The sequence below is a fragment of the Neolamprologus multifasciatus genome, chromosome 13 (genome assembly GCF_963576455.1).
Source record: "Neolamprologus multifasciatus chromosome 13, fNeoMul1.2, whole genome shotgun sequence".
NCBI lineage: Eukaryota > Metazoa > Chordata > Actinopteri > Cichliformes > Cichlidae > Neolamprologus > Neolamprologus multifasciatus.
This window is the reverse complement of record NC_140451.1, coordinates 3731623-3875801: the sequence shown is the minus strand read 5'-3', so window position 1 is coordinate 3875801 and position 144179 is coordinate 3731623. Positions and strand designations below refer to the sequence as shown.

The window sequence follows — 144179 nt, the reverse complement described above, 5'->3', positions numbered from 1 at the left end:
AATTCACTGAAGCAGCAGAAAAAGAAGATCCAAACTACGCTCCACATTTGATAAATCTAGTCATTAATCCCCTCTGACTTTTGCTGTTTTGCTTCCACCGCCTGCACAGCTCTCTCTCTCTCAGTGTACTTCAAGAACAGTTTCCCATCTCAAATCTCTGTTTCCTGCATTATTCATTTGCTTTATTATGCACAAGTCATATACAGTGCTGTTGGTCGCTGTTTTTCCCACCAGAAAATGTCCTTGGAAAAGAATCATTTCTGCTGTTTTATAATAAAGAAATTTAAACTTTTTAAAACAATGCCAAATTGCAAAACTTTTGCTGTGTCTGTAATCAAACCTCTGTAACTTTGCTCTGCTTCACTTCAGCAGCATCAGGTAATGGTCAGATGTTGATTCATGGTTTTCTTCACTTTTTGTTCTACTGCAGAATATTTTAAAGTGTATCTGCTACAGAAAACAGGGCAGGAAAATCTCCTTCATGTTTTTCTGTGTTTTATCCTCAGTTACTTTGACACAAAGGCATCTGCTGTGATGCTCACACCTCTGATGAAGTCTCACATGTGTCAGCGCTGATAAATCATCAGAATTATAATATTTCTGACTGTCTGAGGCAAAATCAAATTGAATGGAATCAGGACCTCGTGAATCGGAATTGAATGGATTACAGAAATCAGTGATGATACCCAGCCGTAGTGAGCAGCCTAGGCCCGACAGAAGTGGATGTAGCTGTGGGTAAAAAGGTGGAAAGAACTACTGATAAATTTTTTGTTAAGTTAAGGCCTGATCCTTCTGAAATTCATAGCCAGCTCTGACACGGAGCCATCAATCTCTGGGCGCTGAAAAAGCAGCAGTGTATCCAGAAAACACATTATATGCTGCGATAAATGCCCAAGCATCCCCTCTAACACTGCCTTTCATATGCAGCAAACAGGTCGTCAGAGGACACAGGATGACATCATACTGTAAGGCTTATATGACATCATACTGTATGCCTATATGACATCAATCTGAATGCATATACGATATCAAGCTCTCGTTCCAGGACTTCAAGTTGAGTGCATACATGAGACAAGGCTTTATGACATAAATGACATCTGTGACAATATTGTGTTTTCCAGTCTTTCTGTGGCACAATCTTTCCGTTTGGAGCTCTTGATTCGCCCATCTGACGTCCTGTCCTCTATCCTGAGGAACCAGGGATCAGTGTGGCGGTCTGCAGTTTGTACAAAGATCACTTGGTTACTACTGAATCAAAACACCTGAAGTAAAAGCCCCAAATAAAGATGAATTTAACAGGTAAAGGAGACTTTACTCACCTAGATATTTACGCACACCCACAGCACGTGGTGTGGTAAAGGTCGGCCAAGATTTTGACCACATGTCAGAAACTGGATCAAAATTGGACTAAACTCACTTGAACTCTGACTTTGTCTGCACTTAGAACTATCACAAGACATTAAAACAAAACATCGGGCATTGATGACATCACAGGAATCTAACATTCTAATCTATGCAAACTGTCTCCAAGGCTACATAATATCAAATTAAATCATAGCAAAGGAGTAAAAAGCAGGATCAGTCTTAGGGTGTATGTTACATGTTTGCCAGTTTGGATGAGTGAATGCAATACTTCATCGGCCTGTGTTGTAGCAACCTGTTGAACCTGCTGAGAAACTTTTCTTTGTCCACTCTGCCCCAAACTTCACATGCTCCATACAAGTCGAGGCCTAGAGACCTCTGCATAGTTATTAGCATTAGGTTATCAGTATCATCTGATATATATGACATTTACAGTACAGTACTCACACATGACATAGGAGGAATAAATATGAACTTTTTGACATAAATTTGATCATATGAAATTGGATATTTTTAAAAATATGAAACCTTTTCCTTCCGCCATACTTCAGAAATATAATATATTAAGTTTTGAACATTTTAAAACATTTAAGTTTGCTCGTTGTATTTATAAGATCCTACATGGACGTGCTCCACAATCATTGGTCAGTCATGTTAAAATCCATTATCAGTGGAAAACAAACCTGATCCTCTACCCTAGTTGTAGACCCCTCATTATGCACCTAGCACATACCCTCCCCTGGGCAGGTCATCTGGGTCGCCAAAAAACCTATATGCGAGTTAGCTCGCGTTTCTTTTGGCCGTCAATGCACACAGACATACAAAAATATTGCCGTACATGCCCTACCTGCCAGAAAACTTGTCCAGCTCGCAAATCTGACAGGGCCCTGCTACAGCCACTTCCGGTCATCTCCACCCCCTTCCGTAGGATAGCTATGGACATTGTGGGTCCTCTGGTAAAAAGTAGTCGGGGTCATCAGTACATTTTGGTGGTGTGTGATTATGCGACTCGTTTCCCAGAAGCTTTCCCTCTGCGTGCGCTCACGGCACCCAATGTTCTGCATGCACTGGTACAGCTGTTCTCCCGGGTGGGGATACCAGATGAGATTTTGACCGACCAAGGGACTAACTTTACCTCTAGGTTGATGCAGCTCTTCCACAACCAGCTAGGCATCTCTGCCATCAGGACGTCACCCTACCATCCACAGACAGATGGGTTGGTGGAGAGGTTCAACCAAACTCTGAAGAGGATGCTGCAGAAGTTTGTGTCAGACACTGGGAAAGACTGGGACCAGTGGCTACCCTTCCTGCTGTTTGCGTACAGAGAAATTCCCCAGGCTTCCACTGGTTTCTCACCATTCGAGCTACTCTATGGTTGGGATGTGCAGGGGCCGTTGGATGTCCTCCGGAAGGGTTGGGAGTCTCCTGCTTCTGCTCCAAATGATAAAGGAGTGGTGCAATTTGTGCTGGAAGTGAGAGATCGGTTGGGGAGATACCATGAAGAGGCCGAGGTCAACTTGCGAGACGCTCAACGAAGCCAGAAGACCTGGTATGACCAATAGGCCTGGCAACGTGAATTTCAACCTGGTCAAAAGGTGTTGAAGTAAACTTCTGGCGAAATGGCAAGGTCCATACACAGTTCTTCGCAGAATGGGGCCAGTGACCTATGAGATTCATCTTCCTGAAAAGAGGAAACCGAAGCAGGCTTACCATGTGAATCTCCTGAAAGAATGGGAAGAGCGTGCCCACCAGGCCCCTGCGAAAGCTCTGATGGCAAGAGAAGTGCCAAGAGAAGGGAAGACAGAATCCGAGCAGGGAGCCAATCCAATGTCTCCGGTGCTGACTCATCTTACCCCACAGCAGGCTGCTGAGCTACTCCAAATCCTTCGGTAGACTACATCTCTGTGTTCAGTTAACCCCGGCAGGACCACCCTTGTCGAACATGTGATACGCCTAAAGGATGGACATCCCATCCGCCAACGTCCATACCAGGTTCCACAACACTTAGTGGATAAATTGCGACAGGAGAAGATGCTGGAGCTTGGGGTGATAGAGCTGTCCTGCTCAGAGTGGTGTAGCCCGGTGGTCATCATCTTCAAGAAAGATGGCTCCCTACGCATCTGCATCGATTTCCGGAAGCTTAATTCCATTTCAGAGTTTGATGCCTACCCCATGCCTCGAATCGAGGATTTGCTGGAGAAGATTGGAGCGGCCAGGTACATCACCACCCTGGATCTGTGCAAAGGTTACTGGCAAGTGCCACTGGAGGAGTCTTCTCAACCGTACACCACCTTTAGGACACCTGCCGGCCTGTTCCAGTTCACGGTGATGCCATTTGGGCTACATGGGGCTCCGGCCACCTTCCAAAGGCTGATGGACAAATTACTACAGGGGTGTGACCCCTATAGTGCCGCCTACCTGGATGATGTAGTGATCTTCAGCAACACCTGGGAAGAGCATCTGCAGCACCTGTCCGAAGTCCTGGGAAGAATCCATAAGGCAGGGTTGACCCTCAACCCCTCTAAGTGTGATTGGGCACGGCAGGAGACCCGCTACCTTGGCTACCAAGTGGGCAGAGGTGAGGTGCGCCCGCAGATGGATAAAGTGGAAGCTATCCAGAACTGCCCTCGGCCTCGCTCATGAATGTGAACAAGCTTTCAAAAGGCTGAAAACCTGCCTGTGTACGACCCCAGTTCTCAGGAGCCCAGACTTCAGGAAGAAATTTCTGGTCCAGGTGGATGCCTCCAAAAGTGGCCTGGGAGCAGTACTGGCCCAAGGGGACCCTGGAGAAGAGCATCCGGTCCTATACCTAAGCCACAAGCTGCTGCCACGAGAGACCAACTACTCAACTGTGGAGAAGGAGGCCTTGGCCATTAAGTGGGCACTGGAGAAACTCAGGTATTATTTACTTGGGAGGGAGTTTGAGTTGGAAACTGATCACCGAGCGCTCACCTGGATCCATTCCATGAAGGACCATAACTAGGGATGGGTATTGATAAGATTTTCACGATTCCGATTCCATTTTCGATTCTGTTTAACGATTCGATTCTTTATCGATTCTCTTATCGATTCTTTTTAAAAAAGGAGAACACTAAGGTCTAATAGCTTAGAACTTTGTTTTATATCTTCTCTTTGAACAAGATAGAAATTTAGGAGTAACATGGCCTTACAAACCCAACAGTGAGATCTTAAGAGATCCACAGCCTATGGCTCTTCAATGGGGTGTCACAGGGTCCCCAGGAAAAAAAAATTGTAAATGTAAAATAATAAAATAAATATTCTTCTGTAGCAATAACAAAGTATAACATCAATTATTCTGTAGCAATTACACAAGAATATCCAGTAATGTCCCTGCCTACAATTAAACACATTCACTTACCGACAATCATCTGCTGTGGCAAATGGGTGCAAACCTTTGACCACAAACTTAGTCACTGCTCGGTGACATTCGTCTATCCTAGCCTGAAAAGAGACGCTAACGGTAGACTGCAGTGAGAACTGCCAGCATCTGAGCCAGACTCTGTCTGTCTCTCTTATCATGGTCATCTAAATGCACAGTAATGGCAGGTTTTGTAATAAGGCAGATCGCGCTAACATAATATGCACTGTTAGTTGATTATTTACCTGCCGCATTAACGGGAGAGGACGTGCAAACGTTACCGCTGCTGCTGGGTTGAGATTCACGAGTCCGGAGCGGAATTAAAAACACGACATTCATTTAAGGTCATCATGTGTTTTGTGAGCAAATGCTTTTGTATATTTGTAGTGTTTCCTCCCTTAAATGAAATATCTACTTTGCAAGTATTGCAAGTTGCCCTGTTGTCATCCATTCTCGTAAAGCAAAACCAAACTTTTGAGCGTTTGAGCCGCTTAGGCGCCGTGTTTCCTGCCAGGTAAATGACGCTCCGCAACATGGTGACGTCATTCGGGGCGACTGGAATCGATAAGGGAATCGTTTGCAAAAATGGCAAACAATTCCAAGGAATTGAAACAGGGGGAACCGGTTCTCAACAAGAACCGGTTTTCGATACCCAACCCTAACCATAACAGCCGACTGACACGCTGGTACCTTTCACTGCAGCCGTTCAGATTCACCATCCGTCAAAGACCAGGCAAGCTCAATGTAGTGGCAGATTATCTCTCCAGGTTGCCGCACAACGCCAACCTTCGGGTGGAAGGGGATGATGTGACGGAGTTACACCGTCCCGGGCCGCAGACAGCTGATCTGGGCGCATACACGCACCACCACTAGTTTCTACAATTACCGTGGCTGCACGTCTTTTCGTCGACCAGGCAGATAAACAAAAAGGGGTGAGAGGTATATTTTGAGCGGCGCAGAGGGTGGCCAACATATTTTTCCCACTTACCTTTAATAAAGCGGTCGCGTAGACTCGCTGTGATTGCCGATTATACGAGTGGTTATGCAAGCCGATGGTATGGTGTTCCGGGGTTCAAATAGTGGGTTTGGGCGCGCTTGAAAGGTCACGTGAACTGCAGAATAAACTATCACCCTGAATGCTTCCTGACTACGCCTACATTTGTTTGGGAGAAGTTTCGGAGAGGACCCCGCGACAAGTTGACATACTCTTACACGCACTGAACAGTTGTCATACTCTCAAACGGACTGAACAGGTGTCATACTCTGACACGCACTAAGCAGTTGACATACTCTGATACGCACTGAGCAGTTGTCATACTCTCACACGCACTGAGCAGTTGTCATATTCTCACACGCACTGAGCAGTTGTCATATTCTCACACACACTGAGCAGTTGTCATATTCTCACACACACTGAGCAGTTGTCATATTCTCACACACACTGAGCAGTTGTCATATTCTCACACACACTGAGCAGTTGTCATACTCTCACACGCGCTGGCAGTTGTCATACTCTGACACGCACTGAGCAGTTCTCATACTCTCACACGCACTCAGCAGCTGATGAAGTCCCCCAAAGAAACCAAATTCCTAGAAATCCAAACATGGAAATGTTTGCACACAGTTGTCACTATGTGCAGAGGTCCACCCTACCAGCCAACCTCAGATCTCCACGCATACACAAACTAAGGCACATAAGTCTGCACACATCCAGACATTAACAGATACACACACATGGCCACCCTTTATATCGGTGGACCTCCACCAGGCCTCACTGCACTCGTCTTCTCAGAGAAACCCTCAACAGAAGAGTTGAGAAACACAAAACTTGTGAGATCTGAATGTCCTGGTGAGTCTCCACCTGTTACAAGTGAGTGCAGCCTGGACTGTCTCAAGACAGACCAGATCAGCTGCACCACAGACACTTCAAACCTCATCTCAGGACAAAAACTGAAAGAACAACATAAAAAAGGAGAAAACCGACCTCAGAAACATGGCCAACATCTGTTTGATTAGACTAACAAATAATGGTTGACCATTTTCAGGTGCTCGCCTAACCTTCAGTAGTTGTTCGAAGTCATTGAAACGCTTAGGTTTTATATATCCAGTTTCCTTGGATTGATAATCTGTCTCATTTTGAAATTGTTCTTTGGTCAGTTTTACCTGTTGCAGAATTTCAGGGTCGCTCTTGTTGACTTTAATAGCCACGATCTGTCTGTTTGCTCTGTGAATTGGTTAGAAACAAAACTGAACTTGTTTTGGTTTCTTTTGTAAAATCCTCTGAAAATATCTCGAAAGGGTTTGGGTTGGTGTCAGGTCAACGTCCGTTATGCCATGGGTGAGCGCTCCTATTATGGGTTTTGGGATCAAAGCAAAGCTACCGCGTCACAAGGGATCAAAGTGATTCTAATGTATGTTCGTGTATTTTTTTTTCTTTTGCATAACATGTCGAGCTTTTCTGTATATAGCCATGTCGTAGATTTCGGAGCAAACAAGAAATTGATGAAAATGTTCTATTTTATTTTAACAATCATCAACTGCATATGCAGGTTTCGTACGGGTGCTTGAAATCCTTGAAAAATCTTGGATATATTGTAGTGCTTCTATTTCGGATTTGGTGCTTAAAACGTCTTGAAACTGTATTTCATTCACCACAAATAACTATCTGATTGAATAGTTTTCTTATCAGATAGAGAAATAAAATGGCAAAGTCTAAAAGCAACATTTCTCTGCCTGGGCTGCCTTGTACCTCTGCACGTCAGTCTGTTTCAATGTGTGACCCCCCACCCCCTCCCCGAAAAGTCGGGGGTGAGCGCACTAACGTGCCTGGAGGCCGTTTTAATGAGTGTTTGCTGGAAAACGAAAAATACAAGAAGGAGTCTTCAAGAAGGATTTGTACGTTTTCACTGTGGAGGAGTTTGCGTAAGTCCTAGTAAATCATTTTCTCCAGTGTGGACGTTACACATGCTAATTTTTAAAATCGTTTTTATTATTTTGCTAGCTAGCAAACTCGCGGGATAAATGATTGAAATGCACTCAGTGTGATGCAATACGGTGCCGCTATTCTAACAGTTAGTTATTGCAGGGTAATTTCTGGAATATGCTGTGAATTTAACCAAGATTACACAGCAGTAGCAGTAATGCGAGTTACTTCCCCAAAGTGAAAGCTTTAAACGTTAGCCCGATGCTTAACTAGCCAACTCAAGCTTTCTGATTGAAGGCTAAAAGCAGCGTTGTCACCAAGTAAACAGAATATTGATTCTATTTTGGTGTATTGCTGCAGTTTTTTCAAGTATTAACTTGGTGCTTTTGGCAACCTTAGGGGGAAATAATGGTAATATGACTGATCCATATGGACACAAAGAATATAGACTCTTTTGTGCTACCGAAGTTCCGTGGCTTTCATTCAAAATCAGTTTATCGTTAAACAACTTGAAGATTATAATGGCTTCAAACTCACATTGAGGCCTGTGGGGCACTGTCAGCCACTGAAACAGTAGACAAATGAATATTTCATACCTTAAGGCTACCTGTTTATTTAAGGGAGATGAACAATACATTATAATTGTATATAATAATATCACAGATGATAGATTAAATAGGTTTTTGATAGATGCTTGTGCATTGTTAAAGTCTTATATGTTGAATTGATCTGAGTATGTCATCTGTTCAAAGCCTCTCCCAGTCAGTGCTGTTCTCTATGCCTGTCTTACTCTACATGATATTTTTTAACATCAGCATGCTAAAGGACTTGTTTGGAAGAGACTGCTATTTTATACGCTGAAATATGTTTTTCTTCTGGTTGGTGAAAACACTTTATTATCCTCTAATAGATTTTTTTAAATGCTTGGTGATGGTAGTACCCAAAACTAGCTGCATCAGGTACTTCCCTGTGTATTTGGAGAGGATCAGAAGTCCCAGGAATAAAAAAGCAACTAATTATTTATCTGCACAGCCGTACAAGTGGCTGACTGCTAGTTTGGTCCTCTGAGGCCGTGTCCTAGTCAGTGTGTCTCGCTAGATTTCTCTCTCTTCTGTTAATTGAGCCTTTTTGTTTGTTTTGTGCAGTTCTGGTTAATAAGTGAAATTAATAAAAGCCGCAGAAATATTTTCATTGCATTTCTGTTTGTTCTGTACTTGCTAACTGTCAGTTCAGAAGAAAATGTAGCTGCTGTTTGCCAACAAACTCAGTTCCTTTTCCCGATAATTTCCTTCAAAAAAATGCCTACATATATATTTATAAGCTGAGTTATTATATAGCTGAATAATTATATCTTTCAATTCATAACTAATAATGTTTTATTTTAAATTTGTGTCTTTTAGCTTCTTCTGCTTATTATTGTTATCCATCCATTTTCTTCTGCTTATCAAGGAGTGGTTTACCCGGGCAGCAGCCTAAGCAGAGAAGCCCACATCTCCCTCTCCCCAGCCACCTCCTCCACTTCTTCTGGGATAACACCAAGACATCCTCAGGCCAGCTGAGAGATATAGCCTCTCCAGAGTGTCCTAGGTCTGCCCTGGGCCTCTTTCTCCTTTTCTCATCAGCCTCTCTTCAACGTGTAGGAATAGCAGCTCTACTCTGAGCCCCTTTTGAGTAACTGAACTCCTCAGCCTGTCTTTAAGGGAGAGGCAACATCCTTAGAGAAAGCTTGTGTTTTTCATCTGTCAGTCCTCTGCTCACCTGTCCCCAAACTCGTAAACAAGAGAAGATTAAAGTCCTCCGCTTGATGCTGCAAGTCATTGTCTTTTATTGTCTTTTTCTTAATATATTCAGATAATTCTAAAAATATATGTACAACAGTTTGTTTATGCAGTCAGCATTTGTATATATACAGCAGTATTCTCAAACAAGCAACAGTGAACGCACCTGTGTGAGGCAAATTCCACAATCACAGTTCAATCAGTCCCCCCACCCTGACACTTTTTTCCACGTTAAGTGAGGAAATGGAATTAAATCTGACACATCTTTATCTTTTTTGGACATATCAACATATCTTTTTAAGGTTAAGAGAATATGGTCATCAGATTGGAGAAGCTGAACAATCAGAGCTGTGATAATGATATTTAAGGATATTTAAGGTGTGTTGACTGGTTCATAACGTCAGCTCATGTGAGAAAACATCCCATGCTAAAAGTTGCCGCTAGCTGCTGGTTGATGGTGAATTTATTGTGTGTTTCCACCGTCTGTACAGATGAAGAGTAGCAGAGCTGGAGATGAGGCAGGAGGAAGAGTTGACTCAATTCAATTTCAGTTTATTTATATAGCGTTAATCACAACAACAGTCACCTCAAGACACTTTATACTGCAAGGTGGAGGCCCTATTGTAATACAGAGAAAATGAAATGATCAAAACAAGCCCTTTTGAGGGAGCACTTGGTGACTGTGGGAAGGAAAAACACCATTTTAACTGGAAGAAACTTCCAGTAGAAGCAGGTATAGGGAGGGGCAGCCTCTGAGGACTGGTTGGGGTTGAGGGGAGGGAGAAAGGACAAAGGACACGCTGTGGAAGAGAGCCACTCTATGAGCTGTTCATTCAGTTTTTGGTTTAGCTTGACTCCATGACGTTTCTGAACTAATGCTTTGCTCAATTAATGTTGCAATGAATTATGGGTGGATTTTACTGATATTCTATCTTTATGTTGTCACCAAACAGATCTACAGATTTAGGATTAGCTACAGGCTCCTCTACCCCTGCTAGCCCTTCTGTCCTGCCCAGGATGGCGTCCCTGGTGCCCCCTCATAAGGTCCAGCAGTCCTACTGTCCATCCAACAGCTCCTTCTCCCCTCTTACAGCCCCTATGGGAGCTCCATCTGTGGTGGCTACAGGCCTTACAGCTACAGCTACGGTGGCGGCTACAGCCTGGGAGGATACAGACACACACCTCACCTTGAGGACGTCCCCCCAGCAGGTTTGTGCAGCAGGCTGAAGAGATGGAACAACAAGCACTCACATATTCATATGAGTACATTTAGTTGTTTTGAGAGGTGTACTCAACACAGGACAGTGGCTGCAGGTGCTAATTGTTTTGAGTTAAAAGTAATTAAGGCTGCTGTTGCAAAGTTTGATAATAGAATCTGAAGCTGGTAATGTTCAGGGCTGCAGTACACGTGTAAAGATGAGTCTGCTTGTATGACATCATATGTGCCTTTGTGTAACTCAGTGGCAAATAAATTGGGTACCATAGCTCCATATGCCATTAGTTACTTTACAAGTGTAAGGAAAAGCAGAAGGACTTGTTTTTGGTTAAGACCAGTTAAAATGATGAATGTCTTTCATTCAGTTTCCTTGCTTGGTTTAGACACTAACTGGACGAGCGAGGAGGACGACCACGTGGTGGCCAGAGGAGAATATGACTTTACAGCTGCTTCTCAGGAGGAGCTTTCTATGCAAGCTGGAGAGATGCTCAACCTCGCTCCTAAAGGTGATGAGCTTTTTACTGGCTGCGGGACATTTGATTCTGAGTGCTTTGACCCAAAACCTTCTATTTTTGTTTTCCTTATCTTAGAAATAACAGATGAGGGCTCTTCTTTTGTGTGAGCGTGCCCCATGTTTACAACTATCTCCCTCGTGTTTAGAGCTACAGCCCCGTGTGCGTGGCTGGCTCCTGGCCAGCGTGGACGGTGAGACCACCGGCTCGTCCCAGCAAACTACGTTAAGATCCTCAGCAAGAGAAGAGACCGCCGGGCCAGATGTGGAGAGGCTCGCTCAGGCCCAGCAGGCGAACACACAGGCACCCCAAACAACCTCAGCTGCACAAATCTGTGTCTCTCCTGCAGCCCATAAACGTACAGCATCTACCCGCATCATGTACAGTACATGAATGACCCGTCTCGTCAGATTCATTAGGCTCAGCTGTGTCCCCCTCCTGTGTGCAGTTTCCTCGTTTCCCTCTGTGTGTATTTATAGTAGTGATGGCCAAACAAAGCTTTCTGAAGCTTGTGTTGAAAAACGATTCATTACTGGAAGCTTTTTAACACAGTCCTCTGTGGTGACATCTGGTGGTCAAAAATATGAAGAGCAGCTTGAATCTACAAAAAAACTGAACTGCTTCATTTTGATTGCCCACTCTGCAGAGTGGAATTCACAATTCACAATTGGACGTCACTGATCACGTGACTGTGGCCAAACGAATCGAGCATCGACAGAGTGCTTCTGAAGCGGTGTGTTGGTGTTTTTGACACACGCGCCGGAGCGTCAGCTTCAAGCGGGCCATCACTAATTTATAGCATTCGTCCTCTTGTGTGCGTTACTGGTCCATCTGTGTTCCTCCATGCTGTTTTTCCTGCTTGTCATCCTTCATGTTTTAACTCCATTCCCTCGTGTCCAGGTTTCTTATTTGGTTCTCAGCTTTCCCAGTTTAGGTTTTCCTAGTTTTGTTTCTCGCCTCCCTCGCCTTTGTTTGTATGTCACTCTCCATAAATAAAGCTCACTCACATCAGCAGTGCCTGCATCTTGGGTCCTCCATTCATATCTCAACACGCAAACCCTGACATTTATTGTGTAGTTACATACTGCTAGGAAGTGCTGACAAAATATGAAATTATGATGCTATTTATGTAGAGGCACAGTACCAACACAGAACAGCGGGGACACAGAACCAAAACCTAAGAACTAACATCACACATCAAGAAATCAAAGATTAATAAAACAAAACAGAAAACACTGAGCCAGCGACCCAGGACCGTGACATTCAGTTTCTCAAGGAGTAATCAAAGCAAACATTTTTTTCTTTTTATGAATAAGAGATTTCCTTTATGGGTTACGTGATGGTGTAAGTTCCAGCACAGCTCATTTAGTTTGCAGAAGTGCTCCGAGGCCCCTATGAAACACATGATTGAAAGAATCTAATAAATTAGAGGGGTGCAGTAGCTGTAGTATGACTTTTTGTTCTCGTGCTGCATGACGACTTTACTTTTTTCTTTTTTTTGGTGGGAGGAAGTTGACATCTCAGTCCATTGTGACGTGCAGATCTTTGACTGGCTTATGAACTCCGTCAGGAGGAACTCAGCAGGAGAGGGAAACAAGGACCAACAAACCCGGCTTGGTAAAAAGGAACAAGAACAGAAAAAATCAACATCATTACACATCCCTGAGCTGTCATTTACACCACCTGTGGCGCTTGATTTATTGGTCACTAAACGTGGTGTGTGTTTGGTGCGTCACTGGCTGCGTGTTCTGTGTTATTTGTCGGTCGTGGGGTTTGGGCGTTGATATTTGACATCACAACAGAGAGACTGGATGTGATGTAAGACCCCTCTAAATCGTGTAATTTACAGATATTTAATTCCAATGATTTGACTGCATCATTGTGTCTTTGAGCTATGACCCAAACTCTCTTTCAACTTTGTGAATAAATTCACGTCCCCCTGTGACCTCATAATTACACCAGAGTTCAGATGGCATGAATGAGTCATGAGGTGACACCAACAGTGACAACATCAGCAGTGACATCACTAAAGTTGAGTCCATAAATACAACCCGTGACGTGGAGCAGGTACCGCCGTTTTGGACGATGCCACGACGCAGGTATAGACGCAAACGTGCGAGGTCTTCTCGCCCCGCTCGCAGACGCAGGAGAGCCCACAAGGCCTCGGGTGTCCGCAGACATGGGAGAAGATACCGTCGCAGACATTAGACAATCTCAATAAACATGTAGGATGAACATCCAAACTGTGGTCCAATCAAGTTTCTTTTAGACAATATATGTTGTTGTTGTTTTGTGTGTGTTTGTTATCAATGTTGTGAAAAATGTTAAGCTTAGTAAGCCATCAAGCACTGATTACTCGTAGAAGAGCACCAATAGGAGACAGAACTAATTAGAAGGTGTTATTATTCAGTCTGTACATCGAATAGAAGGCACTAACCACAAGGTGATCTTCAATGCATCTCTGTGTGAATGTGAACGGGGCGAGAAGACCCCCACTGACTGCATGTCTTTAGACTGTGGGAGGAAGCTGGAGAGAACATGCAGACTCCACACAAAGACCCCGGCCTGATGGGGTTAGGGTCCTGAGTTTGATACCCTAAACTGAACGCAGGACAGAGGAAGGGATGGGTGATGTTCATGTGTGCCCAGGTGTATGATGTGGCTCTTTGCGGTGACAGAGTAAAAAATGTGGCTGTTTGTCTGTGACTGGTTGGCTGCCCCAGCCCTGGCCCTTCATGTATTTCAGTAATGTCTTTTTCTCCCGTCTCCTCCTCTCGTTTACATGTTTTGCCCTTGTGACCCATTCCTTCTGTCACGTGTGTTTTTCCCCTCCAGCCATCATGTTCTGTTTGTGCTTAGTTATGTCCATGTCTCATCTCTAGTCCTCTTTTCCCTCTGTATGTATTCACAGTGTACGTGTTCCTCGTCGGTTCGTCATGCTAAGTCTGCGTGTCTTATTCAGTCATGTGTCATGTATCACTCCAAATCTCACTGACTTTAACTAATAATAACTGTTTGCTGAGTGTTATGTCTAAAAGGTATTGCACAATCGCCTCTAGTAGAGGATCAGGTTTGTTTTCCACTGATAATGGATTTTAACATGACTGACCAATGATTGTGGAGCACGTCCATGTAGGATCTTATAAATACAATGACCAAACTTAAATGTTTTAAAATGTTCAAAACTTAATATATTATATTTCTGAAGTATGACGGAAGGAAAAAGTTTCATATTTAAAAAAAATCCAATTTCATATGATCAAATTTATGTCAAAAAGTTCATATTTATTCCTCCTATGTCATGTGTGAGTACTGTACTGTAAATGTCATATATATCAGATGATACTGATAACCTAATGCTAATAACTATGCAGAGGTCTCTAGGCCTCGACTTTTATGGAGCATGTGAAGTTTGGGGCAGAGTGGACAAAGAAAAGTTTCTCAGCAGGTTCAACAGGTTGCTACAACACAGGCCGATAAAGTATTGCACTCACTCATCCAAACTGGCAAACATGTAACATACGCCCTAAGACTGATCCTGCTTTTTACTCCTTTGCTATGATTTAATTTGATATTATGTAGCCTTGGAGACAGTTTGCATAGATTAGAATGTTAGATTCCTGTGATGTCATCAATGCCCGATGTTTTGTTTTAATGTCTTGTGATAGTTCTAAGTGCAGACAAAGTCAGAGTTCAAGTGAGTTTAGTCCAATTTTGATCCAGTTTCTGACATGTGGTCAAAATCTTGGCCGACCTTTACCACACCACGTTCTGTGGGTGTGCGTAAATATCTAGGTGAGTAAAGTCTCCTTTACCTGTTAAATTCATCTTAATTTGGGGCTTTTACTTCAGGTGTTTTGATTCAGTAGTAACCAAGTGATCTTTGTACAAACTGCAGACCACCACACTGATCCCTGGTTCCTCAGGATAGAGGACAGGACGTCAGATGGGCGAATCAAGAGCTCCAAACGGAAAGATTGTGCCACAGAAAGACTGGAAAAAGCTTCCCAAAGAAGCAAGGACAGCAAAAGTCGATTCAGAGATTTTTTGTTTTATAGTTATTGATCATCTGTAGGCCTGTGTGGAGTTCAGAGGTCTAATTGGTTTTGGTTTTTGCAGCTGCTTTCAGAAAGAAGAGCAGCAAAGGAAAGTCAAGCAGCGATGGAACAAAACAACCACGCAGTAAAAAGAGCAAGACATCAAGCTCACAGGAGGAGGCCAGCTGCTCCGTCTATGAGTCAGATACACACAGCACATACAAAAGTCACACTAAAGGTAAGAAGTACATAGGTAAGTTCACACCACACCTGCAGCGATAGAGCCTCTTTCCCAAGCTCTCAGAGTTTAGCTGGTATCCATCTGCTAATCACTAGGAAGCTTCTAACAAAGACTGTATGAATGTGTACATTGAGGCAAAGTCAGCTTTCCTACGTACAACTAATCACAACCCCTGTGTTTGTTTTGTCTCTCTGTAGAGGACTTTGAAGAAAAATACGAAGAGCAGGATAAGCTGGGTGAAGGAGGCTTTGGGACTGTCTTCTTTGGAAAACGCAGAGAAGACAATTTCCCAGTATGGCTTCTTATGTGTGCACTTTACAATTCTTCTAGTTCCTCCTGTTCTCTTTTTCTAAAACACATTTTCTCTGTAATGCAGGTGGTGATTAAGCATGTTGCTCAGTTTTTAGTCAGCTACCTACCAGTGGTAAGAAATGTTTGTCTTTTTCTGTTTTTTTCCCCCAACGTGTTCCTCAAACAGCCTAATGTTTGAACACTGACCTTGATGTTCTGTTTCTCAAGCTTCTTAATGGTAAAATGACCGAGATTCCCAAGAAGGTGGCATTGCTAATAAAAGTGGGGGCAGGACCAGAGGCTACGAGCAGCAATGTGACGCCCGCTTAAAACGACTGGTATGACTTGGAAGACGAACTCATTATGTTGTTTGAAAGGCCAAAAAAAACATAGACTTGGAAGCCTACCTGGCAAACAGAAGAACCTTTGTGCACGAGAGGGAGGTTAAGGTCAGCGAGTGGCAAGATAACATATATGGCAAACTTTAATGGATAATGTAAATCTGATTATTTGAACGTATTTTTCATTTGTCTGTCTGGTCATAATGAGACAGCTGGTACATGCAGCCACTGAAATGCAATCCAAGGGTGTCTACCATCGAGACATTAAGCCAGAAAACATTGTGTTTCACACATTGCCTGATCATCCAGCATTTCTATGTGTCAAATTCATCGATTTTGGTATTGGAGTCCCTTTTAGACCAGAAGTAGTCACATGAAGAAATGGTAGGTCATCAGCCTCACTGTTTAAATGTCCTTGCCTGCCCACAGGCTCAGTGTCCACATGAATTCCTTACCATGAATAATTACTCTCTGGATTTTAGGGACCAAATCAGCCGCTGTAAACTGGCAGGACTTTAATGCCACCACAGCAGATTGTGTCACAGTTTTGCAGCTACGTGGCAAGTAATCACTTGCCTTAAAAGTCTCGCCAGTCCCCTAGGCAACATGTGAAAGTGTTCCAGTGTGTACATCTGATCTGGGACCGCTGCAATCTTCGACTGCGCCTCCAGCTGACCCGATGTCCACATCATGGGGGAGGTAAGCGTTGGAGGTGGCGTTGGATAGGGAGGGTGATGCGTCAGTGAGTGCTTATCAGTATCAGTATCAGTATATGTATGTGTGTGCGTGTCCAGAGTTCAGCTGAGACAGTGTCCTTTGCCCCGCCAGGCTAAGTAAACAGTCTTCCAGCCAACCCAGGTGGCCTTGTAGGGAATGGGAAAGACAGACATGCCGACACTGGTCTCTCAATCTCCCGTTAATAGCTGCGAGTTTCTCCATGATGTTATTAGCCGTCGATTCCGTGGTCTTGTCACTCTTTTGCTCACATAGCAGATTCTGAGACCTCACGACCGCAGCCAACTGATCCGAGATGTAATCCAGCTTCCGCCCAGAGATGTTGTTCTGAGTTGATTCTTTCCTGATGTAATCCAACATACATACGCTCAGATGTGTTATTCTGAGCATTCACTGCAGTCGTAAGCGCCTCCAAGCTCTTAACCATGCTGCCTTCAGTGAGCCCTTTCTGAGAAGTCGCACCTGTCGTTCCAATCCCAGCGGGCAGCCTTGTGGGGGTTTGAACAGCCGGTTCCGCTCTCTTAATTCTCCGATAAGCCAGGGCCAAGCCAGCTCCGATCAGCATGAACCCTGTTATCATGGTTCCAAATAGGTAGATATCTTCAGCATCCTCGATCGACAGTCCCGCCAGGCACACGATCCTCTGCCACCCATCCATCGTGTATCCGGCAGGGAAAGTACCTCCAGGGCACTCGGGTTCTCCCGAGCCCAGACTTCTCGTTAAAGGGTGTCAATAGCATTCAGAGACCAGTTGATCAAATCCATAATTCTCTTTTAGGTTTTAGACACAGACTGTGAGAGAGTGTTCCAGGGAAAGTAATCCAAAAAAGACACGAGACTAGACAAGGACATAAGAACTAGCAGGGAAGACAAGGGAGAGGAGAAAAAGTGCGTCCGCCTCCTCCGAGAGCCAAAGAAATGAAAATGTTTGATGCTGAGCTTGTGGTGATACTCTAAGTCAGTACTGTACTCTGGCTGTTTCAGAGTTTTCACAGTCACTGCTTTCAGGTGTCTCCATCCAGTCACGTCTCCCAACACGATGGCTTCTTTTCTTTTGGTTCCCTCTACGTGGAAGTGGTCCCCCAGTGGTCAACAGGTAGGTCTTTCACGAGGTGTAGTACGGTGGCCCCTAGAGACAAAGCATGTACAAACTCCAAAACACTGACAAACTCCAAAACACTTACAAAATTCAAAACACATGCAAACTCCAAAACACAACGGAAGTGCTCCAGGACGCTAGGGACAGTGTTGAGCTCGAATTGCAAAATAAACGGCAAGTTTGTTGCAAACACATGGGCTGTATGGGACGGTCTAGTCTCCGTCGCGCTGCCCAGGTTGCCTAGCAACCATGATACTAACCGCTGGAAACGTGTCATACAATTTTGTTTGACAGAAATGAAGGAGAACATATTTTCTTCATTTGTTTGTTTGTTTCTACATGAGCTTTGTGTGATTTGATAAGTATCTGAGGCTGAGACGACAGGACTGTAAAACATGATTTTTGGCCTTCGTTTCTGTACTGAACGGTCATTTTAAAATTTGCTAGTAAATAACAATTAGCTAATGTTGTTCATGAGACTAAAGTAATATCACTTTGGTAATGTAAATATAATATGGCCAATATTATAGTTATTATATTAATCATTATTAGCTATTACAGCAGTGAACATGAACTCTGTGTCAAATACTGAGCTTCAGTACAGATTCAAGTTGGAGTTATTTATGTCTTATCACCTTAAATCGTCACTCAAAGAGAAGTATCTTTGACAGTGTATATATAGGTGTATCATATATAAGAGACAAATGTTGTTCCTTCAGTATGTTTGCATAACTAAATTTGGCTCAATGCTTACATATATGTGTAAAAAGAAAATGTACGAGCTGTGAAAACTGTTTCTGATATATTAAATATTTGTTTATTGGGTAAGAAAATCATACCATGTCATAACTGCTTTAAGTCATACAGAATAAATATCAGAGCCTTAAACTGGCTGACTTCTGCTAAATGGGTCAAACTGGGCAGAAAGTATACAAACACATATTATCCTTATAGAATATGATGTAACACCATAGATCAACTTACCTCAGAATATATAAAGAATATAAACAATTACAGCATTATGATGCAACAAACACAGCAGTACTACTAATCCAAAATACTCAGCTTCATAGAACTGAAACAAACATTTATTTTTAGCTCCATTCTGCTGCTGATACATACTTTAGGTTTCTGAATATTAAACTTGTTGATGCCTTTCATAGTGTGTAACTTGAAGGCCCTGAGTACTTTCTCCCACACTGAAAACACTGGAATGATAAAACTATTTGAACATTACCTAATAAGACTGATTCAGGACAGACAAATAGTTATGCTAAACTTTTATAGCAGTCCTTCACAAACAGGGAACAGTCTGTCTATTCTCTCCATCTGTCAGCTGCTGCTGGCTCTTCCTCCTCCTCTTCCTCACACACTGCTGAGTTTGTCCTGGTGGATCATCAGGGGTGCAAAGCCTCACAGATGATGTGCAGCAGTGGGTCCCTCAGTCTGTCCTCACTCTGGACACTTGCAGTTGTCACACATGGAAATCAAATGTGTGATAAGCTGCAGGATTCAAACACAAGTGTAACTTATAAACACATGTTCATACTTTTATTACACAATCAGAGAGAAAGAAACAGAGAGAGAGTGCAGGACAGACAGACAGGTGACAGTCTCAGGTGTACACACTGCTACAAAACAGCACAAAAGAAGGAGGATTTAGTGTTTGTGTTATTACGAGTGCTAAACAAGAAGAGTTCCCAGATGGTACAGTGGACACATGTGTGACTCCTGTGATTAAAGCATCTTTCTTTCAGCATAACGAGTGAACTGTCAGCTCGTTCAAACACACGTTGAAGTCCGTTTGGCTCGACACCACCGAACAGAGGCAGCAATTTAACATAGCTAACATTAACAGTGCAGTGAATCCTGCTTGTGCCGTGATATTCAGGACTGCAAACCGAGCAGCATCACTGACTTTCAGCTTGTTGTGTTTGTGGATATATGACTGACTTTAATTATCCATAAAATCATCACATTCTTTGTAAGATTAAGGCCGACTATTGAACGGCGTATATTTTGAAGTAAAGGCTTTAAAACCAAGTTAGTACAAACATCGCTAATGTCACATAGCTTTCCCGACATGTGGCCAACAGTAATGTTTTAATGTTCTTCATTATTAAACATTTGCACATAAATAAGTGACATAATATTCATTACTTACTTTTGAAAGTTTACTCTTTGGCCGCTCCATTTTTTTCAGAAAAATTATCTACACCACCGCCGCGCTATGAAGTCTAGGATATGTTGGGCCATAACAGCTACACCGACCCATCCTTAAAATTCAGGGAAATGAAAGACGCATTTGACGGCCGCATTTCGAGCAGCCTTTGAATTGGGACAGCCTTCTTCGCGTCGCTTTGACGTAATCGGTCTTGAAATGCAGCCTTTAAGGCTGCAGACCCTGGCTGTGTCCTTCAAAAGAGACTCTATTCCAGGGGTGTCACACTCCAGGCCTCGAGGGCCGGTGTCCTGCAGGTTTTAGATCTCATCCTGGGTCAACACACCTGAATCAAGTGATCAGTTCATTACCAGGCCTTTGGAGAACTTCAAGACATGTTGAGGAGGTCATTTAGCCATTTAAATCAGCTGTGTTGGATCAAGGACACATCTAAAACCTGCAGGACACCGGCCCTCGAGGCCCGGAGTCCGACACCTGTGCTCTACACGTTCTCAAACGAGGCTCAAAAGGCAAGGTTAGGGAAGCCCTGAACTTGGCCTTATAAGTGAGAGATCGGGCCACGTAAGCTTTATGACCTCCATTGGCAGATGATACTCTGGCTTAGTGGGTGGTCCACTGTGCATTTGGCAGGTAGGACTACGTTTTTAAGAGCTTGATACATGGGAGAAATGCTGTGGCATGCACTTATTTCAAGCAACAATCAATTATTTCAAGCAACAATCAAGCAATATCCACCAGCCACGTGACCAACCCAACACCAGCAGTTGGCTCAAACATACTCAAACGAACGTTCATGAAAAGTGGGAACTTCTGCCAAACCACGTGGCCTAACGGACAAGGCGTCTGACTTCGGATCAGAAGATTGAGGGTTCGAGTCCCTTCGTGGTTGGTTGTGACTCCTTGATGAGCAGGCATGCGTTCCCAGTTTATTCGCAGCAGGCCGACTTCGCATCCTTTATGTCATCCAAAATTGCTACGCTGTTGTCAATTTCATGTTCTTCAACAGAGACTCTACGAGTTCTCAAACGAGGCTCGAAGCCATGAACTTGGCCTTATCAGTGCCAGGCTCGAGTCATCTTGGCTTAGAAGCAACCATAGAAAGTCAATAACATGCCATGACCTCAAGCGACACGGGTAAAAAAATAACGACTTGGAAGCATGCTGTTGGTGGAACTCCACCTGGAAAAGATCCAGTGTGCTCTGTTTCACTCCCCGTTGAAGGCATGTGTTGGACTTTGTTCAAAAAACAGCCATGCCGCTATACTTGAAGCATTTTCATTAGGAAACACAGTGCTTTCGACTTTTTTTTCATATTTTAGTCTACTAAAGTATGACTTTGTTAGTTTCTCCAGCCACATTGTTCATCAGCTGAACTGCATAGGTGGCTTCTGATCAGTAGGAGCTTCCAAGAGTTGGCTTTTATTGGTACAGTTTGAAGTAATTTCTTGTAAACACACATTTCTCTTGTGTTCTTAACAGTTCTTCCACCCTCTTTTTGGTATATTAGTCAACAAAAGGATCGGTTCACACACGTGTTGTAGGCCAGTTAGCTCAGCTGGTCAGAGTGTGGTGCTAATAACGCCAAGGTGATGGGTTCAATCCCCATACTGGCCATTCCACCAGCCATCCAAGGTACTGTGTCATGATAGACTGTGGATTTTATTTGGTGCGATCCAAGAAAAAAACCTCTGCCAACTTCCAAGTGAGTGATGTACGCAACTACAAATGACAGCAAACCACAAAATTCACTGACACATGACACGCTAATGAATACATTACATGCTTAGCTACAATCTCCAAATCACTTTCCCAGCTACTTTCTGGATAAATCACTCATTTCCAAAGTCTGACACAGCATACTGCATCAAAAACTGCTGCTTTATATCACACCTATCGACCCTAACATTAGAAGACGCACACCATGTATTGTTTTGTGGCAAATTTCTTCTTAAAGCGTTTTTTGTAAGTCAACAGAAGACTTTTTTTTCCCACTATGTTGAAGTAATTTCTTGTAAACACACATTTCTCTTGTGTTCTTAACAGTTCTTCCACACTCTTTTTTGGTATATTAGACAAAAAAAGGGGTCGGTTTAGGCACAAGTTGTAGGCCGGTTAGCTCAGCTGGTCAGAGCGTGGTGCTAATAATGCCAAAGTCATGGGTTCAATCCCCATACTGGCCATTCCAGCAACTGTCCAAGGTGCTCTCTCATGGTAGGTTGTGGTTTTTGTTTGGTGGGATCCAAGAAAAAGCCTCTGCCCACTTCCAGGTGACAGATCGGGCCACGTAAGCTTTATGACCTCCATTGGCAGATGATACTCTGGCTTAGTGGGTGGATCCACTGTGCATGTGGCAGGTAGGACTACGTTTTTAAGAGCGTGATACATGGGAGAAATGCTGTGGCATGCACTTATTTCAAGCAACAATCAATTATTTCAAGCAACAATCAAGCAATATACACCAGTTTGTTCGCAGCAGGCCGACGTCGGATCCTTTATGTCATCCAAAATTGCTACGCTGTTGTCAATTTCATGTCCTTCAACAGAGACTCTACGAGTTCTCAAATGAGGCTCGAATGGCCAGGCTGGGGACTGAAGCCATGAACTTGGCCTTATCAGTGCCAGGCTCGAGTCATCTTGGCTTATAAGCAACCATAGAAAGTCAATAACATGCCATGACCTCAAGCGACACGGGTGAAAAAATCACGACTTGGAAGCATGCTGTTGGTGGAACTCCACCTGGAAAAGATCCAGTGTGCTCTGTTTCACTCCTCGTTGAAGGCATGTGTTGGAGTTTGTTCAAAAAACAGCCATGCCGCTATACTTAAAGCATTTTCATTTTCATTAGGAAACACAGTGCTTTCGACTTTTTTTTTATATTTTAGTCTACTAAAGTATGACTTTGTTAGTTTCTCCAGCCACATTGTTCATCAGCTGAACTGCATAGGTGGCTTCTGATCAGTAGGAGCTTCCAAGAGTTGACTTTTATTGGTACAGCTTGAAGTAATTTCTTGTAAACACACATTTCTCTTGTGTTCTTAACAGTTCTTCCACACTCTTTTTTGGTATATTAGTCAACAAAAGGATCGGTTCACACAGATGTTGTAGGCCGGTTAGCTCAGCTGGTCAGAGTGTGGTGCTAATAACGCCAAGGTCATAGGTTCAATCCTACGGTGGCCCAAACTCCAAAACACATGCAAACCCCAAAATACATGCAAATTCCAAAACACAACGGAAGTGCTCCAGGACGCTAGGGGCAGTGTTGAGCTTTTGTTACCTAGTAACTACACAAGCCAGGAAGTACCAATGACCGGATTTGGACTTTGTCCCAATTCAGTGTCTGCAGCCTAAAAGGCCGCATTTTAAGGCCTATTACGTCACAGCGACATCACGAAGGCTGTCCCAATTCAAAGGCTGCTCGAAATGCGGCCCTCAAATGTGTCCTTCATTTCCCTGAATTTTAAGGATGGGTCGGTGTAGCCTTCATGGCCCAACATATCCCAGACTTCATAGCGCGGCGGTGGTGTGGAAAAAAAACGGCGGAAGCGGAGCCGCCAAAGAGTAAACTTTCAGAAATAAGTACTGAATATTATGTCACTTATTTATGCGCGAATGTTTTTATAATGAAGAACATTAAAACATTACTGTTGGCCTCATGTCGGGAAAGCTATGTGACATTAGTGATGTTTGTACTAACTTGGTTTTAAAGCCTTTACTTCAAAATATACGCCGTTCAATAGTTGACTTTACTCTTACAGAGAATCTGATGATTTTATGGATAATTAAAGTCAGTCATATATCCACAAACACAACAAGCTGAAAGTCAGTGATGCTGCTCGGTTTGCAGTCCTGAATATCACGGCACAAGCAGGATTCACTGCACTGTTAATGTTAGCTATGTTATATTGCTGCCTCTTTTCGGTGGTGTCGAGCCACACGGACTTCAACGTGTGTTTGAACGAGCTGACGGTTCACTCGTTAAGCTGAAAGAAAGATGCTTTAATCACAGGAGTCACACATGTGTCCACTGTACCATCTGGGAACTCTTCTTGTTTCGTAATAACACAAACACTGAAACCTCCTTCTCTGGTGCTGTTTTGTAGCAGTGTGTACACCTGAGACTGTCACCTGTCTGTCTGTCCTGCACTCTCTCTCTGTTTCTTTCTCTCTGATTGTGTAATAAAAGTATGAACATGTATTTATAAGTTACACTTGTGTTTGAATCCTGCAGCTTATCACACATTTGATTTCCATGTGTGACAACTGCAAGTGTCCAGAGTGAGGACAGACTGAGGGACCCACTGCTGCACATCATCTGTGAGGCTTTGCACCCCTGATGATCCACCAGGACAAACTCAGCAGTGTGTGAGGAAGAGGAGGAGGAAGAGCCAGCAGCTAATTGTAAATAAAGTAAATAAAGTTGCTTCAGGGTTTGAAGATTTGACTTTCTTATTGAAAGAGACGAAAACTAATCTATGTGTGACACTGAGAAAAAAACTGAAAGCTTAAAAGATCTGGAGGTCTGACTGTTGTTATACAAATGTGCAAACTTGTTTTAATGACATGAGAAAGAAAAATGGGATGTTTAAAAAGGTAATATATAAAATTGATTTTTATATTACTTGAAAAAATGATGTTGGTTAGCGCTGCTGTATTTGGAAAAATGCTGGGTCACTAGTAAGCTGAGATGAGTATGAGGACAGGGAGACACTGTAAAAAAGTTATGAGCTGTCTTGCTGCAGAGAAAGTGGAGTCTGTCATCCTTGACAAGCTCCCAAGATAGGCAGCTGGCAGGATTGAATGATGCTCTGCCTCTGTGGTCAAGTACAGACATAGGCCTTAAGCAACCATGAGCCACTGATAAGCGAGAGAAATTAGTGCACTTAATGCATGTTTACTAATTATATACGTATGAGCCACTAATAGGAGAAAATGAGCACACAATAAAGTGGACTTGTTAGGGAGAGATTGTCATCAGAGTTAAAACACTCCAACTCAATTTTGATGATAGACACAGCTAAAATACAAATGAGCGTTTTGTTGGCACTGATGACAAAACCCTGATCAGATTGTTGGGTCTGCGCTTCCACAGGCCCCGCTGGTTTAGAAACGTATTCTTGTTAACGACAAAAACAAGACAAGCATCTTTTACTTGCTAGGAAGGGAAGGATGGTCGAAGCCAAGCTCTTGGAGCTCAACGCTCCTCAACTGTCTCCAAAACAACTTCTTCAACAAGCAGCCATCCTCGCAGCTATTTATTTTCATGACAGTTACAGTTTACAGTTTACACAAGCACCTCCCCTCGTAAAACCCCCCTGTGGTTCTAAAAGACAAGGCTCTATGTGTGTGCACATGTGCATGTGTATGCATGTGTATGCATGTGTAAGAACGTGTGTGAGAGAGTGTGTGTGTGTGTGTGTGCATATGTTTGTGTCATGGGGTGCGTTTGTGTGACTGCAGCAACAACTGCCAGCAGTTGCTGCTGCTGCCGCACCTGCCGTATTAACGGGAGAGGACGTGCAAACGTTACTGCTGCTGCTGGGTTGAGATTCACGAGTCCGGAGCGGAATTAAAAACACGACATTGATTTAAGGTCATCATGTGTTTTGTGAGCAAATGCTTTTGCATATTTGTAGTGTTTCCTCCCTTAAATGAAATATCTACTTTGCAAGTATTGCAAGTTGCCCTGTTGTCATCCGTTCTCGTAAAGTATAACCAAACTTTTGAATGTTTGAGCCGCTTAGGCGCCGTGTTTCCTGCCAGGTAAATGACGCTCCACAACATGGTGACATCATTCGGGGCGACTGGAATCGATAAGGGAATGTTTGCAAAAATGGCAAACAATTCCGTTAACTAGTGATGACTTCATGAACTTCTTCACAAATAAAATTTTTATCATTAGAGAAAAAATTACCAATAATCATCCCACAGATGTAATATTATCTACAGCTACTCTTAGTACCATTGATGTTAAGTTAGACTCTTTTTTTCCAATCGATCTTTCTGAGTTAACTTCAATAATTACTTCCTCCAAACCATCAACGTGTCTTTTAGACCCCATTCCTACAAAACTGCTCAAAGAAGTCCTGCCATTGGTTAATTCTTCGATCTTATATATGATCAACCTATCTCTAATAATCGGCTATGTACCACAGGCCTTCAAGGTGGCTGCAGTTAAACCTTTACTCAAAAAGCCATCTCTAGACCCAGCAGTCTTAGCTAATTATAGGCCAATCTCCAACCTTCCTTTCATATCAAAAATCCTTGAAAGAGTAGTTGTCAAACAGCTAACAGATCATCTGCAGAGGAATGGTTTATTTGAAGAGTTTCAGTCAGGTTTCAGAGTTCATCACAGCACAGAAACAGCTTTATTGAAGGTTACAAATGATCTTCTTATGGCCTCTGACAGTGGACTCATCTCTGTGCTTGTCCTTCTTGACCTTAGTGCAGCATTCGATACTGTTGACCATAATATTCTATTAGAGCGATTAGAACATGCTGTAGGTATTACAGGTATTGCACTGCAGTGGTTTGTATCATATCTATCTAATAGACTCCAATTTGTGCATGTAAATGGAGAGTCCTCTTCACACACTGAGGTTAATTATGGAGTTCCACAGGGTTCGGTGCTAGGACCAATTCTGTTTACATTATACATGCTTCCCCTAGGCAGCATCATTAGAAGACATAGCATACATTTTCACTGCTATGCAGATGACACCCAGCTCTATCTGTCCATGAAGCCAGATAACACACACCAATTAGTTAAACTGCAGGAATGTCTTAAAGACATAAAGACTTGGATGGCCACTAACTTTCTGCTTCTTAACTCAGATAAAACTGAGGTCATTGTACTCGGCGCTGAAAAGCTTAGAAATATGGTATCTAACCAGATTCTTACTCTGGATGGCATTACCTTGGCCTCCAGTAACACTGTGAGGAACCTTGGAGTCATTTTTGACCAGGATATGTCCTTCAACGCACATATTAAACAAATATGTAAGACTGCGTTCTTCCATTTGCGCAACATCTCTAAAATTAGAAATATCCTGTCTCAGAGTGACGCTGAAAAACTAGTTCATGCATTTATTACTTCCAGGCTGGACTACTGCAATTCATTATTATCAGGATGTCCAAAAAACTCACTGAAAAGCCTTCAGTTAATCCAAAATGCTGCAGCAAGAGTACTGACAGGGACTAGAAGGAGAGAGCATATTTCTCCTGTTTTGGCTTCCCTTCATTGGCTTCCTGTTAAATCCAGAATTGAATTCAAAATCCTGCTCCTCACATACAAGGTCTTAAATAATCAGGCCCCATCTTATCTTAATGACCTTGTAGTACCATATCACCCTATTAGAGCACTTCGCTCCCGCTCTGCAGGCCTACTTGTTGTTCCTAGAGTATTTAAAAGTAGAATGGGAGGGAGAGCCTTCAGTTTTCAGGCCCCTCTTCTGTGGAACCAGCTTCCAGTTTGGATTCAGGAGACAGACACTATCTCTACTTTTAAGATTAGGCTTAAAACCTTCCTTTTTGCTAAAGCATATAGTTAGGGCTGGACCAGGTGACCCTGAATCCTCCCTTAGTTATGCTGCAATAGATGTAGGCTGCCGGGGGATTCCCATGATGCATTGAGTTTTTCCTTTCCAGTCACCTTTCTCACTCACTATGTATTAACAGACCTCTCTGTATTGAATCGTATCTGTTATTAATCTCTGTCTCTCTTCCACAGCATGTCTTTATCCTGTCTTCCTTCTCTCACCCCAACCGGTCGCAGCAGATGGCCGCCCCTCCCTGAGCCTGGTTCTGCCGGAGGTTTCTTCCTGTTAAAAGGGAGTTTTTCCTTCCCACTGTCGCCAAAGTGCTTGCTCATAGGGGGTCATATGATTGTTGGGCTTTTCTCTGTATCTATGAAGCGCCTTGAGGCGACATTTGTTGTGATTTGGCGCTATATAAATAAAATTGAATTGAATTGAATTGAATTCCAAGGAATTGAAACAGGGGGAACCTGTTCTCAACAAGAACCGGTTTTTGATACCCATCCCTAGTTGTCATACTCTGACACGCACTAAGCAGTTGTCATACTCTGACACGCACTAAGCAGTTGTCATACTCTGACACGCACTAAGCAGTTGTCATATTCTGACACGCACTAAGCAGTTTACATATTCTCACACGCACTAAGCAGTTGACATATTCTCACACGCACTAAGCAGTTGACATATTCTCACACGCACTAAGCAGTTGACATATTCTCACACGCACTAAGCAGTTGTCATACTCTGACACGCACTGAGCAGTTGTCATATTCTCACACACACTAAGCAGTTGTCATATTCTCACACACACTAAGCAGTTGTCATACTCTGACACCCACTGAGCAGTTGTCATACTCTGACACCCACTGAGCAGTTGTCATACTCTCACACGCACTGAGCAGTTGTCATATTCTCACACACACTAAGCAGTTGTCATACTCTGACACGCACTGAGCAGTTGTCATACTCTCACACGCACTGAGCAGTTGTCATACTCTCACACGCACTGAGCAGTTATCATACTCTGACACGCACTGAGCAGTTGTCATACTCTCACATGCAGTAAGCAGTTGTCATGTTCTCACACGTACTAAGCAGTTGTCATGTTCTCACACGCGCTAAGCAGTTGTCATGTTCTCACACGCGCTAAGCAGTTGTCATACTTTGAATCGCACTAAGCAGTTGTCCCCCAAAGAAACCAAATTCCTAGAAATCCAAACATGGTAATGTTTGCACACAGTTGTGATTTTGTGCAGAGGTCCACCCTACCAGCCAACCTCAGATTTCCACGCATACACAAACTAAGGCACATAAGTCTTCACACATCCAGACATTAACAGATACACACACATGGCCACCCTTTATATCGGTGGACCTCCACCAGGCCTCACTGCACTCCTCTTCTCAGAGAAACCCTCAACAGAAGAGTTGAGAAACACAAAACTTGTGAGATCTGAATGTCCTGGTGAGTCTCCACCTGTTACAAGTGGGTGCAGCCTGGACTGTCTCAAGACAGACCAGACCAGGTGCACCACAGACACTTCAAACCTCATCTCAGGACAAAAACTAAAAGAACAACATAAACAAGGAGAAAACTTGCCTTAGAAACATGCAGGGTTAGAGGAGACGGCAGCCGTGTAGAGGTGAGCCTGTGTGAGTCCTTTTTCTTTTAGTGAACAACAGAAAAACAGAAAAAAGAAAGAAAACTTACCTTAAAAATCTGTAGGGTTGTTTTCTCTGAGACATGTTGGAATCTGTAAACAGTTACTCCGAAAAGGATCCAGATGTTTCAAAATACTTCTCTGGCGAACGTTTCAATTCTGCGAACATAAATGCTGTGATTAATGGACTAAAAGTCATCGCTTCTCACCCCTATTTATGGATTCAAGGATCAAAGGATCAAATTGGTGGTAAGATTCTAAATATATGTGATGTCATAATCCTGTTAGTTTGGAATACACACAGTGTACAGATGTACAGACACATACACACACTCCCAAAAACTAGCCAGCCCTCATGAGGAAGATGCGACGCCCTCCTGGTGCGGGAAAGAAAGCAGGAAAAACCGGGAGCGGGCCGCCTCACCGCTCTTTACATTAATGGACTGCCCCAAAGAAATCCAAACACGGAAATGCTTGCACACACATGTGATTATGCGCAGAGGTCCATCCGAGCAGACAACATCAGAACTCCACACATGCACACATTAATGCACATACATCTGCACACATTCAGAGAAAAACTCCCCCAAAGAAACCAAATTCCAAAGAATCCAAATATGGAAATGTTTTCACACACTTGTGATTATGCACAGAGGTCCATCCTACCAGCCAACCTCAGATCTCCATGCAGGCACATATGAATGACGTTTCTGAACTAATGCTTTGCTCAATTAATGTTGCAATGAATTATGGGTGGATTTTACTGATATTCTATCTTTATGTTGTCACCAAACAGATCTACAGATTTAGGATTAGCTACAGGCTCCTCTACCCCTGCTAGCCCTTCTGTCCTGCCCTGGATGGCGCCCCTGGTGCCCCCTCATAAGGTCCAGCAGTCCTACTGTCCATCCAACAGCTCCTTCTCCCCTCTTACAGCCCCTATGGGAGCTCCATCTGTGGTGGCTACAGGCCTTACAGCTACAGCTACGGTGGCGGCTACAGCCTGGGAGGATACAGACACACACCTCACCTTGAGGACGTCCCCCCAGCAGGTTTGTGCAGCAGGCCGAAGAGATGGAACAACAAGCACTCACATATTCATATGAGTACATTTAGTTGTTTTGAGAGGTGTACTCAACACAGGACAGTGGCTGCAGGTGCTAATTGTTTTGAGTTAAAAGTAATTAAGGCTGCTGTTGCAAAGTTTGATAATAGAATCTGAAGCTGGTAATGTTCAGGGCTGCAGTACACGTGTAAAGATGAGTCTGCTTGTATGACATCATATGTGCCTTTGTGTAACTCAGTGGCAAATAAATTGGGTACCATAGCTCCATATGCCATTAGTTACTTTACAAGTGTAAGGAAAAGCAGAAGGACTTGTTTTTGGTTAAGACCAGTTAAAATGATGAATGTCTTTCATTCAGTTTCCTTGCTTGGTTTAGACACTAACTGGACGAGCGAGGAGGACGACCACGTGGTGGCCAGAGGAGAATATGACTTTACAGCTGCTTCTCAGGAGGAGCTTTCTATGCAAGCTGGAGAGATGCTCAACCTCGCTCCTAAAGGTGATGAGCTTTTTACTGGCTGCGGGACATTTGATTCTGAGTGCTTTGACCCAAAACCTTCTATTTTTGTTTTCCTTATCTTAGAAATAACAGATGAGGGCTCTTCTTTTGTGTGAGCGTGCCCCATGTTTACAACTATCTCCCTCGTGTTTAGAGCTACAGCCCCGTGTGCGTGGCTGGCTCCTGGCCAGCGTGGACGGTGAGACCACCGGCTCGTCCCAGCAAACTACGTTAAGATCCTCAGCAAGAGAAGAGACCGCCGGGCCAGATGTGGAGAGGCTCGCTCAGGCCCAGCAGGCGAACACACAGGCACCCCAAACAACCTCAGCTGCACAAATCTGTGTCTCTCCTGCAGCCCATAAACGTACAGCATCTACCCGCATCATGTACAGTACATGAATGACCCGTCTCGTCAGATTCATTAGGCTCAGCTGTGTCCCCCTCCTGTGTGCAGTTTCCTCGTTTCCCTCTGTGTGTATTTATAGTAGTGATGGCCAAACAAAGCTTTCTGAAGCTTGTGTTGAAAAACGATTCATTACTGGAAGCTTTTTAACACAGTCCTCTGTGGTGACATCTGCTGGTCAAAAATATGAAGAGCAGCTTGAATCTACAAAAAAACTGAACTGCTTCATTTTGATTGCCCACTCTGCAGAGTGGAATTCACAATTCACAATTGGACGTCACTGATCACGTGACTGTGGCCAAACGAATCGAGCATCGACAGAGTGCTTCTGAAGCGGTGTGTTGGTGTTTTTGACACACGCGCCGGAGCGTCAGCTTCAAGCGGGCCATCACTAATTTATAGCATTCGTCCTCTTGTGTGCGTTACTGGTCCATCTGTGTTCCTCCATGCTGTTTTTCCTGCTTGTCATCCTTCATGTTTTAACTCCATTCCCTCGTGTCCAGGTTTCTTATTTGGTTCTCAGCTTTCCCAGTTTAGGTTTTCCTAGTTTTGTTTCTCGCCTCCCTCGCCTTTGTTTGTATGTCACTCTCCATAAATAAAGCTCACTCACATCAGCAGTGCCTGCATCTTGGGTCCTCCATTCATATCTCAACACGCAAACCCTGACATTTATTGTGTAGTTACATACTGCTAGGAAGTGCTGATAAAATATGAAATTATGATGCTATTTCTGTAGAGGCACAGTACCAACACAGAACAGCGGGGACACAGAACCAAAACCTAAGAACTAACATCACACATCAAGAAATCAAAGATTAATAAAACAAAACAGAAAACACTGAGCCAGCAACCCAGGACCGTGACATTCAGTTTCTCAAGGAGTAATAAAAGCAAACATTTTTCTTTTTATGAATAAGAGATTTCCTTTATGGGTTACGTGATGTGAATGAGTCATGAGGTCACACCAACAGTGACAACATCAGCAGTGACATCACTAAAGTTGCCAGGTGAGTCCATAAATAGAACCCGTGACGTGGAGCAGGTACCGCCGTTTTGGACGATGCCACGACGCAGGTATAGACGCAAACGTGCGAGGTCTTCTCGCCCCGCTCGCAGACGCAGGAGAGCCCACAAGGCCACGGGTGTCCGCAGACGTGGGAGAAGATACCATCGCAGACATTAGACAATCTCAATAAACATGTAGGATGAACATCAAAACTGTGGTCCAATCAAGTTTTTTTTAGATAATATATGTTGTTGTTGTTGTTTTGTGTGTGTTTGTTATCAATGTTGTGAAAAACGTTAAGCTTAGTAAGCCATCAAGCACTGATTACTCGTAGAAGAGCACCAATAGGAGACAGAACTAATTAGAAGGTGTTATTATTCAGTCTGTACATCGAATAGAAGGCACTAACCACAAGGTGATCTTCAATGCATCTCTGTGTGAATGTGAACGGGGCGAGAAGACCCCCACTGACTGCATGTCTTTAGACTGTGGGAGGAAGCTGGAGAGAACATGCAGACTCCACACAAAGACCCCGGCCTGATGGGGTTAGGGTCCTGAGTTTGATACCCCAAACTGAACGCAGGACAGAGGAAGGGATGGGTGATGTTCATGTGTGCCCAGGTGTATGATGTGGCTCTTTGCGGTGACACAGTAAAAAATGTGGCTGTTTGTCTGTGACTGGTTGGCTGCCCCAGCCCTGGCCCTTCATGTATTTCAGTAATGTCTTTTTCTCCCGTCTCCTCCTCTCGTTTACATGTTTTGCCCTTGTGACCCATTCCTTCTGTCACGTGTGTTTTCCCCCCAGCCATCATGTTCTGTTTGTGCTTAGTTATGTCCATGTCTCATCTCTAGTCCTCTTTTCCCTCTGTATGTATTCACAGTGTACGTGTTCCTCGTCGGTTCATCATGCTAAGTCTGCGTGTCTTATTCCGTCATGTGTCATGTACCACTCCAAATCTCACTGACTTTAACTAATAATAACTGTTTGCTGAGTGTTATGTCTAAAAGGTATTGCACAATCGCCTCTAGTAGAGGATCAGATTTGTTTTCCACTGATAATGGATTTTAACATGACTGACCAATGATTGTGGAGCACGTCCATGTAGGATCTTATAGATACAACGAGCAAACTTAAATGTTTTAAAATGTTCAAAACTTAATATATTATATTTCTGAAGTATGACGGAAGAAAAAGTTTCATACTTAAAAAAAAATCCAATTTCATATGATCAAATTTATGTCAAAAAGTTCATATTTATTCCTCCTACGTCATGTGTGAGTACTGTACTGTAAATGTCATATATATCAGATGATACTGATAACCTAATGCTAATAACTATGCAGAGGTCTCTAGGCCTCGACTTTTATGGAGCATGTGAAGTTTGGGGCAGAGTGGACAAAGAAAAGTTCCTCAGCAGGTTCAACAGGTTGCTACAACACAGGCCGATGAAGTATTGCACTCACTCATCCAAACTGGCAAACATGTAACATACACCCTAAGACTGATCCTGCTTTTTACCCCTTTGCTATGATTTAATTTGATATTATGTAGCCTTGGAGACAGTTTGCATAGATTAGAATGTTAGATTCCTGTGATGTCATCAATGCCCGATGTTTTGTTTTAATGTCTTGTGATAGTTCTAAGTGCAGACAAAGTCAGAGTTCAAGTGAGTTTAGTCCAATTTTGATCCAGTTTCTGACATGTGGTCAAAATCTTGGCCGACCTTTACCACACCACGTGCTGTGGGTGTGCGTAAATATCTAGGTGAGTAAAGTCTCCTTTACCTGTTAAATTCATCTTAATTTGGGGCTTTTACTTCAGGTGTTTTGATTCAGTAGTAACCAAGTGATCTTTGTACAAACTGCAGACCGCCACACTGATCCCTGGTTCCTCAGGATAGAGGACAGGACGTCAGATGGGCGAATCAAGAGCTCCAAACGGAAAGATTGTGCCACAGAAAGACTGGAAAAAGCTTCCCAAAGAAGTAAGGACAGCAAAAGTTCGGTTGGCCTCAGCCATCTTGTCTTGGAGAAGTGTAAGTGAGAGATTCAGAGATTTTTTGTTTTATAGTTATTGATCATCTGTAGGCCTGTGTGGAGTTCAGAGGTCTAATTGGTTTTGGTTTTTGCAGCTGCTTTCAGAAAGAAGAGCAGCAAAGGAAAGTCAAGCAGCGATGGAACAAAACAAGTAAAAAGAGCAAGACATCAAGCTCACAGGAGGAGGCCAGCTGCTCCGTCTATGAGTCAGATACACACAGCACATACAAAAATCACACTAAAGGTAAGAAGTACATAGGTAAGTTCACACCACACCTGCAGCGATAGAGCCTCTTTCCCAAGCTCTCAGAGTTTAGCTGGTATCCATCTGCTAATCACTAGGAAGCTTCTAACAAAGACTGTATGAATGTGTACATTGAGGCAAAGTCAGCTTTCCTACATACAACTAATCACAACCCCTGTGTTTGTTTTGTCTCTCTGTAGAGGACTTTGAAGAAAAATACGAAGAGCAGGATAAGCTGGGTGAAGGAGGCTTTGGGACTGTCTTCTTTGGAAAACGCAGAGAAGACAATTTCCCAGTATGGCTTCTTATGTGTGCACTTTACAATTCTTCTAGTTCCTCCTGTTTTCTTTTTCTAAAACACATTTTCTCTGTAATGCAGATGGTGATTAAGCATGTTGCTCAGTTTTTAGTCAGCTACCTACCAGTGGTAAGAAATGTTTGTCTTTTTCTGTTTTTTTCCCCCAGCGTGTTCCTCAAACAGCCTAATGTTTGAACACTGACCTTGATGTTCTGTTTCTCAAGCTTCTTAATGGTAAAATGACCGAGATTCCCAAGGAGGTGGCATTGCTAATAAAAGTGGGGGCAGGACCAGAGGCTACGAGCAGCAATGTGACGCCCGCTTAAAACGACTGGTATGACTTGGAAGACGAACTCATTATGGTCTTTGAAAGGCCAAAAAAACATAGACTTGGAAGCCTACCTGGCAAACAGAAGAACCTTTGTGCACGAGAGGGAGGTTAAGGTCAGCGAGTGGCAAGATAACATATATGGCAAACTTTAATGGATAATGTAAATCTGATTATTTGAACGTATTTTTCATTTGTCTGTCTGGTCATAATGAGACAGCTGGTACATGCAGCCGCTGAAATGCAATCCAAGGGTGTCTACCATCGAGACATTAAGCCAGAAAACATTGTGTTTGACACATCGCCTGATTATCCAGCATTTCTATGTGTCAAATTCATCGATTTTGGTATTGGAGTCCCTTTGAGACCAGAAACTGTCACACGAAGAAATGGTAGGTCATCAGCCTCACTGTTTAAATGTCCTTGCCTGCCCACAGGCTTAGTGTCCACGCGCTCAGTGTCCACATGAATTCCTTACCATGAATAATTACTCTCTGGATTTTAGGGACCAAATCAGCCGCTGTAAACTGGCAGGACTTTAATGCCACCACAGCAGATTGCGTCACAGTTTTGCAGCTACCTGGCAAGTAATCACTTGCCTTAAAAGTGTCGCCAGTCCCCTAGGCAACATGTGAAAGTGTTCCAGTGTGTACATCTGATCTGGGACCGCTGCAATCTTCGACTGCGCCTCCAGCTAACCCGATGTCCACATCATGGGGGAGGTAAGCGTTGGAGGTGGCGTTGGATAGGGAGGGTGATGCGTCAGTGAGTGCTTATCAGTATCAGTATATGTATGTGTGTGCGTGTCCAGAGTTCAGCTGAGACAGTGTCCTTCGCCCCGCCAGGCTAAGTAAACAGTCTTCCAGCCAACCCAGGTGGCCTTGTAGGGAATGGGAAAGACAGACTCAACACAGTCGTTATCTCTTAATTCTCCGATAAGCCAGGGCCAAGCCAGCTCCGATCAGCAAGAACCCTGTTATCATGGTTCCAAATAGGTAGATATCTTCAGCGTCCTCGATCGACAGTCCCGCCAGGCACACGATCCTCTGCCACCCATTCATCGTGTATCCGGCAGGGAAAGTACCTCCAGGGCACTCGGGTTCTCCCGAGCCCAGACTTCTCGTTAAAGGGTGTCAATAGCATTCAGAGACCAGTTGATCAAATCCATAATTCTCTTTTAGGTTTTAGACACAGACTGTGAGAGAGTGTTCCAGGGAAAGTAATCCAAAAAAGACACGAGACTAGACAAGGACATAAGAACTAGCAGGGAAGACAAGGGAGAGGAGAAAAAGTGCGTCCGCCTCCTCTGAGAGCCAAAGAAATGAAAATGTTTGATGCTGAGCTTGTGGTGATACTCCAAGTCAGTACTGTACTCTGGCTGTTTCAGAGTTTTCACAGTGACTGCTTTCAGGTGTCTCCATCCAGTCACGTCTCCCAACACGATGACTTCTTTTCTTTTGGTTCCCTCGACGTGGAAGTGGTCCCCCAGTGGTCAACAGGTAGGTCTTTCACGAGGTGTAGTACGGTGGCCCCTAGAGACAAAGCATGTACAAACTCCAAAACACTTACAAACTCCAAAACACTTACAAAATTCAAGACACATGCAAACTCCAAAACACAACGGAAGTGCTCCAGGACGCTAGGGGCAGTGTTGAGCTCGACTTGCAAAATAAACAGCAAGTTTGTTGCAAACACATGGGCTGTATGGGACGGTCTAGTCTCCGTCGCGCTGCCCAGGTTGCCTAGCAACCATGATACTAACCGCTGGAAACGTGTCATACAATTTTGTTTGACAGAAATGAAGGAGAACATATTTTCTTCATTTGTTTGTTTGTTTCTACATGATCTTTGTGTGATTTGATAAGTATCTGAGGCTGAGACGACAGGACTGTAAAACATGATTTTTGGCCTTCATTTCTGGACTGAACGGTCATTTTAAAATTAGCTAGTAAATAACAATTAGCTAATGTTGTTCATGAGACTAAAGTAATATCACTTTGGTAATGTAAATATAATATGGCCAATATTATAGTTATTATATTAATCATTATTAGCTATTACAGCAGTGAACATGAACTCTGTGTCAAATACTGAGCTTCAGTACAGATTCAAGTTGGAGTTATTTATGTCTTATCACCTTAAATCGTCACTCAAAGAGAAGTATCTTTGACAGTGTATATATAGGTGTATCATATATAAGAGACAAATGTTGTTCCTTCAGTATGTTTGCATAACTAAATTTGGCTCAATGCTTACATATATGTGTAAAAAAAGAAAATGTACGTGTTGTGAAAACTGTTTCTGATAAAATGAAGAGTACACAGCAAATTCAAAAGTGTTAAATGTTTTGGTGTTAGTAGTCTTCTTGCAAAAGTAGAGTTAATTTTACTCTAAGTAGAGTCAAATTCTGTTAATGTAACTCTGAGGTGTAAAATGATAGTAGTTAAAATCGAGTGTTAAAAATTAGTGTTTCTATTTCAGATCTGGAGGTGTTACAATGGAAACATTAACTCTTGACCTCTTAACTCTGAACTCCTACAGGGGCTATGACACCAATATTGTAAATTCACAGACTCCGCCCCCAGCACCATAGGCTCCAATCAAAGCTGACTGAAGCCATTTCAGAACATTTTGCTCTACATATTTGAGTTGTTTGCCATGCTTGGTAAGTCATTTTTTCAAAGATTGTTTCAATTATTATTATTAGCTTTTACTTCTGTGGCTCTTTGGAGTTGAGACAAAGCTGTGTGTAAGGCATTAGCCATGTTGCTCGCTGATAGCATAATATTCTGTTTTAGCTAGATGAAAGGTATTGTTTGCAGGAAATACCACAGCCTTGAAAAAAAGCTTGCAGGTGAATTTTCAGTCAAACCTTTGGTCAAATACACCTAAAACAATGTCTAGAATGTGAAATGTTGGTATAATGGTGCTACTTGAAGCCTGAAAACGATCTCCCATAAAAAAACGAGCAAACAGCAGTAGCAGACATCCTGACTGGGTTCTACGTTAGCATTTAGATCCCTCCAGAGTTTTGTGCACACGGTTTAGGTAAAAATGAAAAAGGTTTTACATTTAGTTCAGTATTACCTGTTGCCTGTGTCCTTGTCTTTTGGGAAAATGCTTTACACAAGTAATGGCTCAAAAATGATTCCTTTTTTTTACTGTGCTGCAATTGATTACTGGATTATTTGTGCCATTAATTAGTGTCAGCTAATTTTTATTCAATCTCCACATAGGATATGCTTGTGAAGATGGAATATGGGGGAGAGCAGAAGTGCGCTGAAGTTCCACAAAGTGATGAATGAAGGACATGCATATTGTATTGAAGAAATAAGTGATGAGAATGCTGTTATTTGCATTTACCAGCTCACCTATGTCAGACCTTTTGATAAACAAAATTCTAATGAAAGTGAGAACATGTACACTGTTACATCTTTCAGAAAATGTTTTGAAATTGTGGTGCACAGTTCAGAATAAATATTTTTCAAAAACCATTGCGTCTTTTTAGTAAATGTTTATTTCCAAAAGAAATTTCTAGAAGTTCAGAACAGTAAAATTCCCGCTTTTTAGAATTAATTAGAAGATAACTCTTACGTAGTTAAACTAAAATACTCTTTGAGAGTTAATATATAAACTCTTAACACCTAGTTAGCATTAGTAAGTGTTAAATTATCAACTCCAGACAGATTTGGTGTTTAACACTAAATCAGAGTTAACGTACCAACTCTCCAAAAAGAGTTAAATTAACACTCTCTGGTGTGGACCCATATAGACACTTTAATAGTGTTAAAATCAAATCTGACAGTGTTAATTTGGACATGCTGGATTTGCTGTGTAGACTGATATATTAAATATTCGTTTATTGGGTAAGAAAATCATACCATGTCATAACTGCTTTAAGTCACACAGAATAGATATCAGAGCCTTAAACAGGCTGACTTCTGCTAAATGGGTCAAACTGGGCAGAAAGTATACAAACTAGAGATGGACCGATCCGATATTACGTATCGGTATCGGTCCGATACTGACGTAAATTACTGGATCGGATATCGGAGAGAAATAAAAAATGTAATCCGATCCATTAAATATCAAAAAAGCACCTCACACAATTTGCGACACGGCGTAACTCGGCTCATAACCGTAGCACGTCGGAGCAGTGTGGTCACGTGATAGAGCAGCTGTGTGTATTTGTAGCCTGCTAGCAAACATTTCATCTCCGAGGAAGTTATCTCAGAGAGAAGTAAAGCAAGTGTGTAAGTTCATCTCTGAATGTTTGTAAAGCATTCCCACGTTAAGCTTAACCGATATATAGAGCAACTGCCTCTCTCTCTCTCCCTCACCTTCCTGCTGCAACTTCAATCGTGAAACTGCTTAATGATCAGCTGATCGGCTTTTCTGTCGCGAGTCCGTCTCTCTTCTTTGTTTTTGGCTCACTTTGCACCAGAAAGAGGAAACCAGCGGCTGAACAACAGCAGCACTATTAAGCTTGATAAGCTGTTGTTAGAATTTATTTAATATTACTTTCTAGACCAGGATCTTTTTCTACAGCTGACGGCTGGTAACTGTGCAGGGGCGGATCTAGCAAAGTTAAGCCAGGGGGGCCGATAGGGCATGAACAGGGAAAAGTGGGCACAAAGACATACTTTTCTTTCTTATTCTCATTTAAAATATCTTGCTTTTAATTATTTAATAATTATCTGAATCTTACACCCAAAGTTTTAATCTGATGTAAAATGTATAGAAGTCCATTACTGTATATAGTAACTGTTAAGTCTAATATACCCTAGTAAGCTGTATGTAGTACTTTTTCCTTTGGGAAAATACCATCTGTGAATTCTGCGATTCTGTTGAAGAAAGATGTTGAATCTATTTAATTATTCTTGAAAAATAATTTTTTTCTGTGATTTTTTTTCACCCTGCATCAAATTAAAGTTGATTACATTGATTAAGCATCATGAGGAAGAGGGTGGTTCCCTATTTTCTTTTGCTGGGAGTTTGCAACCCTATTAGTTAGGTTGCTTAATATTTCTGCTAAGTACTCTTTAAAATATCAGAGTAGGGAGGATGGAGTAGGTTTAAGTTTATTAGATTGATCAGTGTTGCTAAACTATGAAATATTTTGGGTGCAGTGTGTTTTGTTTTGTTTTTTTACATACAGGTATACCAGAATAGCTTTAGTGTTGTTGTTTTTTAACTTGAGTATGAACTTATACAAAAAGCAGCAAGATATTAAAAAAACAGTTTTATTGATTAAAAAACACACTATATCGGATTCATATCGGTATCGGCAGATATCCAAATTTATGATATCGGTATCGGTATCGGACATAAAAAAGTGGTATCGTGCCATCTCTAATACAAACACATATCATCCTTATAGAATATGATGTAACACTATAGATCAACTTACCTCAGAATATATAAAGCATATAAACAATTACAGCATTATGATGCAACAAACACAGCAGTGCTACTAATCCAAAATACTCAGCTTCATAGAACTAAAACAAACATTTATTTTTAGGTCGATTCTGCTGCTGATACATACTTTAGGTTTCGGAACATTAAACTTGTTGCTGCCTTTCATAGTGTGTAACTTGAAGGCCCTGAGTACTTTCTCCCACACTGAAAACACTGGAATGATAAAACTATTTGAACATTACCTAATAAGACTGATTCAGGACAGACAAATAGTTATGCTAAACTTTTATAGCAGTCCTTCACAAACAGGGAACAGTCTGTCTATTCTCTCCGTCTGTCAGCTGATGCTGGCTCTTCCTCCTCCTCTTCCTCACACACTGCTGAGTTTGTCCTGGTGGATCATCAGGGGTGCAAAGCCTTACAGATGATGTGCAGCAGTGGGTCCCTCAGTCTGTCCTCACTCTGGACACTTGCAGTTGTCACACATGGAAATCAAATGTGTGATAAGCTGCAGGATTCAAACACAAGTGTAATTTATAAATACATGTTCATACTTTTATTACACAATCAGAGAGAAAGAAACAGAGAGAGAGTGCAGGACAGACAGACAGGTGACAGTCTCAGGTGTACACACTGCTACAAAACAGCACAAAAGAAGGAGGATTTAGTGTTTGTGTTATTACGAGTGCTAAACAAGAAGAGTTCCCAGCTGGTACAGTGGACACATGTGTGACTCCTGTGATTAAAGCATCTTTCTTTCAGCATAACGAGTGAACTGTCAGCTCGTTCAAACACACGTTGAAGTCCGTTTGGCTCGACACCACCGAACAGAGGCAGCAATTTAACATAGCTAACATTAACAGTGCAGTGAATCCTGCTTGTGCCGTGATATTCAGGACTGCAAACCGAGCAGCATCACTGACTTTCAGCTTGTTGTGTTTGTGGATATATGACTGACTTTAATTATCCATAAAATCATCACATTCTTTGTAAGATTAAGGCCGACTATTGAACGGCGTATATTTTGAAGTAAAGGCTTTAAAACCAAGTTAGTACAAACATCATTAATGTCACATAGCTTTCCCGACATGTGGCCAACAGTAATGTTTTAATGTTCTTCATTATTAAACATTTGCGCATAAATAAGTGACATAATATTCATTACTTACTTTTGAAAGTTTACTCTTCGGCCGCTCCATTTTTTTCAGAAAAATTATCTACACCACCGCCGCGCTATGAAGTCTGGGATATGTTGGGCCATAAAGGCTACAGCGACCCATCCTTAAAATTCAGGGAAATTAAAGACGCATTTGACGGCCGCATTTCGAGCAGCCTTTGAATTGGGACAGCCTTCATCGCGTCGCTGTGACGTAATCGGTCTTGAAATGCAGCCTTTAAGGCTGCAGACCCTGGCTGTGTCCTTCAAAAGAGACTCTACGCCTTCTCAAACGAGGCTCAAAAGGCAAGGTTAGGGAAGCCATGAACTTGGCCTTATCAGTGAGAGATCGGGCCACGTAAGCTTTATGAACTCCATTGGCAGATGATACTCTGGCTTAGTGGGTGGATCCACTGTGAATGTGGCAGGTAGGACTACGTTTTTAAGAGCATGATACATGGGAGAAATGCTGTGGCATGCACTTATTTCAAGCAACAATCAATTATTTCAAGCAACAATCAAGCAATATCCACCAGCCACGTGACCAATCCAACACCAGCAGTTGGCTCAAACAGACTCAAATGAACGTTCATGAAAAGTGGGAACTTCTGCCAAACCACCTGGCCTAACGGATAAGGCGTCTGACTTCGGATCAGAAGATTGAGAGTTCGAGTCCCTTCGTGGTTGGTTGTGAGTCCTTGAGGAGCAGGCATGGGTTCCCAGTTTGTTCGCAGCAGGCCGACCTCGCATCCTTTATGTCATCCAAAATTGCTACGCTGTTGTCAATTTCATGTCCTTCAAAAGAGACTACGAGTTCTCAAACGAGGCTCGAATGGCCAGGTTGGGGACTGAAGCCATGAACTTGGCCTTATCAGTGCCAGGCCAAGTTCATGGCCTGGCATGAACATCGAGTCATCTTGGCTTAGAAGCAGCCATACAAAGTCAATAACATGCCATGACCTCAAGCGACACGGGTGAATAAATCACAACTTGGAAGCATGCTGTTGGTGGAACTCCACCTGGAAAAGATCCAGTGTGCTCTGTTTCTCTCCCCGTTGAATGCATGTGTTGGAGTTTGTGCAAAGAACAGCCATGCCGCTATACTTGAAGCATTTTCGTTAGGAAACACAGTGCTTTCGACTGTTTTCATATTTTAGTCTACTAAAGTATGACTTTGTTAGTTTCTCCAGCCACATTTTTCATCAGCTGAACTGCATAGGTGGCTTCTGATCAGTAGGAGCTTCCAAGAGTTGACTTTCATTGGTACAGCTTGAAGTAATTTCTTGTAAACACACATTTCTCTTGTGTTCTTAACAGTTCTTCCACCCTCTTTTTGGTATATTAGTCAACAAAAGGATTGGTTCACGCACATGTTGTAGGCCAGTTAGCTCAGCTGGTCAGAGCGTGGTGCTAATAACGCCAAGGTCATGGGTTCAATCCCCATACTGGCCATTCTACCAGCTGTCCAAGGTGCTGTCTCATAACAGACTGTGGATTTTATTTGGTGGAATCCAAGAAAAAAACCTCTGCCAACTTCCAAGTGAGTGATGTACGCAACTACAAATGACAGCAAACCACAAAATTCACTGACACATGACACGCTAATGAATTCATTACATGCAGTGTTGGGAAGGTTACTTTTAAAATGTATTCCACTACAGATTACAGAATACATGCCCCAAAATGTATTTTGTAATGTATTCCGTTACGTTACTCAATGAGAGCAACGTATTCTGTAGGGGTGCAACGATACACAAAATTCACGGTTCGGTTCAGTTCGATATTTTGGTGTCACCGTTCGATATTTTTTCGATACAAAAAAAATGTTCATGCATTTTTTAATTTGTCATTTATTAAATTTTCACGGCACATTCTGCATCACATCTCTGTGCGTTCATCATTTGTTTGAAGCCAGCTCACCTCCTGCAACCACTTTTCCGAGAATACGCGCTTCTTTTATGGTTCGGACTCCTTCTGACATTTCTTGGAGGTGGAGGAACACCAAAGTAATTGCTTAAAGGAGCTTCTTTGACATCTTTAAGAGTTCTAAACAAATGTCTGTCCTCCTCCTGAAAATCTTATGTACGCAAACACGCGTTGCAACTTCTTATCTTGTGCGCGTTTTTTATTTTGACAGTGAATGCGCACCTGATGACCACTTATGTGCATCCCTGGTTATTATTTAGCTCATCATATTGCAGCCACATTAATTCTTTTGTACATGAAACCATAAAGCTGCACTTTCTTTTTGCCTTATAGTCTGATTTGTCATAACTTTTCCGTTTTGTGGTAAGCTTTTCTTTGGCTGTCACTTCTTCACCCTGGCCTGTCTTATTTGGCTCAGCAGAACTAAAATATATATCCTGCTGCTTTTACACACGCACTCACATAACGCTCAGTGATTCTCTGCGCGATCAACCTCTCACATGTTTAAGCTTGCTGCGGGAGATTTCACTTGTCATGTTTGCATAGTAAGCTAACAATTGATAAGACGATATCAGAGGAATTGGTGCGCAAATTATCATCACTCACCAATCAGTGCTGTCGCTCTCTATACACAGTTCACGCGATTGCAAAGTGAAAGCAAAAAACAAGCGCAAAAAACAAGTGCAAATTCAAACGCGATTTCAATATGTCACATATTGACAGTGGCTCACCGATGCCAATGACATAATTACACAGCTACATTTCCGAAAGAATGCAAAAGCATTGACATATATTTTTCCTTCCTACGATAGCCCGACGGGCAGGGCAGAGATAGATTTTGGTAGCCCGACTGGAAAAATCGCTAGCCCCGGGAAGTCGGGCTAGCGATTTTGCGAGCCCTGTATCTGATTGAGGAATCACTCATCTTTGGAAAAGAGAGTTTATTACAGAAAAATGGCTCTTTCCAAAATAAAAGCTATACTATACGCTTCTTCTGGGCTATATTCTCAGCAGCATATGAAACATATCAGGTCCCCATAAGGAGAATCATGTGCTAACGGTTGTTTAAATGACTCGGCTAAAGTTTGTAGCATGCCTGCTTGTTGTTTTTGTCTGCTTCCACTTGTCTTTGCACTAGGATGATGTCGGCGTAAATGTGCAGTCATATTTGTTGTGTTCCCACTAGTGCTGTCAGCGTAAATCTCGTTGAAATGATGTTAATGCCACAACACGGCAAATCTCCGTTAACGAGCTACCGCGGATCGCGTCGTGCGTGGGGCTGGACAGCCAACACGTTAACGAGCTAACTGCGCTAACACACTAGTTCCCACCCATGTAATTGAGCATTGCTGGCACATTCAACATACTGTTTTACTTTAGTCCATGACGCGCTTACCTTCAGGGTCATACTTCACATGAAAACCAAAATAGTTCCAAACGCCAGATCTGAATGAGGGGAGGGGAGGTTCAATTTGCCATGTTGCAAGGAGAGCTTAACTTCTGTCTCGCTAGCTTGCCCTGTGCTCAGTGAATCTGCGTTCGACTACTCCGCCTAGGCTGCACTGTCGAGCGCAGATCCACTGAGCGCTCAACACAGACAGCACCGTCAGAAGGAAAGTTGATAAAATAAATTAAAAATTTTGTATTGTTCGATACATATGCGTACCGAACCGAAAGCACTGTATCGAACGGTTCAATATCGATACGAGTATCGTTGCACCCCTAGTATTCTGAATACTTTGGATTACTTAATATATTATAATGCTTTTTACAACTACATGAATGTACTATTGCTGTGTGATTTATTACTATTACTGAAGGTCTGAACCATAGTAAAGGGACCTCTGGCTAATATGTCGGGTTCCGTTTTGGGCTCGTAGCTGAAAACTAGCTTTACTTTGTTGTCTGGGTCAACTTTGCTAGCGAGAGACAGAAAGAGGTGTTGAAAGGCTGCTCCAACGGAACTTATTGCTTCGGAGGAAAACACAAACACAGTGTACAGTCGAGTCTTAATAGCTTACTTACAACTGGGCTCGTCAGGCACTCTTCTTGGCTGCAGTGGTTATTATTATATCTATATGCTTCCAGCTCCCGATTCTGCTCGATGACAACTCATACTTTTCCACTTTTTTCCTCCCTCCTTGCGCTCACAGACACATAACAGGTATGGCAGTCCATTCTCCCTGCAGCACGGATTACACTGCCCATGATGCTACATTCTTTAGGGCTATGACTGTAGCATTCTGCCTATTAGCTTAGCACAACAACAACAACAAAAAGGCGCTCTCTCACCCAGGAAACACACAGTCGCAGAGAGCGTCATCCTGTAACCATGGCAACCATAACGCTGCCGCCTGGAACAACAGAACATAGCTGTCAAACAAAACCCAAACAGTCCTGACCCGCCACAATATGAAAAAGGAAAATACCGCCGTGTAATCCATTTATTTCAACAAAGTAACTGTATTCTAAATGCCACCTTTTTAAATGGTAACTGCAACGGAATACAGTTACTCATATTTTGTATTTTAAATACATAACGGCGGTACATAATTCCGTTACTCCCCAACACTGATTACATGCTTAGCTACAATCTCCAAATCACTTTTCCAGCTACTTTCTGGATAAATCACTCATTTCCAAAGTCTGACACAGCATACTGCATCAAAAACTGCTGCTTTATATCACACCTATCGACCCTAACATTAGAAGACGCACACCATGTATTGTTTTGTGGCAAATTTCTTCTTAAAGCGTTTTTTGTAAGTCAACAGAAGACTTTTTTTTCCCACTATGTTGAAGTAATTTCTTGTAAACACACATTTCTCTTGTGTTCTTAACAGTTCTTCCACACTCTTTTTTGGTATATTAGACAAAAAAAGGGATCGGTTTAGGTGCAAGTTGTAGGCCGGTTAGCTCAGCTGGTCAGAGCGTGGTGCTAATAACACCAAAGTCATGGGTTCAATCCCCATACTGGCCATTCCAGCAACTGTCCAAGGTGCCGTCTCATGGTAGATTGTGGTTTTTGTTTGGTGGGATCCAAGAAAAAAACCTCTGCCAACTTCCAGGTGACAGATCGGGCCACGTAAGCTTTATGACCTCCATTGGCAGATGATACTCTGCCTTAGTAGGTGGATCCAATGTGCATGTGGCAGGTAGGACTACGTTTTTAAGAGCGTGATACATGGGAGAAATGCTGTGGCATGTACTTATTTCAAGCAACAATCAATTATTTCAAGCAACAATCAAGCAATATCCACCAGCCACGTGACCAATCCAACACCAGCAGTTGGCTCAAACAGACTCAAACAAACGTTCATGAAAAGTGGGAACTTCTGCCAAACCACGTGGCCTAACGGACAAGGCGTCTGACTTCGGATCAGAAGATTGAGGGTTCGAGTCCCTTCGTGGTTGGTTGTGAGCAACCTCTGTCAGTGCACCCCAGAGTGGCTGTGGCTACAATGTAGCTTGCCATCACCAGTGTGTGAATGGGTGCATGACTGGTTGTGTAAAGTGCTTTGGGGTCCTTAGGGACTAGTAAAGCGCTATACAAATACAGGCCATTTACCATTTCACTTATGGACATGTGTTTTCTACAGGGCCTGCTGACCTGGGCCGAACCAGCCTTGTGTAGCATGACATCAAAACCCGTCCTGGTGCCCCAGTCAAACAACATCCACGAAGAATGGCAGGGGAAAAGCAGCAAGATGCCGATCAGCAGATCTACGACAGCCTACAGAGCGGTCTCACCCAATGCAGCTGCAGCAGCTGGGCCCTCGCCCATCGTTATGGTGCGGAAGAAAGATGGGACATACCGTCTCTGCATTGACTACATGGCTCTCAACGACCGCACCATAACAGACGCCTACCCGCTGCCCCACATCCAGGACACGCTGGACACACTCTCAACTGCCAGATGGTTCAGCACATTAGACCTCGCATCAGGCTACTGGCAGGTTGAGCTGACGCCTAGAGCACGCAGGGCCGCCGCTTTCTGCACTAGGACAGGCCTCTTTGAGTGGAACGTCATGCCATTTGGACTATGCAATGCCCCGGCGACGTTCCAGCGGCTGATGGACCGCGTCCTGGCTGGCATGCAGTGGGAGACCTGCCTGGTCTACTTGGACGACATCATCGTGCTGGCTAAGGACGTGTCGGGGATGCTGCAACGGCTTGGCCAGGTATTTTATAGACTTCAACAAGCTAACTTGAAACTGAAACCTGCCAAATGCTGCCTCTTTCGCCGCGAAGTTGCTTATCTTGGCCATGTGGTATCCGAGTATGGTGTGGCTACCGACCCCAGCAAATTTCAAAAAGTTCAGATGTGGCCCACACCTACGTCCATCCAGGAGGTCAGACGCTACATCGGCCTGGCCTCATATTATCGCTGGTTCGTGAAAGATTTTGACTCTATAGCCGAACCCCTGCACAACCTGAACAAGAAAAACGCACATTTTCAGTGGTATGCTGAGCACCAAGCAGCTTTCGACAAGCTGAAGTGTCAACTCACCTCTGCCCCTGTTCTTGGCTATCCACTTGACCATGGAGAAATGACACTAAACACTGATGCCAGCGACACTGGCATCGGCGCGGTGCTGTCACAGATGCAACAGGGCGTGGAACATGTGCTGGCATATGGCAGTCGTAAGCTATCAAGAACTGAACAAAACTATTGCAACACACGACGTGAACTACTAGCCGTCGTGGATTTCACGTCCCATTTTGACCAGTACCTCCTTGGACGGCCTTTCAAAGGCAACACAGACAACACAGACATCTCAGAACAGATAATTCACACTAGAACAGACATATCACATCAGAACATTTCCACTAATACACACACTGTAAAGCTGACTGAGAAAGTATATGTGGCTAAAACCCTTGATACTGCTTCTCTGTTTCACGGCTGGACCATGGGGGAGCTGAGCCAAGCCCAGGACGCTGATGCAGACATTGCACCCATACGCGCCTGGATGGAGGCCAGCAGTGAGCGCCCCCCATGGACTATTGTCTCATCATGCAGGCCAGCCACTAAGACATACTGGGCTCAATGGAAACGGCTCTACTTCAGAGGTGGAGTTCTGGTCCGTCGCTTCTACTGCCTTGACGAGACCCAGTTCTATCCCCAAATCGTACAGCCACGCAAGCTACAACCAGAAGTGATGGGCCAGATGCACGAAGGGCCAATGGGTGGACATTTTGGTGTCGAGAGGACTGTGGCCAGACTACGAACCAGATTCTATTGGTATCACATGAGGGAAGACGTCGCTCTTTGGTGCCGTACTTGTACCAGCATCCAGGGCCTGACCACAGAAGACACTGCAAGCTCCGATGGGAACAGTCCGGGTAGGAGCCCCAATGGAGTGCGTTGCGCTGGACATTATGGGACCACTGAATGAGACGGAGCACAAAAACCGATATGTGCTTGTGATACAAGACTACTTTACAAAGTGGACTGAAGCCTTTCCTATCCCAGATGAATGGGCTGCAACCATTGCCGAGGTCGTTGCATCTGAGTGGGTGTGCCGCTACGGTATACCTCAAGCACTGCACAGTGACCAGGGACGCAATTTTGAATCTGATGTGTTCCAGGGGGTGTGCAGTTTGTTTGGCATAGACAAGACTCATACAACGCCATTCCGACCCCAGTCAGGTGGCCAGGTTGAACGTTTCAATGCCACTCTCCAGAAGATCCTGGCCTCCACAGCAGAGCGTTGCCATTGGGACTGGGACCTGATGATCCCATACGCTGTTATGGCCTACAGGGCGACCAAACACAGTGCTACAGGTTTCACCCCAAACTTCATGATGTTTGGCCGAGAACTGAGTGAGCCAGTGGACCTTGTCGCAGGTCTACCTCCTGATCCAGAAAACCAACCCTCAGCTCCAGAGTATGTGCAGCAAATGCGTGAGCGGCTGGAGCTGGCCCACCTCATCATCAGGGAAGCCCTGTGTGAGTCAGTCATGTGCGCAAAAAGGCAATATGACAAGAACTGTTGCCACACACAGTATAAGACTGGAGATCCTGTGTGGTATCTCATCAAAGGAACATGTCACATCAAGAACAAGGTCAGAAAGTTCCTCCCATCGTATGAAGGACCATTCTTTGTCCTGGTGCAATTGGATGACCTAGTTTATCGGATCCAGAAAAAACCAAGGTCTAAAGTGAAAGTTGTCCACCATGACCAGCTAGAGCATTATCGCTGCTGCGAGCCCCTGGACAATACCTGGGTCCTTGATCAAGCTCATCAGTGGTCCCCTACAGAGGTCCCACCACCAGCTTTAGAGGATGACCCAGCAGACCGTGATCTGGGTCTGCACAGTCTGTTCTCTACTGCAACTGGCAATGGCCCCAGCTCCTCTCAGCCTTGTGTCTCAGTTGCAGCTGATCCCGCTCCAGTTGTGGTTATCCCATCGTCCCCTTCCCATGTAGACCATGAGAATGGTGGGGGGTGTGGTGGGTGAGCCAGACCACCTGGGCCAGCAGTTTCAGCGACCAACTCGTCAGCGCAGTGCTCCAGACCGGTATGGAGTGTGGATCACTTAGCTTGGTTTACCTACCATGGACAGTTCCAAGTAGGACTGAAGATTCAGTTCAAGTTTAAATCGTTTCAGCCTCCTACACTGTTAGCTACAATGGTTTAAGAGAGCTATATTTTTCATTGTTCCAGTGTTTACATTTGAAAAAAAGGGGAGTAAAGTATCTGAAGGACCTACGGAGTTATCTACATGCACTTATCCATTTGTATTTGTGCCTTCCTAGATGCTAGGATAAGTTAGTTATTCCCGGTCACCATGTAATAGTTACAATTGTGTAATTTCTTTTCTACTTAACAGCACTTGAAATGCTTTATTTTGCACATGTATGTACACCTTACTTGAGTCAACGTCTTTGTCACTGAAGTGCACTAGTTGATACTATACCTCACCTTATATGCGTTAATGGCTAACACTTTTATCTCCTGTGGGCTCCAAGTGGTAAAGGGGATTGTGTACCAGTTTTATGCATTACAATGCTGGAGTGGAATTATTGTTTAATTGCCATCCAGAGTGGGGGTAGTGTTGCGGGAATTGCCGTCTTGTGTGTGGCTGGGTGCAGTAAGAAGTGTATGTGATGTGTGTGTGAGCATGCGCGTGAAGGAAACGCGGGGAGCGGAAGAGAAAAAAAGAGAGAGAGAGAGTGTGTCCTGGGTAGAGAGGGCGACTGGGAGCAGCGTTCTAACGGGCTACAGCCTATGCAGTGTGATTTCAAAGTGTGCAGTACTGTTATTAAAGCCTCATCTCTTCAGTACTCTCCGGTGTCCCGGCTGATTTCTGTCTGCCTCACTACTCCACAAAAGTGAAGGGAGTTAACCCCGAAGGAGGACAAACTTTGGCCCTGGAGGAAGCATCTCCCCTCGCGTCTCCCGACCATGGTCAGGGGACTGACGGCGAGGAATGGTTAACACTGAGCTCCCGCCGCCACTGAGCATATCTTGCTTTATTATCGATACGTTCTGCACAACCTTGAGGGATAAAAACTTTAAACAAGAGTGTGTTAAAATGCCTCCTACAAGAGCTGCAAAATCTGCATCCAACAAATCTCCTGAAGAGTCACAAGCGAAAGAGGGTATGTCGACGACCACAGCTACCACGCCAAGTACACCTGTGGACGCCGACGCGCTCACTGCGGAAATATCAAAGACAGTCGTGGACAAAATATCTACTATGATGGAGAATAAATTTGATGAGCTTATTAGCTTATAATTTGATTGCCTTAGTTTCAGAAAGTCATTTAAATGATTTGGAACACTCAAAACTAAAAAGAAGTTGGGTTGGCCAAGCTTTTTACTCATCCTATAATACAAAAAGTAGAGGAGTAGCCATCCTTATCCATCGTAATTTGCCTCTAACCATAAAAAGTCATAAAAGATAAGGAAGGACGCTACATTCTTATATCTGGTTTCTTATTTAGAGAATCTATTTTTATAGGATGTGTTTATGGTCCAAATTCAGAAGATGTCTCTTTTCTTCCCAATCTCTTAACCCATGTTTCAGCCATAGCTTCCCCATATTTGGTTTTGGGAGGTGATTTTAATTGTGTTCCTGATCCTAGGGTTGATAAATCTCCACCAGGGGGTGAATTGTCCCCAAAAAGCATTAGATTGAAAGAGTTTTGTTCTGATCTAGAAATTTTTGATTCCTGGTGAGTAGCTCACCCCACAGATAGGGATTTCACTTTTTTTTCTTGCCCCCATCAGAGTTTCTCAAGAATAGATTTGCTCCTGTCATCCAGGACGGTCTTGGATAGGATGGAAGAGTGCTCAATAAGGTCTTGTGTCATGGTCCTGGGTCCTTTTGACCCAGCTTTTTGTGTTTTCTATTAGTGTGATTATTGGTTCTGTTCTTCCTCTGTTTAGTGTTTGCTCTGTTCTGCCCATGTGTTCCTGTATCTAGTCCGCGTTTCTTAGTTTGTGTCCTTTCATGTGTTTTCTTAGCTCTGCCCAGTTTAGGTTTTCCAGTTTCATGTTCACCCACCATTGCTGTTTGTACCCACTCCTGTAAATAAACACTCACCTGCACCAGAGCTGCCGGCTTTTGGGTCCTTTCTACAAACCCCACACGTCTGCCACAACCGGACGTGACATCTTGTCCATTATCTGATCATTCAGTAGTAAGCATAAATATTCACCCACCTTATTTTGAGCCACATTCCCGCCGATGGAGGATGAATCCTTATTTATTGAGTAACCCCTTATTTATTGAGTATATGACTAAAGAGTGGAATGTTTTTATGACACTAATAAAACGGAAGATGTAAGCCCATCTTTATTGTGGGAAACTGCTAAAGCCTATCTTAGGGGTAGTATTATCTCATACACCACAGCGCAGAAAGAGGCTTCAATGAAAGAACAACTCGATTTAGAGCACATAATACAAAAACTAGAAGTGCAGTTTAAAATCTCCAGGTCCAAAACTATACTTAAGAAGTTAGAAGCAGCCCGCTCAGCTTTAAATCAATTACTGACTAAAAGAGCAAAGGCAGCAATTTTAAGATAAGATAAGATAAGATAAAACTTTATTAATCCCTCGGGTGGGTTCCTCTGGGAAATTCGGTTTCCAAAAGCACAGCACCGACAGAAGTTACAGAGTTACAGAATATTATATATATATATTGACACATATATAAATACAAAGACATATATAGATAAAATATACAAAGGGGATAAATAGAATAAATAGGAATAAATATAAAAATACAAGTGAATTGCACATTTCAAGTATGGAGTCTATTGCACCGCTGACTATTAACAAAAAGTATTGCACAAAAGGTAATTGCACAGTGAAGTGAAGAGGCACTACAGCTTAGTTGCCCCCCTCCTTTGTCCCCCTGTCTCCCCTCCCTCTCCCCTCCAGAGAGGAGTTAAACAGTCTGATGGCGTGTGGGACAAAGGAGTTTTTAAGTCTGTTGGTTCTTGTCTTTGGGAGAAGCAACCTGTCACTGAGCAGACTCGTCTGGTTGTTTATGGCCGTGTGCAGAGGATGCCCAGCATTGTCCATAATGTCCAGCAGTTTCTTTAGTGTCCTTTTCTCTGCCACTAACACCAGAGTGTCCAGCTACATGCCGACCACAGAGCTAGCCTTCCTGATCAATTTTTCCAGCCTGGATGAGTCCTTCTTTGCTGTGCTGCTCCCCCAGCACACCACTGCATAGAAAAGTACTCCAGCAACCACTGACTGGTAAAACATCCTCAGGAGCTTCCTGCAGATGTTGAAAGACCTCAGCCTCCTGAGGAAGTACAGTCGGCTTTGGGCTTTTTTGTACAGGTGATCTGTGTGGCATGACCAGTCCAGTTTGTTGTCCACCCACAGCCCGAGGTACTTGTACTTGTTGACCACCTCCACCTCCTCCTCCTCTATCTGAACCGGCAGTGGACCTGCTCTGGACCTCCCAAAGTCCTGTTGAGAATAGATTCCTTGATATAGATCAGAGTTAAAGAGAATATAGTTTGTGATTGCTTGCAACATTATAATATTGTGGTAATGGGTGTAAGGATACAAAATAGAAAATAGGCCTTGGATGGGAACAAAGACCTGAGGTACAGGGCAGAAGGACAATCAACCCCCACCCCCAGGGCATGAAGCAAGAGTTACTGAGGGTGAGGGGCAGACAAAAGGCAAATGCGCACTACCATAAAAGGAGATGGGGGTCAGGGTGTCAGCATACCTGGCCACTGTACTAGTGTATTTCCATTGTGGGGGTGTTTACTGTAGGGGGGAGGAGACCAGAGGTGATAACTGTAACTGTTGTGTGGAGTTCTTTAGATCAGCCTTTAGCATAGGACTGCATAGGAATGCAGTGTGCTGATCTCCAGATGCATCTGTAAGAATAATGGGTAATAAAAGGATTGTGTAAAAATGGAAACATCTCAGCGTGATCTCTACCAGGACCAAAAGAATCGGAGAGACCGGCGTTTGTCTAGACAATTTGGTGCCAGTGACCCGGATCTTTGTAGTTGATCTCCATTTGGACCTTGGCTGAAGCGGAATGGACAATGAGGGTATTGCCGGCAAAAAACAAGGTAAGCAGAACCTGTTTAATCGAATCTGCATATTGGAAATAAGCTAAATTTCACCCAAAAGTGTCCTGAACGCAGAAGTCCATAAATTTTGATAAGAGATGTGTGTAGAACAGAGCTGGTTTCTCTAAAAGTGAGGGTTTGAGGCCCAGAAAGCAGGACTTTCTAAATTCTATTGTCCTTGGATGTGGCTGCCCCTCCTATGAGTTGACGAATTCATAGGCCCAGACGGCGTTTCTGGAGCTAGGTTTGAGGCCTGGGAAGTTCAGGACCCCCGAATTCTACTAAAACGGTTTGAGGCCGAGGGAGTAGATTGGCTAAAAATTCCTCCCCAAATTCTACTAAAACGGTTTGAGGCCGAGGGAGAAGATTGGCTAAAGATTCCTCCCTAAATTCTACTAAAACGGTTTGAGGCCGAGGGAGAAGATTGGCTAAATATTCCTCCCTAAATTCTACTAAAACGGTTTGAGGCCGAGGGAGTAGATTGGCTAAAAATTCCTCCCTAAATTCTACTAAAACGGATTGAGGCCGAGGGAGCAGATTGGTTAAATATTCCTCCCTAAATTCTACTTTGTTGTGAGCCTGTGTTTTAAGAAAACTTAGGTTTGAAGTGTGATTGTGCAGAGAGTAGCATGTGGCTGAATCTGAAGAACAAAAGGTGTGTGTGTGGGGGTGCTCCTTTGAGGACAAAGGAAAGTTGTGTAGGTGTGTGTTTAAACTACCTGATGACCAAAATGGAGGAGGTGTGTGTAAGTGCCCCGAGGAGCAAAATGGAGGTGTCTGTGTGTGTGTGTGTGTGTGTGTTCCTTTGAGGGACAAAAGGGGAGACAGAGCGGATTACAGAGGATTATTGACAAAACAATAATAGTAATAATATAGAGAATTTGATCAACAACTAGATGAGAGCAGTTGGGGAGAAAGGAAAAGAGAGGTTGGAGAAGTGGATTAAGAGGTTGATGTGTGGGTGTAAAACAATGGGGTGTAAAAAAAATAGGGTAAAAATTAAAAAGAAAAAACAACAAAACCAAAAAAGTGTGGAATTGTGAGAGGGGAACTGTCTCCAACTAGGGGGAGCGGGTGATACTGCAGGTCACCAGCTGCCCTTAGTGGACACAAAAGAAAAACAGAATAGGAGTGTGGTTGATGAAAAAAAGTAATAATAATATGAAGAGGGTTTTGTTTTTCTCAGTCAAGAACAACTAAAATCTTACTTTCTGGGTTTTTAAGACAGGAAAGAGACACGGCTGGAATTAATTGGACATTACAACACAAGGGGAAGTGAGACTAGACACACTGAAAAGAGACACAGACCTTCAAAATAAAACAGGAAACACACCAACTGAACTCTAACACAGACGCAAACGTAACACAGACTGGGGAGACAGAACATAGGAACCTGAAATGTGGAACAGGAGAGCACAGAGGACACAAAACACTAGGGATAATTAGAAACAACCCAAAATAAACAAAACCACATAATGTTAATAAACTTAAACATAAACACGGAGTCCACAGACTCCAGACCAGGACAGTGAATGATCAAGTTGTCTCAGTGTGTCACTTGCAGGTGGGAAGATGGACCTGGATCAATTCTCCACAAGCAGCAGTCGGAAGACAATTATAGGTAAAGATCATTAGAAACACCCAGCCCAAGTTTTGGCTGAATTGTTTTGCAGCTTTCCTTCCTGATCCTGAAAAAGCAAGCTCCAAGGAAGCTAATCGCTTCTTGAAGACACGGAGTGCAGTTAACATTAACAGTGGACAGCAGTCCAAGAGACAACAGCAGAGTCCTGAGCATAGAGGTCCAGCAGCGCTATGGGCAAACGACATCAGAGAAAGGAAGAGAAGATCCATCATCACGACTGGATGGATGGAGAGATGCGGTTCCAGCAAGCTGCAACTTCACTGTGGGTGAAGGACTTTTGAGGAGACTTTCTGAGTTTGACATTTGCCATGTTTGGAGCAAAATGGCAGTGAAAGAGACAGTGGGAGAATACACAGGACAAAGTTGAAGCGAACTGACTGCCATTGGACTGCAAAGTGGGATAGGAGAACGGAGTGAGAGGAGCAAGTGAGGACACAGGAATGCTGTTTTAGTCTGGGGAATCAAATTGGGTTAAGGAATCCAGGGAGACAAACAACTGCCTTGAAGTGAAGAATAGAAAAAGTGTCCAGACCACCACAAAACGGGGAGGAAGACAAGTACTGAGGTATGCAAGTGCACTGCTGGACAAAATGGAAAGGCAACACCTCACATGCACACAACATGTACTGGGGGTAGCACAAAATCATACAGGAAGTGCACACATCACAAGAGGGTACCTGTAGAAGGGGTTAACAACACAAAGCGTGGTTGCCTATGGTAACTCGCAAGCATTAGGATTTAGCTGTGCCGGACTATGATTGAGATTTTTTAATTTTTATTTAGGTGTTTCTGAAACAAAAAGGTGGAGCAAAAGGGGTTTTGTTTCAGAAAAAAGGGGGAAGGTAAATAAAATGACATACATAAGTACAAAATGCATGAACAGGAAAAGTTGGGGGGATTTAATTGGCTGATGCATTTTTCTTTTGTTACCAAGTTGAACCTGCCAATTAGATTTGGTGTGTTTTATTTTTTAGAGAAGGAATATTCTGGGACAAGTCCTAAGACTACTATTTTATATATTTGGTTATTCTAGTTTTTTTATTTTTTTAACAGTGCACTGACAGTTTTGTTTGACAATTTTCTCTCTTTCAAGCAGGCCTGCACGATTGGATCTGAAAGCGCTATACTAAATTTTTGCTTGAAAATTATCGCAAACTGAGCTTCTCCACTTTACAATGGGCTCTGGAGAAAGTCACTTATTTGGGACGCAATCAGATAATGAGTCCCTGCCTAAAAGGATTTCGCGAGGTAATCCATTCTAAAATTCTTTTTTTGTTCTTTTTGAAATGTCGTCATATTGCTGGCAGTAGAAACTTAATGCGACACAAGAGGTTCTGCTATCAGCAATAAACATGGGGACTGACTGGACTGACAAAAACTTGACTGACTTGACACCAATATGCAAGATTGCACCTCCACCCAGAGAGACAAAAGGGTGGATGTATGTATGTATGTTTCTTTTTACAGGAGCAGAAAGATGACAGCAGCAGGTTGCATGGGCTTTTGGGCCGTGCTGACTTAACCTTTTAATTGCCACTTTCTGTGTCTGTGAATTTAACAGCGGTGTGTTATTCATGACCTTGTATTGTTTACAATGCAAAGGTCACTGTGAGAAAGTGTCCATACAAGATGCACTGGGCTAACATCTACACCACTTTTTCTACAGCAGAGGGTTAATCATATGATTTAATCACATGATTTGCCACAGGAAACACCACTGGCCAATTTTTTAAACACAGGTTTACAGGCCTGGAGCAGAGCTACTCTATGGGATAAGCCCTGGAATTTTTAAGAGAGAATGGGCAATTTTATTGTGCATCTCTAATTGTTTTGAATTGACACATGGCAAGGACCATGTGGCAAAAGGGGTTTGCCGGGGTAGTTTTAATTTTTAATTACAGGTTCAGTGACCAAACTGATGGAAGGAGATCACCCATAAGATGCAGACTGAGACCTGGAGAGAAGGCTTCAAGAGCGAGCAAGAGAGAGAGCACAGCTTGATGCAGGAAGCACACTGACGGAAGCCTGGTGGGTACGTCTGAAAGTGCTCAAAAGAAAGTGGTTGGAGCCGAGGTGGACAGGACCAATCGAGTTGGTGGACAGGACATCGCACGCTGTTCGACTGAAGGGCAAAGGCGAAGCCGGGTACCACTGGAGCCAGTGCGTAGTAGCTGAGGAGCCAGGAACGTCAGTGAAGGAACACGGAGCAACTTGAGCACCAAAGGGGGAATCGAGCCCTGACTCAGACGAGTCAAAGAACACCCAGACCTCAACCACAGGGGCAGAATAATCCCCTGGTCTGTGGCAAGGTCTCAGGGTAGTCTACCCCTGAGACTGAAGAAAGAAGAGACAGAAGAACGCAGAGACTTACCCCACGCTGGAAAAAGAAGACTGAGGGAATAGATGTAGAGGTCTGGTCAGGTTTAGGAAACCAGTTATGCCCTAGGATGAAGGAGAGGTGTGATGTGATCTCTCATTGGAGAGATCAAAAGGGGGATTGTTGAGAATAGATTCCTTGATATAGATCAGAGTTAAAGAGAATATAGTTTGTGATTGCTTGCAACATTATAATATTGTGGTAATGGGTGTAAGGATACAAAATAGAAAATAGGCCTTGGATGGGAACAAAGAACTGAGGTACAGGGCAGAAGGACAATCAACCCCCACCCCCAGGGCATGAAGCAAGAGTTACTGAGGGTGAGGGGCAGACAAAAGGCAAATGGGCACTACCATAAAAGGAGATGGGGGTCAGGGTGTCAGCATACCTGGCCACTGTACTAGTGTATTTCCATTGTGGGGGTGTTTACTGTAGGGGGGAGGAGACCAGAGGTGATAACTGTAACCGTTGTGTGGAGTTCTTTAGATCAGCCTTTAGCATAGGACTGCATAGGAATGCAGTGTGCTGATCTCCAGATGCATCTGTAAGAATAATGGGTAATAAAAGGATTGTGTAAAAATGGAAACATCTCAGCGTGATCTCTACCAGGACCAAAAGAATCGGAGAGACCGGCGTTTGTCTCGACAGTCCACAACCAGTTCCTTGGCTAGAGAACCCTCCGGAGGAGCTTCGCCGCACCGTGGAAAGCCGGCTACAACGGTTCTTTTCTGGCCTGCCATGGCTTCTGAAGTCGCTTCCTCCGACCATGCAGGCATTTCTCTGGCACACACCTCACCTTCTCTCAGCCACTCCTGCCTCGCTGCCCAACTCGCCGGATGTGATCTTGCCCGGCCCGTTGGAGCCGTCTGTGGGGAGGAAACGCCGATCGCGCCGCCAGTCCACAGCCAGTTCCTTAGTCTTTGAGGTGTTTAGTTGCAGGTGGTTTGTGTGACTCCATGCGACAAAGTTCCTCACCAGACTTCTGTACTCCTCTTCCTGGTCATCCCAGATACACCCCATGATGGCTGTGTCGTCTGCAAACTTCTGAATGTGGCATAATTCAGAGTTGTAGCAGAAGTCAGTGTTGTACAGGGTGAAGAGAAGAGGGGACAGCACAGTTCCCTGTGGTGCTCCTGTGCTGCTGTCCACAGTGTCCGACGTGATGTCCTTCAGCCTGACGTACTGTGGCCTGTCAGTGAGGTAGTCGGAGAGCCAAGCGACCAGGCAGGGGTCCACCTGCATCCTGTTCAGTTTTTCCTGAAGCAGACCGGGCCGGATTGTATTAAAGGCACTGGAAAAGTCAAGAAACAGGATCCTGACCGTGCCTTTTCGCCCATCCAGGTGTGAGTGGGCTCTATGCAGGAGGTACAGGGTGGCATACTCCACTCTGACACCCGCCTTGTAGGCAAACTGTAGTGGGTCCTGGGCATGTTGTACCTGTGGTCGGAGGAGGTTGAGGAAGAGCCGCTCTAGAGTCTTCATAAGATGTGACGTCAGTGCCACCGGTCGGAAGTCATTCAGCTCATTGGGCCGGTTCCTTTTGGGGACCGGGACGATGCAGGATGTCTTCCATAGGGCGGGCACTCTCCCCAGTCGCAGACTGAGATTGAAGACTCGTTGTAGCGGCTACTAGGATCCTAGGACACACCTTGTCTGGACCTGCTGCCTTTCTGGGGCGAAGCTTCCTCCGTTGTCTCCTGACCTGATCCACTGTGACACTGGGAGATGATTGGAACCTCTGAAACCACTCAGCAAGTAAAAAAAGACAATCAAAGATTGCATTAAAACACAGTTTGGTTCATAATAAATCCTATCAGGTATACAACAGTATCAGTGAACAATATATCAGCTTTCACGTTAAGATAACTACAAAAATCATAAAATCCTATTACAGTTTATGTTATATAATTTATTACGTAAATCTGAAATTTACCACTAACACTCATGACTTAATCATAACATAATTATTTTAACTTTCACTGACTTACACTAAAGTAAGTGCTCATTTTTCAGGTTAAGGTCCTTTTCTCAGTAGTCATGAAAATATCATTATAGAGTTAAGTCATTATTTTTTAACCCAAGTTAAATGCTATAAGTGAGGAATTTAACTGATGAATGACATATGGGAAACCATAGTTTGCTATCACAGACAAATATGACTTATATATGTTCTGTATTAAGGACATTTTAAAAACTTTTAGCTGAAAGTTCTTATTTCTAATTTTTTTCATGCCATTTCTAAACATCACTTTAGCCCTAGTTCTATCAAGTAAATCTAACTCCCGAATGTCTGATGACCTGAGTTAAGGTGTGACAATGGTTCTTTGTTAATCATGGTTTGGTCGTTGGCCAGCTATTATCTAGACCATTGAAATTTTGTGTAAAAGAAGGCGGAGTTGGGTGGAAGAGGCAACACCCAGCAGTTAAGAGTACCCTATAAGTATATCACCACATCCACTGCAAAAGGGAAACCAAATGGCAGATGCTACAAACCATGGTCAACTTCATCGGTAAGTAAGCATGTTCTTTACATATCTGTTATTGACCCATTGGTTTTATGTTCTATGATTGTTATTACCACATTGTCTTATTTAGTTCTGCTTATAATTATCCTTTGATGGAAGTAATCCAAAGTATACTTATCATAAGAACAGTAACTTTGTTTTTTTTTGTGTTTTAATGAAGAAAGTACTTCTGTTAAGGTACTTGATCATGTTAGGTGTCTATTTATAGTTCTATCAGGGTCACATGATGATATAAACTTCTGAATTGGTCACCAAGATCACAGCAACATCAGCACTTAAGTGAATTCTGAAAGCATCAAGTGCTAATTGTTGTTGTAATGCTGTTGTCCACAACAAACCATGAACTGACTGAAAACAGTAGGATTAGGTTGATTTCTGAAAGAGTAAGTGTGTATGTAAATGATTTGCTAAACTATATTCCTAGCCCATAATGTTGAATTGTGACTCGAGATACAATTAAGCTTTATTTATTTATTTATTTATTTATTTTAAAGAAAAGGTTGAATTTGTTTTCCACAAAAAAATCACAGATCACACTTCTTTAATTAAAGTGCTTTGCTAAATTAAGTCACCAACATCACAACAACATAAGCACTTATTTGAATTCTGAATACAGTAAGTGCTCATTGTTGTTGTGTTGTTGATGTCTTCTACAGCCAACAATCACTGTAAAATTACTTTTGCATTATGCATTGTAGCTGACTTTGTCCAACAGAAATCTTTGTTGCAAATCTTTCCTCTTTGCCAAGGTTGCAGGACTTGATATAAAGATGCATGTTAACTTAAGTCGACTTTAGATTTTCAGGACGTATCACATTAAGATCACCTTGAACGGAGACACTAATGGTTCATGTTTTCCTAAGTGCTTCCTTTCAAAGTAATCTCGATTGTGTTACATCAGGATCACACAGCCAGGTTATTTCAGGACTTGTTCACCATCATTAAAAACAACTGTCACCAACTGGAATTCAAACTACAGTAAGTGCAAGTTTTGGATTGGACTCTTGGATTTTGATTTATATTGTATTTTGACATTCCGAAATCTTTATGTCCTGTTAAAATAAAATTCCTTATTACAACTTAAGCGTAAAACTTTCCTTTTTTCTAAAGCATATAGTTAGGGCTGGATCAGGTCACCCTGAGTCCTCCCGTAGTTATGCTGCAATAGGTGTAGACTGTTGGGGGATTCCCATGATGCACTATTTCCTTCTAGTCACCTATCTCACTCAACATGTGTTAATAGATCTCTCTGCATTTAATCACACTCGTTATTAATCTCTGGCTCTCTTCCACAGCAGGGAGTTTTTTTTCCCACTATCACCAAAGTTCTTTCTCATAGGGGGTCATATGATGTTGGGTTTTTCTCTGAATTTTTTATTGTAAGGTCTACATACAATATAAAGCGCCTTGAGACGTCTGTTGTTGTGATTTGGTGGTGTATAAATACAGTTGAATTGAACTGAGTTGTCAAGATTTCATGGAATGAAAATGGAATGATTATTTTTTTCCCAAGTGCTTCCTTTGAGATAATTTTGGATTGGGTTCACATCAGGATGAAACAATGACATAATTTAAGGAATTATTCACCATCACGACAAAAGAGACTATTACCAACTGGAATTTTAGGTTCTGTAAGTGTTAGCAATTAGACTCTTGATCTCAGCAACAAAGTATTACATTCAAGACATCAGCTTTTTCACTGATACCCTTGCTATATATGTATTCAATAAGCATAAGATTGGTCATGAACATTACAGAGACTTAAGCACTTACTTGGATTCTGAGTACATTACGTGTTAAATATTGTTGTACTCATTAGGTCTAATATAGTAATGATGGATTAGAGCTATGCATAAGAAATTCATAAATATTTGAAGCTACATGTCCTGTGCTTCATATCAATGGTGGTTCTTTTCCTAAGTGCACCCAATCAAAGTGAACTTGCATATGAGTTAACAGCAATTAGACACTTTGAAGCAAACTTCAAATAGAGCACCAAATAGAAGAAAATTCTATGTGGCTTTACTGTATATGTTTCACTTAAAGAATATATCAAGTAGAGACCCCTCAAATGGAAACAGTTGTGGTTTTCCTCTTTACTTAGTGCTCCAATTTTGGTAATTCTTTATTTTGAATAGTTCAGGGAAATCATTGATTTATGTGTTAATAAGATGCCTCTGATGGAAGCCGCACAAAAGAGGAAACCAAAATACAATGGGCCGCTACAACAGTCGTTAGCCAACCATTGGTTTCATGACTGAATGTCATTGACTTAAATGTGGGTGGGACTGAAAGAGGAGTCTTGAGTTCATATAAAAGGAGACTCATGTTCAAGCATCTCTCATGGATTTGGAAACACAGACAACACAGGATATTCCAAAAGAGCTTCGGGATTCACTGGTAAGTAGAGCGTTCATTACAAGTCTGTATTATTGGTTCAACTCATGCAAGAACTTGTCTCTTAAATTCAGTAAGTGCATCTGCTTGGACCAGTTGTACACAACAACTGCTAGAAATTCTACCTGATTGCGTCTAAAAAATTGAGTTCTATGTTTCATATCAAGATCACTTTGAATGGAGACACTGATGGTGGTTGTATTCCTAAGTGCACCCACTCAAAGTGACCTTGCATATGAGTTTACAGCAAATAGACACTTTGAAGAACACTTTAGTTAACATGGTTCACTTACAGAACGTCTCAAATAGAGACCCCTCAAATGGAAACACTTGTGGTTTTCCTTTTGCCTTAGTGCTCCTATTTGGGGAAGTCTTTATTTTGAATAGTTCAGGGAATCGTTAATTTATGTGTTAATAAGATGCCTGTGATTGAAGCCGCACAAAACCTTCAACAGTTACTGGAGACAAAAAAAGGAAACCAAAATACAATGGGCCGCTACTACAGTCGTTAGCCAACCAATGATTTCATGACTGAATGTCATTGACTTAAATGTGGGTGGGACTGAAAGAGGAGTCTTGAGTTCATATAAAAGGAGACTCATGTTCAAGCATCTCTCATGGATTTGGGAACACAGACAACACAGGATATTCCAAAAGAGCTTCGGGATACACTGGTAAGGAAGAGCAGGTACGACCTCTCCCATGCTCCCAGGATGTGGGTGTGAATGCCAGAACACTCTGGAATGCACACAAAGTCTTTGCAGACTCCTAAGGATCAACCCTCTACCAACATGACATTGATTATAAAACTCTAAGCATATATGAGTAGATATTTCTAAGCATAAATGACAATCAACAATATAACCCTGACAAGCTTCATGTCTTATAAGTCTTACAGATTGATGTCATTTGTGTCATACAGCTTGATCTCATGTATGCCCTCAGCTTGAAGTCCTGGATCGAGACAGCTTGATGTCATGTCTGCATACAGCTTCATTTCATGTATGGTATCCAGCTTGATGTTGTCATGGTCTGGGTGCGTACCTGTAGGTTTCCAACAGCGGTCCTCCTCCTTTGGGCGGAGATCGGTTGCTCCTCCCTGGCTGAGCAACTGTGGGCAATTATTCCAGCAGCATATAAGATCTGCGCACTCAATCAGTCATGGCCTGAGTATCAGGTTAGTCAGTGATGTTTTATTGCATTTTATTGCAGTAGGTACAAAAGACAATCTATGTCTCTTTGTCTTCACTGCAGGCACTTTATATATTATATATATTTTTATAACGACGACCTGATGGAAGCAGTTGAAAATCATTAAAGAGAGGATGATCTGAACACAACAGGACAGAGGTTGCCTTCCTCAGCACCTGCCTGTTATAAAAGTCCACAAGCTGGAGCTGAGACCTCCCTGAAATCTCGCCAGCCAATTTAACCAGGTTGTTAAGTCTGGTCTTATTATTCAGGAACATATTACTCCCTGAATCATGAATCATGGTGCTCTCTATTAAGAAATCAAGTGTATTCCTTGAATTATAATTATCATTAAATCTCAAATAAAATCTATTCAGCTCATTGGCTAACTGAGAGTCTGAACTAAAACCAGGGAGACTCATCTTATTACAGTCACTGTAACAGTGACGAGTCATGTGTTTCAGGCCACCCTTAAGTTATTGCTACCCATCTCCGTCTCTACCTTATCCTTGTATTTTATTTTGGCTTTTTTAATTTCTGATCTGATCTCCTTCCTAATTTCTCTGACTTTCAAGATATTCCCTTCAGTAAAAGCTTTTTTCCTTTCATGAATCAGCCTCATAAGAGCTTTGGAAGACCATGGTTTGTTATTAGGGAAAAAATGCACAACCTTTGAAGGGATAATCATGTCTCTGCAAAAGGAGATATAGCTGCAGACAACGTCAGTGAGTTCATTAATGTCTCTACATGATTCTATAAACACTGACCAGTCTGTACAGTCAAAGCAGCCCTGCAGGGCTAAAGAGGCATCATCACTCCAAACCTTTATGCAGTGTTTCCTCACCTTCTCTCTTCTCAGCACAGTCTTGTAAACTGGCAGAAGATGCACCGTGAGGTGATCCGAGGATCCGAGGGCGGGGCCAGCCACAGATGTATACGCACCTTTTATGGAACCGTAACATAGATCCAGAGTCTTATTGAAGCGTGTGGGACAGTTCACATACTGATAAAAACTGCTCAGTGTTTTCTTCAAGTCGCAGCGATTAAAGTCAACAAGAACAATATTAGGAGCCTCAGGAGAGAGAGATTGTAGTGAGTGGATGACGTTAGAGATGGTGTCAGTCGCATTCTTAGGATTCGCTTTAGGATGGACGTAAACGACGGTGACGTTGATCTGTGGGAATTCCCTCGGCAGATAAAACGGCCTCAAAGACACAGAGAGGAGCTCAATGTCAGGCAGACATACTTGTCTACGAATGGTAACGTTTTTACACCATTTCTGATTTATATACAAACACACCCCTCCTCCTCGAGATTTCTGGGTTGCTCCGGGGTCTCGATCCAAACGTATGGGATACCCGAAGCCATTTAGTTCCAGAGAACAATCAGGGTCAGAATCCTTGAGCCAAGTCTCTGTGAATGCCATTAGACATGTATCCCTGTAGTCACGTAAGTGTGCGACATTCAAATGCAGTTCATCCATTTTACTCCTCAGAGACTGCACATTAGCCAGGATTATTGATGGTAAAGGAATACGATTGTATCGTATTTGCTTCTGCAGTCGCTGACGTAGGCCTCCCTTCTTACCCCGCTTTCTTGCTTTGACTCTGTTAAAAACAAAAGTGCCCCTGTGGTTACTGGATAATCCAGAGATGGAAAACACTGGAGGGTGAAAAGAGTCCAGAGACGGGCCTTTCCACCGAAGATCCAGAAGAAACTCCCGTGAGTATGTAATTGTTTGAGAGTAGCAATGACTCCAAACAACCGTCAGGATTGCCAATAAATAGAGTATGATGTCATATAAGCCTTACAGTGTGATGTCATATAGGCATACAGTATGATGTCATATAGGCATACAGTATGATGTCATCCTGTGTCCTCTGACGACCTGCTGCCACTGAAAGGCAGTGTTAGAGGGACACTTGGGCATTTATCGCAGCATATAATGTGTTTTCTGGATACACTGCTGCTTTTTCAGCGCCCAGAGATTGATGGCTCCGTGTCAGAGCTGCCTATGAATTTCAGAAGGATCAGGCCTTAACAAAAAAGTTATCAGTAGTTCTTTCCACCTTTTTACCCACAGCTACATCCACTTCTGTCGGGCCTAGGCTGCTCACTACGGCTGGGTATCATCACTGATTTCTGTAATCCATTCGATTCACGAGGTCCTGATTCCATTCAATTTGATTTTGCCTCAGACAGTCAGAAATATTATAATTCTGATGATTTATCAGCGCTGACACATGTGAGACTTCATCAGAGGTGTGAGCATCACAGCAGAGGCCTTTGTGTCAAAGTAACTGAGGATGAAACAGAAAAACATGAAGGAGATTTTCCTGCCCTGTTTTCTATAGCAGATACACTTTATTGCATCGTTTTAAAAAGTTTACATTTCTTCAGTATTGAACAGCAGAAATTAGGCTTTCTTGTCCGAGCGGCCGACAGCGCTGTAAACAACGGCAGACTGGTGGGTGATAAGCGAATGAATGATGCAGGAAACAGAGATTTGAGACGGGAAACTGTTCTTGAAGTACAGAGAGAGAGAGAGCTGTGCAGGAAGTGTAATTTTATCTGCTGGAAGCAAAACAGCAAAAGTCAGAGGGGATTAATGACGACATTTATCAAATGTGGAGCGTAGTTTGGATCTTCTGCTGCTGCTTCAGTGAATTTTGGTTAGAGAGAGATAAAACCTGCAGCTCAGAATCGAGCGCAAAAAAGACAGACACATAAAGCGCCGACGCATCAGAGTCAGCGAGCTGTCGGCTTTCAGCCCCGACGGCGTGTCCGTGTGAGAAAGCCGAGAGAGCTGATTGTGATGCGTCGGCTCTGTGTTTACATTTTTGAACAGCTGGTCACTCCGGTGCGACCAAAGATCTTTTTTAGTCGCATCATTGAAAAATGTGGTCGCACTCTAGAGCCCTGAATACCATTATATTACAACGTTGTGACTCAATGGGATTTGGCTTGTTTGTTTTTTGTTTTTGTTTTTTTTTTGGGGGGGGGAGGTTGTTTGTTTTGGGGGTTTTGTTTTTCTCTCCCCCTCCTTTGTATATACTTATCTAGGTATATAAATGTGTATGTATAGACATAGATATATGATCGTTTATATGATGGTAATTATATTTTATGTAAAAAGGAGGGGGAGAGGAAGGAAGGGAAGGGGAAAAAAGGGAAAGAAAAAACTATGTTACTGTAAATGAGAAACTTACTTTGTTGCCTGATTTGAATTAAAAAAAGGGAAAAGAATTGGACTAAACTCACTTGAACTCTGACTTTGTCTGCACTTGTCACAAGACATTAAAACAAAACATCGGGCATTGATGACATCACAGGACTCTAACATTCTAATCTATGCAAACTGTCTCCAAGGCTACATAATATCAAATTAAATCATAGCAAAGGAGTAAAAAGCAGGATCAGTCTTAGGGTGTATGTTACATGTTTGCCAGTTTGGATGAGTGAGTGCAATACTTCATCGGCCTGTGTTGTAGCAACCTGTTGAACCTGCTGAGAAACTTTTCTTTGTCCACTCTGCCCCAAACTTCACATGCTCCATAAAAGTCGAGGCCTAGAGACCTCTGCATAGTTATTAGCATTAGGTTATCAGTATCATCTGATATATATGACATTTACAGTACAGTACTCACACATGACATAGGAGGAATAAATATGAACTTTTTGACATAAATTTGATCATATGAAATTGGATATTTTTAAAAATATGAAACTTTTTCCTTCCGTCATACTTCAGAAATATAATATATTAAGTTTTGAACATTTTAAAACATTTAAGTTTGTTTAATATAAGATCTCAAATAGACACACTCAACAACTGCTACAAATTCTACCTGACCCTCCATGTTACGTCTATCAAATTGAGTTCTATGTTTCATATCAAGATCACTTTGAATGGAGACACTGATGGTGGTTGTATTCCTAAGTGCACCCACTCAAAGTGACCTTGCATATGAGTTTACAGCAATTAGACACTTTGAAGCAAATTTTAGATAACACGGTTCACTTACAGAACATTTCAAGTAGAGACCCCTCAAATGGAAAAACTTGTGGTTTTCCTCTTTACTTAGTGCTCCTTTTGGGGAATTCTTTCTTTTGAATAGTTCAGGGAATCGTTGATTTATGTGTTAATAAGATGCCTCTGATTGTAATCGCACAAATCCTTCAACAGCGACTGCAGACAAAAGATGACAACAAAATACAAATGGACGCTACTACAGTCGTTAGCCAACCATTAGTCTCATGACTGAATGTCATTGACTTAAAAGTGGGTGGGACTTCAAGAGGAGTCTTGAGTTCATATAAAAGGAGACTCATGTCTAGGTATCCCTCATGGATTTGGAAACACAGACAATCCAGGATATTCCAAAAGATATTCCGGAATCACTGGTAAGGAAGAGTGTTCATTACAAGTCTGTATTATTGGTCCAACTCATGCAAGAACTTGTCTCTTGAATTTAGTAAGTGCATCTGCTTGGACCAGTTGTACACAACAACTGCTACAAATTCTACCTGACCCTTCAAGCTATGTCTATCAATTTGAGTTCTATGTTTCATACCAAGATCACTTTGAATGGAGACACTGATGGTGGTTGTATTCCTAAGTGCACCCACTCAAAGTGACCTTACATGTGAGTTTACAACAATTAGACACTTTGAAGCAAACTTTAGATAACACGGTTCACTTAAAGAACATCTCAAATAGAAACCCCTCAAATGGAAACACTTGTGGTTTTCCTTTTATTTTACTGCTCCTATTTGGGGAAGTCTTTATTTTGAATAGTTCAGGGAATCATTAATTTATGTGTTAATAAGATGCCTGTGATTGAAGCTGCACAAAACCTTCAACAGCTACTGGAGACAAAAGAGGAAACCAAAATACAATGGGCCGCTACTACAGTCGTTAGCCAACCATTGGTTTCATGACTGAATGTCATTGACTTAAATGTGGGTGGGACTGAAAGAGGAGTCTTGAGTTCATATAAAAGGAGACTCAAGTCAGGGTAACCCTCATGGATTTGGAAACACAGACAACACAGAATATTCCAAAAGAACTTCAGGACTCACTGGTAAGGAAGAGCGTTCATTACAAGTCTGTATTATTGGTCCGATTCATGCAAGAACAGTAAGATGTCATATACGGCATTCAGTAAGATGTCATATAGGCATTCAGTATGATGTCATATAGGCATCCAGTATTGTAGCCGAGTGGTAAGAACTTGACTCTTGAATTCAGTAAGTGCATCTGCTTGGACCAGTTGTACACAACTGTCATGGTCCCCGCACCTTGCCAGCTGACAGCAGTCAGGCGCTATGTTTTGTTTTGTTTATTCTCCTCTCTTGCCTCTGCTCTCTTTCTCTCTCTCGTCCTCTCCCTCTCTCTTTCTCCTGCCGGGGCGGAGCTCAGTATGGGCTCCCGCCCCTGGTCCACGCACCTGGGGATGATCAGCACACCTGCCGCTGATTATGAGAATTAGAGTACTAGTTAAGATGGCGAGTCTGCTCTACTCGTCGCTGGATCGTTGAGCCATCAGCGTCAGTCGTCCTGCACTCTGCAAAGTTTTGGTCGTGAGTACGTCTGAACCTGGAGACTAACTGTTTCTCTGTCTGTGTATAGATTCCCCCCGGACCCGTTTCCCTGTGCACTGTGACTGAGCGTGAGCAAGAGTGGTAGAGGAAAGAAGAGGAGCTGTGTGTGTTTGCGAGAGCTGTATGGGAATCTCCCCTCCCTGGACTCCTGCCCCTTTCACTCCCGGACCCTGGAACCCCAGCCTCTTTTCCCCAGACACCGTTGTGTGTATATATTTGTCACTGTGGAGAACACTGTAAATAAATTCACTTTTGATTTGAAGGAACTTGTGATCTGCGCCTGAGTCCGCTCCGCTAACCGTGACAGAACGATCCAGCCACAACATGGACTCAGCAGACCAGAATACCGTCGGACAGGCACTGGCTGCCCAAGAAGCGGCACTGACTCGCCACGAACAAATGTTACACCAGCTGCGAGGTGAGATCGCCGCACTAACCCAAGCTGTTTCCCGTCTGACTACACCAGGGGGCGTACAGCCGGGGAATCCCCAGCCAGCTCACCCTGCCCCACAGGAAACACTCGCGGCGGCCACAGCAAGCCCCTCATCGGCAGCCACTCCATCCTCTGACGGTCCTCTGCCTTCGCCTGAACGCTTTACGGGTGAGTCGGAAAAGTGCTCTGGTTTTCTGGCCCAGTGCGCATTGATTTCCCGCGAACAGCGGCGCTTCCATAACAATGACGGGGCGAAGATTGCTTTCTTTGTACAGATGCTAAGGGATCGTGCTTTGAAATGGGCCCAGGTGGTATTAAACTCCGACCCTGGGATTTGTTTTGAGGTGTTTGCGGCTAAATTTAAGACTGTGTTTAACAGAGGCTCTGGAGCCGAGGCTGCGGCACTCCGCCTCCTTAACTTCAAGCAAGGTAAGCGGAGTATGGCAGACTATTCAATCGACTTTTGGATTTTGGCAGAAGAAACCGGCTGGGGACCGGAGGCGCTCAGGAGCACACTGTTAAATAACATTCGTGAGGATCTGAAAGATGAATTTATTATGCGGGACCTTCCCACTGCTTTTGATGAACTGATGTCTTTGTGCATTAAGGTGGATGAGCGGCTATGGGCTCGTCGACAAGCACGGAACTCCAGTTCCCAGGAGGCCGCGGGGCAACGAGGGGCGGAGGCCTCGGCCGATTACTGGTCCTCCCGGACACCAGAGGGTACCGACGGAGAGGTACAACCCATGCAAATTGGCAGCTCCCATCTTACTGCTGCGGAACGCCAGCGGCGCATCACGGCCGGTGAGTGCCTGTATTGTGGTAACAAGGGACACATGATCGCCTCCTGCCCATCGCGAGCAAAAGGCCGCGCCCGCCAGTGATGGTAGGAGTACTGGTGGGTGGTTTGAATCAGGATAAATCTCCTCCACGTTTAGCCCTGCCGGCTAAGCTTCTGGTCCACTCAGAGTGTCATTCTCTTTCTGTGCTCATTGATTCGGGAGCAGAACAAAATTTCATTGACTCTGAACTAGCAAAACAACTCTGTGTAACTGTGGAGTCACTGCCTCACGCCTTACGTGTCACGGCTTTGTCAGGGCAGCGCCTCCCCGACATCACGCACATCACTGAACCGCTCACCCTCACACTGTCTGGCAATCATTCGGAGGAGATTAGCTTTTTTGTTTTTCACGCCACCCAGACGCCATTAGTTCTCGGGCATCCCTGGCTCCAGCAACACAACCCCACTATTAATTGGCGGAAAGGAGGCATCACTGGCTGGGGAGAGGAGTGTCATATGACCTGCCTTAAGGCTGCCTTACCTCCTAACACATCGGTCACCGGCCCAGAGCCACCACGGTCTTCCGACTTAGCGGATGTGCCGTCTTTTTACCACAATCTCGCTGAGGTGTTTCGGAAGGACCGAGCCCAGTCGCTGCCACCCCATCGGCCCTACGACTGCGCCATAGACCTGCTGCCGGGAGCTCCCTTACCGACCAGCCGCCTTTATAGCCTCTCGCTGCCGGAACGGGAGGCTATGGAGAAATATATAACTGAATCCCTCGCTGCCGGCATCATCCGTGCCTCTTCCTCACCCGTCGCAGCGGGTTTCTTCTTTGTGGAAAAGAAGGATAAGACCCTCCGACCCTGTATTGACTATCGGGGACTCAATGACATTACGGTCAGGAATAAATATCCACTGCCTCTGCTCACCTCTGCTTTCGAACTTCTCCAGGGCACCACCATATTCAGCAAGCTGGACTTAAGAAACACTTACCACCTGGTTCAGATTCGAGATGGCGATGAATGGAAGACAGCGTTCAATACCCACCTTGGACATTTCGAGTATCTGGTCATGCCGTTCGGCCTTACTAACGCACCTGCAGTATTCCAGGCTCTGGTCAACGATGTTCTAAGGGACTTTATTAACAGATTTGTGTTTGTCTACCTAGACGACATTCTGATATTCTCCTCTTCCCAGGCTGAACGTGAGACCCAGGTCCGGCTGGTACTGCAACGCCTTCTGGAGAACCGGCTGTTCGTCAAAAGCGAGAAATGTGAGTTTCATGTGCCCACTGTTGCCTTCCTAGGGTACATAATCGAGCGTGGAGATCTCCGACCCGACCCTGTGAAAGTCAAGGCTGTTGTGAACTGGCCCGAGCCAAACAACCGTCGCCAGTTGCAACGCTTTCTTGGCTTCGCTAACTTCTACATGAGATTCATACGGGACTTCAGCAGGATTGCCTTACCATTAACCCAGTTAACCTCTCCCAAGCTTGCTTTTCAGTGGAGTGACGCTGCCCAATCAGCCTTTCAGGAGCTCAAGAAACGGTTTGCCTCAGTGCCCATCCTGGTCCAGCCTGACACCACTCTTCAGTTCGTGGTAGAGGTCGACGCATCCGACTCAGGAGTGGGGGCCGTCCTTTCCCAACAGAAGGAGGGTAAGCTGCACCCCTGTGCCTTTTTTTCCCCCATCGTCTCACCCCTGCAGAACGTAACTACAATGTGGGCGACCGGGAGCTGCTGGCGATTAAGCTCGCCCTGGAAGAATGGCGACATTGGCTGGAGGGCACCACTCAACCCTTCGTGGTCTGGACCAATCACAAAAACCTGGCCTACCTTCAAACGGCAAAACGTCTCAACGCTCGACAGGCCAGATGGGCCCTGTTTTTCACCCGTTTCCACTTCTCAATCACCTACAGACCCGGTTCCCAGAACGTCAAACCGGACGCTCTCTCCCGTCAGTTCTCTGCGGCTGAAGAAAAGGCGGATCTAGATTCCATCCTGCCGGCAACCTGTACTATCGGGGCAATCACCTGGGAGATCGAGGCGGCCATCCGGGCGGCTCAAGAAGCCGAACCGGACCCGGGAGGGGGACCCACCCACAGACTCTATGTTCCGCGCTCTGTCAGATCCCAGGTCCTGCAATGGGCTCACACAGCCCGGTTCTCATGCCATCCAGAATCAGAATCAGAATCAGAATTTATTTGTCACATACAGGTTGCCCCGCAGTAAAATGAGACACCCCCCCCCGACCTTACACACATAACACAGACATTACATGGGGGTTACAAGTCGGAGATCGGCATTTACGGAAAAAAACACTGAAATGTACACACAATGGGAAGGTACAAGAGGAAAAAAAAAGACTTCTACTCATGCTGTGCTTCCATGGTAGGACAGCACGAGAACAGGAAACAAAAAAACTCCTCTGCACAAAAAAAAGCACATGAATGTTCACAGCACAACATTATGAAGACATAACAAGCCACAGTGTTGGGTAGGGGGATGAGGAGTAATCCCAGGCAACACAGCAGACATCCTGCCACTGCGCCGACTCGCCAGCGCGGGCCCAGACCCGCCTCGTGTTCCCAGGAGGTAACAAGCATCGAAGGCATTGGAAAGGGAAGGGGAGATGAGTGAGTGCTTATCAGTGTAAGTGTGTGTGTGTGCGTGTCCATACTTCAGCTGAGACAGTGTCCTTCGCCCTATCAGGCTAAGTAAACAGTCCTCCAGCCAATCCAGGTGGCCTTGCATGGGATGGGGAGAATAGTCATCACACAGTCGTTATCAGGGAGTGTTTGTCCGGCTTCAGCCTTGGGCCTGTGCAGCTGGCGCCGTGGTGGTGTCTGCATCCCGAATTTGTTGATTTGTTGAGAATTTTCAAAACTGATCTTTTAACACTCTGATGCTGGTCTCTCGATCTCCCGTTGGAGAGCCGCGAGCCTCCCCATGATGGTATCAAACTTCTGATCCGTGGTGTTATCATTCTTTTGATTCTGAGACCTCACAACTGCAGTGATCCGTTCTGTGATGTGATCCAACTTTCGCTCAAGGTTGTCATTTTGAGCAGGGCCCTCTCTGATGTATCCCACCATACGCTCAATGGTGTTGTTTTGAGCCTTCACAGCAGCTGTAAGCGTCTCCAAGGTGTTAACCATGCTGCGTTCGTTGTGAGAGGTCGCGACTCGTCCCGTCGCTTCGATTCCAGCGGGCAGCCTTGGGGGGGTTTGAACAGCCGGTTCCGCTCTCTTATTTCTCCGATAAGTCAGGGCCATGCCAGCTCCGATCAGCAAGAACCCCGTTATCATGGTTCCGAATAGGTAAATATCTTCAGCGTCCTCGATCGACAGTCCCGCCAGGCACACGAGCCTCCATTTCTGCCACCCGTCCATCGTGTAACCGGCAGGGAAAGTCCCTCCGGGGCACTCGGGCTCTCCCGAGCCCAGACTTCTCGTTGAGAAGAGGGTGTCAATAGCATTCAGAGACCAGTTGATCAAATCCATAATTCTCTTTTAGGTTTTAGAGAACGACAGTGAGAGACTGTTCCAGGGGAAAAAGTAATGCACATGAGACAGACAAGGACAGAGAGGCTAAGCAGGGAAGATAAGGGTAAGGAGGAGAGGAGAAAAGTGCGACCGCCTCCGCTGAGAGCCAAACGAGAGAATCGTTTCCAGGGATACATCGCACCGTCAAGTTTCTCCAGCGGTACTTCTGGTGGCCCTCACTCACCCAAGATACTCGGGAATACATCACTGCTTGTACGGTCTGTGCCCGAAACAAACCATCGAACCAACCCCCGGCGGGTCAGCTCCATCCATTATCCACTCCTTCCAGGCCATGGTCTCACATAGCACTGGACTTCATCACCGGGCTACCTCCTTCAGCAGGTAACACCGTCGTTCTTACCATAATCGATCGTTTCTCTAAAGCGGCTCATTTCATTGCTCTGCCTAAGCTTCCCACAGCTCTAGAGACTGCACGCCTACTCGCCACGCATGTCTTCCGCCTGCATGGGATCCCGGAAGACATAGTGTCCGACAGAGGGCCTCAATTCACTTCTTGGGTCTGGAAGGAGTTCTGCAACTCTCTGGGAGCAAAGGTCAGTCTATCCTCAGGCTATCACCCTCAGAGCAACGGCCTGTCCGAGCGGGCCAACCAGGAACTGGAGACCGCCCTGCGCTGCGTCGCTTCCACCAATCAAACCATCTGGAGTGAGGAGTTGCCGTGGATCGAGTACGCCCATAACAGCTTGACTGCCTCTGCCACCGGCCGGTCTCCATTTGAAGCTTCCTTGGGATATCAGCCTCCTCTTTTTCCTGCTGTGGAAGGTGAGCACTCTGTACCCTCCGTCCAGGCTCATCTGCGCAGGTGCCGACGAGTTTGGCGGGCAACTCAGGAGGCCCTACTACGCACGAAGGAGAACAACAAACGCATCGCAGACCGGCACCGGACCCCAGCACCCGAATACTCTGTCGGCCAGAAGGTATGGCTCTCTACCCGCTTTGTTCCTGTCAGGACCGAATCCAAAAAACTTACACCCAACTTCATTGGCCCTTTTGAAATCTCTGCCTTGGTCAACCCTGTCTCTGTGAAGTTAAAACTCCCTCGCAATATGAAAATCCATGATGTCTTCCATGTTTCACAAATCAAACCTCTCCGGTCCAGTCCTCTGTGCCCTCCTTCCAGGCCCCCTCCTCCTGCCCGGCTCGTGGATGGGTTGCCGGCTTACTCCATCACTCGCATAATGGACTCACGGCGCCGGGGGCGTGGCTGTCAGTACCTGGTTGACTGGGAGGGCTATGGCGTGGAGGAACGCTCCTGGGTCCCGCGAGCGGCCGTTCTGGACAAGCCCATGCTCCGGGAGTTCCACCGCCTGCATCCGGACAAGCCTGGTGGGTCGCCGGGAGGCTCCCGTTGAGGGGGGGGGGTACTGTCATTGTCCCCGCACCTCGCCAGCTGACAGCAGTCAGGCGCTATGTTTTGTTTTGTTTATTCTCCTCTCTTGCCTCTGCTCTCTTTCTCTCTCGTCCTCTCCCTCTCTCTTTCTCCTGCCGGGTCGGAGCTCAGTATGGGCTCCCGCCCCTGGCCCACGCACCTGGGGATGATCAGCACACCTGCCGCTGATTACGAGAATTAGAGTACTACTTAAGATGGCGAGTCTGCTCTACTCGTCGCTGGATCGTTGAGCCATCAGCGTCAGTCGTCCTGCACTCTGCAAAGTTTTGGTCGTAAGTACGTCTGAACCTGGAGACTAACTGTTTCTCTGTCTGTGTATAGATTCCCCCCGGACCCGTTTCCCTGTGCACTGTGACTGTGACTGAGCGTAAGCGTGAGCGAGAGTGGTAGAGGAAAGAAGAGGAGCTGTGTGTGTTTGCGAGAGCTGTATGGGAATCTCCCCTCCCTGGACTCCTGCCCCTTTCACTCCCGGACCCTGGAACCCTGGCCCCTTTTCCCCAGACACCGTTGTGTGTATATATATGTCACTGTGGAGAACACTGTAAATAAATTCACTTTTGATTTGAAGGAACTTGTGGTCTGCACCTGCACCAAAGAAATAGCACAAGCAATAACATTAAATTATTGCTTGTGCTATTTCTTTGGTTATCTGCATTTGGTAAAATGGACTGGTTCTTATATAGCGCTTTTCTACTCGGTCCGAGCACTCAGAGCGCTTTATACAGCTAATTCATTCACCCAATCACACAAGCACTTCTAAGCTTAAGTGCTAAGTATCTAACATTCATACACATTCACACTCCGATGGATGCATCGGAGAGCAACATGGGGTTAGTATCTTGCCCAAGGATATTTGGCATGCAGACTGGAGCAGCCTGGGATTGAACCACCGACCTTCTGGTTAGTGGCTGATCCGCTCTGCCACCTGAGCTACAGCCACCAGCATTTGAAGCCGTTAATTTTATAGGTTTTGTGTTTGTGTTAATTTTATAGAACACAAACACAAAAAACTGGGAAACACCAGGATCATGACAAAAACATGTCATATGTGCATACAGCTTAATTACATTTATGGCACGCAGCTTTATATCATTTATGACATAAAGCTTAATGTCATGGAATACATAAAACTTAATGGTAAATTGCCTGTATTTATTTAGCGCTTTACTAGTCCCTAAGGACCCCAAAGCACTTTACACATCCAGTCATCCACCCATTCACACACATTCACACACTGGTGATGGCAAGCTACATTGTAGCCACAGCCGCCCTGGGGCGCACTGACAGAGTCGAGGCTGCCGGACACCACCACCACCAGTAGGCAACGGGTGAAGTGTCTTGCCCAAGGACACAACGACTGAGACTGTCGGAGCCGGCGCTCAAAACGGCAACCTTCCGATTACAAGACGAACTGCCAACTCTTGAGCCACGATCTCCCCATTTTAATGTCTTATAAGTCTTACAGATTGATGTCATTTATGTCATACAGCCTGATCTCATGTATGCCCTCAGCTTGAAGCCCTGGAACAAGACAGCTTGATTTCATGTCTGCATACAGCTTCATGTCATGTATGGTATCCAGCTTGATGTTGTCATGGTCTGGGTGCGTACCTGTAGGTTTCCAACAGCGGTCCTCCTCCTTTGGGCGGAGATCGGTTTCTCCTCCCTGGCTGAGCACCTGTGGGCAATTATTCCAGCAGCATATAAGATCTGCGCACTCAATCAGTCATGGCCTGAGTATCAGGTTAGTCAGTGATGTTTTATTGCTCAGTCCAGATCCTGTGTGAAAACTTACCTGCTTTTTCCTGTCTTCAGAGTCGGCTTCTGGAGTGGGGTTCTCGCCTCAGTCATCCCCGCTTTTCTGGACCTGGGCCACCAGCTGCTGGTACAGCATTGCCAACTGGCCTGAAACTCACCTGCCTCCCTCGACCTCATCTGGGCCTTGCCCCCCACCTGTCCCCTTCACCTGAAACCAATGCCCTGGTCTCTTCATAGTATTTTTCCCAGCCCAGCTTCCACCTCCCCACTGCCACAGCTGTCCCACCTTGAAGTCCATGAACGAGACAGCTTGATATCGTATATTCATTCAGATTGATGTCATATAAGGCATACAGTATGATATCATATAGGCATACAGTATAATGTCAATATGCACATAACTCATTGAAACACATTGGTATAATTGTAGTGCAGTGGCAAAACGTCAGTATTTTAACAAGATGATGTATTTCTGAAATGTATGATGCAAAGGACCTGTATGTGCAGCGTGGAGCGGCCATTTTCTCCATGCAAGGGATAAGTTGCGAGATCGTCTGTGTGCTCCAGTATTCGAGTGAGCTGAGATTTCTGTGGAATGTAAGTGTTTATAAAAATGTATGTAACACTTCCACAGTTTTTAAAGGATTCTTGAGTGATTTAGCTCTTTGTATTTTGTTCTGCACACAGAGGTCACTGCCGTATTTTTGTGTTTTGTATTTCATTTCCTTTATTCCTCGTATTGTATTGGCGCATCTTTGTTTAGTCGGTTATTCTGTTACTTTGCCACGTTACCTCTCGTGCTGTCGATGTTCAGTACAAGTCCATATGGCCGCTGTTTGACAAAAGTAAAGGTCAAAGGACATTTTTTTGTTTATTCAGTCGGCATTGACAATAAAACTGCACATTAAGAACCCAGTAATTGTGTCCTGTGTGGCTAACCATTTCCCAGGCTACAGTATGATGTCATATAGGCATACAGTATGATGTCATTCATGGCAAAGAGCTTGATGTCATCTAAGTCTTACAGATTGATGTCATCGATGCATACGGTATGATGTCATATAAAGGCATACAGGTTGATGTCAATGTTTATTGAGGTTACATGAATATACATAGGTTCATTAACATATGACGTATACATACAAACAAAGAGTACCTTGCCTGTGCGTTGTGTGTGTGTGCGTGTGTGTGTGTGTGTGTGTGTGTGTGTGTGTGTGTGTGTGTGTGTGGGGTCAGAGTGTGACCCCATAAAGACTTCACTAAACCTGCTGGTCTGGAAGTCCAGCAGTTCATCTAAACAAAAGGCACTTAGACTAAAACAGATACAGATACGTTCATCCTACCACAAAACAATAAGAGCAGGTACGACCTCTCCCATGCTCCCAGGATGTGGGTGTGAATGCCAGAACACTCTGGAATGCACACAAAGTCTCTGCAGACTCCTAAGGATCAACCCTCTACCAACATGACATTGACTATAAAACTCTAAGCATATATGACAATCAACAATATAACCCTGACAAGCTTCATGTCTTATAAGTCTTACAGATTGATGTCATTTGTGTCATACAGCCTGATCTCATGTATGCCCTCAGCTTGAAGTCCTGGATCGAGACAGCTTGATGTCATGTCTGCATACAGCTTCATTTCATGTATGGTATACAGCTTGATGTTGTCATGGTCTGGGTGCGTACCTGTAGGTTTCCAACAGCGGTCCTCCTCCTTTGGGTGGAGATCGGTTGCTCCTCCCTGGCTGAGCACCTGTGGGCAATTATTCCAGCAGCATATAAGATCTGCGCACTCAATCAGTCATGGCCTGAGTATCAGGTTAGTCAGTGATGTTTTATTGCATTTTATTGCAGTAGGTACAAAAGACAATCTATGTCTCTTTGTCTTCACTGCAGGCACTTTATATATTATATATATTTTTATAACGACGACCTGATGGAAGCAGTTGAAAATCATTAAAGAGAGGATGATCTGAACACAACAGGACAGAGGTTGCCTTCCTCAGCACCTGCCTGTTATAAAAGTCCACAAGCTGGACCTGAGACCTCCCTGAAATCTTGCCAGCCAATTTAACCAGGTTGTTAAGTCTGGTCTTATCATTCAGGGACATATTACCGTACCAAGCAATGATACAGAAAGTTAAAACAGATTCAATAAAACGTTTATAAAAAAGAGTCATCATTTTAGATGAAACATTAAAACCTCTCAACCTCCTTAAAAAGTGCAGTCTTTGTTGAACCTTTTTCACTGTAGCAGCAACATGTGACTCAAAGGACAGAGTCTTATCAAGAACAACCCCCAAATACTTATAACTGTCCACCAGTTCAATGGCTGCACCATTTACCACTGTTAGTGCAGGATGGGGGGATGTCTTCCTGAGGTCAATAACCATGTCCTTGGTTTTCAAGGTGTTAATCATTAAGAAGGACTGATCACACCATGAAAACAAACTCATCCACAACAGGCCCATGGGAATCCTCTTCACCATGAAGGAGGCTTACAATGACTGTGTCATCTGCATATTTAATGAAATGCCTGTTGGCCTGTGTACTGCGACAGTCATTAGTGTACAAAATATACAGTAGAGGAGAGAGACAACAACCTTGTGGTGAGCCCAAGGGCGTAGATTTGGTTTTGGCATTGGTGGGGACGGATGATTCAACCACCGAACCCTGCCCTGTTTCTTGCTTTTTCCTTTTTGTCTTTGCTTCTTGATTTAAAAAAAGGAGAAATATACTTGCCTACATATGCTATTCTTCATGCTTTTAAACCATTTAAAATTACAATTCATAGTTTTACATTTGAATTATATAATGTTAAATTACTATTAAACAAATGACTAAGTATTTTAGAGTTTAGTTCAAACATAATCCATATAAATCAGGTATCATACAAACATAGCTTCAAATACAGTCATGACAATAAAAGAATATGACTTTAAGGACTTTAACATTACTTCAGTTATAGTACACCAACATCTCTGACACATTAGCACTAAGGGAACACTGAATGACCTGGTGGTTTTTGTCCATAAAACTACTCATCTAAGATGACCACAAAGTAAAAGATCTCTCAGCAACATTATGCAACATTTTAGCCACACTGTTGCCCCGATCAAATCAGTGAGCTGGGATGTTTTACTCTAAACATGAACTACTGTTACAGCTACAGACATGGACTACTTCTTACCCCGCTTTCTTGCTTTGACTCTGTTAAAAACAAAAGTGCCCCTGTGGTTACTGGATAATCCAGAGATGTAAAACACTGGAGGGTGAAAAGAGTCCAGAGACGGGCCTTTCCACCGAAGATCCAGAAGAAACTCCCGTGAGTATGTAATTGTTTGAGACTAGCAATGAGTCCAAACAACCGTCAGGATTGCCAATAAATACAGTATGATGTCATATATGCATACAGTATGATGTCATCCTGGGTCCTCTGACCTGTTTGCCACTGAAAGGCAGTGTTAGAGGGACACTTTTCTGGATTTCTGTTTTCTGGATACACTGCTGCTTTTTCAGCACCCAGAGATTGATGGCTGCGTGTCAGAGCTGGCTATGAATTTCAGAAGGATCAGGCCTTAACAAAAAAGTTATCAGTAGTTCTTTCCACCTTTTTACCCACAGCTACATCCACTTCTGTCGGGCCTAGGCTGCTCACTACGGCTGGGTATCATCACTGATTTCGATTCACGAGGTCCTGATTCCATTCAATTTGATTTTGCCTCAGACAGTCAGAAATATTATAATTCTGATGATTTATCAGCGCTGACACATGTGAGACTTCATCAGAGGTGTGAGCATCACAGCAGAGGCCTTTGTGTCAAAGTAACTGAGGATAAAACAGAAAAACATGAAGGAGATTTTCCTGCCCTGTTTTCTGTAGCAGATACACTTTAAAATATTCTGCAGTAGAACAAAAAGTGAAGAAAACCATGAATCAACATCTGACCATTACCTGATGCTGCTGAAGTGAAGCAGAGCAAAGTTACAGAGGTTTGATTACAGATACAGCAAAAGTTTTGCAATTTGGCATCATTTTAAAAAGTTTCAATTTCTTCCTTATAAAACAGCAGAAATGATTCTTTTCAAGGTCATTTTCTGGTGGGAAAAACAGCGACCAACAGCACTGTATATGACTTGTGCATAATAAAGCGAATGAATAATGCAGGAAACAGAGATTTGAGATGGGAAACTGTTCTTGAAGTACACTGAGAGAGAGAGAGCTGTGCAGGCGGTGGAAGCAAAACAGCAAAAGTCAGAGGGGATTAATGACGAGATTTATCAAATGTGGAGCGTAGTTTGGATCTTCTTTTGCTGCTGCTTCAGTGAATTTTGGTTAGAGAGAGATAAAACCTGCAGCTCAGAATCGAGCGCAAAAAAGACGGAAACCGCCGACGCGGTCAGTGAGCTGTCGGCTTTCTCACCCGACGGCCCGTACACGGACACGCCGTCGGGTGAGAAAGCCGAGGAAGAGAAAGCTGATTGTGATGCTTCGGGTCTGTGTTTATGTCTTTGTGTGGAGTCCGTGTACCTGCTCTCATTTACTGGTTGGTGGTTGTTGAAATAGTTTTGTGATTGGTTAACCCTATGAATTGGTTTAGACCACGATAGGGGCATAATGTGTGTCAGTTGTTGACCACACGGACACTTTCAGAGTTGCGGAGACTTTTTTTTAATGTACTGAACGGCTGGTCGCTGGTGCGATCCAGGATTTTATTAGTCGCACCAGTGAGAAATTTGGCTGCAAATGTGACCAAATTGGTCAGACTCTAGAGCCCAGAGATCAGCTGCTGTCTGAACTGCACACTTACACTTGGGTTTTGTATTTTTTGGCTTTTTCTCTGCTCTTTTTTGAATTATAAATTCAAGAGGATTTGGATTTCTGTCGATTTCCTGCAGGATTACAACTTCCGAGAGTTTCCATTTTATTTTATTTTGTGTTATTTTGAATTATAACTTTGAGAGGATTTGGATTTCAACTGAATCCCTGGAGTGTTGAAGTTGCAGGGATGCAAAACAGAGATAAGGGCCTCTTCAGGCATGGATGTGCCCGTTCTCTCCTCAATCTCTCTCCTCTAAAGATCAACATTAGCTAAGAGTGGGTTAATTAGATGAGTATTAAGTGATTTCATTATGTGATCATAGTATGTGAGCTGGCTTTTCCCCCCTCCTGCTAAATTGCTTTAATAAAATATCCTGCATTCAAAAGGTTTAAATAGTGGACATTCATTTTTTAACTCTTTCTAAAACAGCAACAAGGCATAAAGCTGTGGATAAGTTTACACCTATATAAATATCACTTACACATTTAATTTACAGTTACAAGTTACAAAGTCACTTTCATCTACGCAGGACTGTAAGCTGTCGTCTGTGAGGCGTCAGCTGTGTTTGTTTGTAACACAGTTCATGGTGGAGAACAGCTGCTCACATACGTATGTGGATCTGAAGATCGTCAGGACTCCAAATGCATATTTCTTTTTTTTTTTTTTTTTTTTTTTTTTTTTTTTTTTCCGCCTGTCCCATTTGGTTCTTTAGCCGTCAGAATTGTTGTCTGAAGACCAACAAGGATACCCAATGGATTTATTTTGCCAAATGGATCATCATGGCATTGCCGTATTGGTCCATTTGATCGACCTTTGTTTTTATTATTTATTTTATTTTCAGTTGTTACAGACGGGACAGACATGAGTGAGGGATAGGAAAGGGAGAAAGAAAGAGGAAGGAAAAGAAAAACAGAAGGGGAGAGGGACAGTGAGAAAGGGGGGAAGAAAAAATATCTCCGGGATCACCTGTTGAGAGAAAAAGAATAGAAAACAAGCAAAAAAAAAACCACACAATGCAACATACTATACACAACACCATCGCATTAATCTAGCTAAGTGAAAACAGCAGTAAATACTAAATATTGAATGTTGTTGTGCAGCACGCAGGACAGACAGCGCACAATGTGCTTTGAAGTAGCAGCCAAGAAAGGTGTGATTTAAGTCTACGAATAGTGAACACCCATGTGCACACCTGTGTGGATCGGCGCGCTTGTATTCAAATGGTTTCCCCATGTAATGGTCTGCTAGAGGATGTAGAGAGCCATAGCCCCGTCCCCCAGGGCATGAAGCAGGCATGGAGGAGATCCAGGCCCCAGACATCCAGAGGCCCCAGAGTGCAAGAGCCCAAGGAGGACCACCGGAGGGGCATCCGTGCCACCTTCATGGGAAGGGCTGAGGATCCCCAGATGAGGGGTCACCCAGTAGCCACCGGGCAGAAGCTAGAGGGGGCTGCACCGGCGTGCCCGCTGGCTCTGCCGGCAGCCAGCTGTGCCAGAGTGAACCGAGCCGCAGGCACAGAGGCCGGAGGCCCGAGGGCCCCCCGCGCCCCGGAAGAGGCCTGACCGAGCAGCAGGCGCCAGGCCCCGCCAAGTAGTCACCGGGAGTGAGCTGGTACATACCTGAGCGCCCAGCCCCGGACACCAAGAACCACCAACGCACCGACCCCTGAGGGCATCAGTCACCGGCAGGGAGTGTGGTGAGGGGAGATAGGCCTCCACACTTTGGAGGGCCTTGGAGTTCCCAGAGAGGTGAAGTCTAAGACCCGACCTGACATATAGACACAGACAAACAGGCACACACAGACACAGACATGCATTCCCACCCTCATGCACACATATACAAACACTCAGCACTCACCCAACGCAGGAATAAACGTAAATGGACATGTACACACAATCACACTCCCCAAACATACTCTATATCCCGGGTCCAGGTATCCTCACCCCCAGAGATGGAAACGGCACCCAGACCCAAGAGATGTTACCCTTCCCTCCGGGGTGGAGGCAAGCAGACCGCCCCAGGCTCCGCAGCAGCAGGGAGGCCAATCGGACAGCCAGCATCTCTTCCCAGCCCCCCCGCCCCGATGGCTAGCAGAGAACAGGGGTGTGTTAAGACCCCATACCTCCCTCCTCCCGCTCAAGTGTAGTGTTGCTGCGTGTTGCTCTAAAGTGTATTTAAAACAAGGGAGAGCATGGTGCTGCTGCCAGAGAGCAGCAGGTGTTAGCACGGCCCCTCCCGAGAACCCTCAATGTCTACATGGATTTAAAATTGAGAGGTGGGCACCGGCGCCAGAGGCAGGTTTGAATACACAGACCGTCTACTGGACGCCGTTAACGTGCCCACCCTCAAGGCCCTATATATATATATATGTGTGTGTTATGAGAGTGTAAGTAATGTGGATGTCTAAGTTGTGAGATAAAATTGAGGCACAGGTGGCCAGAAGAGGACAGAGGGGGGGGGAATGTCTCCCCTGCACCCTGGTGACACACCCGCACCCCAAAGCCCTACCTGTGTGGGTGGGTGTGGTGGAGCGTGAAGAGGGAGGCAGACGGGGATGGGGAGGAAAAGAAGGGAGGGGAGGGTGTCCCTCCCTAGGGCCAGCTCCCCCGCTGACCCCAATATGCACCCCCGTCCTCTGGTATCCACCAAGGCAAGGGAGCCCAGGCCCATCCAGACCGGGGCCTACGGCAGCAACACCGCCAAGCCCCACAGGACCCGGGGCAGCCCACTCTACCCCACCGCAGAGGAAACTGTACCCACCCCAACATTCAATCATCTCCCAGACTACACAAGACACAGACACCCAGGTTAAGTTTATTCTCCACCTCTCCTATGTCTCTCCCCCACCTGCAGAGTGGACTCCTGCAAAGATGGAACAACCTCCCTGCCAGTTCAAGAGCCCCCCGGTTAGGCCGATGCACAAGAGGCCCCCTGCGCCAGGGCTGAGCCCCCGTGCACCCACCCGCCCACAACCTCGGCGACACACCGACGAGGACCGAAGCCCCCAAGGCCCAGCCAGAGCCCCAGCACGGAGGCGAAGCACCCCCGAACCCCAAACCCCCACGCCCGCCCCGGATCCACTCAGGGGCAGCCAGGCCACCAGGCCAGTAACCTACGTCCGCCAGCACAGACCATCCTCCAGCCCCGCTGCACGCGGCCACGAGGAGAACAACCTCTGAGAGCGACCAGAGCCACTAACCAGGTTATGAACACAACCCCCGGGTTAAGCCCTCCAGGGATAACGTCTCTAGGGGTCCTCCAGGTGCCCTAAGCCCATCCCAACCTCCACATCAACCACAATAGCCAAGGCGGGACCAAACCACGACCCCCCACCCCCGCTAGGTGATGGAGCCGATCAAAGGAGCCCAGAGGGATTGATCTAATGTGGTGGCAGAGGCTATATCGAGACTAATGTGATCTATTAGATAGTTTCTGTATTGGCTAGAATTAAGATTATTTTTATTTTTCCAGTTCATGAGGACCGTTTTCTTGGCGATGCATAGGGCAATAAAAACCATGTGGACTGTATTAATTTCTGTAGTGACATCATCCAAATTTCCCAACAAGCATACTAAAGGGGAGGTTGGAATTTTACATTTCAGACACTTTGATAAGTCCTCACATATCTCGTGCCAAAACTTCTGCACTGGTGGACAGAACCAAAGAGCGTGGATGTAACTGTCTGGTGTATTGCCTTGACAGTGTGAGCAGTTGTTGGCGGATGTAAAGCCCATCTTAAACATTCGATGACCTGTATAGTGCACTCTATGCAGTATTTTGTATTGTATTAATTGCAGATTGGGATTTTTAATAAATTTAAAGGTTTTTAAGCAAATCTGAGACCAGACGTTTTGGTCTAAGCTGACTGATAAATCTGCTTCCCACTTTGCAATAGGAAGGGATATTGATTCATCTATTTTAGGAAGTGTTCTGTATATTTTAGATAATAGTTTGGGGGATTTAAGAGTAAGAAATTGAACCACACTTGGTGGTGTTTGTAATTCAACTTGACTGAGGTTAAATTTCTTTTTTACTATGGATTTAATTTGTTGATATTCTAAAAATCTTTTCTTGTTGATCCCATATTGTGTAACTAGTCTGTCAAATGGAATAAATTCTGTTCCCTCTAATATATGTTCTAAGTATTTAATTCCTTTACAACTCCATTCTGGGAAATTAATCATATTTTTGTTTTGTAATATGTCAGGGTTATTCCAGATAGGTGTACGTTTGCATGGGATTAATGAAGACTCCGTTATTTTTAGAAACTCCCACCATGCTGACAGAGAAAAGCTGATGTTGATGCTTTTAAAGCATTCATGTCTTTTGATGTTTGAGCTAATAAATGGTAGGTCTGAAATCTCTAGATCATTGCATAGTGCCTGTTCAACATCTAGCCAGGGCTCATCTAAGAGGGTACAACTTTTTTGAATTATAAATTCAAGAGGATTTGGATTTCTGTCGATTTCCTGCAGGATTACAACTTCCGAGAGTTTCCATTTTATTTTATTTTGTGTTATTTTGAATTATAACTTTGAGAGGATTTGGATTTCAACTGAATCCCTGGAGTGTTGAAGTTGCAGGGATGCAAAACAGAGATAAGGGCCTCTTCAGGCATGGATGTGCCCGTTCTCTCCTCAATCTCTCTCCTCTAAAGATCAACATTAGCTAAGAGTGGGTTAATTAGATGAGTATTAAGTGATTTCATTATGTGATCATAGTATGTGAGCTGGCTTTTCCCCCCTCCTGCTAAATTGCTTTAATAAAATATCCTGCATTCAAAAGGTTTAAATAGTGGACATTCATTTTTTAACTCTTTCTAAAACAGCAACAAGGCATAAAGCTGTGGATAAGTTTACACCTATATAAATATCACTTACACATTTAATTTACAGTTACAAGTTACAAAGTCACTTTCATCTACGCAGGACTGTAAGCTGTCGTCTGTGAGGCGTCAGCTGTGTTTGTTTGTAACACAGTTCATGGTGGAGAACAGCTGCTCACATACGTATGTGGATCTGAAGATCGTCAGGACTCCAAATGCATATTTCTTCATGTCTATGTGTCGGGATGGCATTCCATGTTTCAAACAAGGTTCTCAGTATCACCTGAAAATCCAGTCACATTTAACAGGGATGGATCGATGGTCAGGGCAGTGATGGGGAAGGATAATGTGGGTTTTTCCTCTCTGAACTCGTGGAATTATTTCCCAAATAACTGGTGATTGCAGACTGCAAATGCTCTGAATTTATTAACTGTCAGTTTGCACTCAAACGCTAACACCTCCTCCAGCATGTGTAACGCTGTGCCTCCTCTCCCCTGAAGACTTGTATTCAGCTTCTTCTGGTTTGCTGTAATGTCCACAAAGTGCAGCTTTTTCAGCCACTCTGGCTGTTCCAGCGCAGAAAAGGCGAGCCCTTTGCTGCTCATGAAAACTTTCACCTCTCCCAGACATTTTCCAATTTCATTGTACTACTGTACTATGTATGACTGTGCAATGACAATAAAGAGTTATCTTATCTTATCTTACATGCAGCAAAGCGTTTCAGCACCTCTCCTCTGGACAGCAGGACTCTGTCATACAGCAGGAGATCAGGCTAAATGCTCTCCACCTCATCCAGTAATGAGGTGGAGAGCATTTAAACCTTTTGCCATTATTTTATTGGTGATCTGAATGACAACATTTATGACCTCTGTGCATTCTAGAGGAAAGGTTTGCGCACACAATGCCTCTTGGTGCAGGATGCAGTGAAACGTCAGCAGCTTTCTATCCAGTGACTTCTGCAGCCAGGCCTCAAAGCCCCTGTGCAGTCATACTTACCATACTTTTATTTTTATATTTCAATATCACAATAATCTTCTAATTTAGAACTACAAGTTAAAAAAGAACTAACATCAGTTGCTGATTTGGTCCCTAAAATCCAGAGAGTAATTATTCATGGTAAGGAATTCATGTGGACTCTAAGCCTGTGGGCAGGCAAGGACATTTAAACAGTGAGGCTGACGACCTACCATTTCTTCGTGTGACTGCTTCTGGTCTAAAAGGGACTCCAATACCAAAATCGATGAATTTAGGCTGTTTGAGGTACACGTTGGGGAAAACAACAGAAAAAGACAAACATTTCTTACCACTGGTAGGTAGCTGACTAAAAACTGAGCAACATGCTTAATCACCACCTGCATTACAGAGAAAATGTGTTTTAGAAAAAGAGAACAGGAGGAACTAGAAGAATTGTAAAGTGCACACATAAGAAGCCATACTGGGAAATTGTCTTCTCTGCGTTTTCCAAAGAAGACAGTCCCAAAGCCTCCTTCACCCAGCTTATCCTGCTCCTCGTATTTTTCTTCAAAGTCCTCTACAGAGAGACAAAACAAATTGAATTTAACAGGTAAAGAAGACTTTACTCACCTAGATATTTACGCACACCCACAGCACGTGGTGTGGTAAAGGTCGGCCAAGATTTTGACCACATGTCAGAAACTGGATCAAAATTGGACTAAACTCACTTGAACTCTGACTTTGTCTGCACTTAGAACTATCACAAGACATTAAAACAAAACATCGGGCATTGATGACATCACAGGAATCTAACATTCTAATCTATGCAAACTGTCTCCATGGCTACATAATATCAAATTAAATCATAGCAAAGGAGTAAAAAGCAGGATCAGTCTTAGGGTGTATGTTACATGTTTGATGTTACATGCTGATGTTGTCACTGTTGGTGTGACCTCATGACCCATCCCATCTCAACTGTGGTGTAATTATGAGGTCACAGTGGGACGTGAATTTATTCACAAAGTTGAAAGAGAGTTTGGGTCATAACTCAAAGACAAAATGATGCAGTCAAATCATTGGAATTAAATATCTGTAAATTACACGATTTAGAGGGGTCTGACATCACATCCAGTCTCTCTGCTGTGATGTCAAATATCAATGCCCAAACCCCACGACCGACAAATAACACAGAACACGCAGCCAGTGACGCACCAAACACACACCACGTTTAGTGACCAATAAATCAAGCGCCACAGGTGGTGTAAATGACAGCTCAGGGATGTGTAATGATGTTGATTTTTTCTGTTCTTGTTCCTTTTTACCAAGCTGGGTTTGTTGGTCCTTGTTTCCCTCTCCTGCTGAGTTCCTCCTGACGGAGTTCATAAGCCAGTCAAAGATCTGCACATCACAATGAACTGAGATGTCGACTTCCTCCCACCAAAAGAAAGAAAAAAGTAAAGTCGTCATGCAGCAGGAGAACAAAAAGTCATACTACAGCTACTGCACCCTCTAATTTATTAGATTCTTTCAATCATGTGTTTCATAGGGGCCTCGGAGCACTTCTGCACACTAAATGAGCTGTGCTGGAACTTACACCATCACGTAACCCATAAAGGAAATCTCTTATTCATAAAAAGAAACAAATGTTTGCTTTGATTACTCCTTGAGAAACTGAATGTCACGGTCCTGGGTCGCTGGCTCAGTGTTTTCTGTTTTGTTTTATTAATCTTTGATTTCTGCGGCTTTAAATATTACACAAACAAACATGTGTGTGTGCGCCTGCGCATACATCAGAATCACTTTGATCCCTTGTGACGCGGTAGCTTTGCTTCGATCCTTCATGACGTGGTAGCTTTGCTTTGATCCCAAAACCCATAATACGAGCGCTCACCCATTATACTTTATGGCATAACGGACGTTGACCTGACACCAACCCAAACCCTTTCCAGATGTTTTCAGAGCATTTTACAAAAGAAACCAAAACAAGTTCAGTTTTGTTTCTAACCAATTCACAGAGCAAACAGACAGATCGTGGCTATTAAAGTCAACAAGAGCGACCCTGAAATTCTGCAACAGGCAAAACTGACCAAAGAACAATTTCAATACGAGACAGATTATCAATCCAAGGAAACTGGATATATAAAACCTAAGTTTTATATAAGGTCCAGGTTGCATCCACCTGTAACAGGTGGAGACTCACCAGTACATTATGAACTCTGAATGTGTGTGCAGTGTGCGCAAAAGTTTCCATGTTCGGATTTCTTTGGGGGAGTTTATCTCTGGATGTGTGTAAATGTATGTGCATTCATATGTGCCTGCATGGAGATCTGAGGTTGGCTGCTAGGATGGACCTCTGTGCATAATCACAAGTGTGTGAAAACATTTCCATATTTGGATTCTTTGGGGCAGTCCATTAATGTAAATGCGGTGAGGCGGCCCGCTCCCGGTTTTTCCTGCTTTTTTTTCTGCACCTGGAGGGCGTCGCAACCTCCTCATGAGGGCTGGCTAGTTTTTGGGAGTGTGTCTATGTGTCTGTACAACTGTGCTTATTGTTTTGTGTATTCCAAACTAACAGGATTATGACATCACATATATTTAGAATCTTACCACCAATTTGATCCTTTGATCCTTGAATCCATAAATAGGGTTGAGAAGCGATGACTTTTAGTCCATTAATCACAGCATTTATGTTCGCAGAATTGAAACGTTCGCCAGAGAAGTATTTTGAAACATCTGGATCCTTTTCGGAGTAACTGTTTACAGATTCCAACATGTCTCAGAGAAAACAACACTACAGATATTTAAGGCAAGTTTTCATACTGCTGGTCACGTGATGGTGTCAGAGTGAGCGGAGGTCTTTCCTGATGTTGCGGGAATTGCCGTCTTGTGTGTGGCTGGGTGCAGTAAGGAGTGTATGTGATGTGTGTGTGAGCATGCGTGTGAAGGAAACGCGGGGAGCGGAAGAGGAAAAAAGAGAGAGAGAGTGTGTCCTGGGTAGAGAGGGCGACCGGGAGCAGCGTTCTAACGGGCTACAGCCTATGCAGTGTGTTTTCGAAGTGTGCAGTACTGTTATTAAAGCCTCATCTCTTCAGTACTCTCCGGTGTCCCGGCTGATTTCTGTCTGCCTCACTACTCCATAAAAGTGAAGGGAGTTAACCCCGAACGAGGACAAACTTCGGCCCTGGAAGAAGAATCTCCCCTCGCATCTCCCGACCACGGTCAGGGGACTGACGGCGAGGAATGGTTAACACTGGTGACCACGAAGGGACCCTCTCACATTGTTAAAGGAGTGGTGAGCACTGAGAAAAACCGACAGGCTAAAGTGGCTAACGATTAAGCTGAGTGACCGTAATTACAAGTGTATTGGCCCGTAGCTAAGCTAACTCGCGATGGCCGCTGCTCGCCATTCTCGTGAAAACGACGGACTTGAGACCAATTACTCCAACCCATTCATATCGCTGACCAGTGTCTCCGAGGGTGCCGCGAGCATTAGGGAAGCTAACAGAGACAGAGCTGTGACTGAATACGAACATATGAACCCATTCCTGTGTGCTGACAGTTGTGCTAACACACACACACTAATGGAGAGGGTGTATTCGCGCTGCCCGATGGTCCTGCCCAGCCGCAGTTTTCCCGCATGAATCCCTTCCTTGATGCTGAATGCCGCAGCTACGGCCGTGAGAGAAACACAGGCACCAGCATGAACTACTATCCAGCTCCTACTCCCCAAATGAACATCCACTATCCAGACTCTAGAATCTAGAGAGAGAGTCCCCACCCTACGTCTGGGCCAAAATGACGGCACCACACCGTGGAAGGAATTTCTGCACAGGTTTGAGAGCTGCGCTGAAGCCAACTATTGGTCAGAAAAAACAATGACAACTCAGCTTAAATTCTGCCTAGTTGGAGCAGCAGGGGCCATTATCCACAGAAATCCCGCTGATCCAAATGGGATTACCGCCGCCTGGTGGACGAACTGGAAACTGCATATGGCCCTTCTTCTGACCATGCAGCTGCTGTTGCTGTAGAACTGAGGCAGCGAGTACGTAAACCTGGTGAGGCCCTGCATGTTTTCAGAGATGACATTTATGGGAAAGTGGCTGTTGCATATGGTGATAGAGCAGAGATTGAACAAGACTTTATAGCTGTTGAAGTTTTCACCAATGGGCTGGGTGATGCAGAAATAGTACAGAAGTTGCTAGAGAGGCACCCAGCCACACTTGCCTGTGCATACGAAATAGCCCACCGACACGAAACCACTAAAAGGGCTGCATCTTATGTAACCAGTGCCATGCAGCAAGGAGTCCGTAACGCAGCTGAACGCCGGCCCCGAGCTGCCGTTGTCAGAGAAAAAGACAAAGATGAGCCTGTTGCTGAGCATGCACCTGAAGCTAGCCCCTCACCGAATCATTTTGTCCCACACACACCCTCGACAACACCGAACAATCACAGAAACTTTAAAAGGAGTGGAGTTCGCTGCCATAACTGTCAAGGTTGGGGCCATGTCCAAAAGCAGTGCCCTTCCCCTCACAAAACCACCAAGGCCTTAACATTGAACAGTAGTCCTTGGGACAGCCCAAAACCCACCGTGCTCCACCTTAAGTGCCAAAGCCAAGAAATGAGTATCCCCATGCGCCTCTACGAAGTGGAGGCATGTGCTGTTTTGGACAGTGGGGCCCAGAGGAGCGTGCTGCCGCTTCCCTACTACAACTCCATCCACCCAGACGTGAGGCCACCACTACAGCCCTCAGTTGTTGAGACCTTGCTTGGTGTGGAACCTGGGGACGTGCCGGTGCTAGGTGAAGCCCAGATATCTGTCAATATCAACAATCGACAGGTGGATGTTGATTTCCTGGTGGCAGATATAGCAGAAAATGAGGTGCTGCTTGGGCATCCCTTTCTCACTCAAGCTGAAGCACGTCTTGATTTTGGCAAACGCCGCATCATCCTGTTCGGTGAAGAGGTGCTCTACTACCAAACCGAAGCCAGTACAAAGTCACACGCAGTGAGAATAGCTAGAACTGTGGTGGTGGAACCGGGGCAAGAGTATATGGTGAAAGGCAATGTGCATCCTGGTGCAGCAGCTCAAGGTGACATGATGCTTAGTCCCACCAAAGGTTTTGTTGAGAAGCACAAAGTACTTATCGCCAGAGTCCTAGTCAAAGTGCAGCCTTCTAAAGCTGTCCCACTTTGCCTTTTTAACCTCGGCAATAAAGCAGTAACAATTACAGAAGGATCCATTGCCGGGCTCCTCCAGCCAGCTGAGGCGGTGGAACCCTCCATGGTCTCTCCAGCTGCAGACTCACTGACCAGCCCTCCTGTGGTTCCGCTGCACCTGCAGGAGTTCTATGCCCAGAGCTCCACAGACCTCAATGACTATGAACAGCTCCAACTGAAACGCTTGCTTAGCACTTAGGGGGGTGATCGTGGCTCAAAAGTTGGGAGTTCGCCTTGTAATCGGAAGGTTGCAGGTTCGAGCCCCGGCTTGGACAGTCTCGGTCGTTGTGTCCTTGGTCAAGACACTTCACCTGTTGCCTACTGGTGGTGGTCAGAGGGCCCGGTGGCGCCAGTGTCTGGCAGCCTCGCCTCTGTCAGTGCGCCCCAGGGTGGCTGTGGCTACAATGTAGCTTGCCATCACCAGTGTGTGAATGTGTGTGTGAATGGGTGCATGACTGGTTGTGTAAAGCGCTTTGGGGTCCTTAGGGACTAGTAAAGCGCTATACAAATACAGGTCATTTACCATTTCACTTATGGACATGTGTTTTCTACAGGGCCTGCTGACCTGGGCCGAACCAGCCTTGTGCAGCATGACATCATAACCCGTCCTGGTGCCCCAGTCAAACAACATCCACGAAGAATGGCAGGGGAAAAGCAGCAAGATGCCGATCAGCAGATCTACGACAGCCTACAGAGCGGTCTCACCCAATGCAGCTGCAGCAGCTGGGCCCTCGCCCATCGTTATGGTGCGGAAGAAAGATGGGACATACCGTCTCTGCATTGACTACAGGGCTCTCAACGACCGCACCATAACAGATGCCTACCCGCTGCCCCACATCCAGGATACACTGGACACACTCTCAACTGCCAGATGGTTCAGCACATTAGACCTCGCATCAGGCTACTGGCAGGTTGAGCTGACGCCTAGAGCACGCTTTCTGCACTAGGACAGGCCTCTTTGAGTGGAACGTCATGCCATTTGGACTATGCAATGCCCCGGCAACGTTCCAGCGGCTGATGGACCGCGTCCTGGCTGGCATGCAGTGGGAGACCTGCCTGGTCTACTTGGACGACATCATCGTGCTGGCTAAGGACGTGTCGGGGATGCTGCAACGGCTTGGCCAGGTATTCTATAGACTTCAACAAGCTAACTTGAAACTGAAACCTGCCAAATGCTGCCTCTTTCACCGCGAAGTTGCTTATCTTGCCCATGTGGTATCCGAGTATGGTGTGGCTACCGGCCCCAGCAAAGTTCAAAAAGTTCAGATGTGGCCCAGCGACACTGGCATCGGTGCGGTGCTGTAACAGATGCAACAGGGCGTGGAACATGTGCTGGCATATGGCAGTCGTAAGCTATCAAGAACTGAACAAAACTACTGCACCACACGACGTGAACTACTAGCCGTCGTGGATTTCACGTCTCATTTTCGCCAGTACCTCCTTGGACGGCCTTTCAAAGTGCACACAGACCACAGCAGCCTGCGCTGGCTAACAGAAATGAAAGAGCCAGAGGGACAGTTAGCTCGATAGCTCGAGAAGCTTGCTGAGTTTCAACTTTCATCCACCGTCCAGGTCCACTACACCAGAAACAAAGACTTTAGATCAAACTGCTCTTACTATTTCAGACATTTTATGTCAAAACAGTCCTACTAACACAGACATCTCAGAACAGATAATTCACACTAGAACAGACATATCACACTGTAAAGCTGTCTGAGAAAGTATATGTGGCTAAAACCCTTGATACTGCTTCTCTGTTTCACGGCTGGACCATGGGGAAGCTGAGCCAAGCCCAGGACGCTGATGCAGACATTGCACCCATACGCGCCTGGCTGGAGGCCAGCAGTGAGCGCCCCCCATGGACTATTGTCTCACCATGCAGGCCAGCCACTAAGACATACTGGGCTCAATGGAAACGGCTCTACTTCAGAGGTGGAGTTCTGGTCCGTCGCTTCTACTGCCCTGACGAGACCCAGTTCTATCCCCAAATCGTACAGCCACGCAAGCTACAACCAGAAGTGATGGGCCAGATGCACGAAGGGCCAGTGGGTGGACATTTTGGTGTCGAGAGGACTGTGGCCAGACTACGAACCAGATTCTATTGGTATCACATGAGGGAAGACGTCGCTCTTTGGTGCCGTACTTGTACCAGCATCCAGGGCCCGACCCCAGAAGACACTGCAAGCTCCGATGGGAACAGTCCGGGTAGGAGCCCCAATGGAGCGCGTTGCGCTGGACATTATGGGACCACTGAATGAGACGGAGCACAAAAACCGATATGTGCTTGCGATACAAGACTACTTTACAAAGTGGACTGAAGCCTTTCCTATCCCAGATGAATGGGCTGCAACCATTGCCGAGGTCGTTGCATCTGAGTGGGTGTGCCGCTATGGTATATCTCAAGCACTGCACAGTGACCAGAGACGCCATTTTGAATCTGATGTGTTCCAGGGGGTGTGCAGTTTGTTTGGCATAGACAAGACTCATACAATACCATTCCGACCCGAGTCAGATGGCCAGGTTGAACGTTTCAATGCCACTCTCCAGAAGATCCTGGCCTCCACAGCAGAGCGTTGCCATTGGGACTGGGACCTGATGATCCCGTACGCTGTTATGGCCTACAGGGCGACCAAACACAGTGCTACAGGTTTCACCCCAGACTTCATGATGTTTGGCCGAGAACTGAGTGAGCCAGTGGACCTTGTCGCAGGTCTACCTCCTGATCCAGAAAACCAACCCTCAGCTCCAGAGTATGTGCAGCAAATGCGTGAGCGGCTGGAGCTGGCCCACCTCATCGTCAGGGAAGCCCTGTGTGAGTCAGTCATGTGCGCAAAAAGGCAATATGACAAGAACTGTTGCCACACACAGTATAAGACTGGAGATCCTGTGTGGTATCTCATCAAAGGAAGGTGTCACATCAAGAACAAGGTCAGAAAGTTCCTCCCATCGTATGAAGGACCATTCTTTGTCCTGGTGCAATTGGATGACCTAGTTTATCGGATCCAGAAGAACCCAAGGTCTAAAGTGAAAGTTGTCCACCACAACCAGCTAAAGCATTATCGCTGCTGCGAGCCCCTGGACAATACCTGGGTCCTTGATCAAGCTCATCAGTGGTCCCCTACAGAGGTCCCACCACCAGCTTTACAGGATGACCCAGCAGACCGTGATCTGGGTCTGCACAGTCTGTTCTCTACTGCAACTGGCAATGGCCCCAGCTCCTCTCAGCCATGTGTCTCAGTTGCAGCTGATTCCGCTCCAGTTGTGGTTATCCCATCGTCCCCTTCCCATGTAGACCATGAGAATGGTGGGGGGTGTGGTGGGTGAGCCAGACCACCTGGGCCAGCAGTTTCAGCGACCAACTCGTCAGCGCAGTGCTCCAGACCGGTATGGAGTGTGGATCACTTAGCTTGGTTTACCTACCATGGACAGTTCCAAGTAGGACTGAAGATTCAGTTCAAGTTTAAATCGTTTCAGCCTCCTACACTGTTAGCTACAATGGTTTAAGAGAGCTATATTTTTCATTGTTCCAGTGTTTACATTTGAAAAAAAAGGGGAGTAAAGTATCTGAAGGACCTACGGAGTTATCTACATGCACTTATCCATTTGTATTTGTGCCTTCCTAGATGCTAGGATAAGTTAGTTATTCCCGGTCGCCATGTAATAGTTACAATTGTGTAATTTCTTTTCTACTTAACAGCACTTGAAATGCTTTATTTTGCACATGTATGTACACCTTACTTGAGTCAACGTCTTTGTCACTGAAGTGCACTAGTTGATACTATACCTCACCTTATATGCGGTAATGGCTAACACTTTTATCTCCTGTGGGCTCCAAGTGGTAAAGGGGATTGTGTACCAGTTTTATGCATTACAATGCTGGAGTGGAATTATTGTTTAATTGCCATCCAGAGTGGGGGTAGTGTTGCGGGAATTGCCGTCTTGTGTGTGGCTGGGTGCAGTAAGAAGTGTATGTGATGTGTGTGTGAGCATGCGCGTGAAGGAAACGTGGGGAGCGGAAGAGAAAAAAAGAGAGACAGAGAGTGTGTCCTGGGTAGAGAGGGCGACCGGGAGCAGCGTTCTAACGGGCTACAGCCTATGCAGTGTGTTTTCAAAGTGTGCAGTACTGTTATTAAAGCCTCATCTCTTCAGTACTCTCCGGTGTCCCGGCTGATTTCTGCCTCCCTCACAAAAGTGAAGGGAGTTAACCCCGAAGGAGGACAAACTTTGGCCCTGGAGGAAGCATCTCCCCTCGCGTCTCCCGACCACGGTCAGGGGACTGACGGCGAGGAATGGTTAACACTGAGCTCCCGCCGCCACTGAGCATATCTTGCTTTATTATCGATACGTTCTGCACAACCTTGAGGGATAAAAACTTTAAACAAGAGTCTGTTAAAATGCCTCCTACAAGAGCTGCAAAATCTGCATCCAACAAATCTCCTGAAGAGTCACAAGCGAAAGAGGGTATGTCGACGACCACGACGCCGACGCGCTCGCTGCGGAAATATCAAAGACAGTCGTGGACAAAATATCTACTATGATGGAGAATAAATTTGATGAGCTTATTAGCTTATAATTTGATTGCCTTAGTTTCAGAAAGTCATTTAAATGATTTGGAACACTCAAAACTAAAAAGAAGTTGGGTTGGCCAAGCTTTTTACTCATCCTATAATACAAAAAGTAGAGGAGTAGCCATCCTTATCCATCGTAATTTGCCTCTAACCATAAAAAGTCATAAAAGATAAGGAAGGACGCTACATTCTTATATCTGGTTTCTTATTTAGAGAATCTATTTTTATAGGATGTGTTTATGGTCCAAATTCAGAAGATGTCTCTTTTTTTCCCAATCTCTTAACCCATGTTTCAGCCATAGCTTCCCCATATTTGGTTTTGGGAGGTGATTTTAATTGTGTTCCTGATCCTAGGGTTGATAAATCTCCACCAGGGGGTGAATTGTCCCCAAAAAGCATTAGATTGAAAGAGTTTTGTTCTGATCTAGAAATTTTTGATTCCTGGCGAGTAGCTCACCCCACAGATAGGGATTTCACTTTTTTTTCTTGCCCCCATCAGAGTTTCTCAAGAATAGATTGCTCCTGTCATCCAGGACGGTCTTGGATAGGATGGAAGAGTGCTCAATAAGGTCTTGTGTCATGGTCCTGGGTCCTTTTGACCCAGCGTTTTGTGTTTTCTATTAGTGTGATTATTGGTTCTGTTCTTCCTCTGTTTAGTGTTTACTCTGTTCTGCCCGTGTGTTCCTGTATCTAGTCCGCGTTTCTTAGTTTGTGTCCTTTCATGTGTTTTCTTAGCTCTGCCCAGTTTAGGTTTTCCAGTTTCATGTTCACCCACCATTGCTGTTTGTACCCACTCCTGTAAATAAACACTCACCTGCACCAGAGCTATATATATATATATATATATATATATATATATAGATAAAATATACAAAGGGGATAAATAGAATAAATAGGAATAAATATAAAAATACAAGTGAATTGCACATTTCAAGTATGGAGTCTATTGCACCGTTGACTGTTAACAAAAAGTATTGCACAAAAGGTAATTGCACAGTGAAGTGAAGAGGCACTACAGCTTAGTTGCCCCCCTCCTTTGTCCCCCTGTCTCCCCTCCCTCTCCCCTCCAGAGAGGAGTTAAACAGTCTGATGGCGTGTGGGACAAAGGAGTTTTTAAGTCTGTTGGTTCTTGTCTTTGGGAGAAGCAACCTGTCACTGAACAGACTCGTCTGGTTGTTTATGGCCGTGTGCAGAGGATGCCCAGCATTGTCCATAATGTCCAGCAGTTTCTTTAGTGTCCTTTTCTCTGCCACTGACACCAGAGTGTCCAGCTTCATGCCGACCACAGAGCCAGCCTTCCTGATCAATTTTTCCAGCCTGGATGAGTCCTTCTTTGCTGTGCTGCTCCCCCAGCACACCACAGCATAGAAAAGTACTCCAGCAACCACCGACTGGTAAAACATCCTCAGGAGCTTCCTGCAGATGTTAAAAGACCTCAGCCTCCTGAGGAAGTACAGTCGGCTTTGGGCTTTTTTGTACAGGTGCTCTGTGTTGCATGACCAGTCCAGTTTGTTGTCCACCCACAGCCCGAGGTACTTGTACTTGTTGACCACCTCCACCTCCTCCCCCTCTATCTGAACCGGCAGTGGACCTGCTCTGGACCTCCCAAAGTCCACAACCAGTTCCTTGGCTAGAGAACCCTCCGGAGGAGCTTCGCCACACCGTGGAAAGCCGGCTACAACGGCTCTTTTCTGGCCTGCCATGGCTTCTGAAGTCGCTTCCTCCGACCATGCAGGCATTTCTCCGGCACATACCTCACCTTCTCTCAGCCACTCCTGCCTCGCTGCCCGACTCGCCGGATGTGATCTTGCCCGGCCCGTCGGAGCCGTCTGTGGGGAGGAAACGCCGATCGCGCCGCCGGTCCACAGCCAGTTTCTTAGTCTTTGAGGTGTTGAATTGCAGGTGGTTTGTGTGACGCCATGCGACAAAGTTCCTCACCAGACTTCTGTACTCCTCTTCCTGGTCATCCCAGATACACCCCATGATGGCTGTGTCGTCTGCAAACTTCTGAATGTGGCATAATTCAGAGTTTAGCAGAAGTCAGAGGTGTACAGGGTGAAGAGAAGAGGGGACAGCACAGTTCCCTGTGGTGCTCCTGTGCTGCTGTCCACAGTGTCCGACGTGATGTCCTTCAGCCTGACGTACTGTGGCCTGTCAGTGAGGTAGTCGGAGAGCCAAGCGACCAGGCAGGGGTCCACCTGCATCCTGTTCAGTTTTTCCTGAAGCAGACAGGGCCGGATTGTATTAAAGGCACTGGAAAAATCAAGAAACAGGATCCTGACCGTGCCTTTTCCCCCATCCAGGTGTGAGTGGGCTCTATGCAGGAGGTACAGGATGGCATCCTCCACTCTGACACCTGCCTTGTAGGCAAACTGTAGTGGGTCCTGGGCATGTTGTACCTGTGGTCGGAGGAGGTTGAGGAAGAGCCGCTCTAGAGTCTTCATAAGATGTGACATCAGTGCCACCGGTCGGAAGTCATTCAGCTCATTGGGCCGGTTCCTTTTGGGGACCGGGACGATGCAGGATGTCTTCCATAGGGCGGGCACTCTCCCCAGTCGCAGACTGAGATTGAAGACTCGTTGTAGCGGCTCCTAGGATCCTAGGACACACCTTGTCTGGACCTGCTGCCTTTCTGGGGCGAAGCTTCCTCCGTTGTCTCCTGACCTGATCCACTGTGACACTGGGAGATGATTGGAACCTCTGAAACCACTCAGCAAGTAAAAAAAGACAATCAAAGATTGCATTAAAACACAGTTTGGTTCATAATAAATCCTATCAGGTATACAACAGTATCAGTGAACAATATATCAGCTTTCACGTTAAGATAATTACAAAAATCATAAAATCCTATTACAGTTTATGTTATATAATTTATTACGTAAATCTGAAATTTACCACTAACACTCATGACTTAATCATAACATAATTATTCTAACTTTCACTGACTTACACTAAAGTAAGTGCTCATTTTTCAGGTTAAGGTCCTTTTCTCAGTAGTCATGAAAATATCATTATAGAGTTAAGTCATTATTTTTTAACCCAAGTTAAATGCTATAAGTGAGGAATTTAACTGATGAATGACATATGGGAAACCATAGTTTGCTATCACAGACAAATATGACTTATATATGTTCTGTATTAAGGACATTTTAAAAACTTTTGGCTGAAAGTTCTTATTTCTAATTTTTCTCATGCCATTTCTAAATATCACTTTAGCCCTAGTTCTATCAAGTAAATCTAACTCCCAAATGTCTGATGACCTGAGTTAAGGTGTGACAATGGTTCTTTGTTAATCATGGTTTGGTGGTTGGCCAGCCATTATCTAGACCATTGAAATTTGGTGTAAAAGAAGGCGGAGTTGGGTGGAAGAGGCAGCACCCAGCAGTTAAGAGTACCCTATAAGTATATCACCACATCCACTGCAAAAGGGAAACCAAATGGCAGATGCTACAAACCAGGGTCAACTTCATCGGTAAGTAAGCATGTTCTTTACATATCTGTTATTGACCCATTGGTTTTATGTTCTATGATTGTTATTACCACATTGTCTTATTTAGTTCTGTTTATAATTATCCTTTGATGGAAGTAATCCAAAGTATACTTATCATAAGAACAGTAACTTTGGTTTTTTTGTGTTTTAATGAAGAAAGTACTTCTGTTAAGGTACTTGATCATGTTAGGTGTCTATTTATAGTTCTATCAGGGTCACATGATGATATAAACTTCTGAATTGGTCACCAAGATCACAGCAACATGAGCACTTAAGTGAATTCTGAAAGCATCAAGTGCTAATTGTTGTTGTAATGCTGTTGTCCACAACAAACCATGAACTGACTGAAAACAGTAGGATTAGGTTGATTTCTGAAAGAGTAAGTGTTTATGTAAATGATTTGCTAAACTATATTCCTAGCCCATAATGTTGAATTGTGACTCGAGATACAATTAAGCTTTATTTATTTATTTTTAAAGAAAAGGTTGAATTTGTTTTCCACAAAAAAATCACAGATCGCACTTCTTTAATTAAAGTGCTTTGCTAAATTAAGTCACCAACATCACAACAACAATGAGCACTTAAGTGCTCATTGTTGTTGTGTTGTTGATGTCTTCTACAGCCAACAATCACTGTAAAATTACCTTTGCATTATGCATTGTAGCTCATTTTGACCATCAGAAATCTTTGTTGCAAATCTTTCCTCTTTGCCAAGGTTGCAGGACTTGATATAAAGATGCATGTTAACTTAAGTCGACTTTAGATTTTCAGGACGTATCACATTAAGATCACCTCGAACGGAGACACTGATGGTTCATGTTTTCCTAAGTGCTTCCTTTCACAGTAATCTTGATTGTGTTACATCAGGATCACACAGCCAGGTTATTTCAGGACTTGTTCACCATCATTAAAAACAACTGTCACCAACTGGAATTCAAACTACAGTAAGTGCAAGTTTTGGATTGGACTCTTGGATTTTGATTTATGTTGTATTTTGACATTCCGAAATCTTTATGTCCTGTTAAAATAAAATTCCTTATTACAACTTAAGCGTAAAACCTTCCTTTTTGCTAAAGCATATAGTTAGGGCTGGATCAGGTGACCCTGAGTCCTCCCTTAGTTATGCTGCAATAGGTGTAGACTGTTGGGGGATTCCCATGATGCACTATTTCCTTCTAGTCACCTATCTCACTCAACATGTGTTAATAGATCTCTCTGCATTTAATCACACTCGTTATTAATCTCTGGCTCTCCTCCTCAGCAGGGAGTTTTTCCTTCCCACTATCACCAAAGTTCTTTCTCATAGGGGGTCATATGATTGTTGGGTTTTTCTCTGAATTTTTTTTTTATTGTAAGGTCTACATACAATATAAAGCGCCTTGAGAGGTCTGTTGTTGTGATTTGGTGGTGTATAAATACAGTTGAATTGAACTGAGTTGTCAAGATTTCATGGAATGAAAATGGAATGATTCTTTTTTTCCCAAGTGCTTCCTTTGAGATAATCTCGGATTGGGTTCACATCAGGATGAAACAATGACATAATTTAAGGAATTATTCACCATCATAACAAAAAGAGACTATTACCAACTGGAATTTTAGGTTCTGTAAGTGTTAGCAATTATACTCTTGATCTCAGCAACAAAGTATTACATTCAAGACATCAGCTTTTTCACTGATACCCTTGTTATATATGTATTCAATAAGCATAAGATTGGTCATGAACATTACAGAGACTTAAGCACTTACTTGGATTCTGAGTACATTACGTGCTAATTATTGTTGTACTCATTAGGTCTAATATAGTAATCATGGATTAGAGCTATACTTAAGAAATTCATAAATATTTGAAGCTACATGTCCTGTGCTTCATATCAATGGTGGTTCTTTTCCTAAGTGCACCCAATCAAAGTGAACTTGCATATGAGTTAACAGCAATTAGACACTTTGAAGCAAACTTCAAATAGAGCACCAAATAGAAGAAAATTCTATGTGGCTTTACTGTATATGTTTCACTTAAAGAACATCTCAAGTAGGGAAGTCTTTATTTTGAATATTTCAGGGAATCATTAATGTATGCGTTAATAAGATGCCTCTGATTAAAACCGCACGAAACCTTCAACAGCGACTGGAGACAAAAGATGACATCAAAATTGAGTGATTTAGCTCTTTGTATTTTGTTCTGCACACAGAGGTCACTGCCGTATTTTTGTGTTTTGTATTTCATTTCCTTTATTCCTCGTATTGTATTGGCGCATCTTCGTTTAGTCGGTTATTCTGTTACTTTGCCACGTTACCTGTCGTGCTGTCGATGTTCAGTACAAGTCCATATGGCCGCTGTTTGACAAAAGTAAAGGTCAAAGGACATTTTTTTTGTTTATTCAGTCGGCATTGACAATAAAACTGCACATTAAGAACCCAGTAATTGTGTCCTGTGTGGCTAACCATTTCCCAGGCTACAGTATGATGTCATATAAAGGCATACAGCTTCATGTCACATAGACATAAAGTATGATGTCATATAAAGGCATAAAGTATGATGTCATGTATGACATGCAACCTTGATAGGTTTGTAGCTCAAACCTATTCGCTGGAACTTTCAAGACAATTTAACTACACAGCAAAGCAAGACACGAGTAGGCAAAGTTCTTCATGTTTCTCGTGCACGGGAGAGAACTGGACAAACGCCGTTCCTTCGCTTGACCCCAGTCACTCTCATCCGCTCCCTCGTAACACTGCTCTTTTATTGAGGTTACATGAATATACATAGCTTCATTAACATATGACGTATACATACAAACAAAGAGTACCTTGCCTGTGCGTTGTGTAAGCATGTGTGTGTGTGTGTGTGTGTGTGTGTGTGTGTGTGTGTGTGTGAAGACTTCCCTAAACCTGCTGGTCTGGAAGTCCAGCAGTTCATCTAAACAAAAGGCACTTAGACTAAAACAGATACAGATACGTTCATCCTACCACAAAACAATAAGAGCAGGTACGACCTCTCCCATGCTCCCAGGATGTGGGTGTGAATGCCAGAACACTCTGGAATGCACACAAAGTCTCTGCAGACTCCTAAGGATCAACCCTCTACCAACATGACATTGACTATAAAACTCTAAGCATAAATGACAATCAACAATATAACCCTGACAAGCTTCATGTCTTATAAGTCTTACAGATTGATGTCATTTGTGTCATACAGCCTGATCTCATGTATGCCCTCAGCTTGAAGTCCTGGATTGAGACAGCTTGATGTCATGTCTGCATACAGCTTCATGTCATGTATGATATCCAGCTTGATGTTGTCATGGTCTGGGTGCGTACCTGTAGGTTTCCAACAGCGGTCCTCCTCCTTTGGGTGGAGATCGGTTGCTCCTCCCTGGCTGAGCACCTGTGAGCAATTATTCCAGCAGCATATAAGATCTGTGCACTCAATCAGTCATGGCCTGAGTATCAGGTTAGTCAGTGATGTTTTATTGCTCAGTCCAGATCCTGTGTGAAAACTTACCTGCTTTTTCCTGTCTTCAGAGTCGGCTCCTGGAGTAGGGTTCTCGCCTCAGTCATCCCCGCTTTTCTGGACCTGGGCCACCAGCTGCTGGTACAGCATTGCCAACTAGCCTGAAACTCACCTGCCTGCCTCCCCGCACCTCGACCTCATCTGGGCCTTGCCCCCCACCTGTCCCCTTCACCTGAAACCAATGCCCTGGTCTCTTCACAGTATTTTTCCCAGCCCAGCTTCCACCCCCCCACCCCCCACCCCCCACTGCCACAGCTGTCCCGCTGTATTCTAGAGCTGTCTAGTTTTCATTTAGTTGCCTTAGTTTTGACAGCGCACCCACTAGTGTAGTGGCTTCGTTTAAATTTGGCTTGTGTGTTTAATTTGTGGGGGAAGAAATGAACCTTTTTGATCACTCACTGTCTCGCTTCCGGTTTGGATCTTGCACTTGTGTCCATCCCATTTACCTCGTGCCGCTGGGCCGTGACAGATGTCATATAAGCATACAGTATGATGTCATATAGGCATACAGTATGATGTCATCCTGTGTCCTCTGACCTGTTTGCCACTGAAAGGCAGTGTTAGAGGGACACTTGGGCATTTATCGCAGCATATAATGTGTTTTCTGGACACACTGCTGCTTTTTCAGCGCCCAGAGATTGATGGCTGCGTGTCAGAGCTGGCTATGAATTTCAGAAGGATCAGGCCTTAACTTTAAAAGTTATCAGTAGTTCTTTCCACCTTTTTACCCACAGCTACATCCACTTCTGTCGGGCCTAGGCTGCTCACTACGGCTGGGTATCATCACTGATTTCTGTAATCCATTCGATTCACGAGGTCCTGATTCCATTCAATTTGATTTTGCCTCAGACAGTCAGAAATATTATAATTCTGATGATTTATCAGCACTGACACATGTGAGACTTCATCAGAGGTGTGAGCATCACAGCAGAGGCCTTTGTGTCAAAGTAACTGAGGATAAAACAGAAAAACATGAAGGAGATTTTCCTGCCCTGTTTCATGTAGCAGATACACTTTATTGCATCGTTTTAAAAAGTTTACATTTCTTCAGTATTAAACAGCAGAAATTAGGCTTTCTTGTCCGAGCGGCCGACAGCGCTGTAAACAACGGTAGACTGGTGGGTGATAAGCGAATGAATGATGCAGGAAACAGAGATTTGAGACGGGAAACTGTTCTTGAAGTACAGAGAGAGAGAGATCTGTGCAGGAAGTGTGATTTTATCGTGCTGAAGCAAAGGTCAGAGGGCATTAATGACGAGATTTATCAAATGTGGAGCGTAGTTTGGATCTTCTGCTGCTGCTTCAGTGAATTTTGGTTAGAGAGAGATAAAACCTGCAGCTCAGAATCGAGCGCAAAAAAGACGGAAACACAAAGCGCCGACGCGCCGACGCATCAGAGTCAGCGAGCTGTCGGCTTTCAGCCCCGACGGCGTGTCTGTGTGAGAAAGCTGATTGTGATGCGTCCGCTCAGTGTTTACGTTTTTTTTTCAAAAACTTGAACAGCTGGTCACACCGGTGCGACCAAAGATCTTTTTTAGTCGCATCATTGAAAAATATGGTCGCACTCTAGAGCCCTGAATACCATTATATTACAACGTTGTGACTCATTGGGATTTGGCTTTTACACTGATGTTATTTTGACAAACAACACCTAAACATGAGCCAAAGAAAGTAAAGGCAGTCGTACCTCTCTCAGAGCTTCAGCGTAGGAACTCATGTCAGTGAGGATGACCAGCACATGTTTCTCACACTGGTAGGCCAGGTACTCTGCTGTAGTCAGCGCCAGGCGGGGAGTGATGATACGGGAGTGATACGGAGACTTTCAGATCGCAGAGACTTTTTTTTAATGTACTGAACGGCTGGTCGCTGGTGCGATCTAGGATTTTATTAGTCGCACCAGTGAGAAATTTGGCTGCAAATGTGACCAAATTGGTCAGACTCTAGAGCCCAGAGATCAGCTGCTGTCTGAACTGCACACTTACACTTGGGTTTTGCATTTTTTGGCTTTTTCTCTGCTCTTTTTTGAATTATAACTTTGAGAGGATTTGGATTTCAACTGAATCCCTGGAGTGTTGAAGTTGCAGGGATGCAAAACAGAGATAAGGGCCTCTTCAGGCATGGATGTGCCCGTTCTCTCCTCAATCTCTCTCCTCTAAAGATCAACATTAGCTAAGAGTGGGTTAATTAGATGAGTATTAAGTGATTTCATTATGTGATCATAGTATGTGAGCTGGCTTTTCCCCCCTCCTGCTAAATTGCTTTAATAAAATATCCTGCATTCAAAAGGTTTAAATAGTGGACATTCATTTTTTAACTCTTTCTAAAACAGCAACAAGGCATAAAGCTGTGGATAAGTTTACACCTATATAAATATCACTTACACATTTAATTTACAGTTACAAGTTACAAAGTCACTTTCATCTACGCAGGACTGTAAGCTGTCGTCTGTGAGGCGTCAGCTGTGTTTGTTTGTAACACAGTTCATGGTGGAGAACAGCTGCTCACATACGTATGTGGATCTGAAGATCGTCAGGACTCCAAATGCATATTTCTTCATGTTTATGTGTCGGGATGGCATTCCATGTTTCAAACAAGGTTCTCAGTATCACCTGAAAATCCAGTCACATTTAACAGGGATGGATCGATGGTCAGGGCAGTGATGGGGAAGGATAATGTGGGTTTTTCCTCTCTGAACTCGTGGAATTATTTCCCAAATAACTGTGGTGATTGCAGACTGCAAATGCTCTGAATTTATTAACTGTCAGTTTGCACTCAAACGCTAACACCTCCTCCAGCATGTGTAACGCTGTGCCTCCTCTCCCCTGAAGACTTGTATTCAGCTTCTTCTGGTTCGCTGTAATGTCCACAAAGTGCAGCTTTTTCAGCCACTCTGGCTGTTCCAGCGCAGAAAAGGCGAGCCCTTTGCTGCTCATGAAAACTTTCACCTCTCCCAGACATTTTCCAATTTCATTGTACTACTGTACTATGTATGACTGTGCAATGACAATAAAGAGTTATCTTATCTTACATGCAGCAAAGCGTTTCAGCACCTCTCCTCTGGACAGCAGGACTCTGTCATACAGCAGGAGATCAGGGTAAATGCTCTCCACCTCATCCAGTAATGAGGTGGAGAGCATTTAAACCTTTTGCCATTATTTTATTGATGATCTGAATGACAACATTTATGACCTCTGTGCATTCTAGAGGAAAGGTTTGCGCACACAATGCCTCTTGGTGCAGGATGCAGTGAAACGTCAGCAGCTTTCTATCCAGTGACTTCTGCAGCCAGGCCACAAAGCCCCTGTGCAGTCATACTTACCATACTTTTATTTTTATATTTCAATATCACAATAATCTTCTAATTTAGAACTACAAGTTAAAAAAGAACTAACATCAGTTGCTGATTTGGTCCCTAAAATCCAGAGAGTAATTATTCATGGTAAGGAATTCATGTGGACTCTAAGCGTGTGGGCAGGCAAGGACATTTAAACAGTGAGGCTGACGACCTACCATTTCTTCGTGTGACTGCTTCTGGTCTAAAAGGGACTCCAATACCAAAATCGATGAATTTAGCCTGTTTGAGGTACACGTTGGGGGAAAAAAACAGAAAAAGACAAACATTTCTTACCACTGGTAGGTAGCTGACTAAAAACTGAGCAACATGCTTAATCACCACCTGCATTACAGAGAAAATGTGTTTTAGAAAAAGAGAACAGGAGGAACTAGAAGAATTGTAAAGTGCACACATAAGAAGCCATACTGGGAAATTGTCTTCTCTGTGTTTTCCAAAGAAGACAGTCCCAAAGCCTCCTTCACCCAGCTTATCCTGCTCTTCGTATTTTTCTTCAAAGTCCTCTACAGAGAGACAAAACAAATTGAATTTAACAGGTAAAGGACTTTACTCACCTAGATATTTACGCACACCCACAGCACGTGGTGTGGTAAAGGTCGGCCAAGATTTTGACCACATGTCAGAAACTGGATCAAAATTGGACTAAACTCACTTGAACTCTGACTTTGTCTGCACTTAGAACTATCACAAGACATTAAAACAAAACATCGGGCATTGATGACATCACAGGAATCTAACATTCTAATCTATGCAAACTGTCTCCAAGGCTACATAATATCAAATTAAATCATAGCAAAGGCGTAAAAAGCAGGATCAGTCTTAGGGTGTATGTTACATGTTTGCCAGTTTGGATGAGTGAGTGCAATACTTCATCGGCCTGTGTTGTAGCAACCTGTTGAACCTGCTGAGAAACTTTTCTTTGTCCACTCTGCCCCAAACTTCACATGCTCCATAAAAGTCGAGGCCTAGAGACCTCTGCATAGTTATTAGCATTGGGTTATCAGTATCATCTGATATATATGACATTTACAGTACAGTACTCACACATGACATAGGAGGAATAAATATGAACTTTTTGACATAAATTTGATCATATGAAATTGGATTGATGTCAAATATCAATACAGGACTCGTCTTTCTTCTGTGATGTCAAATATCAATCCCAGTCAGTCAAGCCAGAGCTGAAATCACCAGAAAGTGCCGATGAGAGTGGCTTGATGACAAACTGTGTGACCTATATGACATCAAGCTGTTTGAATTCATGACATCAAGCTGAATGCCTTATATACAGTGATGGGAATTACGGCACTACAAGTAACGGTGTTACTAACGGTGTTGCTTTTCAAGTAACGAGTAATCTAACTAATTACTATTTTTATTGTTACAACGCCGTTTCCATTACTAGCAAGAACTTCTTCCTGCTCTTGCTCTTGACGAAGGCGGTCGCACTTTTCTCCTCCTTCTCTCCCTTAGCTTCCTTGCTTAGCCTCTTGTGTCCTTGTCTAGTCTCATGTTTTTTGTATTAATTTTCCCTGGAACATTATCTCACAGTCTGTTCTCTAAAACCTAAAAGAGGAATTCTGGATTTGATCAACTGGTCCCTAAATGCAATTGACACCCCTTTCTCAACGAGAAGTCTGGGCTTGTGTGAGCCTGAGTGCTGAAGATATCTACCTATTCAGAACCATGGTAACAGGGTTCTGGCTGATCGGAGCTGGTTTGGCCCTGACTTATCAAAGAATTAAGAAAGCAGAACCGGCTGTTCAAACCCCCACAAGGCTGCCCTCTGGGATTGATTGATTGATAAGATCTTGGAAAGGCTACGGCTGCTGTGAATACTCAGAATAAGATCTCTGAGTGCAGACTGGATTACATCTCGGGGAGGCACACTGCGGTCGTGAGTTCTCAGAATCGGCTCCTTGAGCACAAGAAATGACAACATCACAGAACGCAAGTATGTCGAAGCTCGCGGCTCTCCAATGGGAGATTGAGAGACCAGTGTTGGACTGTAGAACTGCTTTGAAATTCATATGAGCTGTTCACACTAAAGTAAAAACCACCATCACTTCATGCGGATACCCTCTCGGCGCCAGCTGCGGTCGCAAGGCTGGAGCCGAACAAAAACACCCTGATAACGACTGTGTTTAGTCTGTTCCTTCCCATTCCATGCAAGGCCACCTGGGTTGGCTGGAAGACTGTTTACTTAGCCTGGCAGGGCGAAGGACACTGTCTCAGCTGAACTCTGGACACGCACACACATACATATACACTGATATGCACACACTCATCCCCCCTCCCTTTCCAAACGCCTTCAACGCTTATTCCCTTCCGATGCTGACGGGGATCAAGGAGACCAGCGCACAGGCTGCAGGCCCGGATGTACTGTCTAATTCAGGTGTCTCTCACCCTTTACCCACCCCTGTTACTTGTCATGTGTTTCTTTGGTGTATTAAGAGTTTTTTCATGTGCAGAGGTGTTTTTTTCTGTTCTCAAACTGATCTCCCTGTTGGAGCTCAGTCTGGGAGGAGTTATTTTTTTCTCCTTATCTTTCCTCATGTGGTGCATTTTCCATTGTTATACCTCTCTGACCTGTCTTCCCCATGTGATGTTTGTGTAATGTATGTATGGTCGGAGGGTAAGATGGCGCCGCCATTGCGTGTAATAGGTCGGCAGCCTTATGAAATTTCCCCTTGTGGGACTAATAAAGGTATATCAAATCAAATCAAAGAAAATGCGGTGCGGTCGCGTTACTATTTTTCAACACACAGACGGTTGAAGCTGTGTTCAGCTTACCGCATCTTATATCAGTTGCACGGAAGTAGATGTAAGTAATCTGGGTGCTACTGCTTTAAGCAGCTGTGCATGTTCCTGTACGCTGCAGCTGAACTGATGTCTTGAATTTGCTGTCTTGTGATATTTTCTGCCATTTTGATGGTTCTGTCTTTGATAGTCTTCGCAGAGAGAGGCATCGCTCGGATTTTCTGCACAGAGATTGTGCACTCTGGTTTTCAAAGTCAGCCAATAGGTGTTCTGAAATCTTAATGAATGATTCCTTCATATATTCTCTGTCCGTCAACGGCTTCCCACGCCTGACCATTTCCTGAGCGGCCACAAAACTTGCATATGCAGACTTCATCCACTTCTTGAATTGATTTTTCCACAGATCAGCCTTCCAAATCACTTCCATAAAGGCTTTTTTCCTTTCCTCTCCCTCTGGATATTTTTCAGCAAAGGCTGTGTTTTTATTTCGATATTTAACCTTTTTTTGTTAGCCAGTTTCTCTCCACAAATTAGGCATTCTGGTAGGCCACTCTCGTCAGAAGTAAATGCAAATGAATCTGCCCAGGCATCATTAAATGTTCTATTTTCTTCTGATATTTTTCTTTTCTTACATTTCTCCATACTTGGCCGACCCGGGGTTGAAAGTCTCCATAAACGCACGGCGTTTTGGCGGGTACACCGGCTTCCACGTTATGCGATGCTTATTTTGAGCAACAAAAATACTAAAATATAATTTTATGTTAATATTTCAAGATCACAATAATCTTCCAATTTAGAACTATAATTTTAAAAAAGAACTACCGCAAATAAAATAAATGATAAGTATTAAATTGAAGTGTATTGTCCCAAGCCACGCGGAGCCGCAGTATAAGGATGAAAGAGCCACATGCGACCCCTGGTCTATACAGACAATAATCCCCTCACATATGTGATGAGTACTGCAAAGATGAATGCAGTAGGTCACCGCTGGGTAGGTGAGCTGGCAGATTTCAGGTTTGATGTGAAATACTGGCCGGGGAAGGTGAACATCGATGCAGACTCATTCTCTCGGTTTCCACTTGACATTGACACCTACCTCACAAAGTTTACTGAAGACCTGACGAGAGAGGCCATTCAGGCTACATGGGAGGGTTGTGAGTCTGCAAAGAGACAAGATGCTGCATATGTCGCTGCCCTGTGCCTAACATGCCCAGCCAGAGACACCTGTGAACATGTCACCATTGCAGCCTGTCACAGTGACCTGGTAAAATCCCAAAGGAAGGATCCCTCTATCATTTAACTTATCAAACTGAAAGAAACAAAATCAGTAATAACTAATGATGGCAGAAGGAGAGCCAGTGGCCCCGTGAGAAAGCTTATGCACGAGTGGGGAAAGCTTCATATGGAAAATCAGCTGCAACATCGTACAGCGGCTCAGCGAAGGCAGCTTGTGCTGCCAGCACAATATCAACTCCTGGTGCTTCAACATCTCCATGATGACTTGGGTCACGCAGGGCAAAGAGGGTCATTCACTTGGCACGGGACCGTTTCTACTGGGCTTTTACGAAGAGGGACATTGAGGCGTATGTGACCAGAAAACACCCCTGTGTTGTGGCCATTTTTGTTGAATGTTTATAAAATGCAATTTGTATTCATTTTTGTTTTTTCTTTAAAGTTGTAAGAATATGCTGACCTAGTTTTGTTATGTAAATTTGTAATTCATTTTATTGGAAAAGTTTTTGGAAAGTGATTGGTTTATTGGCTTATGGACCCTCCCATTAATCAGGGGATTAAGAGCACCCTGGAGGGGTGTGGTAAAGATGGTTTTTTGTTTGCCAAATGTCTGATGGGAAGACGGGGGGGGGTTAGAAAATGATTTTTTGACCACTTTTGAAGTTGTTAAAGCAAATTGAGTTAACTTTCGTTTAATTTTAAGTTTTAAGAAGTTATTTGGTTGATTTTTGTTTATAATTTTCCACGAAATAAACGACATATGATTTTTAAACAATGGAGTCAGAAGTGCGTTCTAAAACAAACCTCCCGTTGCCACCCACGGCCTTTTCTTGGACTTTTTTGGTGTTTGGAACATAAAAGGCCGTGACACCCCTGCATTAAGCAAAAGAAACCAGTCAAACACATCAGCAACCCTACAACACCTGGCTGGAGCTTCTCACTCAAGGACAACTCCATGCCATCCAAATGGCAACCCAGCTGAGCGATTTAATTGGACATTTCTTCAAATGCTAAGGACATTGGAGGAGAAGGCAAAGAGCAGCTGGAAAGAGCATCTGCCTCAGATAGTACATGCATACAACTGCACCAGGCATGAGGCAACAGGCTTTTCATCCCACTACCTCATGTTTGGTCGACACCGCCGTCTCCTAGTAGACTTCATTTTTGGCTTGTTAGCCAGAGATGGGACTGAAACACCTCAGAGCTATGCTAAAAAGTGGGCTTTGTGGATGGAAGAGGCTTATCGTATTGCAGCTGAGAACAGCCAGCACTCTAGTGCAAGGGGTAGAAGAACTATGATCATCACACACAGAACACAGTCACTCTCCAACCTGGTGAGACAGTGTCCTAGTCCGTAACATGAGTGAGAGGGGAGGACCTGGAAAATTGAGACCTTACTGGGAACAAACTTTGTATGTCGTCAAACAACAAGTGAGTGACAGTCCCATTTACAAAATGTGTTCAGAGACGTAATGTGTTTACTTCATAGAAATCTCCTACACTACGGTGGCCCCTAGAGACAAAGCACGTACAAACTCCAAAACACTTGCAAACTCTGAAACACATGCAAACTCCAAAACACTTGCAAACTCCAAAACACTTGCAAACTCCAAAACACGTACAAACTCCAAAACACTTGCAAACTCCAAAACACGTACAAACTCCAAAACACGTACAAACTCCAAAACACTTGCAAACTCCAAAACACCTGCAAAATCCAAAACACATGCAAACTCCAAAGCACATGCAAAATCCAAAACACTTGCAAACTCCAAAACACTTGCAAACTCCAAAACACCTGCAAAATCCAAAACACATGCAAACTCCAAAGCACATGCAAACCCCAAAACACATGCAAATTCCAAAACACTTGCAAACTCCAAAACACTTGCAAACTCCAAAACACCTGCAAAATCCAAAACACATGCAAACTCCAAAGCACATGCAAAATCCAAAACACTTGCAAACTCCAAAACACTTGCAAAATCCAAAACACTTGCAAACTCCAAAACACTTGAAAAATCAAAAACACTTGCAAACTCCAAAACACTTGCAAACTCCAAAGCACATGCAAAATCCAAAACACTTGCAAACCCCAAAGCACATGCAAATTCCAAAACACATCGGAAGTGCTCCAGGACGCTAGGGGCAGTGTTGAGCTCGATTTGCAAAATAAACGGCAAGTTTGTCTGTATGGGACGGTCTAGTCTCTGTCGCGCTTCCCAGGTTGCCTAGCAACCATGATACTAACCGCTGGAAACATGTCATACAACTTTGTTTGACAGAAATGAAGGAGAACATATTTTGTTCATTTGTTTGTTTGTTTCTACATGAGCTTTGTGTAATTTGATAAGTATCTGAGGCTGAGACCACAGGACAGTAAAACATGATTTTTGGGCTTCATTTCTGGACTGAAAAGTTATTTAAGATTAGTTGGTAAATAACAATTAGCTAATGTTGTTCATGAGACTAAAGTCATATCACTTTGGTAATGTAAATATAATATGGCCAATATTATAGTTATTATATTAATCATTATTAGCTATTACAGCAGTGAACATGAACTCTGTGTCAAATACTGAGCTTCAGTACAGATTCAAGTTGCAGTTATTTATATGTCTTATCACCTTAAATCTTCACTCAAAGACAAGTATCTTTGACAGTGCATATATAGGTGTATCATATATAAGAGACAAATGTTGTTCCTTCAGTATGTTGGCATAACTAAATTTGGCTCATTGCTTACATATATTTATAAAAAGAAAATGTACACGCTGGATAACTGTTTCTGATAAAATGAAGAGTACACTGATATATTAAATATTCCTTTATTGGGTGAGAAAATCAGACCATGTCATAACTGCTTTAAGTCATACAGAATAGATATCAGATCCTTAAACAGGCTGACTTCTGCTAAATGGGTCAAACTGGGCAGAAAGTATACAAACATCCTTATAGAATATGATGTAACACTATAGATCAACTTAGCTCAGAATATAAACAATTACAGCAATATGATGCAACAAACACAGCAGTGCTACTGATCCAAAAATACTCAAAGCTTCATAGAACTGAAACAAACATTTATTTTTAGCTCCATTCTGCTGCTGACACATACTTTAGGTTTCTGAACATTAAACTTGTTTCTGCCTTTCATAGTGTGTAACTTGAAGGCCCTGAATACTTTCTCCCTCACCAAAAACACTGGAATGATAATATTATTTGAACATTACCTAATAAGACTGATTCAGGAAAGACAATTAGTTATGTTAAACTTTTCTAACAGTCCTTCACAAACAGGGAACAGTCTGTCTATTCTCTCCATCTGTCAGCTGCTGCTGGCTCTTCCTCCTCCTCTTCCTCACACACTGCTGAGTTTGTCCTGGTGGATCATCAGGGGTGCAAAGCCTCACAGATGATGTGCAGCAGTGGGTCCCTCAGTCTGTCCTCACTCTGGACACTTGCAGTTGTCACACATGGAAATCAAATGTGTGATAAGCTGCAGGATTCAAACACAAGTGTAACTTATAAATACATGTTCATACTTTTATTACACAATCAGAGAGAAAGAAACAGAGAGAGAGTGCAGGACAGACAGACAGGTGACAGTCTCAGGTGTACACACTGCTACAAAAAAGCACCAGAGAAGGAGGTTTCAGTGTTTGTGTTATTACGAAACAAGAAGAGTTCCCAGATGGTACAGTGGACACGTGTGACTCCTGTGATTAAAGCACCTTTCTTTCAGCTTAACGAGTGAACCGTCAGCTCGTTCAAACACGCGTTAAAGTCCGTGTGGCTCGACACCACCGAACAGTGGCAGCAATATAACATAGCTAACATTAACAGTGCAGTGAATCCTGCTTGTGCCATGATATTCAGGACTGCAAACCAAGCAGCATCACTGACTTTCAGCTTGTTGTGTTTGTGGATATATGACTGACTTTAATTATCCATAAAATCATCAGATTCTCTGTAAGAGTAAAGTCAACTATTGAACGGCATATATTTTGAAGTAAAGGCTTTAAAACCAAGGTAGTAAAAACATCACTAATGTCACATAACTTTCCCGACATGAGGCCAACAGTAATGTTTTAATGTTCTTCATTATAAAAACATTTGCGCATAAATAAGTGACATAATATTCATTACTTACTTCTGAAAGTTTACTCTTCGGCCGCTCCATTTTTTTCAGAAAAATTATCTACACCACCGCCGCACTATGAAGTCTGGGATATGTTGGGCCATAAAAGCTACAGCGACCCATCCTTAAAATTCAGGGAAATGAAGGACGCATTTGAGGGCCGCATTTCGAACAGCCTTTGAATTGGGACAGCCTTCGTCATGTCGCTGTGACGTAATAGGCCTTAAAATGCGGCCTTTAAGGCTGCAGACACTGAATTGGTATACAGTCCAAATCCGGTCATTGGTACTTCCTGGCTTGTGTAGTTACTAGGTAACAAAAGCTCAACACTGCCCCTAGCGTCCTGGAGCACTTCCGTTGTGTTTTGGAATTTGCATGTGTTTTGGAGTTTGCACGTGCTTTGTCTCTAGGGGCCACCGTAGGATTGAACCTATGACCTTGGCGTTATTAGCACCACGCTCTGACCAGCTGAGCTAACCGGCCTACAACATGTGTGTGAACCGATCCTTTTGTTGACTAATATACCAAAAAAGAGGGTGGAAGAACTGTTAAGAACACAAGAGAAATGTGTGTTTACAAGAAATTACTTCAAACTGTACCAATAAAAGCCAACTCTTGGAAGCTCCTACTGATCAGAAGCCACCTATGCAGTTCAGCTGATGAACAATGTGGCTGGAGAAACTAACAAAGTCATACTTTAGTAGACTAAAATATGAAAACAGTCGAAAGCACTGTGTTTCCTAATGAAAATGCTTCAAGTATAGCGACATGGCTGTTTTTTGAACAAAGTCCAACACATGCCTTCAACGGGGAGTGAAACAGAGCACACTGGATCTTTTCCAGGTGGAGTTCCACCAACAGCATGCTTCCAAGTCGTGATTTTTTCACCCGTGTCGCTTGAGGTCATGGCATGTTATTGACTTTCTATGGTTGCTTCTAAGCCAAGATGACTCAAGTCTGGCACTGATAAGGCCAAGTTCATGGCTTCAGTCCCTAACCTGGCCATTCGAGCCTCGTTTGAGAACTCGTAGAGTCTCTGTTGAAGGACATGAAATTGACAACAGCGTAGCAATTTTGGATGACATAAAGGATGCGAGGTCAGCCTGCTGCGAACAAACTGGGAACGCATGCCTGCTCATCAAGGACTCACAACCAACCACGAAGGGACTCAAACCCTCAATCTTCTGATCCAAAGTCAGACGCCTTGTCCGTTAGGCCATGTGGTTTGGCAGAAGTTCACACTTTTCATGAACGTTCGTTTGAGTCTGTTTGAGCCAACTGCTGGTGTTGGGTTGGTCACGTGGCTGGTGGATATTGCTTGATTGTTGCTTGAAATAATTGATTGTTGCTTGAAATAAGTGCATGCCACAGCATTTCTCCCATGTATCAAGCTCTTAAAAGCGTAGTCCTACCTGCCACATGCACAGTGGATCCACCCACTAAGCCAGAGTATCATCTGCCAAAGGAGGTCATAAAGCTTACGTGGCCCGATCTGTCACCTGGAAGTGGGCAGAGGTTTTTTCTTGGATCCCACCAAACAAAAACCACAATCTGCCATGAGACAGCACCTTGGACAGTTGCTGGAATGGCCAGTATGGGGATTGAACCCATGACTTTGGCGTTATTAGCACCACGCTCTGACCAGCTGAGCTAACCGGCCTACAACTTGTGCCTAAACCGACCCCTTTTTTTGTCTAATATACCAAAAAAGAGTGTGGAAGAACTGTTAAGAACACAAGAGAAATGTGTGTTTACAAGAAATTACTTCAACATAGTGGGAAAAAAAAGTCTTCTGTTGACTTACAAAAAACGCTTTAAGAAGAAATTTGCCACAAAACAATACATGGTGTGCGTCTTCTAATGTTAGGGTCGATAGGTGTGATATAAAGCAGCAGTTTTTGATGCAGTATGCTGTGTCAGACTTTGGAAATGAGTGATTTATCCAGAAAGTAGCTGGAAAAGTGATTTGGAGATTGTAGCTAAGCATGTAATGTATTCATTAGCGTGTCATGTGTCAGTGAATTTTGTGGTTTGCTGTCATTTGTAGTTGCGTACATCACTCACTTGGAAGTTGGCAGAGGTTTTTTTCTTGGATCCCACCAAATAAAATCCTCAGTCTATCATGACACAGCACCTTGGATGGCTGGTGGAATGGCCGGTATGGGGATTGAACCCATGACCTTGGCGTTATTAGCACCACACTCTGACCAGCTGAGCTAACTGGTCTGCAACACGTGTGTGAACCGATCCTTTTGTTGACTAACATACCAAAAAGAGGGTGGAAGAACTGTTAAGAACACAAGAGAAATGTGTGTTTACAAGAAATTACTTCAAGCTGTACCAATAAAAGCCAACTCTTGGAAGCTCCTACTGATCAGAAGCCACCTATGCAGTTCAGCTGATGAACAATGTGGCTGGAGAAACTAACAAAGTCATACTTTAGTAGACTAAAATATGAAAACAGTCGAAAGCACTGTGTTTCCTAATGAAAATGCTTCAAGTATAGCGGCATGGCTGTTTTTTGAACAAAGTCCAACACATGCCTTCAACGGGGAGTGAAACAGAGCACACTGGATCTTTTCCAGGTGGAGTTCCACCAACAGCATGCTTCCAAGTCGTGATTTTTTCACCCGTGTCGCTTGAGGTCATGGCATGTTATTGACTTTCTATGGTTGCTTCTAAGCCAAGATGACTCAAGCCTGGCACTGATAAGGCCAAGTTCATGGCTTCAGTCCCTAACCTGGCCATTCGAACCTCGTTTGAGAACTCGTAGAGCCCCTGTTGAAGGACATGAAATTGACAACAGCGTAGCAATTTTGGATGACATAAAGGATGCGAGGTCAGCCTGCTGCGAACAAACTGGGAACGCATGCCTGCTCATCAAGGACTCACAACCAACCACGAAGGGACTCGAACCCTCAATCTTCTGATCCGAAGTCAGACGCCTTGTCCGTTAGGCCACGTGGTTTGGCAGAAGTTCCCACTTTTCATGAACGTTCGTTTGAGTCTGTTTGAGCCAACTGCTGGTGTTGGGTTGGTCACGTGGCTGGTGGATATTGCTTGATTGTTGCTTGAAATAATTGATTGTTGCTTGAAATAAGTGCATGCCACAGCATTTCTCCCATGTATCAAGTTCTTAAAAGCATAGTCCTACCTGCCACATGCACAGTGGATCCACCCACTAAGCCAGAGTATCATTTGCCAATGGAGGTCATAAAGCTTACGTGGCCCGATCTGTCACCTGGAAGTGGGCAGAGGTTTTTTCTTGGATCCCACCAAACAAAAACCACAATCTGCCATGAGACAGCACCTTGGACAGTTGCTGGAATGGCCAGTATGGGGATTGAACCCATGACTTTGGCGTTATTAGCACCACGCTCTGACCAGCTGAGCTAACCGGCCTACAACTTGTGCTTAAACCGACCCATTTTTTTGTCTAATATACCAAAAAAGAGTGTGGAAGAACTGTTAAGAACACAAGAGAAATGTGTGTTTACAAGAAATTACTTCAACATAGTGGGAAAAAAAAGTCTTCTGTTGACTTACAAAAAACGCTTTAAGAAGAAATTTGCCACAAAACATTACATGGTGTGCGTCTTCTAATGTTAGGGTCGATAGGTGTGATATAAAGCAGCAGTTTTTGATGCAGTATGCTGTGTCAGACTTTGGAAATGAGTGATTTATCCAGAAAGTAGCTGGAAAAGTGATTTGGAGATTGTAGCTAAGCATGTAATGTATTCATTAGCGTGTCATGTGTCAGTGAATTTTGTGGTTTGCTGTCATTTGTAGTTGCGTACATCACTCACTTGGAAGTTGGCAGAGGTTTTTTTCTTGGATCCCACCAAATAAAATCCACAGTCTATCATGACACAGCACTTTGGACGGCTGGTGGAATGGCCGGTATGGGGATTGAACCCATGACCTTGGCGTTATTAGCACCACACTCTGACCAGCTGAGCTAACTGGCCTGCAACACGTGTGTGAACCGATCCTTTTGTTGACTAATATACCAAAAAGAGGGTGGAAGAACTGTTAAGAACACAAGAGAAATGTGTGTTTACAAGAAATTACTTCAAACTGTACCAATAAAAGCCAACTCTTGGAAGCTCCTACTGATCAGAAGCCACCTATGCAGTTCAGCTGATGAACAATGTGGCTGGAGAAACTAACAAAGTCATACTTTAGTAGACTAAAATATGAAAACAGTCGAAAGCACTGTGTTTCCTAATGAAAATGCTTCAAGTATAGCGGCATGGCTGTTTTTTGAACAAAGTCCAACACATGCCTTCAACGGGGAGTGAAACAGAGCACACTGGATCATTTCCAGGTGGAGTTCCACCAACAGCATGCTTCCAAGTCGTGATTTTTTCACCCGTGTCGCTTGAGGTCATGGCATGTTATTGACTTTCTATGGTTGCTTCTAAGCCAAGATGACTCAAGCCTGGCACTGATAAGGCCAAGTTCATGGCTTCAGTCCCTAACCTGGCCATTCGAGCCTCGTTTGAGAACTCGTAGAGCCTCTGTTGAAGGACATGAAATTGACAACAGCGTAGCAATTTTGGATGACATAAAGGATGCGAGGTCAGCCTGCTGCGAACAAACTGGGAATGCATGTGTAACACAGTAAGGGGAATTGTTGAAATGAATATATCAATGGGCCAATAGGCTCGACTATAGGAGCACAGGGGTGTGTTTAAATGAGACACAGAGACAAGAATGTAACTCAAAAGAACCAGCCAACTTTAGTGAAATAAACCATAAGGTTGACAAGCACAGGTTAATGACACTTTACAATGGTAGAAAGGAAACTTACAAAAATTAAAAGAAAAGTAAAACACATGAACTACTAAAGCAATGACTTGGTCAAGTGTTACTTTTGGTTTTCAATGTTCGGTTAAGTTACAAAGAGGAGAAGGTGGGAACACTCACCACTGTTGTGTTATAAAAAATCTAATGATCAACTTTGACGTTTAAAGAGTTTAGATCGATCAGTTGTTTACATCACTCAACACAAGCAGAACTGCATCACTGCATGCAGAAGACACATCGTCCACATTCAGAAGCACATCTCTGTATAGTGACTGGTCTTATGATTTAAACAGGTAAATGTTCAGCATTCAAACTACAGGTGAACAATAGTCAAACCAGATGTTTCCCGTTATGTCGATATCAGCTAGTCAAGTACACACCTACACAGCATGTTAACAAACCGTGAAAAAGAGCCACACAAAAAATGAATGATTGCTGGTAAGGGTTTCTATACATTAGTATTTACAAGGGTATGTTGTGACTTACCTTCAAAATTACAGCGGTCCCTCACTATAACGCGGTTCACCTTTCACCTGGCTGTTTCGCAGCTTTTTTAGTGCAAGTTTGCATGCTTATTTTTTTATATCACATTGTGTCCTGCGTCCTGATCGCTGCAGACGATCTCCTCCGTGACGTCTCTCCTGTACAGTACAGAATCGCTGCATTGATGGCTAGCAGTGTAACTCTGAAGTGCAGTACTGTATGTCCACGATGTCAACGAAACGTTTTGCACCGTCAAAAAATAAAATTGGCTACTTGATTTCACCTATCGCTGGTTATTTTTAGAACATAACACCCGCGATAAATGAAGGACAGCTGAGAAATATAACATTTGAATCACTTTTCTCTTTTGCCCTGAGGCGCGGGTAAAAATATTGACAAGTCGATGAACATCATTTACAGATATATTGGGTAAATGCCCGAGACATGTATAGAAATGTAAATCGCCGCTTTATTTATTTATTTGCTTAACTTGTTTTGGACCGTAAACAGGGCGTGAATAGGACACCGGAAACAAAGCTCCCCACAGGAGTTTCCGCACTGGAAGTAGCATATGCTAACGTGCACATAGTCAATTCGATGTACAGACTGAATAATAACACCTTCTAATTAGTTCTGTCTCCTATTGGTGCTCTTCTACGAGTAATCAGTGCTTGATGGCTTACTAAGCTTAACTTTTTTCACAACATTGATAACAAACACACACAAAACAACAACAACATATATTATCTAAAAAAAACTTGATTGGACCACATTTTGATGTTCATCCTACATGTTTATTGAGATTGTCTAATGTCTGCGACGGTATCTTCTCCCACGTCTGCGGACACCCGAGGCCTTGTGGGCTCTCCTGCGTCTGCGAACGGGGCGAGAAGCACGTTTGCGTCTATGCCTGCGTTGTGGCATCGTCCAAAACGGCGATACCTGCTCCACGTCACGGGTTCTATTTATGGACTCACCTGGCAACTTTAGTGAGGTCACTGCTGATGTTGTCACTGTTGGTGTGACCTCATGACTCATTCATGCCATCTGAACTGTGGTGTAATTATGAGGTCACAGGGGGACGTGAATTTATTCACAAAGTTGAAAGAGAGTTTGGGTCATAACTCAAAGACACAATGATGCAGTCAAATCATTGGAATTAAATATCTGTAAATTACACGATTTAGAGGGGTCTGACATCACATCCAGTCTCTCTGTTGTGATGTCAAATATCAATGCCAGACTCGCTTCTCTGTTGTGATGTCAAATATCAATGCCAAACTCGCTTCTCTGTTGTGATGTCAAATATCAATGACAGACTCGCTTCTCTGTTGTGATGTCAAATATCAATGACAGACTCGCTTCTCTGTTGTGATGTCAAATATCAATGCCAGACTCGCTTCCCTGTTGTGATGTCAAATATCAATGCGAAACTCGCTTCTCTGTTGTGATGTCAAATATCAATGCCAAACTCGCTTCTCTGTTGTGATGTCAAATATCAATGACAGACTCGCTTCTCTGTTGTGATGTCAAATATCAATCCCAAATTCGCTTCTCTGTTGTGATGTCAAATATCAATGCGAAACTCGCTTCTCTGTTGTGATGTCAAATATCAATGACAGACTCGCTTCTCTGTTGTGATGTCAAATATCAACGCCAGACTCACTTCTCTGTTGTGATGTCAAATATCAATCCCAGATTCGCTTCTCTGTTGTGATGTCAAATATCAATGCCAGACTCACTTCTCTGTTGTGATGTCAAATATCAATGACAGACTCGCTCCTCTGTTGTGATGTCAAATATCAATGACAGACTCGCTTCTCTGTTGTGATGTCAAATATCAATGACAGACTCGCTTCTCTGTTGTGATGTCAAATATCAGTGCGAAACTCGCTTCTCTGTTGTGATGTCAAATATCAATGCCAAACTCGCTTCTCTGTTGTGATGTCAAATATCAATGACAGACTCGCTTCTCTGTTGTGATGTCAAATATCAATCCCAAATTCGCTTCTCTGTTGTGATGTCAAATATCAATGCGAAACTCGCTTCTCTGTTGTGATGTCAAATATCAATCCCAGATTCGCTTCTCTGTTGTGATGTCAAATATCAATGCGAAACTCGCTTCTCTGCTGTGATGTCAAATGTCAATGCCAGATTTATCTCTTTTGGGATGTCAAATATCTGTAACGTGAGGGTTCACTAGATGGTCTGGAATCTCTCTGAATAATTAGAAACAGCAAGATGGAGATGGATAACTTTTTAGCAGCCTCTTTACTCTCAGCACACGGCAACAACAACCCACACTTCCTGTGTGCCGCCCTCATGAATACTTCACTGGCCTCTCAGAAACCAGGAAATCTTATACTCAGATCTAAACAGGAAAACAACCAGGTAGATATAACACATACTTATTACTGGTTTGAACATGCATGTCTAAACATTCAAACGTGTAAACATGTAAATATCAAAACTTAAAACGGATTTAAATTTACTTCTACACTTTACATTTTCCTCCCCCCCTCACATAAGAAACGTCCCCGTTTCCCTACAGAAAAGGAAAAAAAACAAAACAACATACTGCGAGCAAAGGGGACAACGATAAAACAACAGCAAAACCAAAAACAAGTTCAGTTCAAAACATAGTCCTTGAGGTATCTGGGAGGCACAACTTGACGTCTCCCACATCGCCGTGAAACACCAGATACTCGATGAGGAGTTGAAGGGACAATGTCTGATTGGTGTATCACCACATGGCCAGAGGGGGGAGTTGTTACAGTCTCAGACCGAGGAGGAGGGGACAAAGGAGAGTGGGAATGGGGTCGTGACTGGTTTAGAAGTGGTGGCTGACAAACCTGAGGGTCTGATGAGGTTGCAGGTCTGCGGCCCTGAACATTCCAGCTCCCTTTAGCTGCAGATTTTGAAGCTGTGAAGGGCAAAGCACCTGATAATGCAGTCAATTGTGGAATCTGGGGCTGTGCAGGTATGTCACCAGCAGGCGAGTTGGTTCCACCTTTAGGGACAGGTGCTTTGTAAGGCCTGAGACGATTGTAGTGAACAATTTGAGTCTTATCTGATTGGTCCAGGAGGTAGCGAATCCTGTACGTGACACCAGGGTTTTCTCCATCTGTTCCAAGGCACTCCAATATCTCAAAGGGGCCCTTCCAATGTGGAGCAAGTTTCTGCTTTGCTGTAGTGGGGTCATTTAACCACACCAAGTCACCCGGACCATAAGGAGTGTGTTTGATGCCCCTATCATACAGTTGTTTCTGCTGGGTGTGGGCACAATCTCTGTTCCATGCAGCAGTGCTGAAGGCAGACTGAAGTCTCTGAGTCAACTGGGTGACGTAGTCAGCAGGAGAAGCAGAGGTAGATGATGCTGGCATGTTGGTAGGCAACAGCATATTAGCAGGCATCCGTGCCTCATGTCCATGTGTGAGAAAAAATGGCGTAAACCCCGTGGTAGAGTGAGGACTGGTGTTGTAAGCCAAAGCAACTTGATTGAGGCAGTCATCCCATTCGCCAGGCTGCTGAAGGAGTAACTTAGCTAACTGGTCAATAAGTGTTCGGTTGAACCTCTCAACCATACCGTCGCATTGAGGGTGATATGGGCTGGTCCGTGTCTTCTGGATGCCTAGCAGCTGACACAGATGTTTCACCAGGTCAGATTCAAATTGACGTCCTTGGTCTGTGTGTAGCATTTCAGGGACGCCGTGCTGACAGATGAAGTTGTCAAACAGGCATTTTGCAACTGTTGTGGCACGTTGGTCTGGGATAGCATAGAGATTGACATATTTCGAGAAATAGTCTTGAACAACGAGCACATATCTGTTGCCACGACTCGTAATGGGGAGTTCAAGTATGTCAGCTGCCACCTTTTGAAATGGCTCCGTAGCAACAATTGTTTTCATTGGAGCTCTGTGATGAGGTGTGGGATTCCGTCTGGCATCACATGGAGTGCATTGTGTGCACCATATTCTGATGTCACGTGACATGAATGGCCAGTAATATAGCTGCTGAGCACGTTTCAGGACCTTATCTGCTGATAGATGACCGGACACTGGGTTGCCATGCAGCAGCTGTAGAAGAGTGTCTTTTAAAGATTCAGGAACAACCAACTGATGCAACACTGACTTTTGGGACGGGTTGAAAGCTTTACGACAGAGTAAGCCATTGTGGAAGGTAAGTCTAGAGTACTCATGCCATAGCACTTTTTCCTGAGGTGGGCATTTTTTCATACGCCAGTAGGGTGGTTTCCGACCCTTAGCTTTCCAGCCAATGACTTCTGACAGTACAGGATCTTTTTGTTGTTTTCTTTTGAGATCATCTTCAGGCAGCTCAAGCACAAATGTGGATGAAACAGATAGCGCTGCACACTGCAGTCGTGGATCAGAAAAGTCATTGCATGGAATGTGTTTTTGGTCAGTACTGCAGGGACTATGGTTGGGCGGGCCTGCAGGACCTACGCACCTCTCTTCAGGTCTCAAGGTAGCAGAAGCAGTGCAGACTGTGTCCTGCTCTACGGTGTCACCAGTGACAGGGCGACGTGAGAGTGCGTCCGCATTGAGGTGGCGGTGGCCATCTTTATGAATCACAGTCCATTCAAAAGGATCGAGTTCAAGAGCCCAGCGAGCACGGCGACCAGTTCTATCACTGTCAATGGGTATTTTCCGAAGACCCAGGAGGGGCTTGTGATCCGTGACAATAACAAATGGCTGCTTGTAGAGATAGTGACGAAAATGTCTAACTGCCCAAACAATGGCCCAGAGTTCTCGATCATAAGTCGACCACTTTCTTTCTGCCTTTGTAAGCGCATGGCTAGCATAGGCAATGACTTTCTCTTGCTGTCCCTGTTTTTGAGCTAGTACACTGCCAATCGCTGTACTTGAAGCATCAGTATACAGAGAAAATGGCAATGTGAAGTCAGGGAATGAAACCACTGGAGGGTTTGAGAGGGCATGTTTCAGATACATGAATGCATCCTGGCAGTGAGAAGTCCATTGAAAAGTTGCATGCTTTTCAGTGAGAGCATGTAGGGGGACACTCTGGTGCGCAAAGTTTTGAATGAACTTGCGATAATATGAACAAAGTCCAAGGAATGACCTCACTTCTGTCGCTGTTCGTGGAATAGGCCAGGCTTGCACGCTGTTCACATTTCTGGGGTCAGGCTGAATGCCATTTTTTGATACAATGTGGCCCAGAAATTGTACCTGATCTTTGGCAAAACAGCATTTTGAGGGGTTTAGCTTCAAACCACTTGCCTGGAATCTGCCGAAGATTTCTTCCAGGTGCTGGAGATGTTCTGCGAAAGAGCGGCTGTAAATGAGGACATCATCCAAATACACTAAGCAGGTTTTCCAGGGAAGGCCACGAAGTACCATCTCCATTAACCGCTGACATGTGGCTGGAGCGTTTGTGAGTCCCATGGGCATAACAGTGAAGTGGTAAAGTCCACTGCCAGTTGTGAAAGCAGTTTTCTCACGATCCTTCTCTTCCAGTTCAACCTGCCAATAGCCATGTTGAAGGTCCATTGTGGAGAACCAGGCAGAACCTGACAGAGCATCCAGTGCATCATCAACCCTTGGAAGAGGATAAGAGTCTTTGATTGTCACTGCATTGAGTTTCCTATAGTCGAGACAGAAACGCCACGTACCATTTTTCTTTCGCACCAAAACAACTGGGGCGGCCCATGGGCTGTAGCTTTCTTCGATGACACCTGCCTTTAAAAGGTTGTCAACTTGAGTGTGTATTTCAGCTCTCTGTTCGGGTGTCACTCTATAGGCTCTTTGTTTAATCGGTGTTGCATCACCTGTGTGAATATGATGCTTAATTATGCCTGTGTGACCTCTGTCCTCTGAGTGCTTACTGAAGATTCCTGAATACTTCTGGAGAAGTGATTTCAGGGACTGAACCTGGGAGTGTGACAAGTTTGTTTCATCAATTTCTACCGGCAGAGTCGAATCATACACAGGTGAAGTAGCACAACATGTCTGCTCCAGAGGGATGATATCAACAGATGAGCCTGAATGAAACTCACCAAGATGCTGTCCAGGGTACAGTTCGATTTCATCGCTGGAGGGATTAAGCATTCGAACCACTGTAGTACCATTCTGAACTTCACTGAGAGTGTGAGCCACAACGATGTCACATGTTGGATTAGGGATCAAGACACCATAGTAGTCTGTTGGAACAGGAGAAGCCGGTGTGGCTGCTGACACACAGGCTGTGATCAGAGTTTCGCTCATAGCTGGGATTTTGGTTGGCGCTAACACAGAAACATTACAGCAGGCAGCCACCTCATGTCCTTTGGGCAACAGGGGAATTTTCATGTCCCACAGTTGCAGTACTTTGTTTTTGAGGTCGAGAAGAGCATGGTGCCTCTGCAGAAAATCCCAACCTAGAATGACTGGCTGGTAAGCACCCCTGAGGACTTCAAATTCCTGCTGCCATACCTGAGTCCCAAGCCTAATACCAACAGTTAACTTGCCTAAGATTTCCAGACGTTCTCCATTGACCGAACGAGCTGGCACAGAGGATGCTACCATAGGCCGTTTTTTTAAAGCTGGATGAGAGTTTCGAAAATCTTCACTCACAAGGGAGACAAAGGAACCAGAGTCAATTAGAGCACACACTTCAATGCCCTCGACAATAGCCAAAACGTTAGAGGAGACTGATCCATCAGATTCTGAGGGGAACTGGGGGATGTGGTTTTGGGGCTCTGATACTGTAGCTGATGTTTGCCCCTCAACAGCAGCTAATGAAAGTTTCCCTGTGGGCCGGAGGTTAAATGTGCAGGCCTTTCCGGGGACTGGAAATGAACACTGGTCCTACTGTAGGACCCGGCATCTCTAACTCTACGTGGAGCAGGACTGGGACTGCGTCGGTATCTGTTATTGTCAGGGTAATTGTACCTGGAATACTGGGAGGGCTGTTCAATTCAATTCAATTCAATTCAATTTTATTTATATAGCGCCAAATCACAACAAATGTCGCCTCAAGGCGCTTCATAGATACAGAGAAAAGCCCAACAATCATATGACCCCCTATGAGCAAGCACTTTGGCGACAGTGGGAAGGAAAAACTCCCTTTTAACAGGAAGAAACCTCCGGCAGAACCAGGCTCAGGGAGGGGCGGCCATCTGCTGCGACCGGTTGGGGTGAGAGAAGGAAGACAGGATAAAGACATGCTGTGGAAGAGAGACAGAGATTAATAACAGATACGATTCAATACAGAGAGGTCTGTTAATACATAGTGAGTGAGAAAGGTGACTGGAAAGGAAAAACTCAATGCATCATGGGAATCCCCCGGCAGCCTACATCTATTGCAGCATAACTAAGGGAGGATTCAGGGTCACCTGGTCCAGCCCTAACTATATGCTTTAGCAAAAAGGAAGGTTTTAAGCCTAATCTTAAAAGTAGAGATAGTGTCTGTCTCCTGAATCCAAACTGGAAGCTGGTTCCACAGAAGAGGGGCCTGAAAACTGAAGGCTCTCCCTCCCATTCTACTTTTAAATACTCTAGGAACAACAAGTAGGCCTGCAGAGCAGGAGCGAAGTGCTCTAATAGGGTGATATGGTACTACAAGGTCATTAAGATAAGATGGGGCCTGATTATTTAAGACCTTGTATGTGAGGAGCAGGATTTTGAATTCAATTCTGGATTTAACAGGAAGCCAATGAAGGGAAGCCAAAACAGGAGAAATATGCTCTCTCCTTCTAGTCCCTGTCAGTACTCTTGCTGCAGCATTTTGGATTAACTGAAGGCTTTTCAGTGAGTTTTTTGGACATCCTGATAATAATGAATTGCAGTAGTCCAGCCTGGAAGTAATAAATGCATGAACTAGTTTTTCAGCGTCACTCTGAGACAGGATATTTCTAATTTTAGAGATGTTGCGCAAATGGAAGAACGCAGTCTTACATATTTGTTTAATATGTGCGTTGAAGGACATATCCTGGTCAAAAATGACTCCAAGGTTCCTCACAGTGTTACTGGAGGCCAAGGTAATGCCATCCAGAGTAAGAATCTGGTTAGATACCATATTTCTAAGCTTTTCAGCGCCGAGTACAATGACCTCAGTTTTATCTGAGTTAAGAAGCAGAAAGTTAGTGGCCATCCAAGTCTTTATGTCTTTAAGACATTCCTGCAGTTTAACTAATTGGTGTGTGTTATCTGGCTTCATGGACAGATAGAGCTGGGTGTCATCTGCATAGCAGTGAAAATGTATGCTATGTCTTCTAATGATGCTGCCTAGGGGAAGCATGTATAATGTAAACAGAATTGGTCCTAGCACCGAACCCTGTGGAACTCCATAATTAACCTCAGTGTGTGAAGAGGACTCTCCATTTACATGCACAAATTGGAGTCTATTAGATAGATATGATACAAACCACTGCAGTGCAATACCTGTAATACCTACAGCATGTTCTAATCGCTCTAATAGAATATTATGGTCAACAGTATCGAATGCTGCACTAAGGTCAAGAAGGACAAGCACAGAGATGAGTCCACTGTCAGAGGCCATAAGAAGATCATTTGTAACCTTCAATAAAGCTGTTTCTGTGCTGTGATGAACTCTGAAACCTGACTGAAACTCTTCAAATAAACCATTCCTCTGCAGATGATCTGTTAGCTGTTTGACAACTACTCTTTCAAGGATTTTTGATATGAAAGGAAGGTTGGAGATTGGCCTATAATTAGCTAAGACTGCTGGGTCTAGAGATGGCTTTTTGAGTAAAGGTTTAACTGCAGCCACCTTGAAGGCCTGTGGTACATAGCCGATTATTAGAGATAGGTTGATCATATATAAGATCGAAGAATTAATCAATGGCAGGACTTCTTTGAGCAGTTTTGTAGGAATGGGGTCTAAAAGACACGTTGATGGTTTGGAGGAAGTAATTATTGAAGTTAACTCAGAAAGATCGATTGGAAAAAAAGAGTCTAACTTAACATCAATGGAACTAAGAGTAGCTGTAGATAATATTACATCTGTGGGATGATTATTGGTAATTTTTTCTCTAATGATAAAAATTTTATTTGTGAAGAAGTTCATGAAGTCATCACTAGTTAACGTTAAAGGGATGGTTGGCTCAAAAGAGCTCTGACTTTTTGTCAGCCTGGCTACAGTGCTGAAGAGAAACCTGGGGTTGTTCTTATTTTCTTCAATCAGTGATGAGTAGTAAGCTGTTCTGGCTTTGCGGAGGGCTTTCTTATAAAGCAACAAACTATTTCTCCAGGCTAAATGATGATCCTCTAAATTTGTGACACGCCATTTCCTCTCCAGATTACGAGTCATCTGCTTTAGGGTACGTGTTTGAGAATTATACCACGGGGTCAGGTACTTCTGATTAGAGACCTTAGTTTTCACTGGAGCTACAGTATCCAGAGTCGTACGTAGTGAGGAGGTGAAATTATTAACAAGATAATCGACCTCTGTTGGGGTAGCGTTCAGATAGCTGCTCTGCTCTGTGTTGGTACAGGGCATTGACGATGATAACAGTGGCTGGATTATATTCTTAAACTTAGTTACAGCGCTTTCAGAAAGACATCTACTTTGATAAAGTCCACTCTCCACTGCTGCGTAATCAATTATTGTAAATGTAAATGTTATCAAGAAATGATCAGACAGGAGAGGGTTTTCAGGAAACACTGTTAAATGTTCAGTTTCTATGCCATATGTTAAAACAAGATCTAGAGTGTGATTAAAGTGGTGGGTGGGTTCTTTTACATTTTGAGAGAAACCAATTGAGTCTAACAACAGATTAAATGCCATGTTGAGGCTGTCATTTTTAGCATCTACATGGATGTTAAAATCACCCACAATAATTTTTTATCTGAGCTCAGAACTAAATTAGATATAAAGTCTGAGAAATCAGACAGAAACTCTGTGTAAGGCCCAGGTGGACGATAGATGATAACAAGTAAGACTGGTTTCTGAGTTTCACAGCTGGGGTGGACAATGCTAAGCATCAGGCTTTCAAATGAATTAAAAGTCTGTCTTGGTCTTTCATTAATTAATAGACTGGTGTGAAAAATTGCTGCCACACCACCCCCTCGACCTGTGCTTCGAGATTTCTGGTAGTTAGAATGACTCGGGGGTGTTGATTCATTTAAACTAACATAATCATCCTGCTGCAACCAGGTTTCTGTAAGGCAGAGTAAATCAATTTGTTGATCAATTATTAAGTCATGTACTAACAGAGACTTGGAGGAGAGAGACCTAATATTTAATAATCCACATTTCACTGTTTTACTCTTTGGTTCAGATGTGGATACTGTATTGTTCTTTCTTTGTGATTGTTTAAGTTGTTTGTTGCTGGTTTTTAGTTTGTTTTTTGTCTTTTTGGAAGCAGACACAGTCTCTATGGAGATGGGTTTTTGGGGGGGTAGCAGGAGGAGAGAAGCTGCAGAGAGGCGTGTAAGACTGCAACTCTGCTTCCTGGTCCCAACTCTGGATAGTCATGTTTTGAGGGGTTTAATAAATTTGTCGATATTTCTAGAAATGAGAGCTGCTCCATCCAAAGTGGGATGGATGCCATCTCTCCTAACAAGACCAGGTTTCCTCCAGAAGGTTTGCCAATTATCTATGAAGCCCACATCGTTTCTGGGACACCACTCAGACAGCCAGCAATTTAAGGAGAACATGCGGCTAAACATGTCACTCCTGGTCTGATTGGGGAGGGGACCAGAGAAAACTACAGAGTCCGACATTGTTTTGGCAAAGTTACACACCGATTCAATATTGATTTTAGTGACCTCCGATTGGCGTAACCGGGTGTCATTACTGCCGACGTGAATTATGATTTTATTGAATTTACGTTTACCCTTAGCCAGCAGTTTTAAATTTCCTTCAATGTCGCCTGCTCTGGCCCCTGGAAGACAATTGACTATGGTTGCCGGTGTCTCTAGCTTCACATGTCTGAGAACAGAGTCACCAATTACCAGAGTTTGACCCCCGGCGGGTGTGTCACCGAGTGGGGAAAAACGGTTAGACACATGAACGGGTTGGTGGTGTACCTGGGGCTTCTGTTTAGGACTACGCTTCCTTCTCACCGTTACCCAGCCTTTCCCCAGCTGCTTGGGGTCTGCCGGGGAACAGCTAGCGGGGCCTACGCTATCTTCGGCTGCACCAGCTACAGGGGCCTGGCTAGCTAAGGGTGAGAGCAGGGTGCAAAGCCGAGTCTCCAATTCAGTAATCCTGGCCTCCAGAGCTGCAAATATGCTACATTTGTTACAGATATCATTACTGCTAAAGGAGGCCGAGGAGTAACTAAACATCTGACACAATGAGCAAGAAAGTGCAGAAGGGACAGGTGAAGTAGCCATGGTGCTAACGGGTCGGCTACGAGCTAAGCTAGCGAAACAGTACAGAGACAGTGAGTGAATACTATAAATTAGGTAGTGAGTACACAGAAAGTGTGCTTCGGATGAAGCACGTGAAGATTATACTGTGAAAAAAGAATGTATTTAAAAGTTGTTAATTAAACTGCTAAGCAAATAAGCTACTCAGAAACACCACTGTGTTTGAGCAGGAACAGGAAGCGATACTATACCACAGAGCGAGCGAGCGAACACCAAGTGACAGCGCCTGTTGGGAATGGTATGTGCGTTGATCATGTTTCTCACATTTGTCCCACTCATTGAACCTCTGGGGAACAGGGGAAGAAGGACGTTCACAGTGAGACTCTGGATCACGATGATAACGCCTCTCAGGTGAGCAATAGTCTCTGGGATGTTGTCTGGCATGATAAGGCGACGGGGATGCACTGCGGGTGCTGTACTGAACATTGGAAGAGGAGGATCTATCACGACTGGAGTCCAAACGCTGGGCAAGGTAACTCTGTTTCTCCCGTAACTGCTGTACTTCATGTTTCAGGCTGGTTACAGTAAGCGTGAGCTCCTCAACTGCTTGAAGAAGTTTAGCATCAGTAGGCTGAGGACGTATCATAGCAACCTGTTCCGAAGACGGAATATGAGAGGATCCTGCAGCTGTAAGTTGCAATGCTGCCCGTGCTCTCTCACAACGGCTGGCAATGCGCAGGGCTCCGTTGAGATCCTCTGCACCCATCTCATGAATCTTAGATTGCAAGGTGGGGTCTAACCCAGCAACAAAACGGCGAAATTTTTCACCTTCCAAGGCATTGTAGTCATAGTTAGGGAAAGCTTCAAGCACAAGACGGGTAATATCTGCGCTGTATACATCTAAACTTTCACCTGGTTTCCGGGGGCGAGCGTTCACATGTGTCTGGAAGAATGGCAGAGAATATTTTGGACCGAAAACCTCTTTCAGCTTATCCTTCACTAGATCATAGTCTTTCTGGGTTGATGAAGGCAAACTGTCCCAGTACAAAAATGCAGCATCTGCTAGACGAGTAGGCAGAACAGAGGACATCACAGTTGCCAAATCTACCTCAGGTGGAGTCATAGCTTGCACTGCCACTTCAAAGCGACGAGACCAACTAGTAAAAGATTCAGTCCCATCTCCTTTAAAAACAGGTGGAAGATCTATTGTCAGGGCACTGGAGACGGTATGGTGGGCGGGAGCAGCAACAGTCCGTATTGCATCCACTGACCTCGAATGTGGCACAGGAGAAGAGCGCAGCTCGTGCTCAGATTCACTCTCGTCAGTTGACATGTTCCCAACAAATATCCAGCTCAAAAAAATCACAAAAATCACAAAAACAGAGAGAAAAGCTGCAACAATCCTTACTATCTCCAAAAACTATTACTGTTATTATATTCAGTTCATCAGTTGTTCACAGAGAGGGATAAATCCGAGCGGGAAAAAAAAATGATCCTATCCGCAGCTTGGGAGTAGAACTCACCAAATACACAGAGCCATCAAGAAAATAAATCCCACCGCTGCCACCAGATGTAACGTGAGGGTTCACTAGATGGTCTGGAATCTCTCTGAATAATTAGAAACAGCAAGATGGAGACGGATAACTTTTTAGCAGCCTCTTTACTCTCAGCACACGGCAACAACAACCCACACTTCCTGTGTGCCGCCCTCATGAATACTTCACTGGCCTCTCAGAAACCAGGAAATCTTATACTCAGATCTAAACAGGAAAACAACCAGGTAGATATAACACATACTTATTACTGGTTTGAACATGCATGTCTAAACATTCAAACGTGTAAACATGTAAATATCAAAACTTAAAATGTATTTAAATTTACTTCTACACTTTACATATCAATGCCAGACTCGCTTATCTGCTGTGATTCAAACTTTTTCAGAAACTTTTCTTTGTCCTGCTCTGCCACCTGACCTACAGCCACCCACTGAAGTGGGTTAGAAGAATTGTAAAGTGCACACATAAGAAGCCATACTGGGAAATTGTCTTCTCTGCGTTTTCCAAAGAAGACAGTCCCAAAGCCTCCTTCACCCAGCTTATCCTGCTCTTCGAATTTTTCTTCAAAGTCCTCTACAGAGAGACAAAACAAATTGAATTTAACAGGTAAAGGAGACTTTACTCACCTAGATATTTACGCACACCCACAGCACGTGGTGTGGTAAAGGTCGGCCAAGATTTTGACCACATGTCAGAAACTGGATCAAAATTGGACTAAACTCACTTGAACTCTGACTTTGTCTGCACTTAGAACTATCACAAGACATTAAAACAAAACATCGGGCATTGATGACATCACAGGAATCTAACATTCTAATCTATGCAAACTGTCTCCAAGGCTACATAATATCAAATTAAATCATAGCAAAGGAGTAAAAAGCAGGATCAGTCTTAGGGTGTATGTTACATGTTTGCCAGTTTGGATGAGTGAGTGCAATACTTCATCGGCCTGTGTTGTAGCAACCTGTTGAACCTGCTGAGAAACTTTTCTTTGTCCACTCTGCCCCAAACTTCACATGCTCCATAAAAGTCGAGGCCTAGAGACCTCTGCATAGTTATTAGCATTAGGTTATCAGTATCATCTGATATATATGACATTTACAGTACAGTACTCACACATGACATAGGAGGAATAAATATGAACTTTTTGACATAAATTTGATCATATGAAATTGGATATTTTTAACAATATGAAACTTTTTCCTTCCGTCATACTTCAGAAATATAATATATTAAGTTTTGAACATTTTAAAACATTTAAGTTTGCTCGTTGTATTTATAAGATCCTACATGGACGTGCTCCACAATCATTGGTCAGTCATGTTAAAATCCATTATCAGTGGAAAACAAACCTGATCCTCTACTAGAGGCGATTGTGCAATACCTTTTAGACATAACACTCAGCAAACAGTTATTATTAGTTAAAGTCAGTGAGATTTGGAGTGATACATGACACATGACGGAATAAGACACGCAGACTTAGCATGACGAACCGACGAGGAACACGTACACTGTAAATACATACAGAGGGAAAAGAGGACTAGAGATGAGACATGGACATAACTAAGCACAAACAGAACATGATGGCTGGGGGGAAAACACACGTGACAGAAGGAATGGGTCACAAGGGCAAAACATGTAAACGAGAGGAGGAGACGGGAGAAAAAGACATTACTGAAATACATGAAGGGCCAGGGCTGGGGCAGCCAACCAGTCACAGACAAACAGCCACATTTTTTACTGTGTCACTGCAAAGAGCCACATCATACACCTGGGCACACATGAACATCACCCATCCCTTCCTCTGTCCTGCGTTCAGTTTGGGGTATCAAACTCAGGACCCTAACCCCATCAGGCCGGGGTCTTTGTGTGGAGTCTGCATGTTCTCTCCAGCTTCCTCCCACAGTCTAAAGACATGCAGTCAGTGGGGGTCTTCTCGCCCCGTTCACATTCACACAGAGATGCATTGAAGATCACCTTGTGGTTAGTGCCTTCAATTGACCCTGTGCACGAGAAAATGCTAACTTCCTGGTTTTAGACCGGATGTGTGATTGTGCATTTCCGGTAGCTTTACTTTGTGGTCAATCGCTACTGCTAAGATATACTCCAAAATCATGTCCAAAACTCGAAAACGGAAAGATCACGTTAAGTTACAAAGAGGAGAAGGTGGGAACACTCACCACTGTTGTGTTATAAAAAATCTAATGATCAACTTTGACGTTTAAAGAGTTTAGATCGATCAGTTGTTTACATCACTCAACACAAGCAGAACTGCATCACTGCAGCAGAAGACACATCGTCCACATTCAGAAGCACATCTCTGTATAGTGACTGGTCTTATGATTTAAACAGGTAAATGTTCAGCATTCAAACTACAGGTGAACAATAGTCAAACCAGATGTTTCCCGTTATGTCGATATCAGCTAGTCAAGTACACACCTACACAGCATGTTAACAAACCGTGAAAAAGAGCCACACAAAAAATGAATGATTGCTGGGTTTCTATACATTAGTATTTATGAAGGGTATGTTGTGACTTACCTTCAAAATTACAGCGGTCCCTCACTATAACGCGGTTCACCTTTCACCTGGCTGTTTCGCAGCTTTTTTAGTGCAAGTTTGCATGCTTATTTTTTTATATCACATTGTGTCCTGCGTCCTGATCGCTGCAGACGATCTCCTCCGTGACGTGACGTCTCTCCTGTACAGTACAGAATCGCTGCATCGATGGCTAGCAGTGTAACTCTGAAGTGCAGTACTGTATGTCCACGATGTCAACGAAACGTTTTGCACCGTCAAAAAATAAAATTGGCTACTTGATTTCACCTATCGCTGGTTATTTTTAGAACATAACACCCGCGATAAATGAAGGACAGCTGAGAAATATAACATTTGAATCACTTTTCTCTTTTGCCCTGAGGCGCGGGTAAAAATATTGACAAGTCGATGAACATCATTTACAGATATATTGGGTAAATGCCCGAGACATGTATAGAAATGTAAATCGCCGCTTGATTCATTCATTTGCTTAACTTGTTTTGGACCGTAAACAGGGCGTGAATAGGACACCGGAAACAAAGCTCCCCACAGGAGTTTCCGCACTGGAAGTAGCACATGCTAACGTGCACATAGTCAATTCGATGTACAGACTGAATAATAACACCTTCTAATTAGTTCTGTCTCCTACTGGTGCTCTTCTACGAGTAATCAGTGCTTGATGGCTTACTAAGCTTAACGTTTTTCACAACATTGATAACAAACACACACAAAACAACAACAACATATATTATCTAAAAAAAACTTGATTGGACCACATTTTGATGTTCATCCTACATGTTTATTGAGATTGTCTAATGTCTGCGACGGTATCTTCTCCCACGTCTGCGGACACCCGAGGCCTTGTGGGCTCTCCTGCGTCTGCGAACGGGGCGAGAGGCATGTTTGCGTCTATACCTGCGTTGTGGCATCGTCCAAAACGGCGGTACCTGCTCCACGTCACGGGTTCTATTTAAGGACTCACCTGGCAACTTTAGTGATGTCACTGCTGATGTTGTCACTGTTGGTGTGACCTCATGACTAATTCATCCCATCTGAACTGTGGTGTAATTATGAGGTCACAGGGGGACGTGAATTTATTCACAAAGTTGAAAGAGAGTTTGGGTCATAACTCAAAGACACAATGATGCAGTCAAATCATTGGAATTAAATATCTGTAAATTACACAATTTAGAGGGTTCTGACATCACATCCAGTCTCTCTGTTGTGATGTCAAATATCAATGCCAGACTCGCTTCTCTATTGATGTCAAATATCAATGCCAAACTCGCTTCTCTGTTGTGATGTCAAATATCAATGACAGACTCGCTTCTCTGTTGTGATGTCAAATATCAATGCCAAACTCGCTTCTCTGTTGTGATGTCAAATGTCAATGCCAAACTCGCTTCTCTGTTGTGATGTCAAATGTCAATGCCAAACTCGCTTCTCTGTTGTGATGTCAAATATCAATGCCAGACTCGCTGCTCTGTTGTGATGTCAAATATCAATGCGAAACTCGCTTCTCTGTTGTGATGTCAAATATCAATGCCAAACTCGCTTCTCTGTTGTGATGTCAAATGTCAATGCCAAACTCGCTTCTCTGTTGTGATGTCAAATGTCAATGCCAAACTCGCTTCTCTGTTGTGATGTCAAATATCAATGCCAAACTCGCTTCTCTGTTGTGATGTCAAATATCAATGCCAAACTCGCTCCTCTGTTGTGATGTCAAATATCAATGCCAAACTCGCTTCTCTGCTGTGATGTCAAATATCAATGCCAAACTCGCTTCTCTGTTGTGATGTCAAATGTCAATGCCAAACTCGCTTCTCTGTTGTGATGTCAAATATCAACGCCCAAACCCCACGACCGACAAATAACACAGAACACGCAGCCAGTGACGCACCAAACACACACCACGTTTAGTGACCAATAAATCAAGCGCCACAGGTGGTGTAAATGACAGCTCAGGGATGTGTAATGATGTTGATTTTTTCTGTTCTTGTTCCTTTTTACCAAGCCGGGTTTGTTGGTCCTTGTTTCCCTCTCCTGCTGAGTTCCTCCTGACGGAGTTCATAAGCCAGTCAAAGATCTGCACGTCACAATGGACTGAGATGTCGACTTCCTCCCACCAAAAGAAAGAAAAAAGTAAAGTCGTCATGCAGCAGGAGAACAAAAAGTCATACTACAGCTACTGCACCCCTCTAATTTATTAGATTCTTTCAATCATGTGTTTCATAGGGGCCTCGGAGCACTTCTGCACACTAAATGAGCTGTGCTGGAACTTACACCATCACGTAACCCATAAAGGAAATCTCTTATTCATAAAAAGAAACAAATGTTTGCTTTGATTCCTCCTTGAGAAACTGAATGTCACGGTCCTGGGTCGCTGGCTCAGTGTTTCCTGTTTTGTTTTATTAATCTTTGATTTCTTGATGTGTGATGTTAGTTCTTAGGTTTTGGTTCTGTGTCCCCGCTGTTCTGTGTTGGTACTGTGCCTCTACATAAACAGCATCATAATTTCATATTTTGTCAGTACTTCCTAGCAGTATGTAACTACACAATAAATGTCAGGGTTTGCGTGTTGAGATATGAATGGAGGACCCAAGATGCAGGCACTGCTGATGTGAGTGAGCTTTATTTATGGAGAGTGACATACAAACAAAGGCGAGGGAGGCGAGAAACAAAACTAGCAAAACCTAAACTGGGAAAGCTGAGAACCAAATAAGAAACCTGGACACGAGGGAATGGAGTTAAAACACGATGACAAGCAGGAAAAACAGCATGGAGGAACACAGACGGACCAGTAACGCACACAAGAGCACGAATGCTATAAATTAGTGATGGCCCGCTTGAAGCTGACGCTCCGGCGCGTGTGTCGAAAACACCAACACACCGCTTCAGAAGCACTCTGTCGATGCTCGATTCGTTTGGCCACAGTCACGTGATCAGTGACGTCCAATTGTGAATTGTGAATTCCACTCTGCAGAGTGGGCAATCATAATGAAGCAGTTCAGTTTTTCTGTAGATTCAAGCTGCTCTTCATATTTTTGACCAGCAGATGTCACCACAGAGGACTGTGTTAAAAAGCTTCCAGTAATGAATCGTTTTTTCAACACAAGCTTCAGAAAGCTTTGTTTGGCCATCACTACTATAAATACACACAGAGGGAAACGAGGAAACACAGGAGGGGGACACAGCTGAGCCTAATGAATCTGACGAGACGGGTCCTTCATGTACTGTACATGATGCGGGTAGATGCTGTACGTTTATGGGCTGCAGGAGAGACACAGATTTGTGCAGCTGAGGTTGTTTGGGGTGCCTGCGTGTTCGCCTGCTGGGCCTGAGCGAGCCTCTCCACATCTGTGGCCCGGCGGTCTCTTCTCTTGCTGAGGATCTTAACGTAGTTTGCTGGGACGAGCCGGTGGTCTCACCGTCCACGCTGGCCAGGAGCCAGCCACGCACACGGGGCTGTAGCTCTAAACACGAGGGAGATAGTTGTAAACATGGGGCACGCTCACACAAAAGAAGAGCCCTCATCTGTTATTTCTAAGATAAGGAAAACAAAAATAGAAGGTTTTGGGTCAAAGCACTCAGAATCAAATGTCCTGCAGCCAGTAAAAAGCTCATCACCTTTAGGAGCGAGGTTGAGCATCTCTCCAGCTTGCATAGAAAGCTCCTCCTGAGAAGCAGCTGTAAAGTCATATTCTCCTCTGGCCACCACGTGGTCGTCCTCCTCGCTCGCCCAGTTAGTGTCTAAACCAAGCAAGGAAACTGAATGAAAGACATTCATCATTTTAACTGGTCTTAACCAAAAACAAGTCCTTCTGCTTTTCCTTACACTTGTAAAGTAACTAATGGCATATGGAGCTATGGTACCCAATTTATTTGCCACTGAGTTACACAAAGGCACATATGATGTCATACAAGCAGACTCATCTTTACACGTGTACTGCAGCCCTGAACATTACCAGCTTCAGATTCTATTATCAAACTTTGCAACAGCAGCCTTAATTACTTTGAACTCAAAACAATTAGCACCTGCAGCCACTGTCCTGTGTTGAGTACACCTCTCAAAACAACTAAATGTACTCATATGAATATGTGAGTGCTTGCTGTTCCATCTCTTCAGCCTGCTGCACAAACCTGCTGGGGGGACGTCCTCAAGGTGAGGTGTGTGTCTGTATCCTCCCAGGCTGTAGCCGCCACCGTAGCTGTAGCTGTAAGGCCTGTAGCCACCACAGATGGAGCTCCCATAGGGGCTGTAAGAGGGGAGGAGGAGCTGTTGGATGGACAGTAGGACTGCTGGACCTTATGAGGGGTCACCAGGGGCGCCATCCTGGGCAGGACAGAAGGGCTAGCAGGGGTAGAGGAGCCTGTAGCTAATCCTAAATCTGTAGATGTGTTTGGTGACAACATAAAGATAGAATATCAGTAAAATCCACCCATAATTCATTGCAACATTAATTGAGCAAAGCATTAGTTCAGAAACGTCATGGAGTCGAGCTAAACCACAAACTGAATGAACAGCTCATAGAGTGGCTCTCTTCCACAGCGTGTCCTTTGTCCTTTCTCCCTCCCCTCAACCCCAACCAGTCCTCAGAGGCTGCCCCTCCCTATACCTGCTTCTACTGGAAGTTTCTTCCAGTTAAAATGGTGTTTTTCCTTCCCACAGTCACCAAGTGCTCGCTCAAAAGGGCTTGTTTTGATCATTTCGTTTCCTCTGTATTACAATAGGGCCTCCACCTTGCAGTATAAAGTGTCTTGAGGTGACTGTTGTTGTGATTAACGCTATATAAATAAACTGAAATTGAATTGAGTCAACTCTTCCTCCTGCCTCATCTCCAGCTCTGCTACTCTTCATCTGTACAGACGGTGGAAACACACAATAAATTCACCATCAACCAGCAGCTAGCGGCAACTTTTAGCATGGGATGTTTTCTCACATGAGCTGACGTTATGAACCAGTCAACACACCTTAAATATCCTTAAATATCATTATCACAGCTCTGATTGTTCAGCTTCTCCAATCTGATGACCATATTCTCTTAACCTTAAAAAGATATGTTGATATGTCCAAAAAAGATAAAGATGTGTCAGATTTAATTCCATTTCCTCACTTAAAGTGGAAAAAAGTGTCAGGGTGGGGGGACTGATTGAACTGTGATTGTGGAATTTGCCTCACACAGGTGCGTTCACTGTTGCTTGTTTGAGAATACTGCTGTATATATACAAATGCTGACTGCATAAACAAACTGTTGTACAGATATTTTTAGAATTATCTGAATATATTAAGAAAAAGACAATAAAAAACAATGACTTGCAGCATCAAGCGGAGGACTTTAATCTTCTCTTGTTTACGAGTTTGGGGACAGGTGAGCAGAGGACTGACAGATGAAAAACACGAGCTTTCTCTAAGGGTGTTGCCTCTCCCTTAAAGACAGGCTGAGGAGTTCAGTTACTCAAAAGGGGCTCAGAGTAGAGCTGCTATTCCTACACGTTGAAGAGAGGCTGATGAGAAAAGGAGAAAGAGGCCCAGGGCAGACCTAGGACACTCTGGAGAGGCTATATCTCTCAGCTGGCCTGAGGATGTCTTGGTGTTATCCCAGAAGAAGTGGAGGAGGTGGCTGGGGAGAGGGAGATGTGGGCTTCTCTGCTTAGGCTGCTGCCCGGGTAAACCAGTCCTTGATAAGCAGAAGAAAATGGATGGATAACAATAATAAGCAGAAGAAGCTAAAAGACACAAATTTAAAATTATTAGTTATGAATTGAAAGATATAATTATTCAGCTATATAATAACTCAGCTTATAAATATATATGTAGGCATTTTTTTGAAGGAAATTATCGGGCAAAGGAACTGAGTTTGTTGGCAAACAGCAGCTACATTTTCTTCTGAACTGACAGTTAGCAAGTACAGAACAAACAGAAATGCAATGAAAATATTTCTGCGGCTTTTATTAATTTCACTTATTAACCAGAACTGCACAAAACAAACAAAAAGGCTCAATTAACAGAAGAGAGAGAAATCTAGCGAGACACACTGACTAGGACACGGCCTCAGAGGACCAAACTAGCAGTCAGCCACTTGTACGGCTGTGCAGATAAATAATTAGTTGCTTTTTTATTCCTGGGACTTCTGATCCTCTCCAAATACACAGGGAAGTACCTGATGCAGCTAGTTTTGGGTACTACCATCACCAAGCATTTAAAAAATCTATTAGAGGATAATAAAGTGTTTTCACCAACCAGAAGAAAAACATATTTTAGCGTATAAAATAGCAGTCTCTTCCAAACAAGTCCTTTAGCATGCTGATGTTAAAAAAGATCATGTAGAGTAAGACAGGCACAGAGAACAGCACTGACTGGGAGAGGCTTTGAACAGATGACATACTCAGATCAATTCAACATATAAGACTTTAACAATGCACAAGCATCTATCAAAAACCTATTTAATCTATCATCTGTGATATTATTATATACAATTATAATGTATTGTTCATCTGCCTTAAATAAACAGGCAGCCTTAAGGTATGAAATATTCATTTGTCTACTGTTTCAGTGGCTGATAGTGCCCCACAGGCCTCAATGTGAGTTTGAAGCCATTATAATCTTCAAGTTGTTTAACGATAAACAGATTTTGAATGAAAGCCACGGAACTTCGGTAGCACAAAAAAGTCTATATTCTTTGTGTCCATATGGATCAGTCATATTACCATTATTT

General features: G+C 43.9%; 6 long non-coding RNA genes and 11 other non-coding genes across 19 annotated transcripts in view; 10 read left to right on the top strand and 7 right to left on the bottom strand.

The window, feature by feature from the left end:
- Positions 1-8245: 8245 nt before the first annotated feature.
- On the top strand, positions 8246-12980 carry LOC146504861 (uncharacterized). 2 transcript variants are annotated; one of them, XR_014877440.1, is made up of 3 exons: positions 8246-10651; positions 11042-11164; positions 11249-12980. It is a non-coding gene; the product is annotated as an uncharacterized LOC146504861 (long non-coding RNA). The 2 variants fall into 2 exon arrangements; XR_014877439.1 differs by having other exon boundaries at positions 8251-10651; positions 11319-12980.
- A 7932-nt stretch (positions 12981-20912) lies between these two features.
- On the top strand, positions 20913-20985 carry trnar-ucg (transfer RNA arginine (anticodon UCG)). The gene has a single exon. It is a non-coding gene; the product is annotated as a tRNA-Arg (tRNA).
- A 651-nt stretch (positions 20986-21636) lies between these two features.
- Positions 21637-21710, top strand: trnai-aau (transfer RNA isoleucine (anticodon AAU)). The gene has a single exon. It is a non-coding gene; the product is annotated as a tRNA-Ile (tRNA).
- Positions 21711-22202: 492 nt separating this feature from the next.
- trnai-aau (transfer RNA isoleucine (anticodon AAU)) lies at positions 22203-22276 on the top strand. The gene has a single exon. It is a non-coding gene; the product is annotated as a tRNA-Ile (tRNA).
- A 7720-nt stretch (positions 22277-29996) lies between these two features.
- On the top strand, positions 29997-31725 carry LOC146504857 (uncharacterized). Its single transcript, XR_014877518.1, has 3 exons — positions 29997-30341; positions 30732-30854; positions 31009-31725. It is a non-coding gene; the product is annotated as an uncharacterized LOC146504857 (long non-coding RNA).
- A 2720-nt stretch (positions 31726-34445) lies between these two features.
- On the top strand, positions 34446-35280 carry LOC146504856 (uncharacterized). Its single transcript, XR_014877445.1, has 2 exons — positions 34446-34971; positions 35067-35280. It is a non-coding gene; the product is annotated as an uncharacterized LOC146504856 (long non-coding RNA).
- A 7845-nt stretch (positions 35281-43125) lies between these two features.
- On the top strand, positions 43126-43199 carry trnai-aau (transfer RNA isoleucine (anticodon AAU)). The gene has a single exon. It is a non-coding gene; the product is annotated as a tRNA-Ile (tRNA).
- A 3380-nt stretch (positions 43200-46579) lies between these two features.
- trnai-aau (transfer RNA isoleucine (anticodon AAU)) lies at positions 46580-46653 on the top strand. Its single transcript has one exon. It is a non-coding gene; the product is annotated as a tRNA-Ile (tRNA).
- A 361-nt stretch (positions 46654-47014) lies between these two features.
- On the top strand, positions 47015-47087 carry trnar-ucg (transfer RNA arginine (anticodon UCG)). Its single transcript has one exon. It is a non-coding gene; the product is annotated as a tRNA-Arg (tRNA).
- An 18395-nt stretch (positions 47088-65482) lies between these two features.
- Positions 65483-81916, bottom strand: LOC146504852 (uncharacterized). The gene is made up of 2 exons (XR_014877727.1): positions 81841-81916; positions 65483-66915 (listed from the first exon to the last, which is right to left on the bottom strand). It is a non-coding gene; the product is annotated as an uncharacterized LOC146504852 (long non-coding RNA).
- A 20921-nt stretch (positions 81917-102837) lies between these two features.
- On the top strand, positions 102838-103667 carry LOC146504851 (uncharacterized). The gene is made up of 2 exons (XR_014877704.1): positions 102838-103142; positions 103173-103667. It is a non-coding gene; the product is annotated as an uncharacterized LOC146504851 (long non-coding RNA).
- Positions 103668-118369: 14702 nt separating this feature from the next.
- trnai-aau (transfer RNA isoleucine (anticodon AAU)) lies at positions 118370-118443 on the bottom strand. Its single transcript has one exon. It is a non-coding gene; the product is annotated as a tRNA-Ile (tRNA).
- A 492-nt stretch (positions 118444-118935) lies between these two features.
- On the bottom strand, positions 118936-119009 carry trnai-aau (transfer RNA isoleucine (anticodon AAU)). Its single transcript has one exon. It is a non-coding gene; the product is annotated as a tRNA-Ile (tRNA).
- A 669-nt stretch (positions 119010-119678) lies between these two features.
- On the bottom strand, positions 119679-119751 carry trnar-ucg (transfer RNA arginine (anticodon UCG)). The gene has a single exon. It is a non-coding gene; the product is annotated as a tRNA-Arg (tRNA).
- Positions 119752-120111: 360 nt separating this feature from the next.
- Positions 120112-120185, bottom strand: trnai-aau (transfer RNA isoleucine (anticodon AAU)). The gene has a single exon. It is a non-coding gene; the product is annotated as a tRNA-Ile (tRNA).
- A 492-nt stretch (positions 120186-120677) lies between these two features.
- On the bottom strand, positions 120678-120751 carry trnai-aau (transfer RNA isoleucine (anticodon AAU)). Its single transcript has one exon. It is a non-coding gene; the product is annotated as a tRNA-Ile (tRNA).
- A 19243-nt stretch (positions 120752-139994) lies between these two features.
- The window catches only part of LOC146504845 (uncharacterized), a 6077-nt gene continuing 1892 nt past the window's right edge, over positions 139995-144179 (bottom strand). The window contains exons 2-4 of one of the 2 annotated variants that reach the window (XR_014877545.1): positions 141604-141719; positions 141091-141213; positions 139995-141006 (exon numbers count right to left, since the gene is read on the bottom strand). This is a non-coding gene — a long non-coding RNA (uncharacterized LOC146504845). The remainder of the gene's footprint in view (positions 141007-141090; positions 141214-141603; positions 141720-144179) is intronic. The other variant, XR_014877544.1, reaches the window with a different exon arrangement.